We start from the raw sequence: 144,179 nt of genomic DNA on the forward strand, positions 1-144,179 counted from the left end.
AACCAAGTCTTTCCCAATCTTCCCCTAGAAATATTGTTAAAATGTGGCTGACCTGACTGAAATAGGACACCTGATTTTTACCAGCTGAGAAATTTTTAGGTTAAGAAGAAATCTGTACTTATAATAGCCTACACAATAGACTTCATTTATTCCTGTCAGGGCATACAGCACCCATTTTTAGATGCATTGAGCTGATTTGTCTATTTTTTAATTGCATCAGTAATATTTTATATGTGCTGAAGTGGTATTAAAATTTAAATTATTTCAGCAAGCTAATAATTTATTTTCTACCTGGCAGACAGACAGTCTCTCATGCATAAGAGTAGACAAGAAGAGTAAGAGATGGTGTATTAGACGTACTTTAAGACTAAAGCACCTTCTGCAGTCCTGGGGGGTGAAGAACAGACACTTTGATATAGTCATTGCGGTTTATTGATCCTATTAACATTATCTTGTGGTAAAATCAATGCTGGAGTTTCAGTCTTGCAGGAGACATGTAAATGAGAAAAAACATGCCAAGGCAAATGGTTTCCTGATGGAAAAAGAGATACAAAAAGAAATAATGGGAGGAAGGTGTGTGTTAAGCGAAGATAGAACTTAGAGACAGGAGACTGAGTGCAGGACCTTGCCAAAAGTCATCCTCAGTGTTTGATGCAGAACGCAGTCTCCTGAAAAATCTCTTCACTAACTGGGACGTGACCTTGAAAGGCAAGAAGTGCTGACACCTCCTGGTACTTGGATGAACCATGGACCCACGTGATCCCTCCTTGCCTCAGATCCTGCGCAAATGGGGTGTTACTTCAAGTCTTGCATGTGTTTATGCGGGATCTGTCCAGGTCAGGCACACACCAGCAGCCCATCCTGTCATCAGTAACTCAAAACTACGACTGCCGCATGTTTGTAGTGCTTTAACCAGATCACTAGTCTGTTACGTGGGGGTTTTCTGCTTCAGTTCCTTTACACGCTTACCTAGAGAACCAGGCTGTCACCCTAAACTCCTCTACAGCACCTGTAGCCCCACATTTGGTGTGGCCTTAGCCCAGATTTGATGGCAAGAGGAGAAGGGGGACTGCTCAACCAGCTGTCTCTATTTGCATGTACACCTTGCAACTGAAATGTGCTGCCTTCCTCTCTGTCCTGTGTCTCTGGTGAACGCTGCAGTCAGAGTATTGGAAAAACCCAAAGGTGTTGAACAGGAGACACAATAACATGAAAGGAAAATCTTAGGAAAACCTTGGTCTCCTTTTGAAGTGTTCTAAAGGATTTTTAGAATCATATTTTCAAATAACTGAAACCAGCTCTAAGGCGTTCACTCAAATCACAACATAAACCTGGAATTAAATAGTTCTTGCTCTTCCCCATTGCAATTACTGAATCTTTTCTTTTTTAACCTGAGCAGCTCTTTGAAATCAACATGAATTCGTGCAATTATTTGGCTAAAGGAAGCTGCATTTTTAAAGGGAACTACACAGGATGTGCTCAGGAAACGAAATCTGGCTCAATGCACAGGTTTCACTGGATGCCGAAATCTGCAGGTAGCTCTAATAGCATCTTTACCCTTGTGCATTGGTGCAGTAGGGCACCATCACTCACACATATCAGTGAAGGCTCAGGTCTGCAGGCGGCAATGCACCCAAGCTGACAGGGACAAAATAAATCTATGTTCTGTTATAGCTGGGTCTGAATGCAATGAAATATCAATGTCCTCTAGATTTATTTGGAGAGAATGGTAGTTTCTTACATTTAGAAGTTCAGGGGGGTTGTTCTTCTCACACCAAGAAGCCTACCTTTACAACAATGTGTTCTTAATGATCAATTAGTGAGTTTCCAAGCCACAACCCGTATTACAGAGTGACAAATTAGAAGTTTTGTGTGAGATCATTTTCCCACTGTAGTACGTTTAAATTAGTATGGCTTCATTTGCTGGGCAGCTTGATCAGAAAAGCTGTGCATGACTGAATGTATAGCTACAGTGTTGTTCTTAAAGTTAATTTGATCTGTAAAATATGAACTTACCTAGTTCTCTGCTGTACCAGTTCACCAGGTTATTAATAAAAGGTAAAATAAATTTTTTGGTAGAAATTTCAGTGATGACACAGAAGTTGCACATTAAATCCCGATCCCCCCAACCTTCTTGTCAATGCTTACCAAACCACCACCTAAAAAAGAACCAAGGAACATGAGAGCAGCTGTGCTGAGTATGATAAATGTCCTGTCCCTGACAGCAACCAGCTGCAAATGGTTAAAGACAAGAAGATGGGCAGGTCTAGGTGGCTGTTCTCTGATGCCTTGGGCCATCCCCTGTGTTCGGGGCTTCACCAAGCTGGTATCTGAACCATTAGGAGAAACCCCCCCTATCAGTGAGTGACTCTTCCCTGTTCCCCTTTTGTATTAAATTACATTTTTCACTTTTACAGTATCTTTTTGGCAGGAACTTTTGCAGAGATGTTGTTTGAGATTTTGTTTCCTTTGGTTTGTTTCATACCTGCTCCCTGGTACATTCGTTGGGTTCTCCAGAGCTCCTGTTTAGCTTCAGTTCACAGTTCGTTGTAGATCTATATCATGTCCTCCCTCAGTTATTTTTAATTTTAGGTACACACATAAAGCTATTGGCCACCGCGAGCCTAAAGTTCAGCATGTCGTAAAGTGCTTGCCTGAGTCAGGGCCAAGGCTTTTGTGCCAGTCAGCTTTCTGTTCACTGTAAGCCAGAGAAGTATTTGGACATGCAGGTGCAGTACAGGACCCTTTGTGCTCCCTTTTCCTCACAAAAATGAAGTGCTGCCCAGTGAGAGACACTTTGTGCTGAGCTTCTGGAGATGCTGCTGGCCTCCAGCGCCTGTGTTTACAACCTGGAGCTGCAACAAGTGGACCAAGACACCGGGTGCATCTGGGGTCCTGACCTTTCAGCCCTACGATGCTCCTGGCAGGGCTTTATGTATGGAATAAGCGGAGCAGCATGTTTGGCGCAGGGAGGTGCTTTCAGGCACCTGAACCCCCTTCACCGAGTGCGGGGAACAGAGATCACTGGAAAGGGGCATAGTGTCTTGCACTGCATCTGCTTGGGCTTGGTGAGTAGCTCCTCTGCTGTGCCTTGGGTCACAACACAGGGAAAGGCAAAGCAGAAAGGGTTTCTGCTCAGTCCTGTTGATTCTGGAGCAAATCTTGTCCACTCTGTCCTCTGACATTGTATTCAGGCAGGATGATGCCGTAGGCACGTCTCTGTGTTACAGCATCTTTCCAATAAAAAAAAAGACCCAAACCCCTGTAGTTCAAATAAACCCACAATGACTAAACAAATAGATCAAGACTCATTAATAACTACAGACTCCGTTGCCAGTTTAACATGAGGAGCAATTTAATTGGGACCTAGACTGCTTTGTGTAGCTTCGTTAACGTAATTGAGTAATGCATATTGATTTTTCATGGGGCTCAAATCTTTTTTCTTCATCTCATATAAGAAAGCCTGTTAAGGAATTATTAATCACAGTATAATTGCTTTAAGATCTATGCTCTAATTAAAACCATAAATTCTTTATTACATCTTTATTTTAATTAGACTTCCAGAAAGACAATAATTTTTACAAGAAAACTCGTACAATAAAATTACCCCGCTTAGCAATGCTTCAAAGAGCCTGTGCTTAGGACACACAGACTCCAATAGGACTTCCTAAATGAAGACATGCGTGATTCTAGTCATAATCAGAATTAAAGATGTCCTCTGAATGTAATTAAGTAACTTTACAATGAGATCGTCTCTATGCAACAAAACTGGGTTCATCCACAGGAGTAAGACTTTACTTCCTCTTCTTGTTTTTCTTTTGTCTTTTAAAAATCTAGGATTGCAGAAACATGTTCTGAAATTTTAAGAGTCTAATCAAAGGTTTAAAATACAATCCTACTGTAATGAAAATAAGCTTATTATCATAACCACGTCCTGGTATTTTTGTTTGGGTGTCTTTGTTCCTGCTGTAATACGTACTTTTTACCTGCCAGGAGGAATTAAAAATAAGCGTATTTCTTCATCTGTGTCGAAGAACCTGATATTTCTCTCATTTAACCTATTGGGAAACTAAGTCCTGGAGAACAGAGTCTAGCCTTTGGTTTGTGGGGATGGTTTTTAGTTTTTTGGACTGTGAATCCTATGGGTCTTTGTTACTAGAATTTGAAGATACTTTAAAAGCACAAAGTTTCGCTTCCTTCTTTTTTTAAGACTAAAATTATTTCTGTAATGTGAAATAACATTGTGGTTTGAAATGTTAGCTAATCCACAATTTGCTTGTTATTAAGTCCAAAACTTTATCAAAAAGATCAATGACTAGCTGACTCAGACTTAATCTTTTCTTGGTATCTAAGTGTAATTGAGAGTTCACCTTAGCCCAGTTCAGGATAAAATGTCTCAGAGCGCTCAAAATGTTCACAGAGAAAACCTTGTAGGTTCCCCACTTGAAGGTGGGGCATGTGCCAGAAATGCTTCTCAGGATTCTGCAGTCTGCTCTTGTGGTGGGTACTTTGTTTATGGCCGTAGTCTCATTGCAGCCAGGTAAGGAACCTGGGCTGAACAACACACTCTTTTATCCGTATTTATTTTGTGGGAGAAAAGTACCAGTTCATTCCTCAATGCAAGGCAGATTTTAAACTGTGACTATGGGCAAAGCACCAGCTGTAATGTGCAGTGATATCCTTGTAACAGAAATGAATACCTGTATCCTGTTTTCCTTGAAGAATTTGCAATGTGTCTCCTTTCAAATCCCAGAACACCACTTCAGAGTGATGTTTTACTATTTAGTCCGACAAGGTCTGATTGAAAAGCCAGCTCATATCCTAGCAGTTGGTAAATGGCAAAAAGATAGGTTTATTTGCCACTAACTTCTCCACTCATCACCGAAGGAAGCTGGTGCACAGCCAGTGTGTTGCCTGGACACATCACTTGTCAGATAACGTCTTGATGGTCACTTGATGCTCATTCAAAATAGATGAAATAAGGTGTTGCTGGAGGGTTTGTTAGAGTCACAATTAGATTTGGATCTCTGGCTCAGCTGTGATCCTTACCTGTGCTAAGCACTGACTCCTCATCTGAGTGATGCCACAGAGATATCCAGGGCTGCAGCCCCAAGCTGCTTTGAGGTGAGCTGGAATACAGCAAGAGGGACTTGCAAATATCCTGGTACTTTCTCTCTTCTTTTCTTTCTTTCTTTTTTTTTTTTTTTTTTTTAACACCCGACACTCTTTTCCAGCATCTTTTTATTGTTATTTTCTTCTGTGGCTGTTGCTTTAACCTCTGCTTATTTATGGAATAGACTGCTGATGGTTTCAACACCTCCAAGGCACGGCAGATGTTGACACAGTACGTGAGCTCAGGGTTTAGCTGCCCCATTCTCAAAGCATTACCTCCACCTGGGACCTGAAAACAAACCCACTGACCAGGTCCAGACCAGTTCATGGGGAGCCTTTCCATTGGTTTCAGTGGCTTTGAATCAGGACAATTCGACACAGTGGAGGAAACAAGTGAGCTAAGTGTAAATGGAAATGTTTCAAAAATGTAGACGTATTCCCTAGAACAGTCGGCATCGGCAATGCAGAGCAGTCGGTCAGAAGGATGATAGTACCAGCTTTCATCTGTGTGATAATGAAACTATGGGGGTGGGGGGATACAGGAAAACCTGTGCTTGAGATGCAGAGGGCTGCCTGCCACAGATAGATTAGCAAATAGATCAAACAGCACTGCCAGCCGTGCACTCCTCTGCCTCAAACGTTTCACTTATTTGGCAGTCTTTGTGAAGTTTGTAAGATATGTCTGCCCTGGCTCCCGCTTTAGAGAGTGGGAACATGATGGGGTTTTTCGGACTTGAGTTCTGAGGCTTTACTTTCCTGATCTGTCTTTGCTTTAGCCTGAAAACAACTCAGCAGGTCCTCTGAGGGAATTAAGCAAAGAGACCACAAGGCTGGGAGTACGTCTGGAATGCTTGAGTTGAGCAGCTGAAGTAGGGAGTGAAAGAACGTGCATCAGCAAGACCTGGAGTGAAGCTGTATGTCCTTCTGTGATGGAGGGTTAGCTGCATTTCTGGTTTTACTGTTGCAACGCAGGTAAGCTGAAGTAAAGCAGAATATGGCATGGTTCATAGCTTGACTGGTCCCCTCAAACACAATCTAGCTTCAGTTATACTAGTAGGGCTATTGCAACTTATGAACACGGGTTTACTGAGATTTTTCTCCCAAAAAATAGACAAAGAAGGCCCGGATTTACCTTAGAGATTGCTAACAAGCAAAGCCAGAAGGCTGTGTGTGTAAAATATTAAATTTCATTAATCTATGGGTATATTCAAAGTTATTTAATAAATAATAGTTAGTTTGTAGAGACCAAAGTAGTGAGCCATGTGAATTAATGTGATCAGTCTCTCTGAAGAGCATCCTCAAACATGGGAAACTTTTTAGACACCTCTATCAAGAAAGCAGGTGTCTATTCAATCTTCTTGCTACCCAAATAGAAATCAAAACAATAAATAGGCTTCCTGTTATGTAGAAAATCATATTATTTAGCCTGTCAATACATTTCAGCAATAAATCAAAAGGGGCTTTTGACATCTCTGACTTTTGAGCTCCCCTAAATGCTTAAGACCTACTATTCATTTTGTGGGAATCCCTGGGTGGATATCGCACTCAAAGATTCAATATCTATTTCTTTAAGAATCAAACAACTTACATTAAACAATTATTTACTCAGATAATTTGTATGTATTTAGTATCCCTAAGTCACTGATCTTATTACTGATTTAATCTATTTTCCCCCTTTGAGAAGCAAGTATCTTTTTCCACTATTACAAATGTCAGGAAGCAGTTATTCTCAATTTCTCATGCATGTGACAGGAGGAGAGAGAATCACATGACACTATTGAGCAGAAATATAAAAAGGAAAATGCATAATGAAATTGTGGAACTCGTGGCCGCAGGATGCTGCAGGACCAAGGGAATAAAAACCAGTGAGAAAATAATTGAAGAAAAGTCCATTGGAGGCCGTTAAATGAATCTATAGCTTTCAGATTTCTAGCAACTGGAGACACTGGGTAATTCAAGACCAAACAGTCATTGTAAGAAACAGGGCATCCATTACTGGAATTTTGCAGAGAGGCTATTGTGCTGGAAAAGGTCTCACTCTGATGTATGTTGCATGTAGGTAGGGGAAATAAATGAGAAACTTGTAAATGATTACTTGTATACAGCTGTTTACCCTCAGAAGATGCATTAACCAGCTTTGTGTGCCCAACAGTGGGCAGGATTGCAGCTCTTCCACCTGTGGGTGCTGCTGAGCAAGCCCTGATGTTACGGTTCAGGGGCGCTCGGCTGGGGCAGAAGGCAGCACCCGTTCAGCCCCGCTTCCACTCAGGGCGTCCCCACACACAGGTGCCTGCCAGTCGCTCCAGCTTCCAAACGGGCTCATTCTGGTGCCAGCTCGAAACACTTTCATAAGAAGTTCCTGTAAATGAGCGGTAAAGCAAGAAATGTCCACAGCAATTACTCTAATTTAAGCATGGCCAGCAGGACTGGGAGCAGCAAGCCTAGCCAAGTGTCTGTGTCCTGTTCAGCACGGATCGATGAAGAGCATGGTCTTTTTTCCCTCCCCTCCTATCTCTGCCGTGGGTGATGGGAGTAGAGCTGTTTAAGAAAATGGATGATATTGAGGACATTGTGTAATACTATCCATTTTAAAGTGTTCATGGCATGAAACTAACCCTAAATTCCTTGTTCCTAAGTAGTTCCTCTCCTCTGGACCCATGTGGTGACTCTAGTATCCCAAACCCACCCCTAGCTTTGAGGGATCTGCAGAGATACAGTCTTTCTACCGCTGCATCCATCTCTCTTTTGATCCTGTAGAGCTGATCCTCCAAACTGGGTAACTCCAGACACTCCCCCACCATGCATGTAGATTTTATGCTGATATAAACCACATCTTTCCATTCCCACAGGGTTACACCAGCTTCCAAACTCCTGACCTGGCGCATATGCCGAAACATCTCTTCTTCCCTCCTGTTTTCTTCAAGCAGGAGCTAACTTTCTTTGTCAGTATAGCTGAGTAAGCATATAGCCTATAGGGACATAAGCCATGTACTCACCCATATTTCTTGGGGACAGTGTGACAGGGCTGCTGAAAGAATAGACTGGAGACATTTTTCCTCTATTATTACAGTTCCTGTCTGCACTATGGATCTTTATGGCACAATCCCCGCTTGTTCTGCATTCAAAATATCTCCACGGATGTGGATGCAAATTCCGCACATTAGTACACTGACAGGTATTTAATATGAACAGAGAAAGCCAAGTGAAGATTGAAATCTTCAATCCTTTAGACATCCATACGAGCAGCGAAACTACTAACTGTTATAAATGCCTGTTGACAGTGCAGCTGAACTCCAGGTTCATAGCAGTAAAGAGACAGGAATTTTATTGCTTGTGATGGCACAACTTGGCTAATATGGATCAGAAGAAATTGGGGAGCCTGTGCTGCACCCAGCTGCAGTTGGCAGCTCTGGGTTAGGTCCTGCCTGCCAGCTCTGGGCTGGGGGTACGCACAGATCATGGTGCCAGTTACACACACGGGGTAAGTGGAGCTAATTTTACCTGCCCACTGCTAGTGGTGAGCTCTGATGATGGAAGACAATCGGTGTGGTAAGCAGCAATTAAGTCGTATGGGAAGATGCATTACTTACCTCCATTCTCTTGGGAGCCAAATTATGCCAGAGCGCTTTACACATGCCCTCCTCAACCGCGACATCTCTGCCTCCCTTCCCCAACCCCTGCCTGGCAGTGTGCTTTTAGCTTGACCTGCCATCTGACCAGAGGCAGAATCTGCCCCTTGTTCTCTGTTTGCCCCTCCTGTGAGAGCAGCGAGTCGTCATTTGATGGTGCCTTGAGGGTTGCAGCAGGTGCTGCTGCAGCGCCGCTGGGGGCCGAGCATCCAGGTACCTGCAGGGAAGGCTGTTTGCCAGTGGGACCAGTCTGTTCAGCCTGCTGCCTCCTGGGGACGGAAGAGCTATTTTAGCTGTGAATCCCCAGAAGTAAGCATCTTGCTTGTGGCCAAGCCCTCAGTTTTGTGGGACTTCAGACCCAGAACTAACCTCCAGCTCTACCACCGCTGAGGATGGACTGCTCAGCGGAGCCTGTGCCATAGCCGAATGAATAACACCCGGTAAAGGCAATGAGAGGGAAAGGCAGCTATAGTGCAGAAAGTATTTTGCCCATCAATTACCCCCCAATTCTTCATCCAGAAAGATTAAAGGCTGTTTGTTTGCAGCTATGTGTAATGTCATGCTCTGTTTGTCATTTTATTAGCTCTCCTGAGATCATAAGACATGCCTAAATGCTACAGTGCCACCTTTCAGAAAACAGCCTACTAAAACTAATTAATAGTGCACCCTAGTTAACGCATGCAAACTTGGCATTATTAGTCTAATTAAAAGGATTTTAACAGTCTGAGTTCCCTTCTCCCTCACCCCGCCCTCATAGATTCCAACATATGCAAGTCAAGTAAATTAAACCCATTAATCACCATTGGTGCAAATGATATAGGTGCCTGTAACATGGGCCCATCCCTGGAGAGAGACACTAACAGGCCTCATTATGTTTAATTTCACTCTTTAGCAAAGGATAATAAATACAAATTGTAACATCACAATAAAATATTTAATTATTCACAAGTTTGGTAAGAAAGATAATTAGCTTATTGGTATGTGTCTTCATTTGAGTGATAACGGATCCAATTTAGAAGCTTAACCATTTCTGGATGAAGGTTGAAAACGGGAGTTTTTCCAGGATTTTATTGCTTAAACATAAAGAGAATGAGCCCATTTCCACAATCTCCATTACCTCCTGTAGAGAAAGCTGTGCGGACATCCCAGCTCATAGGCCTAACTGTGTACCCCATGTACCTGGAGCTCTCCTGCCCATGAACAGGCTTGGGCTGGTCTCTTCAGTCTTGCAGAGATGTGAGAAGCTGAGGGCTGATGGTGTTTCCAGAGATATGATATTAGAGCAACCCCAAATAACAAGATATCAGTATTTTAAGCTTAATATTGGTGGATATTTAATTTGCTGCATAAAGACTCTGCTTTGTGTTTTGCCGCTGTTTTGAAACGCAGGGGTTTCCATTCGGCTACGTGAAAGATGAGTCACAGCTGGGGAAGACTTGCCAGAGCACCGCAGGCAGTTTAGGCCATGTCCCATTTGCAAAGCGGGGGGTGGACTGGATGGCGAGCACACTTGCCCACCCCACCTCCCTCCAGCCCGTCTGCATCCCTGGACACAAGCCCGGCCGCAGTAAAAATGTCCCGGGAGCTGCTGGTGGGTGCGCCTGTGGCTGCAGAGGCAGTGTTGCTGCAGCTCAGGGCTGCAGGAGTTAACCTGGTGCACTGCTTGGTGCAGGAGGCAACCCTGCCGGCAATTTAGCAGCTGCTGTTTGCTTTTACAGGATCCTAATTTTATTTATTTTATGTTCTCCTTATTGCACGTATTTAGGTGACAGATGTGCACGTTCCTTAATCTCTGTCTTATTACCCTATGAAATTGTAGCTGCGTTTTGACAGCTTTCAGGCGAAGATAAAAGAGGAAAGGAAAACTTCAAACATATGGAAATTTGCAGAGACCCTGGGCTGACTCCTGGTGGGGAGATTACTGAACACGTAGTTAGAGGAATTAGTTAAGACTGGTGGCCTTTGAGTTCATGATGTCTGAATGCAGATGTAAGGGAAAGTGTTGCTCAAGCAGCCATGATCCCAGCTTTCGATTATGTATCATACAGGAGCGAAGGGAGCTTAGGGGTGGATTAATGCTCTGAACAGATTAATTCAAGATTGTATTTCCAATGCACTTGCCATGTACCTCTGCACTGTAACCTTTGCTTAAGGAAGAAACAAAAACCCAGGAAAACCTGGGGTGTCCCAGCACCTGCATGATGCAAACAGCACAATTCAAATTTACTTTGTAAGGTAATTAACAGTGGGGAGATTGATCGGTTTGGCAGAATATAGTGTCATAGCACGAAGGGAATGGGAGCTTTATGCCAAAATTAAGAAGAATAAAGCACCGTATTTTTGCTTAGTTTGAATTACGTTGCTTTATTTGCCATACCCATTTTGCTTACCTTCTCATGACGTCCCCTTCACCATTTCCCATTTCTAAATAGATTTTCAAAGAATCCCTTAAAACATGAATTATATTGTCTTTCTGAAGAAGGCATTCAAATTAGTGTAAGAGAGTGTGAATATAAATTTACAGTCAACAATATAACTGTGGTATAAGTGTTATTTCTTCCTCCACTAATTCTTCTGAGCAAGATTTGCTGTCTCAGTGAGTTTTTTTTTTTTTTTTAAATAAATTAAATATAACATGAACTAGATAGTTGTTCACACGGAGCTCGAGCTGGAAAGGCTCATTAATCACTAGTTCAAACCCCAGAATATCCAGTCATCCTAATTAATGATTCAGTGCTGAACTTTACTCCAGCAGTGGCAGCAGAACCAAGCTATTACCCATCTCGGCTGAGAGGGACCGAGCGAGGCGGAGGAAATAAAACAGCCCTTTGGGCTGGTGAGGCAGGGCTGTGCTGGCGGTCACTGGTGCCTGACGCCAAATGCAGCTGCCCCTGACACCCAATAGTCACACCTGCAGGTTTCGGCTGGTGTAGGGTTCAAACTGCAACCCTGCGGGATGCCTATGGGGTCGAGTGCTACAGGATAACACTGCCCCTCTCCAGGGGGAACTGCCTCCAGTCACTGCTCCTCAAACAGCAGCGGGGTCCCTAATAGGTAGTAGGGTGGAGAAAGAGGTTTGAAATGATCCTGCAATCTAAGCTAAGGCACCCACAAGGATGAAAGGTCGTACCTGCCTCCAGTGCTCCAGCGACTACTTAGGTAAAACGGAGCGTACTTACAGTGGGTGAGGGTTTCTAGCTCCCTGGATTCCTGGGAAGATGCTGGCTAAGGTGCTCCTTCTGGCAGAGATGCAGGGCCCTAGGAAGGGGAGTACTTTGAAGCTGTGTCTATGCACAGTGCCTGAGGTCTCCTCTGAATCCTGTCTGGGGTTCTGATGCTTCACGCACGGGAACAGAATGGCTTTTGTGCAAGCCAGTGCATAATTAAAGGCTGTAAAATTGAAACTCATTCTTGTAACAGGAAAATCATAAATCATAATCCCATTATTCAAATGAATTTACCTGCTCTTTAGGGCTACATTAGTTCTGTATTTCGTTTATCTGTGTTTCTAAGGCAAATAATTCACACTATTCCAGTGGGGTTTTTGCTGTAATGTTTTAACATGTAAATGCTTTGCATTCCTCATAAATGCCAAGGAAAGGACATTGTCTTTTGGTTTTGTTGTAGGTGCTTTGTTTATTAGATATCGGCAGGAAACTCCGCTAGGAAAGTGTTTCACCGTGCCCTAGAGAACAAGAGACACACTCAGGTCCCATATTAAAACAGGAACAAATTACAAACTACTTTGCCTTGCTACATTTCTGCTGCCTGGAAGTTAGTTAATTAGGTGGTCTTGAAGAGTTGCTCTTCGCTGACTTCAGGGACAGTAGGGTTTTTTTTTCCTTTTTGTGTTGTTATGGGCAAATTATTGCAGGAGAAAGTTAGCTTGAACATAGTCTCTGTGCATGGAAAATCTGCAGAGAATGGGTTTTGCAGTTGCATCATTGTTTTGGACATAAAGTTTTGTCAGCTGTTGTTATAATTAACTTAACCATGAGAGCTCTTGGGGCTCTATCCACCTGATTCTTAATGCAGAATCAGGTCCTTTGCAGCAGCAAATAATTTTTATTCTTGTTGATTTTTAGCCTGACTAGTGGGAGCTGGGAAATTTTAGCATATGTAATTTGAATTATTTCATGAAACATTTAACAAGGGCTTATTTCATTCTTCACTAAGGCAAGTTGATATAAGAAGGATGGTGTTATGGTTAATGTAAATCATAATTATTACCAGGTGCATCACTGAACTGGGAAATTGTGCTAAAAATGTAAGTTTTGCTCCATTTCATATTGAAAAATTACTTTGCAGCCTGACAGCCATTAATCTCCGTTACAGGAATGTTATTCTTTATTTTGGTAAATTACAGCACTAAGACATAACAAGGCATAAATTATCAGGCCGCGGGAGTCCACTTCACTGAGCTAAACTGAGCTCAAACAACCCCTGATGGTGAGAAGAACCAAGCCACCTACACCCCATGCCCTCACCCCAGTGCTGTCCAGCCTGGGGAGCACTTCAGCTCCCTACAAAGCCAAGCCTTCAGCATCTCCATTCCCTGAAACCTGTCTTCTGGACATAGCTAAAATTGTTTGTCATACCAGCACCCCATCTTCGTAGTTCCCACAGAACTGTAGCCTGGAGAGATTTGTGGGCTGGGTGCTCTTCATCTGTTGGCATTGCTAAATCCTCTCTAAAACCAGGTTTTAGCATAAAGCAGGGCTCCAGGAAGAGTTCCCTTTTTATCCGACAGCTTCATTCTTAAGGCAGGGTGGGATACCTGTGTTTGGTGTCCAGCTCTGAAGGAGTAATGCAGAACTGTACTGTTTTATTCATCCCCACAGGATGAATTTGCTATTCCAAGGCAGAAGCTTGAAGTACTTCCTGACTTGTAATAAAGGTGCTTTTCCACAAGTGCTTGGCTTTGTGTTGGGCTTGGCAGATGTGGAAGTGCCATGGCAAGTAGGCCTTTAGTAGTCCTGTGTGTAGTAAGGTCTCTTCTTCTAACAGGGAGAGCACTTGTTCAAAGAAATATTCATTATAAAATACCTGAACTTCCTCAGAGCAAGGTGCTGCTCTTCTCGGTTTGTGCCATAACATCAGAGGTATAGAGTCCTAGTAGTTTTTGCTTGACAAGCAGAAGAAGCAACTAAACATGAATTTCCAACCACTGAATTATTCATGTGTAGGTTTTTGAGATGATTCTCCACTACGCTTTTCATGCGTGTCCAGTGAAGTAGTTTTGGTTGGTCCTACTCAATTTATTGTGAATCCAGCTTCCAGGCTACTGACTCCATGAATGGTATGAAATTCAGAATACTCTTTACTTTTGGTAGATACAGTTTTCTGCATATAAATGATACCTCTTCTCCTCTTCTCACTTTCGGCAGCTATTCCAAATCACTGTTATCATTGTAGCTTTTCAAAATAATGTTTTAAAAAAAAAATCATAGGATTATTCATCAGCACACGATCACCTGCCATGCAAAGCTTAAGTCAAAGAAGGTGAATCTCGGGAACTCTCTATGAAGTACTTGTATCTCCCATTTTATTGAAGCTCAGCTCCTTGCACTCAAGTCACTGCCCAGAAACCCTCAGGGCCCCTCCAAAGCTTTTTATTGATTGTGCAAGCAATACTTCTCAGAAGACTCTTTATTCATCTTTGACAACTTCCCAAGACAGGATGAACAGTTCTGATAATGCAACTGAGGGATAAACCAGAGAGGAGTCTGTCTGCCCTTAGTGACCATTTTTAATTTTCATTATGTCATCCTCAGGCGGCCAGGGAACGGGGCTGGAGCAGACGTGTCTGCGTCTTGGCATCTCTGGTCTCTTCACCTGCAAAAAGCAATACTGAACGCATTAGAAGCGCACAGCAAAGCTGAAGTGTAGCCTGCAAAAATGATGATAACAGCAAATGGAAAACCATTTAACACTAGATGTGTTGGTTAGCCTGACAGCACTGCGAGAACTGTGCCAAACCTGAGATGTATGCCTTGATAGCACAGAGTCAGCAGAAAAGACCCAAGCCAGCTGAATCACCATGCCTGTGTTCAGAGATATTGCAGCAACAGATGCAAGTTGTGTTGCACTTCAGGGTTTGCTAGAAGCGTCTGAGAGAAATACGGAGCTGCCCTTTACCCAAGCAAGGCAAGAAGTGAAATGAAATACATTTCCCTGAAGATGGGGACTCAGCCCAAATGGTGCTCACAGGCTTATTAGTAACTTACCTGAGCAAATTGGATCTGCATAGGAATGCAGTTATGTGCGGCTACCTTCACGTGATTACTAAAAAAATTATTGGCGTTTTTCATACCTTAACATCTGGCATATCATTATACACATGGTTTATTTCTCCTGGAAAAGTGTTGAAGTGAAAGGGGGTTTAGTGGGACTGTTACCATTTGATAGCATAGAATACTGCGCCACAAACATTTCTCTATGTGCCATTTTCTGGGCTCTTAAAAGAAATCTAGTGTCTCAGCCAGAAAGAACAGATGTGAGAAAATTGTAAAATGGTTGCCAAGCATTATGGATTAACTCTGCTGGTCAGATGCTCAACACCCCTTGTTGATTGTGTGCTAATGTAAGAGTAGAGTAAATCCATCATTATCCAGGCTCAGGATATCTAGGTAGACCATAGGAAGCCTCTTGATTAATACGCACGTCCTCACCTAGATGATGGCTAGCTCTGCAATTCATGGTTAAACTGAAGGCAGAAAGAATTGCTTTTTAATAACCTTGATAATAACCCTTCTGATAGCTCCATTTAGGCATCATTATTGAATAATAGCCTGTGCATGTCATCAAGTCACTCTGGCATTCGAATAGAAAATACACAAATATCCTGGTCATGTCACTGATCAAAACAAGAGACAAATCCTCTTCTGGGGCAAATTAACATAGTTCCCTTGATATTAACAGAATGGAGTAGAATTTCTAAACAGACACAGAACGAAAATGATGCTTAAAGTTTTGGTGCAGTATGTAAAGACTTTATATGTACAAGATTCTTAAAAAAGCCTTAACTGCCCCTAGGCTGTCATTCTGGCATTGTGCAGCATCTAAACTCACGCTCAGTGGATTTGTGATAGACTTGAAGCTGCAGGGTGATGCAGACGGATGGACACCACAGCCAGTGGGGACCTGAGCCACTGCAGAGCACAGAGGTGTGGGAAGATGATCCAGGGCTGTTACAGGGTGGCGAACAAAAATTGTCTCAAAGGTTTACAGCAGTTTATCACAGCTACTGTTGTGGCAAAGTAAAGCAAGTCTGGAGAGACTGCTGGTACACACACAAACAGACAAACAAAATGTGGAATATTCCTGCACCAGTCAGAACACGTTCGAGGAGGAGATGCGCTCGTTACTGGAATACGCTACCATCAGCTCAGCAGTGCCAGCTTCAGTAAAACCACAGTGAATCACAGCAACTGCATATTATCTGGCTCATGACATACTGCATCTGAGCTTGCTCCCAACACTGGAATATCTCTGCTGATACAAGTGGGAACAAGACTGTGTCCAGCATGAAGTAGCTGATACTCTGCACGGTTAGCATAACTTCAGCCATGCATGGCTTGTGAAATACCCATTTCATAGAGGCTTTTGTTTATTTTTTCCTCCATTAAACCAATTACTAGCTAATCATTTCGTATAAAATAACACAATATGACATTATTAGATCTGATCCGTGCAAACCCTTTTTGTATAACAGGGGGTTTAATTTCATTTGTAGGATTAACAAACAAATCTAACAGCAAAACTGGCATTAATGAAAGCAAAAGGGAAGACAAATAAATGTCAGCCATGTTCAAGGCAGTGTTAAATGGTGTAATTTTTATTTAAATTTTCAGCTCTGATGACATGAAGCTGGGAGGAATCTTCATGCCACATAGTCAGCAAAGAGAACTAAAAATATGTGATCACATTATTGATTGTTTCTGTGAAGTTATCACTCCACGGTCCCTGTCAAAGTCCTTTCCTTTTTCTTTTTGTGTTAACACTGCATTTATTACGGTATCAGCTCTCTGTGTGTGCACCCATTCCCCTAGATGGTCCCCACAGAAGCAGTTACTGGCTGGTCAGAGACATGAGACCTGGGTGGACAACACTAGTCAGTGAGGGGGAAAGAGAAGGAAGAAGCAAACACGACTCTACAGGTCTGTGGATGTAAGAGCATGCCCACTGCCTTCTCCAGGTTGTGCACCCTAAGGACTGCTGACAACTGAGGAGCTTGAGACAAGCCAGCTCAGAAGACAGAGCTGCAAGAGGTCCCACAGGGCTCTGCAAAACGGTGCAATGGGCCCTGTCGTTCACCATTGCACGCTGCTATGGCCTTGGGGCAGCTTACCCTTGTCCCTCCAGAATCACAAGCCATCATCTATTTTGCTGCTTTGAAATTAATATCGGCCATAGATCCCAAAGGGCTTTTCCAAGGAGGTCGGTATTGTCCTCCAGTTCCAAATGGGCAAGCTGAGGGAGGAGGAGGAGAGGTGATGTGTTGAGGTTGCTCAGCACCTGCAAACCAAGACCTTTCTCTTGGGTCTCATATGCCAATGGACCACTCTGTCTTGCAGCAAAAGCTGGGCAAACAAAGCCAAGGAGGTGGTGATGGAAAAGGGACAATATTCAAATCACTTTACCTCTTCCAGGCATATTTAACCAGGGCAATAGATATTTCTCCCAGCTTTGGAAATGTAAGACATATTTGCTCTAAGTTTTGTCCCCTGAGTTGTTCCTTACAGGCACGTTGTAAAGCTAAGATGGCAAAGCAATATTGCAGAAGAACAAGGCTTTTTGAAGGAGGATTTGAAAGAGCATTTACAGGGTAAACATTTGTTATTGTCCTCGTTCAGAGAGCTCTGGCGCTGTTAGGGATGTGCAATAACAATTGTTCTTGAGCTTCTACATCCTTCACAACTTGCTGTAGTCTGGTGCTTTGCAAATGTCAGTGAAAAACTCCCTAAATATTCAAATCCCAGCCTAGCTAAATCAGTGATACAAACCGAAAGGTGCCTATAAATCACAGAATGCTTTCATAACTCCATTCGTATGTGAACAATGTGTTAGAGCCCCTACGTTAAGCAATGGAGCTCTGACGAACAGCTCCGTGGACAATTCTGTATTTAGGTGTCAAGAAAATGTGATTTATCCAAAAGCTTGGCATACAGAAAAACTTATACTGGCTCCCAGGTGGCTTTTTTCCCCACCCCTACCACTTATGGCAGAAAGGAATATTTTGAGCTGACAAGCCAATTAGCTGTCAGTTAGCTGATTGACGTGCTCAGCGCTAACCACCATGCAGCAGATCAAAGTGTCACAGTCCTGCAGCCAGGAGTTCAGCTTTAGCACACGCCTTCCTGCCCTGCCTCTTGTTAAGTGGGTGTGAGGGTTCATCTAGAGTGGACACAAATTTTGGTGAAGAAGGGCCCCCTGGGCTTCGCACTTGCACTGACCCCTCAGCCTTGTGTTTGGGTGGATTTAGAAGGTTTTTGGTTCTCTTTAAGTTTTACTTTGCCAAACTGCTGAACCCACGGTAGCGACAGTAACTATGATTTCAGCATAAAGCCATCACTGCTTAATGGGTTGGGGTTTTCTGTTCTGTCTACATATTACCTCTAGCAATCCTTATTTACAATTACATTTATTCCCAACATTTTTGGGGCAAACTGACACAGTTAGTTTGCTGCAAAAAATTAGGCTTTTGGTTTTTTAAACACAGTGCTTTGAGTTTATTTACCTTCTTCTGTGGATATGTAACACACAGTCAGATCTCCTTCTTATGCAATGGTTATACATTACAGATTTCTTATTCCCCATCTCAATGGTTGTTTATTTGGTTACACTGCAGAAGGAGAAGGGATGCAAACCTGCTAATATTAGTATCATAGGACCTAAATATACTCCTTTCTTGCTCGCTCTCTCTCAGTGGAAGCTGTTTTCTAATTTCTAAGCTTCATGCCTTCAGAAAGCCATATGATACCCATTTGTCTGTAAGCTGGCATTGTTCAATAGCTGAAATAAGTTTTTTCTCCTTCTCTAGGACTTGTTCCCCTTATATAATGAGGTTTAAAATTTTCCTCTGGTATAAATCAGTATTTGCTGCAGTAATTTTTTTTTCCACATTTCCTTAAGTTTCTCTTAAAAGGTAAAGAAAAAAATTAGTCCTTCTCAACAGTGAACTGGTTTCTTCTCTCATTTATTAGCGTGATGGTTTTGAGGAGCTGATAGAGGACAGTTATCTTGAAGGTTGAGGGAGAGGGAGATTCGTGTTCCACAGCCGTATTCTCCTGTCATGTCCCTGGGTCTGTGCCTCAGCTCTCCCTTCCTTTCCATGACGTTTGACGAGGTTGTTTAGCAAAGCAGTTGTGTAGTGCCTACAGTAACTGTGTATCCTGACAGGGCACATGGGAGCTTGGGGGAAATGTCCTGAACGGCTCTTTCTGATGGATGCTTGGAAGCACTTCTTGGATATGACTGCAAGGCGGCAGAAACAACAGCCCGGCAGTTTAGCAGGGAACGGTTAATGAGGGTGTTGTGCACAAGAGGAGGAGTCTTTGACATAGTTCAAGTGGGATGTTATTTCCTGTTGAAGTGGAGTGTAATTTTTGTTTGAAGAGCAATGCAGGTTGGAGAAGAGCTGAAGTAAGCACGTGCTTGATTTCCTGGGCTGATCACGATCCACAACGCATTCATTGCCTTCTACAACTATTTGTGTACGAACCTGCCCACTTCTTATTTCCACCTTAATGCAGGCATGAAACTTCTGTTTGGGAAGGTGGAGGGACACCAAGCGTGCCAGCAGTGGTGTCAAAAAGGGAAACAAAGGAGGTAGGAAATGTACTGCACCTGGAGGGTGAAAGCAGGGACAAAAGCAGCTACTGTACATGCAGGATGCCTTCCTCCTTTTCCAGCTGTGACATGATGTAAAGAAAGCATAATGGATGCTCAGGATGAATAATTTAGGGGAAAACAAGGGGTATAAAATGTGTGAGCTGTGAATATGCAGCCCAGACAGTGACTCAAAGCTGTGTCTGTGCATCATTTTCAAGGCATTATTGGATTTTAAACTCCTATCTCCAGATGTTAATCCTCAATGGGAGCAAAGCTGGAGCCTGGCTTCCACAACTCAATTTGTAAAATAGCAGCCACATGTTCCCTTCATCCCCCCACTGTTTTTATCACATAAAATGAAAAATTGCAGTTCCCCTGCTTCCTATACAGTCTCCTATACAGTTGTCCCATTTAAAAGAGTTATCATTCAAAAACCCATTAAGCACTATTTTTGTCTCTTATTGCAGGAGTATGCAAAGGGTTACAGTTTTCAAAGGGTTGAGCTAGCCTCTGACTCTGTGCCAGTTCATTATGAGCTCAAATTATTGATCCACTTTGACTTCTAGAGTACTACTTACCTGGTAGGTACCAGTCCAACTCCTTAGTACACACTGAGGCTGTCGTGATAAACGCTAGCCATCCATGCATTCTGCACTGCTCTTCTGGGCAGCAGAATATAACTGTCCTACTTGTAGTTGTTACAACTGATTTTGCATATTGTCAGGCTTCACAAAGGGAAAATTCCTTTTTATTTCCATGATTCCATTTTTGAATTAGGATTTCCAAGTTTCAATTAGTCTGTGCAAAGAGAGGTGAGCACTGATGAATATACAGGCGTCTAGTTTAGCCCTACAAGGAGGAATACCTAAAGTTCAGCCCCTCGTTTATTTGTGCGTACCTGGGAGAAAATTGCTTCTCTGTCACAGTGGCAGCTGTTCAATTGGAGGGAAAGAGAATTAATAAAACGTGGAACGCAAGAAATTTGGAGAGGACGGACAAAGCCATGCAACATTCAAGGAGAAATGGTTCAGAATCGATACATGCTCTCCAGCTTTGGGACTGCAGGGAAGAGCAGTTGGAAGAAGCTGGTAAATAGTTAATGCATTTTCCCTCTGAGGGGCTGACAGTATCCATGACAGGATAACAGCAGCATGACGGGAGCTTTGCCATACGTGAGCACGGTGGCTCACCGCAGCGCGGCGTGCTGCTCGCTGTGTGCCAGACGGGACATCTGCTCTGGTTGGAGGGGAGGCAGAAACCTCTCGCTCCCATTCTTTGTGCTTGAGTTTCCTTTAAGTAAGGTCTGCCTTCCCCCCCAGTTCCTCCAAGGCCTGAGGAAACTTCAGGGAAAACAGAGTGAGACACATCTGGAGCCATGCAGCAGCTGGGAAATGTCTAATTCTGCAGGGGATGATGGTATCGTGTGGACGGCTGTGACCTTTTCAGTATTCCAGATTTTGATTGATTGGCCATTTCTCCTCTTTCCCAGGCAGTAAACAGGGGAGCAGTGAAACAGGCGGCCAAAATAAACACAGAGTTACGTAGACTGAGGCAAATTTATATTGCCTTTATGAGAGAGAAAATTTTGCTACCTTGTTCCACCAATAAAAATTATAAAGATAAAAGAAAGTGACATAAAATCAATCCATTTCCATGACAAAGCTCATTATGAGAAGAGAAAATATAGTCCATATTAACTTGTTCTCATTACTGTTCTAAGATTTATCATGTCAGGTGCGATGTGCAAGGCAGGAAAGGAAAACCTTCCTTCCCCTTACCTTAAAAAAATCAAGCAGACAAAATAAGCCAAATTATGCTCATCATGTCCAGTGAGTATGTGTTTTGCCAAGCTTCACAAGGGGCACGATTAAGTCAAAAAGTGTGACTTTGAGGAGCCCTTCCAGGCTGGATGCTCTGGGGCAGGACAGGGAGCCCTGCCCAGGCTGTGGCTGCCAAACCAGCTCTTCCCTCGGTGTTGGTGAAAACTGGCACTCTGGGAGGAAGATGCTGCTTGAGGCCTTGGCAAGATGAAGGAAACCACTCTGAGTCTATAACATCATACCTCTTCTAAAGGGTGTCAGGAAGCATATCATAGCTATTCGAATGCATGGAATTTTTTAATACTTATGAACAAGTAACATTAAAGCAGATAAAGTGTTTTCTTTTTTATGCTACTGCATTTATTCTGAAACGCTCCTTGAATGTAGCGGTTACCTGTCTAGAAACTTCCTGTAAATGTAGAAGTTGGGAATCTATAGAGGGCCATGGATATCTCAATGGTGCTAATTATTTGGCTTGCAAATGTACTAGAAAAGTTTTTACTGGAGGAGCTGCTTGGCAAAGCACAGAGCTTCGTAGCTCCACCTAAAACCCTGGGCCTGCTCCCATTAAGGTAGTTACAGTTGGGTCAGATCTTGATTAAAACAGCCGTGAAATGATGTCAAACAAGGTTCTTCACACTGCAAAAAACAGCCCAGACTCCCACATATGAGCAACAGAGTAGCCCAAGTGCCCCTTCGGCTGGCTCCAAATGTGCCATGGACCAAGAGCCTCTGGATTGCTTATCAGTGGTGGGTGAGTTAGGACTGGTCCTTCCAACATGTTTCCAGTAGCCTGTTAGGAAACAGCCATCTTCCTTCTGGAGAAGCAGGACTATGCGGACGAGCAGCTGAGCCGTAAAGGCTGATGCACACTGTGTCTCTGAGCTTCAGCTGAACTTGACCAGCATTGATGTGGCACAAGGCACCTGTGCAATAGATTGGAAATCTTGGGTGGATAAACACCCTTTTCCCAAAAGCCCGGCAAAGAAGTCCTCTGCTCCAGCCAACAGGCAGAGTAAGGTGCTCCAGATGTAACGTGGAGTGTCTTGTAACACCGCCTAGCTGGTGGGCAGCAGGATTTGGAGTAGGAGATAGCTGATGGAAATATAAGAGTAGACCTGAGTCGCTTAGAGTCAGGAAAGGGAGTTGCCACACTCAGGCCAAACAACCCAAGGTCAGTTATTTCGGCTGACTGCTGCGTTTTACCTGCGGTTCTTGTTCTCAGCTCAGCTTAAGCAGAGCAACAAGTCCTAGGAGAGAAGTCCAAACCTGTCTTTGCAGATGGACTCTTTGCTGCATTTGCAATGCGAGTCCACAGCCCTGGCTCTGAGGGGCCATTCAAGAGTCTGGGCTCATCCTCACATGCATTGCTCCTTGTGTAATGCTGAACAGATGCAGTTCATTTTGGAGCTGACATCTGGTGCTGTCAGAGTATATAACTGGTGCTGATTTGCAATGCAAGCTGAATACTCTGACCTTTTTGGTGCATTCATAAGAGATGACAGTCTGTATGCGCTATATAGATAAACTAGTCAGTGTGTGGTATGTGCATTTGTTTGCAAGGATGACAAGGAAAAAGTTAATACCCAAAATGAAGCCTGCCAAATTTGGCCCATGTAAAACCTCACTGGTCAGCTGAAGAAGGGAAGAGATGACAGATAAATGGAGGGTGTAATACCCTGATAAACACAGGCATTTCCTCAAATCAGGATTACAAACTCTGCTTTTTGGTTCAACCAGCCTCCTCCTTACCCATGCAAATAACGTTCCCAGCCCTCTCCCCTGACCTGCACAGGGCAGCACAGAAGTACTGTGGTGCTTTAATTGGATGGTTGCCTTCATTCTTCCAAAATCTGGGAGGACAACGTGAGGTATCACTGAGGCTGGGACAAAGAGAACTGTGCCAGGGATATCTGTACTTCACAGCACAAAACAAATCCTGACCTATCCATGAGACCTAACCTGGCACTGACTTGAATGGGAACTTTTGCACGGGGCAATGCAATACCCTGTAGAAAGAGTAGCTCCAGTCTGGACAGGCTAGGCTTGCTCCTCTATACCTGGCTCTGGGATTTATGCTGTTGTATGGCTGGAATTGCTTTAGGTCTTTGGCCTAAGCATTTTGTCTCTGCTTTGTGGTGTGGTCTTTGAATGTCTCAGTCTTTCATGTATTCACCCCCACATGTCAGATTGGGACCTCGGGAATGGAGAGGCTCTTTAGACAGAGGCTTTGCTTTGCTTGGCTGTTGGCATCCAACTCTCATGCACGCCAAAGCCTGCTGGCACAGGGAAATGTAAGGTCACCCTGCAGAGACCCTCAGTGGTCAGTTGAGAAGGACATTTTGTACACTTGTGAAGTGTGAAGCGAAGAAGGGATAGTCAAAGCAAGGGAGAGAGAGGCCAGAACCTCTCCTCTGCAAACTCTCACGAAGTCACACCCCGCTGGGAAGGAGACGTGCATCCCCAGCTGTGCTTTGAACTTGGCCTGTGTTTTGAATTGCATCAAGTGGTGAAAAGCTGAGTGATCACAGGGCTTGGCTGTAACACCAGAGTAGCTTCAATAGCGTCAGTGAGGATAAAAGTGAAATAGAAACGTTCACCTGCCAAGAAGTTTGGGTAGCAAATGACTTGTTTAAGGGAGGGTTGAACAGAGCTATGCAAAGCCACAAATTACACCATCCTTCCTCCACACAAAATCAGGGTCCCATACCTGTCTAAAGACCAACGCATGCCCAATGAAGGGCAAGACCTTGCACTGCCAAAAGACAGTTGCCTGTGTCCTTGAGCCTAGAGGAGACACGGCTGACCCCCAGCTTAGTAAATTATAGAATTTCCCTTGGCTCCTCCAAAGGTTTACCCCATCACAGAGATTAAGAATCTAGCTCAAAATCTTCCAGACACCTTTAGGATAGAGGACAACAATCTTGTAGTTTTTTCTGAAGGCGTCATGGGCACAGTCACACGGGGGTATCCTGGGTTCCCATATTCATGGTAGAGGCGGGACTGCAGCTCTCCATGGGGCCGGTCTCTCCCGTGAGCTCAGGAGGTGAAACATCTCCCTGGGCTCCATAAGTTACAGAAAAGGTTTCACGGCCTGTACCTCTCCCACTGTGTCCTCTGCAGATCTGGATTTCAGCAATGAGCTGCCTAACAGATTATTGTAATGGCCTCGAGATCTGTGTGTAAAAGTCAGAAGTAAAAAAGATTTCTCCTTACAAAACTTGCTCTGAAACACTGAATTTTAAATGAGTAGTTCCTTCAGCAGTGGGACTAGTAAAAGCTGATTTCTTACAGTTTTGTGCTCTGTAGTTCGATTTTCTGGTAGCCAGGAAGGGGCAGACTCCAGGCGAACATTTTCCTGGGTTTGGGGTGCTGATAACATCTTTCCCCTGTGGACTCTTCCATGGCTGAGAGAGGATGAGATCTGGTTGCAGCCTTTCCACCAGCGGGCATAGCAGCGTTTGTTTTCATGACAGCCAGAGGATCTCAGCTGCTGTTCCCTTTCAAATTCGGTGCAGGCAGCCCCATGGATTCAAAAATTACTCAGGGAGAACAGACATAGACACATAGTGGTACATGCAGTATGGTTGTGTGAACCTCACTTGCTTGGGAAAATAGGCTAAAAATAATAAAATGCAGAACCCTTGTTATTATCACAGCTGAACAGTCCTTTCTGACATATTCTATTAATTCATTTCTGTTTCACTCAAGTTTTGCATTACTGGCTCTCCTTTCCATGAATGACCTTTTCCATGCCAGGCTTTGTAATGCTATTGCCATTCTTCATTTAGAAATTTGCTAAAGTGTGTTTGCAGAAATCATAGAATTTTTTCCTGATGAATCGTCCCTTTTTGGGGGAAAGGAACAAAGAATTATGTTGCTGACCTTTCTTTATATTTAACAGGATCTTTTTGCAGGTTGAAAATCATACCATTGACTCTAAGTGGGAATAGTTCTTCCTTTTCTGCGTCAGTGTGTTTATTAGACCATTTCTTAAGTATGTCTGTAATGGCATTTATAGAAAAACATGTTTTGTGTGGAAACCTCACTTTCTCATTCTACATAAAACATAATTAAGAAACTGAAATAATATTATTAAAACATTTAAAGAGACAGGGATAGGTTAATAGAGTGAAGCACTTGGTGTCCTATACTTTGATGAGAAAGGACAAAAATCTATCATTTACTAAGCCATATTTCAGTTATTTTGCAGCATTTGGAGTATACTCAGGCTTCCTATCTCGTGCACAGCACCACAGTCTCCCCACAGAGCAGGGAGGGAGCAGGGCTCCGATGGCCAGCGGTGATGAATTAATTGAATGTCTTGCTGCTGTACTGCACTGTGCCCTGACGGGTGCCCACACCAGCGTTGCCCTACAAGAGAACAAGAGGTAAACAAGATTTAGCTTGACCTCCCCAGTGGTATGAAAGGTTTGTTTGATGGGTGCTTGTACACAAAATACTTCTGTGCAGTCTTAGTGCCTACTCCAGTGGTGTTACTTATTACTTAGGTCATGAGGACTTTATTGGTGTGAGATTTTATTTGCTGCATCAAAAAGCTGCTAAACATTCACGTTTACCACTAAACCAGTTATGCCAGCCACTCTGTCACTTATCCAAGACATGTTACGCTTGTAATGTAGTACCTCAGCCTTGGTAATATACAACATCACCTGGTGCGCTGAGCAATGATGCTCATTAGTGATTTGTGATCCCATGGTACATGCTAAAGGTAGATGAATGAAATCATACAATTCCAAAGAGCTCATCCAGCAGCTCCAGTTCAACCCAAGCACATCCCTTCTGTGTGCCTGTCAGGTGTCTAGGAGAGCAAAGCTAGGGGCTGGTGACTTCAGCCTTTCTCAGACATCATGTTATAGATCTAGCGAGGAGCTCCTGCCCAATGACAATTTGCTTCTTTAAAACCTGGCTCCTAGAAGTCTCCCCAGTTACATCTTGTGTCGTGACCATGCCAGCCATCTCAGGGATTCACCGCTCCAGATTTGGAAAGATCACTACCTGTCCCCATAAATCACCACTTTCCATTCTGTCTGGCTATATCCGTAATGGGTTTTCACTCTCCCAGCATCTGGCTCACATCTCACAGCACGGAACAGACATCTGAGCCAGAGGACCTGGGGCATTGGGTTCAGCTATTCAACCTAATATTCTGCTGTTAAATGTGTTTAGGAGAGAAATACCTTGTGCTGCACCCTTTCCCATGCCACAATTCCCAGCAATTGCCAGGGCTGACTTGCATAGCTGCTATTGCTGGTGCTACAAATAACTGAGGATGACTTCTCAGCCAAGGAGCAGGGAAGTAGCACCAAGAAGTCCTGTTAACTTCAGCAGCACGTAGGGGCACAGAAGGACCAGCTCAGCCTGGGCTGCCAAGTCTCCCAGCTTGATTTGAAACAAATTTCTTTTGTTCTCTCTCTTTGTTTCATGCGGTAAATAAAAATGAATCCCCCAAGGACCAGAGCATTTAGACTTAGCGTATTTTTGTTTGTTCAGAGCATATCAGTCTGTTGTTCTTCCTGGCTAATCAGATAGAGCGGAAGCTAAAACAATCTCAATTTGTTGTTCCATTTTATTCTATACATAATCACTGCTTCTCGTTTGCCTCTAAATAGCTGCATAAATACACATTAAACGCAGTGACATCTCTTTTGGGACTCACTCCAGTGTTTCCTGGTTATTTGCTCTCTTTGAAAGAGATTAGGTTCTCAGATATTGCCATGTTTCTTGTAAAATCCTCTGTACTGTGCACATGCAGGAATGGATATTATAATGCCAGGCCCATTCCTGTCCTTTGCAGACATAAGGGGTTTGATAACACTAAATGAATGCATAAGAACAACATGTGCCCACATACCATGTGTGAAAGCAGAAAAAAGCTCTCAGTCTGGGTAGCCATGAAGGTTATTTTGGACTGACACTTCTTGCACTGTTCATTCTTCTCTCAGCTTTCGCTCCTCCCACTCTGTCTCTGACTCTCAAGCTCCTGTCCCAGTTTGCAAGGATCACTTTGGGTTAGTACTTTGTGGTTCCTGCTGAAGGGCCGGCTCCTCTTTTGGTCTGGTTTCCATCACCCAGCAGACACGTGCTGTCAGTTTTGGCTTTTCAAAAGTCTAATGTGTGGGTATGAGCACTGCAGGCTTTCAAGATTGAGGTAGCTACAGGTGTCAGAATCTGAATTTCTGGCTGGCCGATAACTGTCATTCTAGCATGAAAAGACACATTTGATGCTGTACACACTAACCGTCAGCTCTAGAAAACCATGAGCCCTAAAATCTCTGCAGCACTCATGAATTAATTTTGGCTGTCTTCCTGTGCTTTCTGAATTTTTTTTCCCGTAGATTAGCAGGAGGAGGAAACTTCCCAGCATCTCAAAAGAGTGGCTTTCAGATTCACCCATTCAGTACCAACATTCACCCATTCACCTCAACAGTATTGTTTCCAGAGCAGCAGTGACCTCAGGTGGGCACGTTCCTCGGGGGCTGTCACACCTGGCCAGCTCAGAGCAGAAGGCTCAGCCCACATCTGTCCTCATCATTCCACACAGTCACATTGTTCATTTTAGCTGGAGAATCAGGAGAACAGCCTCATCAGTTTAAGCCAGCCCAAGGGTAGGTTTTTGCAGTGTGGCATAATGAGAACTGCTGTATGTTTTTCTAGAAGAAACTGTAGTTAAATAAATATTTATTGCTGATTAACTATTTCACTCTAATAATGACTCATGCATCCAAAACACATGCATATCGTGTGAGATGCAGATATGGACATAAATGTATGCACACACAGGCATGAACGTTAACTCTGCTGCCCTTCACTTAGGAAGACAATCCCAGCTATTTCAGTAAAGCACTGGGACAAATCCTGAGGGTGAACACAGTCCTGCCTGAGACAAACATAACTGAGGTCCTGTAACACAAATGAAGTCGAAGCCCAGTTCTGGCATTTCGCATCCTTTTGTATTCCATGTGCTTCCCACATCCATGCGACAATTTGTCACAGCTGGTTACGTTTGCACATCATGTTCAATGTATTTCCAAGGCACAAAATGAGAGATGATCAGAGAATTTCTGAAATATCTAAAACGGAAACTATGAGTTTAATTGCAGCTTTAAGCCTTAGTGTGGCACTAAGCGGGAGCTGGAAGAGCTCTGCTCCAGGGGAAGCATCTGCTAAGTTGCTCCTTGTGGAGGACCACTGCACACTGCTTTGCCACTTTGGTTATTGAGCAATGCGATGTCACTGTCCCCAGTACCCCCAGTGCGTAAGTGAAGTGGTGTGGGCACAGGGCAGGATGCCCACCAGCCCTGCCCAGAGCGTATAGGGTAGTGCTGGGCTTGTCATGCTGCCCGCTGCCTCCAATCTCAGACAGCAGGCAGTGGGTTGGGAGCGCCCTTGTAGAAAAGCAAAATATCTTTTTCTTTTGTCTGTTTTTATCCTCCCCCCTCCCCCCCCATCCCAGATTTGCATGTGTACGTGAAAGGAAAATGCCAGACACAGCACTGACACGGCCATCTGACAGCAGGTACGGGTTGTGGGGAGAAGACAGGGGGAAATAAAACTCTAAACGTCTATAACAAGAGTATAGTATTAAAAAATAGGTACAAGAAATCAAACAGCCTGCGGAAAGAGTTCTGCTTTCCTGCTGCAGAGACACGCACAAAATTTCCCTGCAAGAAAATGTATCCATCGCGCTGTCGGCTAATTAACGACACCCAAATTGAAAGGGATGGGGAAAAGCGCAGGGGAACCTGAAAATGCATTGGAAAGAGCATGCACATTTAAAAGAGAAAAAACAAAACCAAAACCAACCAACCAAACAAAAAACCACCCAAAAAAGGGATGCGAAAAGCCAAAGGTCGGGCGGGACTGAGCAAGGCAGAGGCAAGCGGAGGGTTTCAGCGCGGCGCCCAAGCGCAGGGCAAGGCTGATCTCTAGCGGCTGCGGGCAAAGCAGCTGCTCCCGGCTGCTCCCGATGCTCCCGCACCTCCGCCCCTTGGAGGGCAGCGGTATCTTTCGGGGGTGTCGTCCACCACCGCAGCCCAGAGCAGGGTGAAAATTGGCCCAGATTCTTTTTTTTTTTTTTTCACCTTTAAGTAACGCACCAGAATGTATTTTCTCTCGCTAGAAGGCGATTTCGGTGGCAGCACTACCATGTGTCTCTTGGAGCAGAGTTCTTTCTTGAGTATTGGGCTTCTTAGCCGGGATTGTTTGGATAAAAAAAAAAAAAAAAAGGAAAACGTTGATTTTAGATCTTTCTAGAGTTTTCTAAATTCTGGTTCAAAGCATTAGTTTATTTTTTATTCTCTGTCAAATACTTGGTTTCTTTTTATTTTGTGATGTCCAGTCTTATTCTTCCTATGACTGATGGAAGAAGAAATGGTAGAAAAAGGAGAGGCAAAAGCCAGACAGGAAGCATTTTCCGTTTGTTTGAAATAGTTTTCTTCCTAGTTCAAACCAAAAAAAGAAAAAAAAAAGAAAAAACAAAACAAAACAAAAAAAAACCAAACAACCGACTGCCTTTCATGCACTGTTATTAACAAGAAAAAAAAAAAAAAAAAAAAAAAAAAAAAAAGACGTGATTTCTTTGGAAGAAAAAAGGATGGTTCCTGTCCAATAGGAAAATGCAACTCCCCACTAAGCACAGTGCACGCTTATGCCATCAACCAGGCAGGAAAGCTGTTCTTGCTCAAACGTGCAACAGTTGATTCACATTTTCTGGTTCACATTTTCTGGTTTCTCAGTCAGAGTCTCTGAAAGGGCAACTGGGAAAATCAGCCACCTCCTAGCCACCCCTCATAGGAATCAGGAGGAAAGAAAGAATCTAAACCACATTTCAAAATAGACAAAAATTATGCGTACTATGAATGGCTGTGTAATATTGGACTTGTTAGGAGAGATTATTTCCCTCTGGGTTGTACTGTACCACCTAAAACCACTAATTTGTTCTCAAGCTGCAATACTAATAGCAACAACACTATTGCTTCTTTCAGTCACTGCGTATTTGCGTCCTACAGAATGCTGACAAGTCACTGAAACAGAAACCACACATTCAGAGCATCACTTACGTGATTAGAGATGCTCACACATCCTTAATCTAAGGGCTTTCTTTTATTAGCTGATAAAACACACAGCACTGCTCTATATTTCTGTATGTTCCATTAGCAATCATTGCTTAATAACATTTGCTGATGAACACTGCATAAGTCTAGAGAGAAAAGCCTACAAACCTCAGAAAATTATTTCATCCATCTCTGTCCTTTGAAACAGGCCATTTTTTTCCAGATAAAATATTACCTGTCCTTCATGAAAGAAGATATGATCAAGAATACTTCAAATGGATCTGGCACAGTTCATTCAAGGGTGCTTTGCCCATCATGTCCTTTCCATCCCGAGTGGTTTTCATCCTGCCCGTACAGCAGCTAGCACCCCGTGATCTGTTCCCCAGCTGCATGTCTCACGACAACAGCTAACAATATTCTTACCAAAACCACAACCACTTCAGGGAAAGACAGAAACACCTAATCAGCACATAAGCAGAAGGTAGTGAGAAGGAGCCAAGCTGAAGGATATAAGAATTTATAGAAAGGGAAGGTTTGGTTTTGTCTTTAAATGTCCAACACTGGTCTAATTCTCCTCCTGCCAGCCACACCACTAAGATTCTCTTTCTTAGGTAAGTACAATCCCTTCGATGTTCCACATATTTGAAAATCTCAGGAATTAGCCCATCTTAGGGCATCTCTCACTCAGCAGTGGAGCTCGGCAAGGGATAGCGGCTTGCTCTGTGCTCCTCACTGACCTCTGTGCTGCCTTAGTCAACATTCTCATTTTGGCTGAAGATACAGCTGTACTCCTCAGGTCGTGCCTTCAGGCCAGGGCATCTTTTTTTTTCCTGCCTCTTGCTGAAATCTTCCCTTTTTGGCAAAAGCAGGGCTGTCCCTTGCAGCAATGCCTTACTAGTGACAAGTGCTTATGGGAAGAAAGACACCTTGCTTCTCAAAAGAGGGGTGGCAAGTCCCATCCATCCCCAAGCCAGGGCAGATCTCAGCCTTTCCACATGATGCCTGTGTCCTGAAATTTCCTTAATGTCTATAGTGAAAGGATTTCCTACAGGGCTTTTTTGGTTTTAATGTCACTTTGGTGTTAAAGGGAGGAAGGTGCGCAGGTCTTGCACGATGTAGTAGTTCATGCCATGAGCTGGTCAGGGCTGGGCTGGGGCCTCTCAAGGAGAGGCATGGCAAATAGTCATGCTCATGCCAGCATAAACTGGGAGCACAAACCTGTGCAGAGGAAGTTCCCTAATTTGTCACCTTTCCTGCAGCTCCTTGGAGAGCAGTTAGGGTTTTGGTGGGGCAGATGCTTTCCCAGGCTTCTGCCATGGGGACACTGTGAAAAGCAGGTATTCAGGGCTCATGCCCAGCATTTCAAAGCAACCCTGAATGCTTTCTGCTGGCTTCAGAGCTGGTTTTTATATTTTGTGGCTGGCTGTCCCTCTCACGGCTCCGGCAGCCAGCACTGAAAGCGTTTGTTGCCCTGTGATGAGGAGCTGCGTGACAGCCAACGGGCAATAAAAGCCCTGCAGCAACCCGCTGCTGTCTGTACGGATCCTTAGGCTGATTCATGCTTCTCTCTCCGGCAGCACGGGCCTGACACATCCTGATCTTTCTGGCGTTAAGGAGAAGCCAGTCAACAGCTTTGCACTTGGAGGAATGAGCCTGTAGAAAATGCCTCTCGCTAAGCCTTGCCAAGGAATTCTTCTCGCTTGCAACAAGCCACTCCGGCTACAGAGGCCAAGTGTCCGTTCGGTGGGCTTTCCTCCACAGGCAGGCATAAGGGAATGAAAGAACTGCCCTACTTCCATGCTGTTTGGGGCTCTCTCACAGAAGAGGTGATGTTTCTTGTGCAGGGTTTCCTTCCCTTGCCGTGCAGGCAGGACAGGCTGTGCTCTGCCTTGAAGGGGGCACCAAAGGGAGTGGTGGCTCTTCCTCCTCTGACCCCCATCCGTGTAAGGCTACTGTACTCCCTCATTTAGAGGTCACAGTGATGAAAGACAAACTTAAAAGCCTTCTAACATATTTATATAGCTGCTACAAGAGCCTTGAACTATTCTTTATTATGGGCTTCTGATTTTCTAGGTTTTCCAGCTCGTATTAAAGTCGTAACGTCACGACCTGCATTTTAAAGAAGGGTCTCTGGGAAGTGGAGGTCACAGTCCGTAGGTCAGTGTATGAATTCCTGTTGACCTCATGGTCCCAAGTGGTTCCTTGCTGTTCTAGGAGTGCAGAGTCACTGGAGCCACCAGCCCAGCTGAGTGCAGGGCTCATGGATGTGCAGAAAAGCCAGAAAGCTGGTGAAATGACTATGGCTAATAGACAAGGACCCAGTGATATCTGAGCAACCTCAGTATGCTTTTAAACTACTATGATGCCCTAGAAACAGCCTGCACAGATAAACATAGGACTCTCTATGCACATGTTATCTGTTCTCTGTATGCAACGTGTGCACAGGTAAGTGTGTGTGCAGTGCACAGACACATCTTCACATCTGGATGCTCTGCACGTTGCCCGGAGTTGTCCTTCCGACTGGATGCCGGGGGCCTGGGCTCATGACTTTAAATGTCACTGGAGTAAGAGCCATGAGCTGGTGCAATTAGTGTCCCTGGTGCTACCTCTAGCTCTCCAGCAGCTTTGTTCCCTTCTGCAAAACCTCTTTGAACCTACACTCACCCTTCTGTTCACGTTATGCCAAACAGGAACACCTCCAGGAGCAAAGGCCTGCTGCTCTCCTCAGCACTCACAAACTGCTTGTGTTGAGGGGAAAGCCCTGCTCAGCTTGTGTGCTCACCATCTTTTCTCAGAGGTAAGGGCTCCTGCTAAGTCAGCCCTAAAATACTTCTCCAAACAGTGCTTAACTGCTTACATGCTTAAAAGTAAACCACATTTAGCTGTCTTTAATGCTTTTCCATCTCTATTTTTTTGCATTAAGATCCGTTTCATGAACTTTCCTAGGTAAGATGATTGCCATCAGAAGGAATAATGTAGTAAATTAATTATAGATGTATGTTAAATTACTTTCATTACCACCCTCAGTTCTAGGAGGGAGTCGTGTGAGCTGGATGACTGATGAAACAGTGTTTTTACATATTCCCCCAGTAATGGGTATTTTTACTTGGCTGCCAGTGTTGTTTCTCAGCTCAGAGAAGCTGGAATTACACATTTCAGAAAATGGAGATTCAGACTAAAATTAACGTTGCCAGACAACTGTGGCTAAGACAGACTTGCTGGGATACAAGTTGTTTATTCAGGGTCTTCTACTGGCAGCCCTCGGTGATGTACAGAGGTGAACTTAGGAAAGATTAATCCACTTAACATCAAGCACATCCAAATAGAAGGGAGAAGGAGTCCCTTGCATTCAGGGAGTTGTTTCTACGCATTGTCAAAGACACAATAGCCAAGACAAAAGTCAACATGAGTGGAAAGTTATTTTCAATATTCACCTTATAACAACCTTGGTGCAGGGTATTTTCTAGGGATTAATGACCAGGCCAGTCTAATGGCTCTCTGCTGAACTTCAGGCTATCAACTTTTCACAGCCTATCATTAATCCCTGGAAAATATCTAGGTTCATGATAGATATGAGTGAAAAATAATATACACTGTGAAGGTAAGTACATTGCTAGTGTTTCATCATGTACTGGCCCTAATTGCTAACTTCAGATGCACTTCAGAATACGAGTAAATTAGGTACAGCTTAGTTACACTGTAATTACAAAGCTGCTTCACTGCACGTCTATTTATATAGCGTATAATTACTATCTTCTCTGGCTGAAAGCTGAAATCATGATGTTATTGTCCCTCATGTTTCATACTAGAATGTACTACACAATACTGTATTTTGAAGGATATCTGTAACAGGTAAATCAAAGGATTATATTTATATGTATTTTATATATATATAATGCATATTATATTATGTAGTATTTATATATTAATTCAATATATTTCTAGCCACTGCACTCACCATCTTTTTTGTTTTTTTTTTAAAAAAAAAAAGAGTTTGGCAATAGTTTGCTAACAAAAAAGGAAAAGAGACAAAGATAAGCCCAAAGAGTCAGGCTGTTTTCCAAAATGTTGAGCTTAGTGAGAAGGACACCAGCCTTCTGGATATTTGGGATTTTCTAAGCCAACCCATTAACAGAGGTCTCCAAATGGAGACTTATCTTTAGAGAGGTGATGGTTCCTCCTTGTAGAGCTCTGTTTAATTATCATGATACAGATGACATGTTTGCACTCCATACAGGAGAAGCCCCACATGGCTGTAGCCCACCCTTTGAGCAGCAGGGAGGTTTTGCTTCTGGTCTTAATTAATCATCACAGTCATCTTTATTAACTTCTTGGATGAGATAGGAGGACTAATTCATCTTCCCCATATCAACACACTAGAACTGTTGTCCAACAGACTTTTTAACAGACTTTCTGGAGAACACAACATCTCACAAAGGAGCACATGTGCTCAAAAAATCTTTCCACACAAATACTCACAATCTCAGGGTTAAGTTGACTTTTGGGAGTAACACTAAGAGATCTCAGGAAAAAAAAAAAAAAAAATAGTCCAAAGAAATAAGAAATATGAATCATCATACATCATGTCCCAGGTCATGAGCTGTGAACAAACCTTATTACGTGGGTTGTCCTGCCTGGAAGAGTGGAAAGGAGAGCCCAGCCATGGAGAGCAAGTTATGCTGCCTCCTCAGTCCCCAGCTGTGGTCTGGGGTCAGGAGTCAGCACTGGAAGGAGCTCCCTTCTCGCTTCACATTGCGACTGGCACCTGGCTACAACCGACCCACCCTGGCACCATCAAAGGTGCTTTGAGAATCCCTCTTGCCACCAGATTTGAATGACTTACAGTCTTTTAAAATGTCAGTGCTGACCTCACCAGTGAATGCAGCCCCTGCATGCAAGGCTTTAGCTTCTGGATTTTCCCTTCGATCTGTTGGATGGTGGCTGGGATGTGGGTGTATGCGTGTGCAGCAAGGTAGGGAAGGCAGGGACCATCTCAGAAGTGTAAAGCGCAACAGAGCGATTTCTTTTCCCACGCTGCCTCTGCAGGAACAGTCCTGCTGTGGTTTCCATTAGACTTGTAGAAGTGCCAAAAACCCCCCCCGTAGTCTGCTGGGAGAATAATTAGACTTGGCAAGTTTGCTCAACAAGCACTTCTTATACATAGTATTAATGGGTGATAGGTAGAGTCTGTGGTTTTTTCACTTAATAATGCATGGATCCTCCTAGATATCCTAAGAATCTCTCTCTGGAGTTGTGTTTTGTGATCAGATGGCATAACTAACGGCCGGGGCTGATTACATACTGATTAAAAACTACTTAAGAATCTCATCTGTTCAGGAAGGGAATGCCAAGCCCTGCAGTACAAGGGAAGTGCTTGTCCCTATTTCATTTCAGTTGTACCAGTTCGTCTGTCGCTAGCAGCAGCCACTGAACAACTCTGCTTTGCACATCAAAGGGAATCCAGGACACATAAGGAATCCGGTGTGTCTGAGTTTAGTCAGAATTAGACCTTGAAGCTGACATCTTTGGTGAATGGACATTTTCCCCTCCTCAGAAGCCAATGGATTTGACCAGGAAAGCGTAGAAGCACATTCTTGTTTCGTGCCTGTCTGAAACAGCAGAGTTCCTCATGCGGCACATTTTTGTGGGACACCTTTGCACTGGGCAGACAGAAGCCTAAAACACTCCGGAGAGCCTACAGGAAGCCTGTTTCTCTGTGTTTCTCTTCCCATGGATTCAGTCTGGTGTGGAAAAAAAGATAAATTCATGGGCTGGGGAGTTGGTAGTGAAAAATGGACTAGTCAGAGGTGATCATGGTACCATGACAGGCAGTACCAGCTGAGATGTTCGCACAGTTAGGACTATCAGATAGCTAGTTTGAAGTAGATCCAGACTTTGTCCTGTGCGTAGACTTTGTCCCGTGCAGGACTTTGCCCTGTGTGTGCATTGAGGGACACCCCCATCCTGTCCAGCATAAGATACTTCTTAGCTGCTTTTGTAGCAACAGATGTATTTCCTTCTTATCACTCCTAAAATCCGCTGGGTGCATATGCCTTAATAGGAAAGACATAAAACAGAGCAGCATTAACCAAAAGGCTTTAAACTGTATGCTGGCCTGCTGGGACTGCCTCTAGCCTTTCCCACAGCATTGGCTGAGAAACACTAATTCAGCTAAATGCAAGCTTCTGGTGTGATTTTAGTAAGCCTTTGCAGAGAAGCAGTTTCAGCAGTGCTGGACATGCAGTGTCTGAAAAGAGGGGCCTTTGAAGTGTTCAGTGTACAAAACACAGCTGACCAGGACAGCCTTGGGCACTTATGGCCAAATATCTGTCACTGGGTTACCTGTGAATTCAGAGAAATCAAAATGTAAATGCATCTTTTGAACACTGGGAGGGACTGTGAAATTTGGAGGGTACAGACCTCCACGTCTGTGCTAGACTCTCCGTGTCCAGTCTCTGCTGCAAGAGGCACGTGTTGCTCCTCTGAAGCTTTCCCTGTCTGGCTTGCACTGTAACAAGGTTTCTTAGGCTGTCCAGCAAAATTGCATCTTGAATTTCTGACTAAAATATGATCTACAACACTTAAAAGACTTTGTAGTGTTTCAAAAATGTTGGAATAGGGGAAAATATGCCTTTTAAAAGTACAGAAACAGCATGCTGTGACAGCCAAGTCCATAAAGTTAGTGTGTCTGAGTAAGGCAGGTTAAAAAGAAAAGAAAGGGGAGTCATTAGAGGAAGCACTTTCAGTCCAAATTCATCAGTAATACTAAAGCTGAAGAGATGTAGAGCGTGTTTCAGAAAGTAGTAACGTACAAACAAACAAATAAATACTAAGAGAAGAAAGATTATTTTTAAATAGTGTCCAAATTTACACCTTTTTGGAGGGAAGGGACATTTCTCCCTTGCATAAATATCCTCTCTGACTGATTGATGGGCTAAGGGCTTGGATATCTCAAGCTATGTAGGACTGTGTTTGTCTAAGCCTCTAGACACCTGCACTGTCGAACACGTGGAGCTTCACCCTCTGCAGACACGCCGAAGTTGCAGGCACAAATGTCATAGCAGGGTAACACCTTGAGAGCTGCTTGGCTCAGCAGGACAGTGGGTTGTACGTTTTTTTAAAAGGGAATTACATGATGCTGTTATCTGTGATAGCAGGATCTTGACTGTCGTGACACAGAAGATCCCATTTACCTGTGTCTGTTTCTTTCTTTGGTGTCAGAATGTAAATGAGCCTCTCTGCAAACACAAACAACAGCACAGCAATACTTTAGTGAGTGCCAAAGCAGACGGCAAATCAAGTCTTCGTTTCTGAGCTGCACTGCCATTGTGGGAAGCTTTGCTGAGAGTTATGAGTGTCACTCATCAAAACACCCTCACGCAGTTCTGATAAGTCTAAATAGTTCTGGTTTATAGTCAATGTCACTGTCACCGCAGAGGGCACAAAAGTTGTCTTTTAAATTCATTCCTCAGTGCAACCTGAACGCACCTGTATGGTCTATTAGGCGTTTTCTGAACACAGCCAAATGAATTTGGAGTCAGCTGCCACAGGAACTGTCCTGAATAATCTCTTGTGCTGTCTAAAATGATCGCATATTTCGAACATGTAACTTGGCGCTTCATTTTTTTTCATTTTTTTACTTTCTTGATTGTTTTTAACACAGTTACTACCAAGTTACCTTTACTCATTTGTGGTTCCAGACTTCTCTGGTCTCCTGATGTGTTTTGCACTTTCTGGACATGCTTCATCCTTTTTATTAAAAGGAGGACAATTATATTTTGCTCTATTGGTGCACATATTGTCACTGAACATCCTTCCCCTTCACAGCCATGAGCTCCTCCATGTGTCGAATGTGGAGGACTGCCCAGAGCAGCATAGATACACACCAGTGATGGTTACAAGACTGAAAGCTGCAGCCTCCTGCACTCACTTAGCAAGACAGCCTAGTTTTATACTCTGTTCCCTAAGTGTTGGGTACTGGCATGCTCTTGGCTATTACCCCGCTGAAGGTTTTCATTAACAGTATAAAATAAAAAGCTCTAAAACTCTTCTTTGTGATGAGTTCAAATCTACAGTTGACCTTGCAGAGCTGTGTCCCCCAGCCTTGCCCGTCAGCCCTGCTCTCAGGCAGGCCGCGTTGCTCCTTTCCCAGGCCAAGACAATGCTACGTGTGGCAAAGCAGCACTTGGCACAATGTGTGATGGCAGAAAATGTCCCCTTCTAGTAGTGTGACACTCCACCACGTGGCATAGTCGCTGCTTTATCATTCTGCTAAAAAGGGAGGTAGGAAGGTGTACAAATTTACCACTTCAGAGTAAGTATTGAAATATTTGAATTCCTCCTCCATGCATGTAAATTTAGAAAGCTAAATATAGGGAGGGAAAAAGTGAAGGGTACTATAAATAAGAAATGAGTACATGGACGACATCTAAATGCAATCCCTGGTACTTGTCACACCTCCCCATCAAACACCACTCGTGCCTCACCAGCAGAACGAGGCTGCAGGGAGTGCTGTGTGGCTGCCTGGTCTGTTGGCTTCTTTTCTGGTTGTTGAGAATGATGGTTCAGCATCAAAATCAGGCTCTTACAGAAGTTCAGGCAACCCTGGCAACAATGGGCAATTGTTTCTAATAAGGTCACAAGCTAATAAAACATAAAAGACATCTCATGATTGCACTCCAATGAAAGTGTTAGCAATCATCCTTGCATGTCTGATACCCAAATATGCCCCATGTGCCTAGTACATAAGTTTATGGTACAACACTCACACCTCTTGACTTCCCTACACAGGTGCTTTCCAGACCTAAGCGTGCACGTAAATATGAATATTGTGTTCAATTTGCCACACAAATCACTAAATTAGATGCACAGTCAGCTTCTACTCCTTCACAAGAGCTTTTTCTAATGGATATTTCATATTGCAGTCATTTTTAATAACTGAAAATGATCTTAGGGAAGTTTGAGAGTTTTCCAAGCGTGGATTACAGCTTGAGCCTGCAAGCTGTTGAATTTGCGGGATTTGATTCGGCAAAGCATTTCTAGGGCTACTCACATGCTTAAAAGTACACTGTTATTTGTCATTGCTCTGCTGCCTTGATTAGAGAAATGTCATGATCAGAGATTAGAACCTACGGCGGGGGCAGGAGGCAGGGTAACAGGGAAAAGGCAGGCCACCCACCACTGAAAACCAGCCATAATCACCAAAATCGTATTAAAATAGTCTGGCTTCCTACATGACAGAAGTAGTGCCATAATCTTAAAGCCAGTATATGTTTCTATGACAAGAGGTTGAGTAGGTTAAATGAAGTAGCTGCTTAATGTTAGAAGACTTCTGAAGCCATAAAGAACTACTTACCCAATGCAGCATTTTTTGCCCTCAGGGACAGGTTAACAAAGGTGTCTCTTCCACGGGATTTTCACAGATAGCTGAACAGAAAGCTTTTTTATTTAAAATGTTATCTGTATTAACAAAGTTTTATGACCTAAAAATCTTGCTTTGGGTTTCTGCTAGACAAAGAGCCTTAGCATCATCTCCCGCAGTAAAGACAGCTGGGGATCTGGATCATTGTTCCCAGAATTAATTGATATGACCTGTTGGGAAGGTATGAAAACTATCTTGTCACATCCTTGCCAGGTCATTCTCAGCTGCTTTCAGACTCATGGGCACACACAGCTGGAGGTGTGAGTCAGGCTGGCCCAGATCACTGCAAATGTCAAAGAAACTGTGTGGCAAGCATCTCCCAGTGGTGGTCCTGGAACAAGAGGCTATGACTGAGAGTTGTATTAACCATGTACATGAAGTCAGGACTAGAAACCGTATGAGGATAAACTCCTTATGAATAGAAAGGCAAAATTACCCTAGAGATCACAACAGACAAATGTAAACTCACTTCACTTTTTTAAGAGAGTTTTATTAAGTATATGATATTTCCAGAAGGCATGTTGGAAAATGTTCAGGACCTTCTATCACTGCCTTTTTTACTGAAATACCATAGATATATTTGACAGAAATAGAGAGTATTAAAAACACAGCAACAAAACCCCAAGTATATTGTATAGATTTTGTTTTTCAGAGAAAATACAAGATGCTACGTAAGGATAAAATTTAAGTCCTACTGAAGTCAATGGCCAAAGACCATTATTCTTTAGCAGAACAAAAGTTTTCACAGAAAAGGTTTTGTACAAGAAGATATGAGTGATCTAAGTTTAAGAGTATAGTGTATTTATGAAAGTATTTTTACAAGCCATTCTTTGTAGTGTGTACACAAGTGATAATTAAATACAGTTCTTCAGTGACAAAGCCATGAAAAAATACTACCTGATCACATAAGGGTACCATTGAAACAAAGAAAAAGACCTAGCCTTTGGACTGGTGTTAGCTTTGGATTTGGGTGATCTGCCTGAAAGTCCTTGTTTTTACCTAGTTATTCAGAGCTCAGTCCACAAAAGGCTGATGATTCAACTATGTGATGCCATGATCAGCATCTGTGGCTCTTGGGCAACAGCTGCTTGTTATAAAATACATCAGCACTTGCTGTCAGAGTCCAGATCTTCCCAGCTCAAAATTATAACCCCTGGATGAGAGCCTTTTACGTGGCCTTAGCTCCGTCTCTGCATCACTGACCTGGGAAAACTTTACGTCATGCACCAAGATGGCATGAGGCCACCAGGTATTGACGTGTTAGCAACAGGGAGATGCCTAACCTGGCCCAAACAAGGGGGAGGCAGCTGTGTTTGAATTTCTTCCAAGATAGTTGCAACTTAACCAGGTTAAAAAAATATGGCACAAGGGCACAGCTCTAAGACAGTGTTTAAAATCATTAATCCTGAGTAGTACGAAGCATGAACGCTGCACTGCAGAGAGGGCTGTGCTTTAATGCAGACTATCCACGGTATTTCTTATTTTCTGTGCTCACCAGGGCTCTCGGGCACCTAACTCAGGGCAGCAGATCCCATTTCATCTCTGGTATGCCTAAGCTTTATTCACTGATGCAATGACGCCCATAGCTCCTCTGCACTTCAGTCCTTCACTGGTACAATTAATTAATAGTAACAAGACTTACTGCCTCTCCAGGGTGTTGTAAAGAAAAAGCGTGCTAAAAACAGTAATGCACTCATATATTGGATAATAAGGACTTTGTAACCTCCTAGGGAAAATTTCAAAGAATTTGCGTTGTTCAACTGTAGATCAAAGTTTAAGCCCTTCAAAACTAAATTTCTGCACCGCATAGACAAGGGACCTGGAGCAAGGTCTCCTGTAGCATGTGCTGGCCCCCTGCATAATGTCACCTTTCTCAAGGCTTCTTTCTAAATGCAGAGGTCCCTGAGAAAGTCCCTGGTCAAACCATGATGAGCCACCCCAAGTCAGTTCCTTCCTAGCATGGTCCAGCCACAAGGACAGGCTGCCTTGCTGCCACTTCACGCACAGGCATGTACTGCCCTTGTTCTGTTCAAGCAGCTCTCTGGCACTGTATTTCAGATGAGTGTAAGGTCTATTTTACATTTCCATGAGACAAAGGTACAAGTCACAGTGGAGCTGCCAGTGGAAGGCAGCACCAAATCCCTGGGGTAATTCTGACACTGCAGTCAAAGAGGGTCAAAGACCTTTGACCGCGTGATGAGAAGATGCGGCCACGACAGTACCCAATGCAAAGCCCATTCAGGCTGCTGGAAGGGCTCTGCATTGACTAGGATGGCTGTTGATCTTTTCATTGAGTAGAGCTGTAGTACAGGGAATAAAAGTGGGGTGTCTGTTACACCCTTACTCAGCCCCTCTGAGAAATGGGAAATAGCTAAAGAAAAATGTTGCCGGACCTTTTGTATGCAAAAGGATACTGCACTGTGTCCCAGCACTTTACAAGAAACTACCCTTGTTTCTGTTCTAGTCTTCTCCTACAGCAAAGAGAGGATGTACATGGCAGAGCATAGAGCAAAATTTAAAAACCTAGTGATTTCACAGCTGGTGTTCACTTAAGCAACCCAGAAGTAATTTCCCATTCAGCCCATGCGAACAGGTTTAAACTTCATTTGTGCCATTCACTTCCTTCTTTAGTCCTTCTTGTTCCTCTCTCAAAGGTTCCAGCTCAGGCCCATCCTGTGCAGTTTCTTTGTTCCTGTTATTTCTGCCTTCATTTTCTGTCCTTACAGATTTAAGATCCTCTTCTTTTGTCTGTCTTTCCTTCTCCTCCTTGGCCAGCATACGATAATTATAATAATTCATGATGAACAAGAAGGTTCCTGCCAGGACCATCACAGCTCCACATTTAATGAACATATATTTATAGTCCCCAAACGTATCAATAAGAGTTCCTGTAAAGCATATATTTAAAAAAAAAAAAAAGAAAAAAAAAAGAAGGAACTTAGAGATGAAGGCAAGAACATTGTATTTTCAGATCCTAAATATAAAGGGACAACTTGTGGCTTCAGGGTAAAATAAGACATTCTCTGGACTCCTGATTTCTTCCACAAATACTCTGATCCTCTGATACTTATCACATGTTCCACTATATGGCCTGTGGGTTGATGTGGGTAATACTATAATAGGGGTTTGACTGATATAGGTAATGCTTGATATAGGTAATACTTCCAACGATTTGTACAGTTAAGTGGACAGGAGCTGAGAACCTACATTGCAAAGTCCGGACTTTTCATGCACACCTGTTTTTTCCATGCAGAACTAAGTCCTGATCACAGAGTCTGCAGACAGTCCCTCCGCTGACTCCAGTGATCACCTACAAGGACGTCCATTTGAGTTGGCAGTTCTCAGGCTGCCAGCAAAAGCGGCAGCTTTTGGGAAAACCTTCGTGAGATGGCACCTGACCACTGGGTTTCATCTCAGACTCTTGACAAAGACCCTCCAATTTATTCCACCACGGGTCATTCACCAGCATTAGAGGGGACTCAGCTTTTGGTCACAGCTGCCCTTTCTGCATTTATACTCGTGATCTAGAGATGAAAGGGCATTGCGCGGAACTGGAAAACATTAGTTCCAGGGAAAGCAAAGATGATGCTGTCAATGTCAGATAATTTCAATGCCAAGACAAATGTGACAGGTTCTTCTCAAAGGTTAATGCCTCTGCTACAGAGTTACAGAGTAATTGAAGGGAGACGGCTTAATTGAAATGTCAGTGTTCTCCATTATGTCAAAATGTAATGCAAATCTTATTGGGATTATGATCCTGAGCATTAATTCCCATTTACTGGTGCAACACAGACCATTCTTAACATCCCAAATCCTAATTAAAGTAAGACCCACTCCTAACCTGGCCTTCGCAGTACAGACAGTCCTCCTTAAAACTGTCCCATCATCCATTAGCTCTCTGACTTTTTGGACTATGTTCTCCCCCTTAAAAAGAGGGACCTTTAATTACTTCCTGACTGACCCCTAATGTTGAAAAGCTGGTGATTAATTACCCCACTGCATTACACTAACAAGGGATTTTATGGCCGCCAAATAGATTTCTTGATCACAAAAATAATAATTATTAACTGGTTTTGGTCAATGGTTCTTCCTGAATCATTGCTAGATGTCTTCATAAACCATTTTCAATGCACTGTGTTTTTCATGCTACTGGTGAAATATCAACCAAATGCTAATCGCAATAATCTTTTCTTTTCTGCTAATCAGGGTGACCTAGAGGTCTCCTAAATAGGTTTCAATGAGAGTTTTAATGAGTAGAGTATTGGAAAATTCAACAGTAGGATAGTCTTGCCTCTTTTCCTTTGAGAATAAGATAAAGTCATAAAACACACTGGGAACAATTTACTTAGTTCATTAAAGCAGAACTCTGTAGTAGGCTATTAAAATGCCAAAGAACCGATAAATTTGCTGCTTATTAAAATGGTGGGGAAAACCCTACAAAACTAATATTACTGATGATTACATAGAACTGTTTTAGCCTCATTAGCAGTCCCTGGTCATTAACTTAATCTTCCACACAGAAAATTATATAATTCAGAAAACGGTCATTTTAAAATTGTATTTTCTTTTGTTTGTCATTAATTAAATAATGAATCTCTAAGACGGCGAGAGGATACAGTTGCTTCTGTCACACTGTATGAGCTGCATGGTAATATGAAGAATTAAATGGCTCCGCAAGATGCGTCATACAGCGTATTAGCCAGATCTCAGTTTTGAATCCAGGAAATGGGTTTAAACTGCCTTTTTCTGTGCATTCTTTAAATTTATTGTGATAGCGTCATATTGAAAGAATTCAGCTTTTATACACCCAAATACAGACAGCAGACACAACCTAATTAAACCTTTTAGCACACTTAATGGTGACCAGTATTCAGGCTGCACACAGGTGAAATGCAAATTGCAGGACAGGGCACAGAGATAGCATGGCATCTATACAGCAAGCAGATGTCACCTGTAAAGTCATTTAACTCATAGCCAACTCAGATTTGATAAGGACTGTACTTGAGCCAAATGTCAGATTCAAATATGGTGTCTTCCAGACATGGTGCGTTCCTTCTAGAAAAAGAACTTAGCATGTGCTATAGAGGGAAAGCAGCAGAGGCTGTTGAAATCACAGGAGATCACTGCTTCCACTTATCTTCAGATGACTGTAAGTCCTGCTGGAGGTTGAATATTGTCAGCATGGACCTTTAAGGGTCTCTGTCTTTTGATATTTCAAACCATGTCATCCACAATAAACCTTTTTTAATTTTTGGAACAGCCTTGAATCTATCAGATGCACTAAGATGACTGAAATCCACAAGAGGAATTACTCAGAGCCTTAGAAACAAATAACAAGGCTCAGGTTTGAGTCAACAAGAGGATTTCATAGAACTGTTCTGTTTTATTGTGCTTAAATTGTGGTGGACTCCAGCCTTTTGCAACAGGAGGAGTCTCCAGGAAGAGTCATCTGAAGTGCAAGGTTCTTGGTGTGGCAGGAAGTGCCACTCTGCATGTTCAGCTCAAGTGTTTGAAGGGATCAGGGACTAAAAGATCACTCTCCAAACTGTTGACTTCAACTAGAGGACTACATGGAGAGGAGTAAAGAGGAAATGCTATAGGAGATATCTAGGACCTGTCTTCCCTGTCTAATTAATAGTGGAGAAACGGTGGGTGGGAAGCAGAGAAAACACATTTAGAATCACTTCTTACAAACTGTGCTTGCAAGAGTCTAAATATAAGCAGCAACTCAGTGGAAGCAGAGGAAGAAAATACACCCACCTCCAATAGGTGGTCCCAGCAATATCGTGCAGCACTCCGCAATGGTGACCAGGCCAACAGCGCTCGTGAACCGGGCAGCTCCCACGAGGTCCATAAGGGTTTCAAAGAGCATAGCACAAACCATGCCGAAAGCCAAGCCAAAAAAGATGGAGTAGATGACAAGCCCTGTGTAGCCAGAAGCCAGCGGGCACAGAAGGTGGCAGGTGCCATTGAAAGCAATGGAGAAGCTGAAAAAATATTGAATCCGTGGCCTCACCCACTTGCTGTTCGCGATGATGCCAGTGGTAGGTCGGGCAATCATATCCACGATAGCAAGGATTGAAAGGAGGAAAGCAGCTGAATATTCATCAATGCCGATGTGCTTTGCATAGGGTGCCAGAAAAACAATGGGGGCAAAAAAACCCAGAAACATGAGCACGTTTCCAATCAAGTAAATTAAGAACCCTCTGTGCTTAAAGAGGGAAAAATCAAGGTACTTGTTGATTTTTTCACAACAGTCCTTTCCTCCTTCCTCTTCCGTTTTGTTGTCCGTGGGGATGTTTGTGGGACTACTCATTTCCATGGCATCTTCAGCGATCTTTTCTTTCAGAGCATCCTTCCCTTCCTCAGTCACCTGGGTTTTGACTGATGCTGTGGCTGCCCCAATGGGTCTGAAGAGAGCTCCTGCCACACAGCAGTGTAATAGAATTGCCCCAAGTATTAAAAAGCTGCCCCTCCAGCCAAAATTGTCAAAAAGGAACTGGTTGAGAGGCGCCAGGGTGCAAAGCATCACAGGGCTCCCTGCCATAGCCAGGCCATTCGCGATGGGTCTTCTCTTCAAAAAGTATTTCCCTATGATTATCACCGACGGCTGGAGGTTGAGAGCAAGGCCAAATCCTGGAAGAGAAAAATAGTTGATGTACACAAAGGAAGATTTGAGACCCATTTATCCTCAGCTCATTGTTTAAGGCAAATTCTTGGACAACTCATCCACTGGTGGCTCTTCAACATGATAGTTTGGATGCAAGCTTTGCTCAAGACATCCCTAAGCTTCTGGCTGCCGCAGACCCCAGAAAGGCACCTTCAGTCAAAGAACGCCCCTTCTTTTTGCACTGCAAGTCTCTTGGGTGGCAAACCTAGCACAAAGAGTTTGCTTCAGAAGAAACTGAACCTCTGCCCTCAGTGAATGCGAGCTGGTTTTGTCCAGACACAGCAGCCTTGTTGGAGGAGAGGATGGACCTATTAAAAAAAAAATGACAGCTCCCAGTTTGAGGAAGGTTGTTCTGGCTTGGACAGTGCTAACCACCAAAGTGTCACCCTTCTCACGTGCAGCTGGGACTAGCACTCCCTTCTGTGGGCGGTGGGCACCCAGCACTGCTGCTGGGCAGACAGACCCGCACAGAAAAGAACGTCAGCCTTCTCAGCCTCTGCTAATTTGGTGGTGTGAGCAATTTGATCTGATGCAAAAGATTAAGAGGTCTGCAAGTACACAGCAAAACAGCTACTGAGGATGCTAATTAAGCAGGACCCTGGAGTGTTTCTTTTAATTAAAATTTATTTTTATTACATTTAGATATATAAATGGTGTTGTAAATCTACATTGCTAATTCAGTGAGCCAGCTTCTCTTTCACAGGTAAAATCTGAAGGCAGAGATGCCAACTGCTGTGATGGTCTCAACTTTCCGTGGTTCTGTTTGAGAGCACTAGCATATAATAACCTCTTCTTTTCTAACATTTCTATGATGTGCAGTATTTCCTTAGAAAGTTAAATTTTCAGAACTCCATCAAAATGACACTCAAAAATCATGCCACATATTTTCCACCCTGTCATCCAGGAAAGAATGAGCCACATTAGAACAAAGCAGAAATGTAATCCTTGAAGTGATTATATCAGAGAACATGAATCCTGAAAATAGGGTCATGCGGATTTTTTCTTGTTCATTAGTCTATATAATTAGTTTGTTTAACTGCGCAGTACATGATTAGGCATATTGCTTTACAGAAGACAATTTAGAAAGGTCAAGGTCCTCAAAATTAATTGAGGAACACTATCATTAGTCGCTGATAGAGTAGAATCCAACTGATGCAGCAGAATTCAACTGATGTTGGATAGCTTCAGTTTGAACGGTTTTACAAAATTACGATTTTTGCCAAGTCTAAGATTATTTTTCTTTTTAAATTACTTGGCAGTTTACAACATTAAAAATAAATTGAAATGGCAACATATTAAAATTAACGTTGATATGAAACACATTCTCAGCATGAGCTTTTCTAGGTAATCCATATATTTGGTAGGGCATGTCTCCGGGAAGTACAGCCTGCTCATAACGCATAAGGGGCCAAATTCATCCTCATGAGAGGGCTGACCTGAGAACTATGGAGGCAAAAACCAGCCTTGGTTAGAGAACACCCTTGATGGTGCTCAGGTACAGGAATGCATCTTCTTTCACTTGAGAAGATGCAACACAGTGGATCAGAGTTTGCTTTATTTCCGTATATCCCAAGCTAGCAGGCAAGGGCAGAAATTGAACCATGGTTTCCACAGAATCATTTTTTGGTAGGAACTTACCACATGTTGTGCAGAGAACGAAAAATCAGACTGGGTGCCAGCTATCCACTCAAACAATAATCAACTCAAATTTTTTATTATATGAACATTAATTTGCCAGTCAGACAAATCTAATTTAATATTACCTCATGCTCTTCCCATTAATTAAATTTGGAGAGTCTCAAATTGACTGACTGGAATTTCAATTTACTTTAAGCTTTTGGCTGACTTCAGTTGGAAATATTTATATCCATTTTACTCCAGTTTTCAGAAATTACAGCAGCTTTTCCATGGCTGAAACTGTTGCTCAAATAACCACATTTTCTCCCCAGGGATATGACAGAGAGGCCTGTCAGTGGTGTTGCATGAACAGAACCAAGTCCATGCCAGAAAGGAGCATCCTTCCCTAGATTAAATACATCTCCCTCATATTAGAAGGAAATAAGTAGTGCTGCAGGAATGAGCTGTATAGCTATTGATCTTGTTCTTACTTTATTAGCAAGGGAAGATCCTACCAGGTATTTCAATGCTCAACATTTACGGCTGAGGCAAAGACTCTAGTCTCATTACTCAGCATGCTTCACCCTAGATCCCATTTTATTTCATGGCGGTCAGATTGAACTAAACTCTGACCAGTTGTTATTGCCTTGTACTTAGCTTTGAAATTTGCTCCTTCTCTTGAAGAAGAGGTTGCATGCCTAAACACCTATTTAATGTATCCAGGCTGGCACCTATCCAGGCCAACAGCTTGCAAACCCCATTTCTTTTTCTAAGTGCTATAGGGAAACAAGTGAGGAAGAGAACATGGGTGTTACAGCATATGCAAAGCGCCTCATGCAGCCCACAGCTTGGTGCCATCAAGGACAGAGCTGCTTCAGAGCTGCCTCTACCAGAGGAGCCCAGACCTTGCTCTGCATGCAAATGGAAAAAGACATAATCGAGAAAGCAATTGAGATTGCCGTGTCTAATCCCTCCACTGTAAACAGATACTTCTTGCTCTGCTCCTCTGAAGAGAATTCTATTAATATGCCAAAGGCACAGGACTGTAGCAGAGACCTCCTAGTACCAACTATCTCATTTTTACCTCCATCCCTGCGAATTACATGAACATGGTCTTTTACATCGGTCTGTTTCCCTGTCAGGCTAGTGGGAAGGAGGCTAGAAGTAGCGTGATGTTTACAGGTTGCTTTACAGTCATTGCAAATCGCCTTTACAAAAGTCTCTCTCCTTGTACAGTAGTGCTGCCTCAGCTGTGTGATGAGCAGGCAGCTTCATAATTGCCCTTGAATGCTTCCATGCTAGGCCTGACCGTTTAAAGCACTTCAAGCATAATTAGAGGCATCAAGCATGTTAGCAGGATTACAAGCATCTTCCCTTCTCTGTCAAATTAATATGCCTTCCCGAGCACACACATCGTGCCTGGAAATGATGGGTTGTTAGCTAAGACCTCATCCATAGAGCTGCCCTCATTCAGCAAGCAGGAGGAAAAGAAGTACACGACAAAAAACGTGCTTTGCCCTGAGGAAAGATGAGGAAGGATGGGGGCAGTTTGCCCCTGCACCCGGTTGCTGACACGAGGGTTACACATGTGCATGGAGCACAGCTCGTAATATCAGCTCTCTGGGGTGGGCAACGGATGAGATTTGCAAAGATATTCAGGGACCAAAAAAGAGCAGGGTCTTCGTAAATCCTAGGCCCATTGGGGTTGGGCACAAAATTCCCTCCTGGCATGTTTTTAGACAAGCACCTTTGAAAATAAGAGTTGGTGCCTTCCTACAAGCACTGTTTCTTGCCTGAGCCCTTCTGCTCACCAAAATGCATATATTTTGAGCAAAGGATTTATGGTTTCCATGTGCTAATCCAGCATTAGTCAACTTGCTAGAGGACATCTGTTTAGCAGGGAATGATGCAAGCTCATGCATCAATAAATACTGAATTTATCCATGGGAGACATTGATTATTTTTATTTCTCATCATTTTGTTTCTGGAATCCCTTTCAAGCAGTCTGCAAGAGTTATTCATTCAGTAATAACACAGTTTCTTCTAACTGCAGTGACTCTCCTTACAAAGAGTGAAGTTTAAGAGAGGAAATCCTACATGGGGATTTATTCACTATTGTACAGATTTAATAAAGCAATATTGGTGTAGGAGAAGAGGGTGACAAACTTTCTGTCCCAATTTACTTTGCTAGTGACTGGTTTTATTGATTATTAATGTTGAGCTTGCACTTTTCTTGTTCAGAAAGCAGCAACGTTTAATGCGGCTGCAGAGAGATAGGGAACGTTCATTAAAACATACACCTTGCAACCTCAAAAGCCAATTTGGACCTCATTGTGTCATGTTTTCAGGCAGATGTCCTAGCTGCACTGGAAGAAACACTGGCTGTACCTTAACCAAAATAATAAACAAAAAACCTTACAGTTAAGCATCTAGACTCCCACAGGTGGAGAACTCCAATCCATCTACCTTTAAAAGCAATAACGCAGCAACTGCAGGCTTTAAAGATGTTGGACTAAGCCTATGCCTTCTCCTGTTTGAGTTTCCAATACGGAAATTCGCATTTCAATACCGACAATTCGAACTGTAACTTTGATAAGGAAATACAGTTTTATTTTTTTCTCAATAAGGAGAATATTGCCTATTTTCAATCAACTCCAGTAGTTATTATTTTCAGATAAAGGACTTCTTAACCTCACAAGCAGGCAAAGGGCAAGTAAACTAAAGCAAATCCCTGAAATCTCATTTCATACGTCTCATAGAGGGAAGATAACGCACAGTAATATAGGAACACAGGTGCTTTCTTCATAGTCGCGCTTGTATCTCGAAGGGCTTGCCTTGCCCAGGGCAGAGCACAGTCAGCCTGTGTTTGCTTCAGTGGGAGCTGAGGGCACTGATGGCCGTCCTCACCGTCACCTCTGGCCAAGAGCACTCATCTGCAAAGAGCACATCCCCTGCTAAGATCCCGCACGCGATGTTCAGCCAGGAACACAGTGCTCAGCAGGGGATATGCCCTTTGCTACAGTTCATCTGCAGCAGTCGATAAGCAACGGTCTTTCTCCCACCAGCTTTTTATCTCACCAGCTTCCCATTGTGTTTGGCTGAGGTGCCCAAGAGTGGATGCCCCAAGCCATCAGACATGAACCTCAAGTGCAGGTAGAAAGCAGATGGTTTCTTCTTACCTGTAATGAAGCCCACGCAGATGTAGAGCTGCAGGATGCTGGTGCAGAAGGCAGCTGAGACCATCCCAATGCCACACAGCAGGCCTCCGAATATAACCACAGGTCGGCTGCCATAGCGGTTTACTAAAATACTGCTAATGGGACCTGGGGAAAGAGTGCAAAATGGTCCTTGAGGTAGGTATCTTCTGACAGAAGGCCATGTTTGACACCAAGCAGGTAAAGCTCTGCAACGTCAGGGCCCCCAAGGTGCTGCTGACAGCTTCTAGGATGACTTCAGGAAGAAAATGGAAAAAGAGAGAAAGACGCTCTGCACTGTGTAGAGATGGCAGCACGTCCCGTGCCACACAGCAGCTCTGTAGTTGGTGGCAGCTCCTGCCCCCAGGACTTTAAAGTGTCACCAGAGAAGGCAAATGGCAATAACAAATCAGGTGAACACGTGATCCCAACACAGGAGCTTCTTGATTTATTGTGATGCTAAACCACACACGCAAAGCTGCCGTTCATATTACAAGGCTGCTATCATGAACACTGTTGCATTTTTAATGCCTCTATTTAATGCAATTCCAATATTGCTGACCAGGACTGAAGCTTCAGCAGAACAGTTGTTAATTAAATCTTAATAGCAGCCTATGTAGGTAGAAACGGTTTGGGATGATGGATTAGCAGGCGCTCAAAACAACCAGTTTGGTCTTGCATTTATGTAAAGAGGTGGTTCAGGAAAGTGCAAAATTATGAAAGAGGAAAATGGCTTAACAAAGACTGTGCACACTGAAAGGAAGCACTGAATTCTGAGGGAGTGAAACATGCCAGCAGCTTCGGGTGGAGGAGGAAAGAAGGGAGGTCTTGTGTATAGTAGTCTCAACCACCTGGAGGACCAGTAAAATCAGAATCACAGAATAATATATGTCATAGGTCTCGGGACGAACCTCCTGCTCAAAGCAGAGTCAACTCTGAAGTTAGATCAGGCTGAGAAGTCAGAATGAGAGAAAGCAAACTGAGCAGGAAAGAGCAGTCCAGAAGTCAAGCTATGAGATGTTAGAAAAAGATTCTGTTTTACTCAAAAACCCTGAACCAAAATGCTACAAAAACGATGCTGGAAATGAGGGAGGATGACACAGGCAGCATTTAGTATTTTATCTTACCTGTCAATTTCTGGTGCTACTCAGCACACAGCAATGGTGTGTTGGAGCCCAGTGTGTCTGTTTGCCTTCATTCCTGCCGTTACAAACAGCCCACACCATTCACATACAGATTACTGGAAACAGGTATTTTAAGTTTACAAACTCTGAAGAGTTTGACCACGGGATCTACCTCACCACAGAGCCATTTGGTAGGCTATTTACCTTTGCTTAAGTAATTTCAGCCAGAAATAGTGCCAGAGCTCTTTCCAGACCCTGCAAACCACAGCACACTTGAGCACATAAGCCAGACCCAAAAACCCCTATATCCCCTCAGCATGGCTGACAGCATCCGAACAAGTTCTCAGCTGTTACAATGTGCAAGAACAAAAAACAGTAGGTATGACTGTTTTAATCCAGTAAACGAAGCCCATTGTTACATAGCATGTAAAATACTTTCCACTAGATGTTTAAGGTCAAAACACTCATAAATGAAATACACACACGCACAGTCTTAACAGCATCCCTGTTACAGCGTGATCTGTGAGCAGGTCTCATCAAATGCATCATTCAATTAAAATTGCTGTGAGTGTATAATTACGTGGAGAGTTTTTTCTAATCCTGTAACTGGATTCACATGCATGCATCCTTTTGCTGCACAGAACACTACAGAATTCAATAAGAAGTTCTGAGGAAAGAGATACATGTGTCAGATCAGCACAGCAGAAAAGGGACCCCTTTCTCAGTGAGGGTCCCTGGTCAGGGTTTGGACTTGCATCGTGCTTGAGCTGGTCTCAGTGTGTCCTGTAATTCAATAGATCAAGCCAGTGTTCCTCAGAAAGGCACCAACATATTCATCTGCAGCCTAAGGGCATGCAGCTCTTCCATTTTTCAATTTTCCACATGTCTGCATTTCTCCAGAATCAATATAATTACTTAACTAAGAAAACGTGATTTCAATTACCTTCTCCCCACTGGAAAAAGGCTTTCACATTGGCCCTAAAACTACAGGATGTTGTACCATGGAGGAGAGCATTTAAAGTCCACAAGATTCGCGCCAAGGCCCTTCTCTGCTCTGACTTGGGGGCGCTTCTGGGGGGAAAAGACCCTGCTATGACGAGTAAAAAAAAAATGTACACATATGTCCCACTCTTGTGGCATCCACCTTGGAAGGGAAATATGGATCCACATCCCTCTCACTCCAGTCCACAAGCTGCTCTATTGGTTTCACCCATCTGTAAGGATGGGTTTGGACCATGACAGCAGATGATGAACTGGAAAGTGGCTGAGGGTGGGACACATTCTGCTCTGCTTCCCAGCTATGGGGACAACCTGGAGTAGAGGCTGCAGCAGACGAAAGCACAAGTTCATATCCCAACCATTGGCTTTACAAATGAGATCACCCTTCCCATGCCCCTGGGGCACCCTCCATGAACATGCAGTGTCCTCAACCACATCCCAACTTCCCAGTGATCACTTATTAAGCCACAAGACCACAACTGCTCCCTGTTCTTGTCTTTTGCGATCTCTCAGCAACGTTTTACAGCAGATCTGCATGACCTTCAGCAAACAGCCTTCCTCTGCTGTAACCAACCAGCATTATCAGTTTTACCGAGGGATAATCAGTCCCACTTGTTTGACAGTCCAGGTGGGACAACTGTGGTCTCAAAGGCGTTATCTGCCTGGGCTGGGCTGAGCCCACAGGGGACTGTGACAAACTTCAGAAGCAACATAAACCTTTCTCCTTCACAGCCTGAAACCTCAAGTCCAGGCCCTATGAGCCTGCTTTGCTAGAGAGGCATGGCATACAGGATCACAGCGCACACTTGGAAGTGACATCATTTGATCTCCCTGACCAGCGTCACCCACAAAGGACTGAGGGACGGAGACCTCTAAGATACTAAGTGCAGCCAGTTAAGAGGAGAAAACAGGAGCAGAGCATCTGGACTAAACCTTTCCAGCCACTGGAGATTCCACAGCAAAGGCCATGATGAGCACTCAGCCTGCAGGGAAAGCATCAGCTAGACCTAAACTTTATGAGACACCAGAGACTCCAACCCAAGGCTTCAAACAGCTAGGAAACCAAACTTCCCTGAGCTGCTGCTCATAGGCTGAAGGTTTTGTGATAGTCCTGAGCAGACCTTTCAAATGCACTGAGGCAAATGCAAAATTACATCCCCAAATTACTTCCACTTAAGTCATTTGGACCTACAGAAACGTCCATAGGCTTTAATGGAGCAGCCTTTCAAAAGCTGTCCCCTCTCTCGGCAGAAACCAGCACACGCAATATGTCACATAGCTGTGCACACTGCAGCGCACAAACCCTGCCAATTTGGGCAGGCACACGAAGCACAGACACATACACCTTTACTCTGCCCAGATGTCTTCAGTGATCAGCATCACACCCAACAGACCTAAATGCACTGCCCTGCCCTGCCACATGCCACCTGTAGTGTATTTCTCATAGGGGGCCGTCAAACATCAGATAACTTTAACAGCAGTGTTGTGGGGAGCTTTGGAAAACGTCAAATAGCTCAAGTCAGGGCAGAGGAATTAAGAAAAGGGTACAACAAAGCCAGCACCGCAGTTGCAGGAAATAGGAAACACAATTACTGCTTTGCTTGCAGCTATTGTAAAAATTAAAAGTGTGACAGCCCCTGGAAACACAGTGGAATTGAAAAGCAGGACCTGTCATTTACCAGTTATTCAGCCAGCATGAAAAGAATAAAGATGCTGTATATTACCACACAGAAACCATTTACGGTAACAACGTGTGCAGCTTAGATCCCAAGGCACCTTTACTTGCTAATACCTGCCTGGTCAAATGTGCAGGAACCACAGGCTCCCTGTCCTGGCATCCAAACTAAATCATTCTTCCTTCCTGCGAGCCAATGGCAGCGGAAGCTAGCAGGAGTTGGGGTGATTTTTGCTTCTTAATTTACAGAGTCAGGTGAGGACAGGGCAAGAGAAACAGCTGGCAAAGTCCTCAGAAAGTTGCCATTTACCTGGCTTGACTTTACAGAAGCAACCATGCAAATGCTGTCTAAGTCTCTGAAAAGTCACAGCAAGCAGAAAAGCCGTCTCAGCTGCTAAGCTTGTCCCTGATGCGTGGCACCAGCACTGTCCCCACAACTCCACCACCATGGCGGCATCAGAACTTCTAACTTCTAATGGAAATGAGAAGTAAAATTTAATCACTCCCTTGCACCCCAATAGGTTACAAGGACAAGGCTGCCGACACGGAGGCGGCAGCTGACAGTGCTTTGCTGCAGGAAGGGATGGCATTTCCACCCACCCAGCCTTAGGAAACAAGGCAGCCCCTTCCACAACCCAGTAAGTGGCTTCCTCCCTCCCGATGACCTTCCAGCTTGGCCTTCATTTATCATCCATTGCAAGGGAATGACACGAGACAGCAGAGGGCACAGGGGGGATGCTGAGCCTCATCCTGCTGCTGGCTTCGCTCAGAGCCATGCCTGTGGCTCTGCACCTCTCCTGGCCTTCAGGGCACTGCTGGGGGACACGCTCTCCAGTGGAGCTACCGTCATCCCCTGGGTAAGAGCAAGGAAAGCCCGCTCAAAACCACCTCGCTTTACACCCCAAGCCCTTGCAAAGCAGGGTGCATACGAAAGGCGTTCTTCCTGCAGTAAAACCCTACAGTCTGGAGAGCAACAGTTTGCACCAAATATACCCAAAAGATGCAGCTGGGATCACGGCACTCCTGGAAGACTAATGTAATGTAAAGCACTATCCTCAGCCCATATAAATCATGCTGGTTTAGTGCCTGTCCTGTATAAAGCCTCCCTTTTCTCAGACCTGTGGCAGATTTCCATTCGTTGTTAGCTGGTACATGAAAAGCCATGTCAAAGAAGCTGATTTTGGTGGCAAGCAAAACACAGCAGCTCGCTGGTGGGAAATACAGCAAGCCCTATCTCATTTGTTAGCTTGTCCAATTACTTTTCACCTTGAGTTTTGTGTTTGCAGAAGTGAAAAGGACCCTGAAGAGAAGATTGTAAAACCATAAAAAAAATGCAAAATAACCTGGAGTCTCCTCTCTTTTCCTCCACAAAGCCAGGACATCTTGTCATTTATTCTATTTGAGACGCTGAACTATGATCCAGAGAGGATTGTAACGCAGAGTTGGCATTTAACAAGGAATATCAATCCAGACTGGCTTAAACTCTTGCAAGTACAACAGCACTCAAAAAGTAGACACCTGAATTGCCTTCCTGTTTTCCTCAACCAGCCTTATGATTTTTTTATGAGCTGCAAGACTTCCAGTGTTGGTGCAAAACGCCAATGTATTTTTAACAAGGACTATCTCTCCCATACCTCTGACCATATATATATAGATATCTGTCTCCCTTATTTGTAAACTTTGGTTTGTCTTTATTTTTAACTTAACCTAATACTAACAGAAATAGTTTTCCCCCTTTTCCATGGAACCTGGCTTGGATTAATTTCTGCCAAAGTTATTTCTCTACAGGGGTCTCAGGAAAGCAACTAAGAGCTGAGACCCTGAAAGCCTGACCCTGTAACCCAGAGGCCTCCATGCAAAGTGGGGTTTTTCCAGGTTTCAGAAGACTGACCTTCTGACAGTGTAAAGTGGCACAGAGCCATTGCACACATCATATGTCTGCTGGTAAGACTATTTGATGGCCATGCAGACGATAAAATAGCAACACCTTAAAACAGGACACTGCATGGACTCAGTGCTGGCAGATTTGGGACCACCAGTGCCCCATCGCTGGGGCTGCCACATGCAGCTCAGCTTTTCGCACTTTTCCACCCTGACAAGTGGCTCTAAAGAGCTGTTACTGCACAGGGACGTTGGTCAGCAGCAAAAGAACTGCCCAGACAGTTAGTATTTTCCAAACTACTGTGAAAACACAGATAATACTAAGGAACTCAGCACAACATGACTGGCGCTGACTATGTGGAATTACTGGGGACATAAGAAGGAGCAGAGCGTACTCAGCTGGGAGGAAAGGGGGGGAAAATCATTTATACTAATAAAACAAAGTCTATTATTACACTAGTAGTAAAACAACGAGAGGAGCAGGCCTGCAATTTCCTCAGTAATAATCTCATTCCCTCGGTGGAATAACAACATTGCCTTTGGCCTCGTAATTTATCCACCAGGGTACCAGCCCATTGTAACAGAGCAACCTCCTCATTACCCTGCAAATGAAAGCAAGTGCCCCCGTGTTATTAACACACTGCCAGAATCCACCAAACTCCCGAGGCAGAGGGGATCAGCATCAGCAATCAGCACCCAGTAACGATGCACAGCCTGAAAGGGAGGTGGCCTGAGGAAAAACAAGGCACAGTTCCAAAGCAGGGGGAATGGGATGGGGGGCTTTTGCCTTGCTAGAAGGGAAGTCCAAGGTCCAGCACCCGGATGGCTCATGCTCTGAAGTGTTTGTCACCAGGGCCTGGAGAACTGCTGCTCTCCAGCTGACCCACGTTAACTAAGCCCCGCATGTGCCTGCTCCAGATCACCAGAGAAGAATTGGTGGTAGGTGGTAATAATGCAGTGTATTGTTAGTCTCAGCTGCTTGGTTGAGATGGTTTCTTTTTCACCCACGATGGCTGAGAAGTCGACACTGTACTGGAGCTTCCTCAGGCAGCGCTGCTTGGAGACAGGACGGCCATGCACATCAGCGCTGGAGGACAAGCAGCAGCGAGCAAACACCCCAGGTGGCAGCCATGGTATCAAATACCCCTCTGCCAGACCCCAAAGGGCAGCTTCTAAAGACCTGTCCGTCCCTAAACTGCCCTGATGCCTTCTGTTAGCGTTACTTTGCACTGCAAATAATCGTCGTTAAATAAGGAGGCTGAAGTCCGGCACGTGCAACAGCAGCTCCAACAGTGAATCAGTCACCAGAAGCTGCCTCTCTTTCTTCCTCGCAGATGAGGAAAATGGTCTGTACATTGAAGGGGGCAATAGCTGCAGTTTTAGCACAACCCCTGTGAGATGCATAAGCCAAGCATGGGAGAGATGGCCTGGGCACACATTACTCGATCATCAAACTGGCCGGTCCAGGCTCTGTGGTGCTGGGTCTGCTAGACAGGATTGGCACCGTATCCAGCTGAGAAGGCAGTGGGTGTGATGATCTGGTGCAGAAACCAAGCTGTGGCAGCCCTCCCTCCCCTGCACCCACCAGGGACATCCTTGGGAAGCCAGGGACCTTGACCTCCCGTCAGAAATACATGCATTTGCCACAGCAGCATCCTGATGTTAAAAAGAGAAGAAAAACAAAGTGGATGAGGCCCAAGCTTAAGAAAGACAAAGCGTCCTCTTCCTTATCCAGCAATCTTATCTGATCAGCACTTCGGCATTTCAATTTTCAGATTACACAGCTGACGCGCCGCTCCTGCAGCGCACAGAGCAGCCACGGGCCAACAGCTCCAAAATTGGGGCTGGAGCCAAGGTCCTTCGTGTCACTTCGTATTTGGGCAATTAAATAACCGCTCCTGCAAGGGGATGGCGTCGCAGGTGCCAAGCACGCAGCTGCCTGCGCTCAGTGGTTTCCCCAGGCTGCTGGTTTGGATCTCACCCGCATAGCACATCACAGCCGCTGACCTTCAGAAGGTCACGACTTCACGTTTTTTTTAATTTCTTTCCCATGATTTTTTTAGCCAACCTTTTGCTTTGGCAGGACCACAGACTTTTATCCCTTCCGTCCTTTGAAGCCCAGCTGCAGAACATGAGCTCCTTACGCAGCCGAAACACCTATTCCCCGAGACCACCAGCCCTTCGTTAGCGGTCTTAACACACTGCACGACAAGCAAATTGGCCCCTACCTGGGCATGGTCTCCAAAAGGCTTTGTCCACCTCCTGGAAGCCCCACATAAACAAGAGACCAGTTACAGTGGAGAGCCATCCAGGGACTGAAAAGCTGCAATGCTGTGGGACGGGTTGGCATCAACGCTCTCACATTCCTTCCCACGGCAGCCCACAAAACACATGCTGTACTGACCGCAGGAATACGCTTTCACATGTTTGAACTTCACTTGTAGGAGTGGATTATAACTTACTCCTGGGCTTAACACCTTCCTGCAAAGCATTAACAACCCCCCAACCAAAATGCTTTGCGTTCTTCCTAGTTCTTATTAATCTCAGTTTTTATTAAGTCTATCGCATCTCTATTACTGCTGCCTGGTGACCTTGCTAGCTCCAATGAAGGGTGAAATGATAAAGCTTTGTGACCAAGTTCACGAACACAGAAATATTTCACCTGAACCTACAGTGCTATTATCGTTCTTAAGTAGAACAGGGCTATTTAAAAAAATAAAAAATATAAGCACATATGTGGTGACCTTGCAGGGCTTGAGTGCTCTCTGAGATTCAGGAGAAGTATATGAATCTGCAGCGCCATCCATTACAGAAATCAAATCATTCCTCACCTGGCTTTCTTAACAAAATCCATGTTTGTAATGGGGCTGCTACCCTGGGGATTGCCCCAGCGTGGGAAGACATCTTGTTTCAATGACATGGGGAGGCTGAATGACTCTTGGTGGGACTCCAAGAGGTGGTGATGATAAGCAAAAGGGGAAGTCCAGCAGCGTGCCGCTGAGCCGGGGGTTTGCAGGGAGCACCTGCCTGGGCTTGGGCCATGATGGCAGGATGCTCGGTATCCACTGTGGATAAACAGAGATATTCCTTTTGTTTCAGCCTACGTAAAATATCCAGGTGGACAAGCACATGCCTAGGGAAATCCTAGTGAAAGCCCTACTTGGGAATTTTTGTTGAACCAATGCTGTAAGCACAAAAGTAGAGAGCTGACACACGATACATTACCGCAAATATTGCCTGTCCTACCCTCCTCTCCCTCCCTCTCATAACCCTCGCTTAGCACTAAGGGTGGACGAGGAGGTGCTCATGTCGTTTTGGACACCCTTGGGTAACTGAGGCATCCCACGGAGTCAGACACAACACAGGACCCAGAGGACACAGGTGCTGGATTCCCTGGAAAGACGAGTGAGCAGCTGGCTGCACACCGCAGATCCGCACTGCATCCATCGGGGCTGAGCATCTCCGCGTGCAAACCGTGCCCACGTACCGACCCTTTCATTTCTCTGCTAAGCCCACATCATGGAAAACGATGGGAAGCCCATAGTGCAATCACCCAAGCATCAGGCATAAGGATAACCCCTTTGCTTTTTAGGAGCGAAGCCACTCGTGTGGGAACCCACAGTCTTGGGGCTCAGGGTTTCTTAAAGAACAAGAAAAAGCCCCAGCACATGCTGCAGCAGCTCATTTCTCAGCAGCAGGGGATGAAAACAGCAGCCACAGCATGTGAGCACGGTATCTGCAAAAGTACTTGTGCCTTGGAGAGATTATTTCTTAAACCAGACGACATCCCTGTAGGATGCTCCACACAGGCAAGCTGCTCTCATGCAAACAGCTGCCTTCCCCACGGTGAGGGGGATGCCCAGCCGTTTGGGACTTCACACACAGAACATCCACTGCAAAATGCTGGGCAATACACAACACACAATTTTGCCAGGCCCCCCTGTCACCGAGCTTTTAGCAGGTAAAATCTACACCCACCGGGGCAAGTCCTGCCCTCGCGCTTGTCGCCCATCAGGCAATGTCTGAGCTGAAACTGGCTTGCAGAGAGCTTGCACCTCCTGAGGCCTGGCCTGGACTCTGTTACCCACTTGCCGCTTGTCCATGAGAAAAACCCACACCTCCTTTCCCATGCCTCAGTTTCCCCTGTTAGTGCTGTGGCGCTTCAGAACTCTTTGCAAGCACTTGGGATGGGTGGAGAGCACTGGGTGAGACCTTCTGGAGGTGGAGAAGATTTTGATGAAGTTTGGACCAGACCAGAAGAGAACATTGGCAGTTTTGATTAAGTTAAAAACTGCAGAATCTAACTCATTATTAATATAGCTTTACACCACTGCATGTTGTAAGGTGCTTTCTAAACCTGTCACTGCAATTTATCATGCCAGCAGTGTAATAAAATACAGCTATAAAATTTTGGATTAAATGTTCAAGGTCAATGGTCGACTTTCAACTTCCCAATCTCTTCCTTGCTGCTTTAGCAGCTGCTCTATTAAGCAGTTACAAGCTCTAGGAGAAAGTTTCTTTGGAGAAGACTCAGTTGTGGAGCATCTCTAGAACTAAATCTTCAGATATTACAGCCAATTACAAAACAATAAATATCAAGCAACGGGTAACAAACACTGGCTGCCTTCAGGACAAGGCTTTTACTTCAGAAACGCTCTCATTTTTCTTGTGTTTGTCAAAGGTGGCTCTCTGCTCCTGTCTTTGCAAAATGGACAGAAGGTGATTCCCTAATTTTAATAGAAATTTGGATGTGTAAGAACAGCACCTTGGAGATTTTGGGGAGAGCATTATAGCAGTGTATAGCAAAAGAAAGAATAAGATTCTTCAAAATGAGGAAAATAAGAGGTCAGATGTCTCCTGCTCTAGCCCCAGCTATTCAGGTTTATCAGCTGAAATGGCTCTGTGTCAGGATCTGGTCTCTGAGTTTCACTCAGATGACTTGTGTTGTTTCATTACAATGATGAAAGGAACATTCTGGCCACACAGTCACTGTTGAAAAAAAAAAAAAAAAACCACCACCCAAACTGAAAATGCATATACTGTCCTAGGTATTAAATTATTCTCTCTATCCTGGCACACGTGCCAGAAAGCCAGCTCATTGTTCAAGCTCTAACAGTTGGCCATAATAAAAGACATTACTTCTTCCCACGACCCTTTCCCCTCTTATAGCCTTAGAGGAGACTGTAACAGCTACAAGAACATTGCTGCTATTAAATTAGTGGCTTCAGTTTTTCTTACTTTTAGAATGTTTGGCTGCTTCCCCCAATGCTGAATAGGGCAATTAAATCACAAGAAAATTAATATCACTTATCTTTCTTTCCTAAGAGCTCAACTGCCTCCTGCTTTCCCCAGATAATGGTTATCTCCAGTGACCCATCTGTGGCCTAGCTTGAAGTGCGTCACCCTTAAAAAATGGGTGCTCAGTTTGGTATTGTGAACACAACGTGGACCCGAGTCAGGAGGTGTGAAGGCCAAAGGCTTTTGGTTTTGCAATTATATTAATTAAGATTGTCTTCCTGAACAAAATTCACCTTTACATGAGGCAAGACTTTGGGAACCTTGGTCTTGTGTTGGCATAGCAAAGTCCAAGGAGGCAGCTTGCAAAGGGAAACCCTGCCAGGCATGCAGCAGCATGACGGGTGCGCTACGATGCTCCACGTTTTGGCAACGTTGGCATGTCCTCATCACCCCCAGAGCCTGATACCTGGGAGCTGAGGTGCAGCTGAAAACACCTTTAGGGAAGGATGATGGCATCTCCCCTGGTCCCTTACAGACAGATCATGGTTCCTTTTCTTTCCATCCATCAAAGACTCTGCTCCGTAACAATTTTCTTATTTGGGGTAAGGAATGAGCACTTTTCCCATGACAAAAAAAAAAAAGTAGAAACATTGCAGAACAGAAATCCTTCTTTATCAGATTGACAGGGTTTCACCTTGCAGATTTGGTCAGAGAAAAGCAATGTTCCCTTGTGCTCCTTACTCACAAACCTCCCAGTTTGCCCTCCTCAACTGGAAACATGGAATTGCTGAACATGAAGACTGGTGAGAACTAGAAGTACCCTATCATAAAGTCCAGGCTATCCGCTTTACTGCACACTAATCTGTTTTACTACTTGTATTATAGTGACAGAATTGTTTTCTGCAACCTAGTTCAGATTAAGAAACTGAGGGACAAGACACATTAAAACTTCTGCAATATATATTGCCAGAGCCTTGGCTGGTATAAAATAGCTTCCTAGGGGAACTGAGCAAAAAGTGAAGGGCAGAAACTATGTTTGCTGCTGATTTTTCAGTCTTGGTCTGAAAAACTGGCACTGCTCTGGTGCTACAAGACAAAGCCTCAGGTGGTCGCTGTAAATCTGCATCCATGCTGTCAAATCAACAGACCAGCTCCAGTGGAGATTTGGGTTAGTTCATGTGAGCACTTTCAGAAAATACGCCTCGTTTGCATTATTTATGAAATGCAAACACAGTAAGCAGCACAGCCTAAAAACAAGTCCCCGCACCAACGAGCGCGCCAAGGAAACAAGGGACTGTTTCCCGAGGATGTTTGCAAACAAAAGCTGTTGTCAGCAAGAGCGGCAGACCCTCCGCACCCTGCCAAGGTGCCGAGTGGCACGGCTGCCCCGAGCTCCCAGGGATGGAGGGACCCAAGCTGGACAGCCGGGTCAGTCCTCATGGGGGACATCCCTGTGCTCAGACGCCAGCCTTGCTGCCCTGAGTCCTGGCTGCAAGGGCCACTGCACAGCCCGGAGATGTGACCGAACACCAGGGAGGGGACAACAACGCTACCGCCTTTCCCTGAAGCCAGTTGAGCAACCGGTGGAGCCTGTGCACTCCTGAGGAAAGCTTTGGATCTACGTGTCCACCTTCCAAATCGCAGCCCTTTACTGCTGCTGGAGCAGGGGGAAGGGGTGGAGGCGAGGCAAATTTGGGGCTTTCCTTTCGTGGCTGTGATGCCCACGCCTGAGACCCACAAATGCACCACTTGGCCCCTCCAGCCCCCTGGGACACAGGGCCTGACACCTCATGTAGGAGATGCTCAGCGCACCCAGCGTGGTTCCTGCGTGGTTGTAGCCTGCCCACCCACCCCTGCACCTTGACGCAGGCTGTGACAGTTCTGCCTTGCCACTGGTTTGGGAAACGAAGGGAAGGACTAGACAAGCCACGGCAATAATTACCTGGTTTAGTAACTCTACTAGTTACTCAGGACTATGTTGAAAGCTTACTTTGGTGTTTTCAGAATTACTTTTTTTCAGAAAAGATTAGCAAAAATCCAGTGGTAAAGTACTTCCTAGTTTTTCAGCAAAGTAAATCAAGCTTTGCTGCATGGACATCCTAACAGCTCTAACAGGCACCGCAGCAGAGCAAGACGTTGGCAGCTCACAGGAACCAGCACCCTGTTCCTTTAGTGAGCACTTCCGAATCACTGAAGTCGTTCATCGGTCAAACTCGCTCTGGTATTAAATGCCCGGTCAATCAAATCAGATGTGTTAAACATGTTCTTGGGCACGCGCGTTTCTTTTGCTCCATGTTCTGCAGACTCCCACCGTGGCCCCATCTGCAGCCACTGAGCAACAGAGCATCTGATCCTGGATGGCGGCAGAGAGAGGGATGCTCAAAAAAGTATAAATCTAATTCAAGAGCAGAGCAGAGGAGGGGAGGACTATTAAAGGGACATAACTAAGGAACTGCAAGGCAAGTGGGAAGGTACAAAGGTACAATCACCTGCAATTAAGTCTAACCGTGCCTGGTTGTATCATCCCCCATATTACCACGTAACAGCATAAGGGAGGGTAAAGTTAAGGCTCCTTGCGAAAAGGGAGGAGACGCTGTTAGTTGGGGCAAAAGTCCACTACAACATCCCAGGTGCAGAGCTCACAGCACTGTCTTGAACACTTGGAGAGAAAGAGAAGAAAGTAGAAAGTCTGCAAACGGGAGAAGGCAGAGGTGACCAGAGCAGCATTTCACCTGCTCCAGCGCCAACTCGTTGGCCATGACCTGCACCCCGAGAGGCTCAAGCCCCCCATCTACACCCCTTAATTAATTAGTTAAACTGCAGAGCATGTTTCTTGCTTGGTCACGGTCAGGCACGAAGCATCTCTTCCATACCAGAGGGGGGGGACACACACATTTTTATCAGAAGACACAGCAGAGCTGGAAACAACCCACAGAGGCAGCCAGGGAGCCCCCAGCCTACAGGTAACTACTTTGGCGTGTTTATTGCAGCGTTACAGGACAGGCGATGCGATATCACTTCAGCAGATGGCAGCCTGCGGAAGGGACACAATGTTTGGGGCCACTCCATCAAGGTCTGTCCCCACCGCATGGCAAAACAGGGTTTCCCACTGCTTCGCTGTGGCTGGTGGTGGTTGAAATCGTAAGATCATCATCATGGTTAAGCTCCAGCTAACATCTACCCAAGACTGAGTGCAATGGAAGAAACAGCGTTTCCCCAGGAAGAAGGCTTGCACTGTATGGTGCCCTGAGCTACTGGGAAGACAGAGAGAAATGTGTTAGGGACCCAGCCATCAGGGAGAGCAGCGGTCCCTTCTCTCCATGGAGACATTTAGCTCACTCACCTATGTTAAAACCGCAATCGCAGCCTTCCCAAAAAGTGATGTCCAAATTTTAGTATCAGACCCTGAAATGTGCAGCAGCCTCCACTCATTTGCATACTTTTGGTACCAAATATTAGCCACCTCTCTTTGACTTCCAAACCATGCAGCTTCCTAGATGCTCATCGGTAGGCAACTGAACACACCAAAGGCATGGGCTCCCTGCTTTTCCTTCCTTTCCCACCTGACTGCTTCAGAGGCATTCCACATAATTTATCCCAACCTTTAAAACAGCATTTAAGTAGCATCTAAATGACAAGTGGTCCTTCCATCTGCCTCCCCACGGCAGGGTTTCCCTCCCCCACTGGAACCCACTTGCTCCTGTTCAGCTTATACAGAGCCCGGCTGTTTCCTTTTCACTGCAGACTGCTTATTTATATTGCTGGGGTTGAGGCAAAAGTGCTTTTTTCTGCATTTAATAACAAGCCTCAGTAGAAATCTATCCCAAAGCCACAGCACTCCCCAAGGCTCATGCTCAGCTTCCCATCAGGGAGGCCAAGGGGGTGGTCTGGGACAACAGCACTGGCTTAAGCGGAGGATTTCTCTTTCTAAATCACTGCTTGGGTTTTGCCCTCAAAGTGCTCCGTTTGTGGGTTTTCAAATAGGAACTGGGCCCTTGCAGAACTACTGTCCGTGGGATCAAGCCTTTGCAGTGGGTTGCAATAGAGCGGATTATGATAGGCTTTGATTCAAGCATCGCTTCCACTTTACAAACCTTTACAAAGCATCTTTACTTTCATTATCAACTGCGCTCTCCAAAAAGCACTACAGTGCATTATTAAGGAAACTAAAAATCCCTTCTTAAAAACAAAGAATATTTTCAGAGTTGCTTTACCAGCCAGAATAAATATTGATGAAGTTTCCTGCAATTACAGAGCATGGTTCCTGTCTACATCCCATTGCAGATCTAATCAAAAGCAGCCCAAGTTTCTCCTTCCTTGAGTCATGAATATGATATCAAAATAATAATAAAAGAGCAAAGTTATATGCACTGCTTTGCAACTGATAAGAATGATTGACTGTGGCGATTTCATTGCTGTAATTATAAGCTGCCACAATAAACAAGCAGCTACTTCATTTATTGCTCTGCTCCACGCTCACCTTTGGCTGAAACCCAGACCCAGTTATTTCACACCAGCCTGTTCTCAGGGCTTTTTCACTGGTGCTCACAGAAAGCTTTCATAGGCAATCTTCCGGTTTCAGGGTAGGGAACGCCACTGCTATGCTCAGCAACACACCAGGTCTGGGCCATGCTGGTGTTTCACAGCCTCCTGGGTGCAAAGTAACCGACTTGTGTGAAAGCAAGGCAGGAGGACGCCAGAAGGGTCCCTTCAAAACAGCTTGCCTGTCCCCTCATCACTCGGATACAAGGACCAGGGCCGGTGCTGCCTGCCTTTGGGGGAATGGAGGTGCTGTGTGACAGGGCCAAGGCCGCTTTGTCCCCGGTGTCAGAGAAATCCCCCAGCGCAGCCTGCAGCATGGCCAGGGAATGCAGCAATGGGACACACCATGCAGCTCAGACTGGTGCACAGAGGGTACTGCACCTCTTACAAAGGATAAAGTCTTCTGCATTAACACCGCATATTAGTCAAATGAGCCGTATTTTGAAAAGCAGCAAAGCCAGCTAGAAATAAAGGGGTTGTCAGCACCAAACTGGTGGCAGACCACATTTTCAAAGGCGTTTGGGGTCCCCCACAGGCCCAAAAGACACCCAGAGGGGTCAAAAGACGCCTGCACCCACTGAACCCAGTGACAAACGCAGAAGGCACCAGGCCTGTTTGAAAATCGCAGCCAACACGAGTTTACTTCCAAAAAACTGACCCTTACCCCCTTTAGGCTCAACATACGACTTGTTTCCCTAAACGACATTGGAAACCCAGTGGGAAAATAAACCTGCTGATAGCGCCCGTGCAGATGGACACCGCTGCCTTCCCTCTGCGCTGGCCCCGAGCGCAGATTTCTGGCTTATTTCTGCTTTTACAACCCACGGTGCCGCAGGGGCTGGTGCAGGTTTACTCACCTGCACCGTACGTCGTGGCCAACATGATTGAGGAGACCCACGCGATCTCGCCATAGGACGTGTCAAAGAAATCCTGGATTTCTTTGAAGAAGATGGCTATGCCTTTGGGGAAGGCGTACGCGAAGCCGATAGAAACGAAAGCGCCGAAGACCACCACCCAACCCCAGCCACCGTCCGGCGGGCCGGGGGCTCGCCCCGCGTTAGTGGGGGGCGGCATGGCCGGGCGGTGCGAGCGGGTGCCCAGCGCTCCTCGGGAAGCCCTGAAACACAAAAGTGCAAAGGCGCCGAGTCAGATGCTGCTCCCCTAGACACCCCCCCACAACACACCCCCCCACACACCCCCCAGCCCGCAGCGACAGCATCCCCCCCCACCCCAGCTCCAATCTGGTTACCTATTCCTAATGTCGCACCCCAGCCCTGCCGTTTTGGTGCCCCCATTTCTCGCAAATATCAGCTCGGGGGAACAGCGCCTCCTGCCACCCGCCCTGGGGGCTGCGGGGGGCGGGGGGGAGGGGGGGAGAGGGGGACGGGGCCAGAAATGCCCCGTGGAGGTGAGTAAAAGGAGAAGCGGCGGCTCCGACCCGGGGCACCACCGCCCCTGTGCAAGGCAGGCTGGGCTGCAGCCCCCCGACACGCGTGGGACACCCCCCCCCGACAGCACCCACCTGCGGGAGCGCCGACCCTGCGCGGCCACTGGGACGGGGTGGGACGGGACGGGGCGGGGGGAGCCACCCGCACCGCCCCGGCTCCCAGCCCGCCCCAGCAGAACGGGGGAGGACAGACCAAACCTCCTCTGAGCTTCACAGGCATGCCTTTCTGCTTTTTCCCCCCTTTCCCCTCTTTTTCCCCCCTTTTCCCTCTTTTTCCCCCAAGCCGAGGCGCTGCGGGAGGCAGCAGCAGCCCTCAGTCACCCCACGGGTGTTAATTAAAGCATCCTCAATTATTTAAATGGAAATTTATCCCCCCCCCCATGTTTCCACCAGCATCCCAGCTCTTCTCTCCTCCTTACAAAGTCGCAGGCTGCTCTCCTGTCCCCGTATCACTGCATCAATGCAACTTGGGCGGTTGTCCATCCCCTGTTTACGTTCACCAATTCGCTGTATATTCTAGTTTTTACGTTGAAGTCCATTTGGGGCAACATTAGCAGCGTTTGATCCTGCTAGAAAGTTGCAGTTTCGCTACCAGACATGCATCTTGCTCAGCCTTGCCCCTCCCTGGCTTAAGTACCAGCCCCACTGGTCTTGGAGGAATCCAGTTGTGTGCTCTCCTGGCCCAAATTTTGGGGAAATCCGTATGGAGGTGGCAGGTGAGTATCAGCACCCTGTCACCTCCCGTTCTGCCTCCAGCCTCCCAGGAGAGGGAGACCTTCCTCCCTCCGTGTGAAGACTGGGGTACGATTTGGGCAGATTTTATGAATCGTTTTGGCAAAAGTCATTTTGCTGCAAATCAGTCACACTACCTGCACTGCAAATATGGCTCTTTCTTCCCAGTTCCCCTAAGCAGAGCATCCATTCCCCCTCGGCTTCTCTGCATGTTAAGGCTCAGACCAGCTCCTCCCTAATCTTCTATAAGGCTGTATTCGGTCTGTTTTCAAAAACGGACAACCTAATACTCAAAAAAACCCAACTCACGCTCATTAGGTGTGTGGAAATCAACTGTTTCTAAAAATCTGCATTTAAACACTGCTGTGGTTCACATTTTTCTTTCCTCCTCTTCTTTTTAAGCCAATAGGCTTAACTTGAATGGGCTTCTCCCCCCTGCTTGGCCTGCGACAGGAGGTCCCTGCCTGCCCACACCCTCTGCATGGGGATGCCAGGAGCCCTTCCCAGGTAGTCCACAAAAGAGCAAATCCCTGCGCTCATGAGGGGTTTAGTCAGGCTTTGCCACTGCCCTGTCTCACACATTTGAACCTGTACAGAACTCTTCCCTCCCCAAGGAATGAGGAGACAAAGCTTGCTGCTCCGGACTGGTGTTTCTTCTCTAATTTTGAATTAACAGCATGATTTTAACAGCGGTACCACTTTCTGTTCAGGTACAAATATATCAGTCTCTGATGAAATGAGGAGGAGCTCCCCTCCTCCCTTTTTCTACCTTCCATATAATGCCCCTAAAACAGACTCTGTGTTACTGTTAATCCCATTTTTCTATATACACAATTAAGCAATAATGGAGAGGGGGAAGAATCAGTGCCTTGCTCAGTCATTTTCCCAGCACAGTTAATCTAGGGCTTTAAAGATGTCCTTACAACATGTCTGTAAGATGTTTTATTACTACTATTTCTTTCTTCCTATAAAACTGAGTAAACTTAAAATGACCAGAAGACCTTTACTCTGAGGCGCAGGGTCACAGCGTGATGACCTGGAGAGTTTTGGTTTGGTACAGCCCAGACCCACTTTATGGGCCGTAAGGATACCTGCCTTTACTGCATCGCCTGCACGATGGACAGTCCTGCCTGCCCGAAGGCGCAGGGTGCAGTGGCGGGCAGTCTGCCATCGCAGGAGGCAGTTAAAGTCTCTCTAGTATGAAAACTCTGGCTGCAGCTGAACAGGGGGATGGACGAGGGGACACAGCTGTTTTCCTCCATTTTCCTGCAGAGGGATGAGCGTTCGGATTAGTGGGATTTTTCTAATAAATGAAGTTTGTTTCAGCAGCTGGTTTCTGTGTTCTGCCAAAAAGAAAAAATGGCACCAAATCTAAATAAACACACCTGAGATTGAACATGGGGGCATCCTTAGCAGCAGTGCAGAAGGTGGGGATGGCAGATGGAAACCCCCGGGAGCAGAGGGATGAGGAAGCAGATACAACTCCAGCCATGACCTCGGCTGGAAGACGGGAGTTTCCTCCTGCAGAAATACTAAATTTGGTGTCATGTTAAAGAACGTTCTCTGCAGCAAACCCTGGCATGACACCTTCTGGACAGATGTTCACACAAAGTGGTGGCAAACTCAGAACTGGAACAGGAAACCAGTTGCAGCTGGAGATAATGGGGGCAAACAAATGATTTCTAAAGGTGTCTGAAAATGGTTAGTCTTTGCCCTCACGTTACTGCTCTGAAGAGATGCTCACAAGCAAAGTAGGACAGCCTGAGGGCAGAGGGTGGGACTGACAGTAGAAATCCTGGGCTCACTAGGACAAAAGGGACTTCCTAGCAGCTTGGGGAGACTGGGGCTTATCTCACAGTAGCTGCCTATGTGAGTGCTCCCCTCACATTTCAGGCTCCGCTTACTCATCCACAGACAGCAGATGCTTCCTGGAGGGCAGTTTTTTTAATTTGCTGGCAAGCAGCAACAAAATTGATTAAAATTGCAAAATACCTTTTCAAATGACTCATTTCTCTGTCGCAGTCCTCCATGTAAATAAGTGACTGCTATTGTATTCCCAGTGCTCCACTCCAGAGCTGCTGAAAGAAGAGGAGCAAAGCGGGAAAAGGGGCCAGGAGCAAGGCAGAATTTGAAACTCTTCCTCTCTCCCCAAAAGGGCCCATTTTCCAATCTTTGCAAAGCTTTCTGTGACAGTTCTCATAGATATTTTAATCTCATTGATTTTTAAATCAAATTAACTAATGTCCTTCACTTATTGAAGCTGAAGGTTTGATGAACAATATTTAAAATCATAGAATCATGGAATGGTTTGGATTGGAAGGGACCTTATAAAACATCTAGTTCCAACTCCCTGCCATGGGCAGGGACACCTTCCACTAGACCAGGTTGCTCAAATCCCCATCCAGCCTGGCCTTGAACACTGCCAGGGAGGAGGCACCCATAACCTCCCTGAGCAACCTGTTCCAGTGCCTCATCACCCTCACAGTGAAGAATATAAGGTCACCAAAAAAACTGCATGGTGTTGACAACTTGAGTGTTTTCTCTTTTCCTGAAAAAAAAAAACAAAAAAACAAAAAAACAAAAAAAAAAACAAACACACAAAAAAACCCCAACCCTGAGCTCATCTAAGAACAGAAAGCATTTCTATTTATTCTCAGTGGACCACTTTGGTATTTGGAAAGAATTCTGTTTGAAGCCTTTTACGCAAGGCATTTTATTGCAGCCAAAGGTAGGAACTACATTTCTCCCCAACAGTGTTTTTCCTTCATTGAGTCTTTGAAAGTCAATTAAAGGCTTTAGAAATCACTTCCACATTAAAAAAAAAAAATCCATACCTAGCTCTGCTGCATGAAAACAGCACTGGGTAAGCGAGCACCTAAAGAGGTAACTGCACTTCTTTAAAGTATCTGTGAGTCTCACTTCCATGGCATACCTGCATTTTTCAAAACTATTCTGTTGTCATTTTTCATTTGCTTATAAAAGGCATCAGCAGCAAAATCCAATCCATAACCATGGTTAAAATGGAGCTTCTGAATTCATGAATGATATTATAAGCAGCAATTGTCTGCAAAACTGAAGGGACCCCGTGGCCCTGGATGTGGTACCATTACTTTCCTCATCACAGTTCGTCTTAGGAGAGAGATCTCCCAGTCCTTTGATAATAAGCACACACATTTGTGTTCCTAATAATATTCTTAAATTTAGGTAAGGGATCAATCCATACTAATACAGATTATTACTTGGGAAAAGACTTGAATTCAGCAAAATTCTTGGGTCTGGACCCCAACCAGATGCAATCACAAAATGCAAGCCTGAAGACAGATCAATAGTTCCCTGCCCAGCGAGTGCAGAATTACCCTTATGCCCCCACACTCTCCTCACCCTGAGCGTGACCAGGCTGATACAACACATTCCTCTGTGTTTAGCCACAAGACCTCCAGCATTCAGGGATTTACCACTAATATTTTCATACCCAAGGTTTTAATTAAAGAGAACCTAACTCTGCCCAGAGGCTCCTGTAGCATTGAGCAGCAGGAGGGAGGCGGGCAGCACCCCACTGTTGCGGCACCCACACATGCTCCAAATAAGGCACACGTGGGTCAAGCATGGTCAATCTGCTTCCCTTGACATCCCTGTGGCTATTTTGGGGGTGACTTTTAATTCCCACGCAGCCTCTTTGCCACTGTGCAAGATGCTCCGCTGCAGGCAGAGCCACCAGCCCCACGCGCCCCTTGAGCCTGGTGGCGGGGTGACACTGCACGGAGCCAGGGGACGTCGGCGTTGGCACTGCTCGGAGCCACCCAGAACGCTGGCAGAGCCTCATGGCTCTGCTTTCCACCAAGTAATGTTTTACAAGGGGGTCAAGGAGAGAGCAAACCAGAAAGTTATGAAATGTCAAACTTGCTTTTTGATAAACCCTGGTATTAATAGCACGAAGGCCAGGCAGGCAGAGGGATTCATATGACATGAAATAACTCTCCCCAGAGCCAGCAAACTTCTTAGGTGGCTCCAGCCCTACATCTGTGCCATCAAACCAGCCAGGTGCATGAAGCATTGCTGCTGGATGTGCTGGAATCCTGGAGATAAAATAAACCAAGCAGCGATGTCACTTCTTCCGTTTTTTCCCTGTTGCAGGAGTTTAATCAGCAGCCCAAACCAAAACATTTGTGTTGGTAAAAACATGGCTACAATTAATCTAAACCTAATAACTGGAATGTTTTCAGTGGGGAATTAAAACAAATTATTCTTTTGCTATTGCATCTCTGTCTCATTTGCATTTTAATCCCAGTAGGATTTTCCTCTGTTCTATTTGGAAAATAACTGCACAGAAAGGGGAAAACAACATGGTTGAAGTACTCAAAGATGCATCAAGAATTTAGCTATTAACTTTTATGGCAGAACTCTGGCTACGCCAACCCCTGAACGATTGAAAATTAGGACAAACACTGTAGTTTCTTCCAAATACTGCTGAATGCAGAGCCTGCTGGCATTTCAGATTGTGCACATGAACACGGGCAAACAAACAGCTGGGGCATAAGGTTGTGTTGAAGGTCTAATTACACATTAGCCAGAGCAGAGCAGGCCACTCTTTCATTTGTACCGCAAGTAAAGGGGACTCTCTACTGGAGGACACTGTGTGCAGAGGGAAGCCTCTGCCTTCCCACCCTGTCATTCTCCACTCCCAGACTCAAGCCTTGTTTCCCTTGCTGTGAGGTTTTACCACAGGACGACGAGTTCATACCTTTTACTCAAGGTAAGCACGTAGTGAATAAAGGCACTTCAGTGTTGCCAAATTAAAATCAGTACTTTACCCCATGTTTTCCCAATTTGCCTTGCCCACTTTGCCTGCTTATTCTTATTTTGAAGCAAAAGCACACAACAAAATAAAGGACCTACATTTCTACCCTGTTAAGGAGGGGAAGTCCTGGTAAACACAAACTATGACATACAGGTACCACCCTGCCCATCCCCAGTGCTATCAGAGAGTAGCTGATCCCACAAGGGACAGCTGGTTACACCAGTGACAGAGACAGCGGCTACCTTCACCTCAGAGCATCCTCTGCGACTTTCAGACAACTTACTTAAGAGTCACTGCATAATCCCAGTTTTACCTAAAATAATTCCTTTCGTGTGGTCCTGTGCACCCTCTCACTTCAGAAGACGTGAGATGGTGGTAACACACTAGAAAGGCAGCAACCACGTAAATCTTTGGAGTTGTTTCCAAGGGCAGTGTTCGCCCTTATTCGACAATTATTGCCATATTAGACAAGATGCCTGCAGGTATCTTAGACCTGTTCGCTTATGATGCTACATTACTATAGTTTTCACCCTGAATGAATGTTAGCTGGTCTCCAGAAGGTCACAGAGTTTCTGGGTGGTGGATGTGGACTACAGCCCAAACATGTGGGCCTGGGCTCACCTCCACTGAGCCCACAGGTCTCCTGGTAGAAATATTCCTGTGAGAGTGTCCTTACTCATTTCATGAAAAGGAACCAGGTTAGCAAAGATTTGTAGCTTAGAATGAAACCAATGAATTGTGACTGCAGGGTCCAAACACCTCCTGCCCCTCCACAACCACTTTCTTCAAGGCATGGCCCTAAGCAGTTGTGGCACAGCTGAGTCTGAAAGACCACTGCTGCCCCCAGCCCATCGCCAAGGCTGTCCTGCCACAATTAAACTCTCCAGTAGTTCTGTCAGTGGGACAGAAAGAGGATCACCTGCCTCAGGGCTGCCTGAATAACATTTCAACGAGGTGGAGGGCTTTAGATCTCATTAAGCACTCCAGATGTTTGAGAGAGAAGACATGTTACAGGGCTACCATGAAGGGCAATTCCCTCTCCAGAACAGCAGAATCTGGAACTGCACAACATTGGCTGAGCCTGAACTGAGGGTCAGCAGCTTGGGGACAGGGGGATATCACACCAGTTTGCAAGTAGTCTCCGGGACAGCATTGTTTGCAGATCACAGTACTCTGAGCCATTATATAACGCAGGTATTTTCACCAAAAATTAACCCCACCTCACCCAAGGTTTAAGGTATTAGAGGTATAGACAATTAAAGCTGCTGGAAACTATCATAAAGAGGCAGCTGGGGCTTTGTCGGGGTTTTTTGCCCATCAAATAAAACTGCCTTGACAGGCCTCCATGAGGGCTTCTGCTCTCAACGTGCATTCCCCCATGAAACCTTCCTCTAGGACTGTAGCATTGCAGGAGCAGGTACTGCTGTTTCCTGCATATATGTTGGGCACCTTTGATTTGCTTCAAGGACAAGGATGCACCAAGCAGAAGCCAATCTCAGCTGACACCACGCAGCTTTTGTCACCAGTGAGGCTGCTGGACTGCAGGAGAGCGACTGGGAAGCAGGACTGCAGGGTCGAGTCTGCAGCCGCTCCGCACGTAACCAGCTCCGCTTCGTGGAGTGGAGGAAACCCAGCAAGCTCCTTCGTTACCTTTCAAATCCAGTTAAATGCTGGGATATGGAAACCAGAAGGAAAATCAAACAAGGGAAGAGATTAGTTCATGCCTCACGCAGCGTGGATAGCTGATCAGCCCTCTGTGCCCCTAACACAGGGTGATGCAATACGCAACATTACTGTAGGTAAACTCAGCCGGGCTCCTGCGCCTGCATTTTCTGTGTTGCTTTGCCCTTCTGGCTGACCGTTGTCAGCAGATCAAGCATGATGCTTTAGTATTAACTTTCAAGGTCTTACACAGATTGTTCTTTAGGAGCTTGTTGAACTTTTGACACTGTACATCCATGTTACCCCACAAGATCAAAAAGAGGAGACTTTTGGTCCAAACGTAGTATTTGCTCAAGCTTGCTGTAATCCCAGGTTTACAGACTGACCTTCCCAAGAGCCCCCTACGTGCCACAGAAATGACTCCTCATAAGACAGGCTTCAAAGATGCACCTGTTATCTAGGTCACATTTATAGGGCACTCCATCTCTTAACATTCCTGGAGACCTTTGTGAAACCAAGTGTTCACAGACACAGAATTAATTTCTAAGATTTCATTCAGTTCTCAGCCCCCTTTACCAAATGCCATGCATGGGGCTGAAATCTGCCAGGCTTCTAGTGCTGTAGGTAGCAGATCAAACTTCGCAGCTGAAAAACAAAATCCTGCCTCCAGTAAAGGTGATGGCGAGGTGCCTGCTGACTACAGTGCAGCCAAAGTTTCGCCCCAAAACAATATTCAATATTTGTTGAAGCTTTTTTTTTTTTTTTTAATTAAGAAACACATGCTGCCCTAAACAACTACTTTCTATACAGTTAGTTGTAGCATTTCTGAATATTATAAAACTAAAGTTGGGCTTTAAAGGTACAAAGTTGGGCTTTAAAGGTATAATTCTCCCTAAAGGATCCCCTGGATGCCCTCAACCACTCTGGGAAGGCTTTATGGTGCTCTCCTCCTCCCTCAAACACAGCATGCAGCTTCACTGGATGCTACACAATTGCTCTAGATTTATGCTGGTGTAGTTGAAAGGAAGATCAAACTGAGTATTCAATTACTTATGCACTCAAAGATATTTATTCCCTGAAATGAAACTCCTAAATCTGTTGTCATTCCCTCTTCTATTACTATTAGCATGCTGCTGCTTTCAGATCTATGGAGGTGTCAACATCATTTACTGGAAACAACAACTGAAAGATGAGAACATGACAGGGAAACGTTTAGAATTATTAATCATTCACAAGAACAGAAGAGACAATTGATCTTCCTTAATTCTAGAAGAGTCTATAATCGTTACACAGGGATTCTTCCTATGACTTTTTTTCAAGATCTATTTCTTTCATAGTTGGTTTTTGTTTTGTTTTAATCCAGATGCTGCAGTGATTTAAAAACTGAGTGAGGTGAAGAGCAACAGCTACCATACCACACCACGGGACAGACTGCCAGAGAGGAAGGGTGTTCTGGCAACAATGAACACAGGAGTGTGTGAAAATGCCAGGAAAGGTGAGCCAGGACCCCCCCGCCCCAGCCAGCACTGACTTCTTAGCCCAAAGTCTGTATAAAGGTATGCAAGGGTGAAAAGGAAGAGTCATCCTGCTTCTCAGTATCTTGTCTTTTCCTGCTTATGCCAACACTCTCCTGTTGTTACATGCGACACCTGGGAAAGTCAGGCACTTGCACATGCGGCTGTAGTTTGTGCAGTTTAATGATAGCTCTGCAGCAACAAGACTTCATAAAAGTCTGTATTTAAAGTTGGGAAGACCGATGATGAAAGCCACAAGTTTTGTACTGTAACAGCGTCTTCCCCCATCAAGATCACTGAGAGCAGTTCCCTTGCTGTACTCTCCTCTGTATCTTTGTCCGGGTGTCGAGTGCCCTAACACAGAGAATATGGAAAATTAAAAGCCAGAAGTCTCAACCAGATTGAAGTTCGGTGCTCGGTTTCAGACATCCAATTTTCAGAGAGCCCTGAACAGCCGCCCTGAGGAAAACAGCCCTCTAACAGCCCCTGCAACCTGAATCTCTTCTCAGTCTCTGACTCCATTAGCCCTGCTCAGCTCCTGACATGAAACCACCAGAGCCAAACAGCTGCCAGAGGATACACGTTCATTGTTTCAAGGGGAAACAGGTGCCCAGCAGATCTGATGATTTAATAACCCTGGAAGTAAACCTTTCCGTCCACCTGCAGCAGTGACTGTAGCCCAAAGAGCCCAACGAAGCTTCCTTGCTGCCCAGCTGATCAACTCCAGGCGAACCTGAAAAGGGTCTTTCTGCAAACAGGGAAGAAACTCATCCCTCACACCTCTCTGGTCACTTACATCCCGAACCCTGAGCATGCCAATCAACCCCAGTGGGTTGGCAACATCGGTACCTGCCCACTGGGAATGGGCTGAGACCAGCTGCTGGCTCGGTGGCAGCAGAAGCCTTCAGCCTCCCTTGACAAGGGCTGGGTTTGGATCAGTAAGTAAGAAGTTGCTTGTTCCTGTGCCAGATTTCCAAGGCACACAGTCATCTCGGGAATCGCACGCTCAACAACACTAGGAATGAGCTGTCAAAAGAGTAAAGACACAGGTTGTCCACAGAGTCACGGGCATTGCTCAGGGCACCAACAGAGCGATGTGTATCACTGTCCCGAGTGCCAGGTGAGCCTTATAGAAATTTTCTCCTTTCACCTTAATCCGTCGCGCGACAAAACAGCTCTTTTTTCATTGCCATGTAAAACCAGTTCCTAAAGGGCGTGAAATGAGTATGCACAACTTCTGTACACAGAGAGTAGCCCTGATGTCTGCAGCGTCTGACCCAGGAAGCCTCCAAACCACACCACCCTGAATGCAGGGGGGTATCAAGAGGGTCGCTCCATCTATGAGTTGTTTGTAATTCTTTAACAAAGACTGTGTCACCAACCTTGTTTGAGAAAGAATTCAGACTTAGGTAGATGCGAGTCGGTGTGGCTATTCTGGTGTTCTTAGCGTTAATCCTTTTACGTTTCACTCTTGCAAAACAAGCTAAGAACAGCCATGAGTCTGCTAAAAGCCCAGCAATAACCTCCAGCAGCCACACTTCACAGGCACCAGCAACCTAAAAGCAAGATGGTCCTCTACTAACCATTAACAGATTAACAGGAAGATACACACCAACTACTTAGATCAAAGTGGCAGACCGATACCTGACATCAGTACCTGAGGTAAACATCCTTCTGAGAATATCCACTTGGTGACTTCATTATGAGGACAAGCAATACCTTCCCGCAACCTTGGCACAACAGCAACTTTTGCAGCTGAGGTACAAGTACTCAGTGAATGTTTTAACTTGAAGTAACCTGTGGACACATGTATCCTTTTGGAAAGATTCCGCAGAGAGAAATCTAAAACATCATCTCTTTATAAATGACTTGCAGCAAGATTTTAGCAACAGAATTAGGGAATATTTAAAAACGTATTTACATACTATCTCAAGTTTTATATGCATGTATGCTGTGCCTGTTCATCAGCAAAACTTCAGGTTTTGAGTTTCCAGCATCTTCTCTAGAATCATGAGTTCAGGAAATCATTTTTTTTGTTTCAAAAGCAAAGCCAAGAGTATGAACAGAACAAAATATGCAATACTAAATAACTAATACTAAATAATACTCAAATCATTCTACCATGGCCAAGTTTCCACCCACACATAGCAAGAATGCTGATGAAATAACAAGAATTGACGATATCATATGTTGTCAATAAAACACACAGCAGTACTGGTTTTCTCTGTTTTGCCAATGCACATCATCAGAAAACAGAGCACCAAATTGGCAGGTAGAGCTTTCCAAGCACTTTCTCAAAGAAATATATTCTTCCCTCCACTTTTGGTGTAGAGATCAGAATTCCTCTTTTCCAAAGAAAGATACTGTCTTGCTTCACTTACCTCCTCCGTAGGTGGTAGCACACATGATGGATGTTATCCAGGCAATCTGGCTGTAGGAGATGCTGTAAACAGCCTGGAGCTCTTTAAAGTAGATTGTGAAAGCTTTAGGAAAGGTATATGCAAACCCAACTGAGATGGAGGCTCCGAACACCACTGCCCAACCCCATCCACCGTCAGGGGGTACATAGCCCAGGTCAGAAGGGACTGGAGGAGACATGGTCAATCCAGATTTTAGAGCAAAAACCACTTCCTGGTGTCCTGCAGAGCAAAGGATATGTGTTTTACAGTACATGCATACCATGTAATCAGGCATCATTTTAAATTATAGTGAAATAATTTAGAGGTACAGAGGGTCACCCAGTCTTGAAGCCTTGATCTTTTACTGGTAATTACAGCTCTGTTTTTCAATTCTAACACAACCAAAATCACCCTTCCCTCTCCAATAATTCCATCCAGCCCTTCCACCTGTATTTTAAATACACACCCTCAAAATACTCCCACGGCTTCCGTGCTCAGGGATGGACCTCATTCAGAACTGAAGATAATGCCTCCATTTTCTCTTCCACATCCAGCCGGTAGCTTGGTGTCTCACCTCGGGAGATGGCTTCTGTAGGTTGCCTCTGTCACCCTTGTTCAGGCCGTCCCTTCAGAGAGAAGCAGATGCCACAGTTGTAAGGTTTTTAGGGTAAACACTTCATTGTGTATTTTTCAGATGTGGGTGGAAAACCTCATGATTTCAGGCTATCCCTGCTTAAAAGAATAATTTCCATTACGTGACTGGCCCCACAGTGCGTCCAGCTCCCCTGTTCTGCGAGGCAACAAGGGTCTCTTGGCCGCTCGCTTCCCCCGAGCCAACAAGCAAACTGCAAGCAACTGCTTGCAAAGTGCCTGAAGTTTCTCCCTACTTAGGGGCAGCAATTCCTCTTGTGCCTGGCGCCTGCCAGGTTAGCAGATTATGCTCAGGAGCAACACAGATCAAAGGGGGCATTCACTCATTTGCATTCTTCCCATTTTCCCTGGCCATTAAAATAAAATAAGGGTAAACAGAAAAAAAGTAAACCCTACATGCTTCTTGGGAGTTAATCCACAAGTCTCCTCTCAAGGTCAAGACGTTAAACCAGAGGGGAGAGGAGTAGATCCCACAGCAAAGGGTGCCCAGGTAGGTGCACCTGCATCTTTGTAGATAAAAGGTGGTTTATTGCCTTTATGTATTCCAGACTCAGAAGCAAGTGAAGCTGATAGAAAAGGTCACCATCAGAGCCAAAGGGGAGGAGCAGGCCCAGATATCAGCTGGACACATTTTGCTGAATGTCAGAGGCAGTAGTCAGCTAATGGGGGAGAGAGGGACCTCTGTTTACCTTGCAAAAAGAAAAAAAAAAAAAACAACCAAACACTTTAGGAAAAGTATAGTGTAATTTGCATCTATTTGAGAGTCCCTTGCCTCTTCAGAGATGCAGTTTGGATTCAAACTGGAAGTAGGAGGAACAATAGCAGAAAAAAACCCTATTATTTTAAGCTAGTGATGTGCCTACAGATATACTCCTGAATTTGTGCTTTCTTTCATCTACTTTTACAGCTGTTAAGTGATAACACTAACACAGGGCCCTTAAGCTACAGGCTTCAAGCTCCCCCCACGTCTGGGCAACTGTCAGCATGCACAGTAGACAGAGACATGTTATCTCCTTTCCAATCTCAACAGCATGTGGGGCACCCCCAGATTGTGAATTGAACTTATCAGCATTAAGACAAGGAGCTGAAAGACAGTTCAAGAACACGGTGTAAATATAATGAGACCTAGTTTCTAAACTCTGAAACTGCCATAAGTGTTTATTCCCTGCTTCTCCCATGAAGACACTGTCCCAGGGCCTCCCACTTCTCGTTAATCACTTGCCCTCTAACTCAAATTTATCCGCTTCTGTTTTATAATGGTTTTGTGCTGATGGCTTTATACAGCTCAAAGGCTTTCTCCCCTTCCCCAGTGTTATCCCCTGATGGTTTTAGTGACAGCAATCACAACCCTTTTAGCCTTTACTTCACCTAGGTAAAGAAGCCGTATTTCCCCCTGCTCCTCTCCTTAAGAGGGACCATGGGAACAGAAAACCTACTTTCTTCTGGTTACCCGTGCCCACACTGCCATCATTTTGCTGGCAACTAAAGGTGGTGAAAGGGAAAAGAGCCCCAACCAAGGAGAATACCACATCGCTTTTGGATGAGGTTTCCAGATACACCAGGAAATATAGGGAAGAGTTCAGGAAGACCTCTGCAAAATAATCATCAGACCTCCACTGAGTGTTTTCAATTCCCCCCCCCCAAGATAATTGTTGCTTTTTTCCTACTGTAACATTTCTTCACAGTCTTCTTTTTTTTTTTTTTTTAAATCTGAGACTGTTGAGCCCCATTTACGTTTTATTTAAGGAAATTTAGGTAAGCCCATGCTCAGTATGGCAAAGGCACTGCTGCTGGTTCTGGAGGCCCTCAAAGGCCGAGAGGTTACACTGGAGAAGGATCACCACACGTCAGTCTCATTCTCACCCTCAGCATCCACTATCAGCCACTGTGGGCAAGAAAGACTTGTGGTCAGCTGCAGTCCAACAGCACGCAGAAATTGCATTGCACATGTGGCTGCAAGCTTTGCTCCACTGAGACCCCCCCCCAAGGATCCGTTACCATTTATAGCCCAGGATCCTCACTGGAAGATGAAAGTGTGGAAGAAGTCCTTTTGCCTAATCTCCCTTCAAACAAAGCCAGTTTATTCCACTGCTTGCCTGAGATTATCACGGGTGCATCTGCACAGTTAAGTCCAAGCAGGCATGACTACTGCTCGTGTTTTGAGGTGGCCACATGCCTGCGAGCCTGGGGCAGGAGCTGTGCGGCTCCGGGTAGCACGCCTGTAGGGTGTGTGTGGAAACGGGCAGGCAGAGAAACCTGTGTCAGTCAGCACCCTCACTTGAAAGCACTCTAAATAGGCCAAGAGCTGCTGCACTCTTCACCGAGTTGCTCCAAGGGTCACCTGGCAAGTGCACACCTAAGAGCTACTCAACTCTTAACATAAAGAAAAAACTCTACAGCCCTAGACCTCTGTCCAATGCAGATGAGCAAAACGCAGTGGTAACTGGAGGAAACACTAGTCCAAAGTGTTAATATTTAATAAATCCAGTCTTGAAGAACTCTAATTTCTACCTGGATAATATTCAGGGTGGCAACGTGTTGGGTTTTCTGGTATTTCATTGCTATATCAAGAGAAGACCAACTAAGGTCTTTTACAACAAAATAATAAGGAATATGTCCTGTTACACTAAGAAGGATGCTACGTTGTAATTTCAGCAGCAAAGAAGATTGTACCTGCAAAGTTTCTCCTGTTCTGATACTAAGTAATAAAATGGTCTGATAGAAATTCGTGAGATGTTATTTTTCCATTACAGGCACCCAGAATATATGGAACAAGTTATTCCGATGGAGAATCTGTTATCCCCCATCGTCTAAATTCTTGCATAGATAAAAACAATTCTTTTAGAATTATATTAACTACGCTTCACTGCTGTAAGGGGGGATTTTAAAAGTAAACCCAAGTTAAAGAGTAATTGTGGACACGTTGGAATGATTGTCCATTGACAAGATGTTTAAGAGCTTTTATTACTTATCAAATATGCATTACGTTGCACTTTTTCTTTCATTTATGGCTATTCTACCCAATTTAGTCCATTCAAATATTATGGAGAATACAGAGCTCCCAGAAATATTGATGTGTCCTAGTGGTTCTGAAATTAGGCAAAATAAAATCGATTTAGGGGTGAGCATAGTAAGGACACGTTTCCTTATTTTCAATCTACCAAAGTTTATGATACGCAAAAATTCTCGGGCCCTCAAATTCAAATCTTTTTTGGCAGTCTTTTAAAAAGATTGAGCCTGAACTTTAAATATATTTTCAGGGATTAACAAGAAATATTCTTTTTTTATTACCACCAATTCATTCTGCTTGTAAAACTGCAACTAATTGTACACCACCTTTAAAAGCCTCACATTATTAATATATACATTTAATTTCATTTTCTGTTTAATGGGAGATTTATTGAGAAGACATTAACATAAAATAGGAGCATGGCATCAGCTTCATTGTCCAGCTTTCCTATACCAAGGCAAATTCTTACGTAATACAGAAAACCAAAGAGAGGAACTCAAGTTAAATGAAAATGTAGCGTACACTAAAAAATAAAAATCACATCCTTCAACTCTTACTTCCCTGACTATAAAACACGGCTTCCAGAGGCTGACTTGGAGGAACCAAACTTCAGGGATCACTTTGAGAGAGCTGTATTGCCCGAGCCATGGACAGACAGCAGTGTGAAACATTTACACTCTCCCCTCCTTTCCCCTGTGGCACCCCCGTGGTTTGCGGGGACATCAGCACGAAGGAGGGCCCAGAGCCATTCTCTCACGGGCCATTACCTCTTCCATTACCACCCTCTCAGCCATGTCTTTGTCACCTTAAAGTTTCTCTGCACCACCCCCCATCTTCTACAGGTTTGTTCTTAATTTCCATGAGGCACCACAGCAGCTCCTTCTCCAACACCCACTTCAAGGAAATATTTTACCATTTCATTTTCCTCTTTAATAGCTGTTCTCTAAGCTGTTTGATGTCCTCTGGGAAGCCCCTGTTTTCTTACGTCAATGCCCATTTACCTCCAGGAACACGCTTGCTTTTTCCCCCCACAATATTGTTCAGGCCCTGCTGCACCACTGAAGTAAAGTTACGGACCTTTAATTTTCCAGGTTATATTTAAATGAACGGAGACATTACATTTCATTTGTTGTTCTCCAGTTGCATTGTGTGTGGAATTTCATTTGTCAGCTCTTCGAGATTATCCCATCTCACCCCATCCTTGACAGATTTTATCTTTGCTTTATGCAGAGAGCATTGAAACCCCCACCTCTTTGTTCACCTTTTCTTGTAGCAGAGAAAAATCATGAGAGTTGCCTTTGTATAGCCATGGTCTGGCTCAAATTCACTCGTAGGCTTTTTCATTTTACCCCAATTTCCTTTTCGTGAAGTTATACACGTCTGGACTTCTCATTTCTCCATCCACCATTCCCTATAGGTTTCCTGCTTTATTCTCATTACCTATTTTTTTTTTTTTTTTAGAAAAAGTGTTTTTCATTGGTCACACTGGGTCTTCTTCATCCACTATTCTTCCCTCCTCTTTAGGAAACTGGCTAAGGCTACTATCGACAACTTCAGAATAAATAAACTCCAGGCAACTTGCTTGATCAAGGCCCTTGCATCTCGATCCAGTTGATATTACCACCTTTCTTTCCTTAATTCATTGAACTGCTGTCTTTCAGAACAAGCATATACAATCACAGTCCTCCATTCTGTAAGCCAAACCAACTGAGGGCTATTCTTGAACTATACCATTATTTTGTACATCTGTTTTATTTTGTTGGGGATGTTTTTGTTGTTAAATGAGAGCACCATGACAAATCAAAACCAAGTCTAATGCAGCTACACCTGTTGATCCAGGGACTCCCTGGTGCCAAGTTTCCCTCAACCCAAGCAGGCCACCACGCACGAGAAACACAAACTCACAAACCTCCATTCGGTGGGACTGCTCTCTCTTCGGCAGAGGTGGGTACCACTCGGACTCCCTTCCCCGTGGCACTCTGGTTGCTGGCTCCCCTGGCAGCGACCTGCTCAGCTTTTAAAGCCATCTGCCGAACTCTTCCCCCACTCCAGATGCAGCTGAGATCAAAGGTTGGGATCAGAGGCTGTATCTTCAGATGCAAGACCTTTCTGTAACTTGCAACACCCTCTGCCACCTGACCGCTCGAGTTACATCCAAAGGCGACCGCATCCCACATTAACTAACCTTTCACGAACAGGGATGGCCCTCCGCCCACCAGGGACAAATTCAGGGCAAGCTCCCCGTTCCCAGTGCTGGCCTCTTTCAGATCTCTGCGGATGTTAATAAATTGTCAGACATCCCTTTTCCTTTCTCCCTCTCTTCCCTGTACATATTAACTTATTCTTTCTTCACGACACATTTCTGCAGGCTCTGCTCCCACTCTGAGGGAATTTGCATATGGAGAGTCCCTGTCTTTGTCCATCCTGCCGGAGCAATTTTAACCTTCTGGCAGAAATTCTCTTGCATGACCTCCGGGTCACCTAAAATCCTGCGTCAGGCTTGTTTTGATCACTTAAGAACAAAGGAAGGGATTCACAGGCCACAGCAACACTTACCAAGGGGTAAATTTCACCCTGTAGCAAGGGGAGGGGGTACAGAAACTTCCTGAATTTCTTGGCAGTAACCAAGCAGTTGACTTGGACTAAGGAGCGAGCAATGTCCACAACACAAGTCCGCACTCTGCGGAGGTTTATGTAACCCAATTTCAGTAGGAATGTTTCCACAAGACTTACATTGCAAATCCCCATTTGGGGGATTTAAAACATTCCCCTGCCGTGTTTATAATCCAGACACTGCAACACACTACTTAAGCACAGGAAAAAAAAAAAAAAAAACAGGAAAAAAGCCGACTGTAGACGGGGCAGGGTAATGTTCTCATCCGATCAGAGTCAAAAACTTAGCAGAAAGGTAAACAGAGACAAAGAGAAGAATGATTCATCTAAGCTAACTTGGCAGGTCAGCATCTACTGTAGCCCATGTTTCCTACCTTGTAGCCACATGCAGTCACCCATGCTATTTTGTATTGGCCCAACAAAAATATCTTCCTTTCAAGGACACAACGAATGCTTAAAACCATGCAGTAGCTCCCAGTTTACACCAAGAAGGAAGGCTGCTACCAGTGCTATCGCAGCCAGCTCAGATGTTCTTCTCACAAACACGGGACACACAACGCACACCTCCCATTTAGAAAGATTTTAACAGCCGATAGTAACAGCATGTGAAATAAGTCTCCAACGGTCAAAAGACAGCAAGATAACTTCTTGGGGGAAGTCCATCGAGGGCTGTTAAATACAAAGATGCCACCTCTGGCACTGCAGATTGCAAATAGCTGGAGACTGGGGAGTACGGACAGCTAGCTCCGTTCTTGTCTCCCCAGGTACCCACCGTTAATTCGCTGTCAGGGAGAGAATACAAATTGGACATACCTTGGTCTGATCGATCTTATGGTCCAGCTCTTTCTACCTCACTGGTCACAGCATCTACCGGCTATTCTTTCTAAAAATGTTTTACAACCAGAAATATAACAAGCATATCTGCTGGTTTTGTCTTCTAAAGGAATAAATCCTTAAATGCAGTTATAGGTGCTATGAGAATTCACTACAGATTGTTCAAGATGCGTGTGGTCCTCTGCTCTGTCCCACAGGAGGTCCTCAGAAGCTGCTTATCGAAGAGGCTGCATTCACACCAGACCTAGAGTTCGCAGGAGTCGTTTCTTTCAACACTACACCTTTGGGAACAATGTTATTGTAAAAACTTTGAGGCATTGCAAAAGGTGAAATTCCTTTACACTTTTAGAATAGAGAGATTTCTACACTGCTGGTCTTTTTCTCCCAAAAATGTCCTTTCTCCTTTGCTTGCGGACACTTGGTAGTGCCCTTGGCTCTGAGCCGTGTTAGACTGGTGCTTTACCAAATCAAAACATGAATTTGCCTTTGATAAATTATATTGTCCCTCTTTCCACCTTTGTGTTAATAGCAATTGCCTAAATTATAAAGGTTTTCTGCTGATAGTTACCAGGCTGTGACCATCTGTACGCCCTTCAGACACAACAGCAATTCAAACTATTGAGGCTGTTTTTCAAAATCACTCTGGAAAACCTTGGTCACCTCCATCAGTGGTTGAGATGGACAAAAGCAGCAGAAAATCTCCTTTACTGTTCCATTGGCCTATGAAAAATTGAAATCTGAGTAACAAATCAGATATCTCTTTCTTCTTAACACTTGCTCTCCATATACCAGTGTTGATGTAAAATGTGGTACATCTTTTGTTTAAGAAAACAAAATTCAAATTTGCAGAGTAAATACACTTTAAGCACTTCATCTATTGGCTGTGGGAGAAGGTTAATTTGATTTTCACCAAATATTCCTGCCCCTGAACTTCTCAGAATGTTTGAAGAAATCTGTTACTGAAGGAATATGAACAGAATCAAATCAGTAGGGTATAAAGTAATTCAAAATTTATCCACAAATATTTTTCTGCAGCTGATGTATCACATACCATCTTGACTTCAAATTAATCAATCTAATGACATTGAGATTTGAGTTTACAGATAATAAAAGACTACACATGTATCATTAAAAAGAAGATAATCAAAAGTTGGCACAAACCAAGCATACAGTTCATAACTCTTACATTTGGATCGGGCGTTGCCAGCTTTCTGTGACAGAAGAGCTGCAGAACAGAGGTCACGTGCAGGTCTAAGGAGACACGGGAGCACAGAGAGCATTCCTTTAAATGGATTTATTTGGTACTATTTTGGTTGATGTTTTACAGGTATGTTATCATTGCTAGCACTCAGTGACACTTAAAGACCTAAATAAGCACATTTTAACAGGTCAGACTGCACACCTTAAAGACGGTAAGTGAGGCTCTCTGGGCACACAGCCTCCTGTGCCGTTAACCTGTTGGGGCCGTGGGGCCAGGCTACGTCCTGGTCCGCAGTTGCAGAAAGCTGTAGGACCTAGGAGAAACCCACGACCCATTCTTATAGAATTGCATGCAGCAACAGTCCTTTCACGCTGGGAAGGCCTCACCATCACTTAGGTCCTACAAAGAGTAGGACATCATGCTTTACCTGTTTCCCTTTTGCTCCTCTTCAGGCAGATCTATGCCACCTTTGCTCAAAGCTTTTGACATGCAGGAAGCTGCCTAGTCCTCAAAACCAGTCAAACCCAGCCAAATGTTCTTCAAGTGGGGATTTTTAGCATTTTTTCCATGAGGAAAGACAGTATTTAGGGGTTTGGACATGTGCTCAATCACTCATTACCTGCTACTACGCACACCCCTCAACTTCTGAGGTGGCATCTGGTTTAAATAGCATTTTGTGGAGGGTCAAAGCTTTCAAAGACCTAAAGAGTCTGTACAGGTTTTGTGGCTAAAAAGGAAAGAAATTGCCACCTCCCATAAAGGAAAGCTGACAAACACAAGCTTCGATATGCTTCAGAAAATCCGCTGTGGAGAGATACACAAGAAATCAGTTTTGCTGCTCCTGAAATAACTTGTTAAACCATAGCTTGATCCCACAAACTTAGCTAAAGTTAATAAATACCTGCCTCTTACAGTGGATATTTGCATTATTATTTGTGTAAAGTACAGAAACACGTAAATCCGCAGGGAGGCAAATGGGACCTTCACTAGGTGTTAAAAAAGGGGGGAGCTTCAAGCTTTGTTGGTCTGACTCTTCCCCCTCCAAGAGGCAGAGAGGGGAGTACACGTGGCAAAGCAATAAGGAGAAAGCAACGGCTGGGTGGTTATTTCTTCACCTGTTGGCTGCACACGCGTGCCCAACTGTGAGACATTGCCCTGCACACAGCATACGTGAGCGCACTTCTTCAAAGCTTTGGGGCTAGGAAGAACCAGAGCATGGATTCATGAAAGCGGACTGCCATGGAACAAACCTGGTAGATTATTTCATTTAGGTAATGCTACTTTATTGGGGGGGGAGGGTCCATTCATCCAGCAAATGCTTTGAAAATAACATGCCTTGCACTTCCAAAAGGATGTCTGAACAAAAAAAAAACCCAAACCAAATAAACACGTGGCCAGAAAAGAATTCTGCATCCTCAAGGACAGAATCATCTATTTCTCTCTTCAAAAGATACATCAGAATTTACTTTAGTGTCCAAAGGAGGAAAATCCTCTCTGATGCTTAGAGGATATAATCATTTGCAAAACCGTGGCAAAACTTCTCCCTTGGTCAGCTGTTAGCCCTCCTTGTACTTGAATAGGTTAACCTGAACATGCAAAGTTATCTCATCCGTCGCTGTGCATTATTTCACATTATAATGCATGCCAAGCGTTAACAGGATTTCACAAGAGTTACTAGGAAATTTGGGGCACTGAGGGGCAATTAATTTACCTATTTTTTTCCCATAAGAGCAAAAGAGAAGTCAGAGAACCAAAGAACATGGTCAAACTACTCCTCTCCCAGTTTTACTTCTGGTCCCTCTCCGTGGCCATAACAAACCCTGAGTGCCTTCCAGATAGGACTTCGATGACTTCGCTGGAAGTTTGCAGACATCTCCATAAATATCTTTTATAAACCAGGTAACAGTTACTACTTAACCCAGATACACTGCCATGTTTTTGAAGGAGCCATGAGCACTGCAGTGAAGCACAAGAACCATTCAGATGCATCCGAAGAGTGAGGTGCTCATTGAGCTCAGTTGTTTCTTTTCCCCTCCAGTTAAAAAAAAAAACAAAACAACTTATAAGGAGATATTAATTCCACTTAGCTACTGAAGCTTTAGCTTTGTCCAAACTGTGGACCCCGAGTTAATTTGATTTGTCCCCAAGAAGCCGATGAATTTGGTTATCTTGTTCTCGCAGTCTCGTTTTGGCTTTGATGTAACTTTTTCCCTTGGGGGTCGCAGAGGGAGGTCTCTCTTTTTGTTCTTGTCAGCTTCAGCTCTTGCTTGCTTTAAGTCCCAACAGTTCATTATGTACCAGCATGTTGCAAAACCATCACATGGCACTAGAGGATCTTCCCTTACAAGTTCTTAAGAGTTTTGGACAGAGCAATGGTGCTCCAAACGAAGGAGACAGCAGACAGGGAGACTCAGGTTAGGATGCTTTTACCATCAAAGTATTTGGTAACTACAACTGCAAATTCCATACCAGGGACGGATGATTTGGACTCTCAGTCACTATTTCATGAGCAAACTCCAGAGACAGCATGAAAGTACAGCCAAATCTAGTTAGACCTGTCTGCCTAACAGCAGCCATTAGTATTTCATGGCCCCAGCTGAGTTCTCGGATGTGAAAGCAAGTAGAGAAATGTGTATAGTTTAGCGTGTGTTGTTGATTTATTCAGCCCACTGAAATAAGTCAAACAGCAAGCCTACCTTCTCCGTGCTGGCTTCTTCACTTTTTCTGCTAGGTCTTCAAGAGAACACGTCCATGGTTTTTAACAGAGCAGCTGCAGATCTGGACAGGCACGCAGGAAGGCAAGCAGTGCCTTTGCTCTTCTAATTTCTCTGGAGAAGTCTTCCCAACAACCGAAGGCTGCAAGCAGAAAAGATGCCAGTATTTTCCAGTACGTGTTGTCATAGGTTGGAGGAAAAGAGCTCAACTGTATGAGGAACAACAGTGTGATCACACAAAATAAACCCGTGATTATACACAGACGCAGGGACCCTCGGGCGCTGTAACTGGAGAGCTGCAGGCTGCTCTTCAGCCTGACCGGAGGGAGCGTACCATTCCGAACCGGTGACCAGGAGCGTGGATCTGCCGGCACAAACTCACCCAAGGTTAGGATCGTCACGCAGCAGCCTCCAGAGAGGTGGGTACCGTACTGCATAGCTCACGGGCAGCCTGCCACATCTGCCTGCCGCACGGACGGCCGAGGCACCCATCCCAGCCTGACTGACATGTGGCAGAGTTCATCTGAAGGCACACAACCCCCGCTAGCCCAGCCTCCTGAGTTGCTTCTCCTGGGACCCAGCTGCCAGGTGAAGAGTCTTCACATCACAGCCAGAGACGTTTACAGGCTGGGGTGAGGGGCTGGGAGGGTGGAAATCATGCCTACGAGCACCTGACAGTCAGAGCACCTTCCCCAACGAGGGACCTTCATGTTGTTTCCTGGGCTGCAACGACTTGGCATCAGCGCTGAAGTCCTTGGACAGTCTCTGAAAGGGAACAAACGTTCTCAAATAAAAGGTACCGCTCACAAGCGGACGTGCTACGCGCTGTCACTGCCTCAGAAGCCACGCATAATGCTGGAGGTTTGCTGAAACAGCTCGGGGGGGAGGCCTCTCGTTCTCAGCTCTGCAACCAACATCACTGTGCTCTCGCCATTCCCTTTCACCACCTGGGAAGTAACTTCCTTACTAAGTAAGGATGCTGGGGAATTCTGTATGAAGTGTTTCAGGCTTTTCCCAATACACAGTATTAACAGACTGGAAAGCCCTACTTAACATTCCTGCTGGGATGTCAGCTCCAGCCCAAAGCAGGGCGGAAGGGAAAGGGAAAGACGATGTCACCTGTGTGGACGCAAATGAGAAGTTAGACCTGAATAGCCACAAGGACTGAGACAAAAAAGCAGAACAGAGCAGCTTCCACCTCAAGCAACAGCGTAGCGCTGCCCTGAAAAACAAACAGTGACGTTACAAACAGCTGAGACGCACCAGTGCGGAAACAGAAGAATGGAACAAGCATCAAAGAGATCAATCATGGGGTTAATTTTCAGAAACTTACTAAAATGCACATAAAAGACTTATCACAAAACCAGTTGAGCTCCATTGTATTTCAACAATAGGTTTATTTTAAGAAACATAACATGACATTAAGTAAAAATGCAAAATTGTGCAATTATGGCAAAATGTTTAAAAATCCACACATTTGCCCTCAGAGGACTACAGTACTTCTTACTAACATACCTGAGCACTGAATGTTGGATGCCATTTCTAAACAGCCTTACGAACAGGGAGCTCTTTGATTTCTTGTAGAACATACACACACTGCATGTTTGGTGCACCAAAACTGCTTTTAGTCATTCTAAATTTTACTGATGGAATAAAGCGGAAATTACAAAATGTTTCCTTCTAAAGTAACTAATAATTTTGGAAAGGAGATTTACACTCACAGAAGTCCTTACAATGCTAGAAATTCATTTAATAGAGAGAAAGAAACGAATGCAGAAAAAATACCTAGTGGGGAAAATGTACAGATTACTGTTTAAATATTATCAGTACCTTTGGTGCATTATTTTTTTGTGCTGTGCAAGTTTACTTAAGCCTGACTCTAAAGCAAAACTTTACCAGGAATCTGACTTTCAGCAAAATGTAGAAGCATTTAAGAATTGGCAAAATGTCACAGCTACATTACTGTCTCAAACAACTCCTCATGCACAAGATTTAGTATATTCTACTCCCACAGCAAGTTCCAGGATTTAGCTTTTAAACACATTACAGACTTGGATCACACCCTCAGTTTGAATGGTTAAACAGAATGGAGATCTTCGTACTTTAGTGCAGATAAACAAAATTAACAAACCTACTGCAGAATTAACCACAGCATATTGTACTTCTATACATCACATGACCAGTCAATTGCTAACTCAATTCTATTTCATAGTTTCAAGTAATATATTGAAATTTGTTCTACTAAATAAATATAGAAGATTGTCAAAAAGCAGCAAGAAGTCTTGTAAATATTCAACCAAGCTTAAAAAAAAAAAAACAGAACAAAAAAACCAAGAAAAGTTACATAACACTTTGCAAAAAAAAATGGTTTTACACACAAATGCAACACTGTTAGGGAGGGTGCTTCAGAAAGCTTGCAGCTAGAGGCCTACAACAGCGCAAAGAGAGCTAGCCAAGGACTAAGGATAATTTTAAAAATGAAATCAGTTGTACTTTTAAAAAACCTCCTATTCTTGGCTATGGATATATATAAAAAACAGTATCCAGAAGAAAACTCAAAGAAACAACACACCTCAACACTGTTGGAAAAATGCAGTCTTAGCAAGAATCGTCAACTTCAGGAAAAAAAATTCAGGCGCTCGCATTCGAAAGAAGCGATTTGGTGAATCTCTGGAAGATGAGGTATGTAATGCAGAGAGGCTTTTTTTTTTTTTCCTTTTCATTTCACAGTTTTTTGTTTGTTTTTGCCTTTTAAACATTTTGTGCAAGAATTAAGAAATAGAACCAGGCGAGTCTTTTCGTGTATTAGAAAGATTCCATTTGGGAACAGTAAGACCACATAGTAAACAAACATTAATCCAAATCCTCAGCCATGCCAGGGGGATAAACAATGAGCTAAATATTTGGCTTACTGAAATATCAGCTGTTAAGCCAGATAATGGTAAGCACTTACAGCCAGCAATGGCCACTGCCATTTCAAGTTAACTGGTTTACTTCAGCCAATTTGAGAACATAGGGAAGAGTAAGAATACGTACTCACAGCGCTGCAGAATTAGAGCTGTAACAAATCAAAACTGGCAAGTTACAGCTGATACAAGTTTTGGGAGTCATCTTTTCCCTTTTAAATCCAGTTTTCACTACTGAAGTAGAAGCTGAACTCATCCACTTCTTAAAAATAAGGTACATGTTAAATACACAGAGAAAAGTGTTGCAATATACGGGATCCCTATTCTATATTCGCATCTAAGATTATTTTAGCCATGGACACTTCCTGCCAATTTTGCTTTAACACACTGGATAATGAAGACAGCTCAGTAGTGCAAATGTTCACATTATGGATCAGCATGAAACAGAAGGTATTTGAGGGCTTGACTGAGGGGAGAAAAAGAGAAGCAACTCGTAACGTTGAGCCACACTTTTCCAAATTACTTGAGCACGTGCCAACTCTGCACATAGCACTGTACTTTAGTGGAGACAAAATGAACACTCCACACACACACAAAAATAATAATATTATTAAGGCCATATCCTGTCACCATCCTGTGCAAGAATATCACTGCAGTAAAAATGTTATGTTAAAAAAGAGAATATGATGACAGGACAGGGCCTGAAGACAGACACACACTCCATGAAAAACAACAGGCTGTCTTAAACAGTAGCATAAGGCTAGCCCATTTCAGACAAACAAGTATTAAAAATGTACTAGCACCATCAACTTTTGGGTTAAAGCCCTTTATGGGATGAAAAAAAAAAATTTAAGCAGTGTTAAAAAAATGTTTTTACAGCACTACATCTACGTGGCAGAAAATAGGTGTTGGGATTCCCCCCCCACACACACATCATTAAGCTCAATTTTAACAAAAATCCACAGACAGTAAGTGGTACAGTAATCTGAACAGGCCTCCGTCCGAGGCAAAGGTACTCCATGTTCCAATTCTGACTCGAGTTTTTCTTCCAAACTGTAGTGCACAAACATCATCACAAATATCTTAGCAAACTTCAAAAACAGTACAAAAGAAAAAAAAAATCATTCTGAATCAGGATCTACCATTCCTCTATGTACTTTCAATCTAAAATAAAAAACCCCACAACCTAGTGATATTGCCTCAAATTTTACCCGTATTTAAAAAAAAAAAAAAAAAAGAAAAGTCACTTCAAAACATCTTGGACATCCTTAGCTATTAATGCTAGATTTTCTTTCACTGTAGTGCATAGTTATCCTGGCTCTTCCAGTTAATTTGCTCTTACCACAAAAACACCCCTCTAGTATGACATGATTCAGTGTTCACCAGAAAAAAAAAAAAATGCTGATAATTGCACTTTGTAACCTCCTTCTCATTTCCCAGGAAAACATCAGTAAATACAAAACTGAATCAGCGAGTCCCTCCCCAGACTGCAACCTTTAAAGAGCACCCATCCCATATACAAAAAACTGTCTGTTTCAGCTTACAATAAATACTGACAGAATTTCTTTGTTTTCTTTTAAGACATGTTTTCTCTAGCATCAGATTACCACTGAAATCACTAAGGCCTGTTACTGAAAAAAAAAAAAATTAAATAACTTTCTGAAGACACTGCGGATACAATTTAGCAACAACACATTCAAAATGCCGGCCTAAATCCCAGAGCCTATCTGGAGTCTCGTATACTTTTTGCCATTGGTCAGTGACCTCATCATACTGGTAGAGTGAATTCTTCCTGCTGGTTCTGAAAACATGTTCTTCAACAGTGACTTGAGTAGCTCGGACAAACAGATGGAGTTTATTTTTGAGGAGTACGAGTTTTATATATGGATTAATGGACTGATCACATGGGAAGTCTTTTTTTCGAGTCCACTTATTCTGTTCAATGTCATAGGCCTCTACGGTAAACATACGTTGATGGTTTCCACAGGTTCCAGCTATGTAGTAGATGGAGTCATTGTACACAGTTGCCAAGCCTTGGATTCTAGGCACAGTCATTGGGGTCAAAAATCCCCAGTAATCCTTCTGAGGATCATAGCAGAGAAAAAATTCCCCTGAAAAGAGAGAGGAAAAACAAAACATAACTTATGCCTCATTTCCAGAACAGCAATTTTGCAGCTACTACGCTTTCAGGTATGTTCTTCCACAGACAGAAACAGACTACCAAGTTTTAATAGCCTTGATCCCGTAACGAAAAACCTAGCACCATCGCCTGCTTTCTTCCAAGTGCGTTACAAAAATCTTAATAGCGCGAGAAAAAACTACTTTGAGCGTCTATTCCAGCTGAAGAAAAGGGAATTTGAAGCCTATCAGAAATACAATGTTTTACATATTTCCTAGCTATCCTTTAGTATTTCTAAACCATGCTTAATAATTTGGGACAAAACTTTTCAAGATTCCAGTCTTGAAGCGTCTGAAGTATTTGTTTTGTTCTTCAACATCTTCACAACGTGCCACCTACAGACTGTGGAGTCTCAGAACTCAATGCGTGACAGTTGTTAAATCTGAGCAAATAATTGTGTCCTGTACTACACACAGATTTTGAAGCTATTTGTATTAGGTGGCTGGGTTACACATTTGGGTTGATTTGCTTAAAAGGATGCCAGGTGAATACCTGCATGAAGCTACTGAGTCATCGTACTTTTGTGATTAGATTATAAAACACCTCTTCTGTTGACTGCAGAGAGCAGCATCTGCAGACTGTAGATGATGGAAGTTCAGATGACTGAAAGCTCATGCTTTGTAAACGATAAAGAGAAGATGGATGAAAACCATCTTCTCTTTTGTAAAGCCTGGGGGAAGAAAGGCCTGACATTTGCCAAATATTAGCATAATTCAAATCGTATACAATTTCAAATGGCTATTTTAAGAATTTTAACCAAGCTGCTGTGTAACCAAGCACGTCAAGTATAACAAAGAATACAGAAATAATACAGGAAAATGAGTGGAACATAGCTCAAGAGATCAAGTCTTACAGACAATACATTTTTTGATTATTCATTTTTGTTCCACAGCATCATCTCCTATGACTGACACTTGCATCCCGCTGGCATTTTAACATTCTCATTAATCCTTATTGACTAATTCAAACTTATGAGCTTTCTCTAGAAAAATTACTGAAAGTTAATTTTTTTAGACTACTTCAGTGCAACTCAATGGAGGTTTTATCTACCACACTCAAACAGAAAAGTTGCCTATTTCCCATAACACGAAACTTTATAACTTGCTGGTTAGCACAGTGAAGCGACTTGCTTATTCAGGCGAGCATTCAATTGTCACTTAAACTACTGAAGCATAGAATTAGTACAGCTAAAACGTGTAAACAAGATCCACTCTTATTCTATAGGTTATAGTAACATCCACTTTATAGCAGTTTCAAGAAACATTTAAAGGATGAACAAACACTCTACCAAGCTAAGTGTTCTCCAGCACTCCTTTTTAACCACCTGACCCAACAGGAGACAGACAGAGAGCTGTCTAGTGTAACAGAATTGTTTACAGCCACAACAAGAGGCAAACCTGATACAGAAATGATGAAAGAAAACTCTGCATAGCACACAGAAGCCCAGCCCACCACCGTCACCGAGTAGCAGGAACGCAAAGACAAGAAATGAGGTTGACGACTTCTGGGGATTAACAACGACCTTACACTCTTCTCTATCCTGTTTCTTCCCCGTGGTCCAGCTTTGTATGGAGTGACCCAAAGAGGGAGCTGGTATGGACCTAAGACCCCAGCTTCTGCAGGGGTTTACACAGAGGTGGCCCTTAGCAAAACACAACCAGGACACCCCCTCATCCTTTCTTTCCACTTGGGACTCTTGCTACTTACTCTTCTTCCCAAGTACTTACTACTTGGGACTCCACTTCTTACTCTTACTACCAGCCTCAGAGACCAGTCTCAGCACTTTTAAGCACAGACTGCTATACAGCTCATGCATACGCACAAATACATATTTTCTATAAATCCCATCAATAAAGGGAAGAATAAATTATTTGATCCATTCCCATAATGATCCTTTTTATTCATTTAAGAATCAATATCTAATACACCAGTAAGTCTGATCATTTACCGGAGGAAAGGATGTAAAGACAGAACTATAACTACAGATCAACAGACAGAACTAACTGGAAAGAGATAAATTGTCTTTCTTTGTTACCTGGCTGTCTTCAAAAATCAGAGTAGGGAAGGAAATGAAGGCCTATAGTGGTTGACTTCCACAAGTCACCAAGAAAACAGATACCAGGAATTTTCACAGGTTTAGCTAAATAAAATGCAAAGCGCGTTTCATAGGACAGTATCTTTTCTTCATCATCATTTTCTGCATTTCACCCAGGTAAAGAAGATTTACTACAGAATTTTCACAGTAAAATTTAATACTATACTGTTGACTCAGAACACCACCAAACCTGGCATTCGTACAATAACTCAATACTACAACTTCGTGACACATCCCCAGGGCACGGGAACTCAAGCAGCAACCTCACTCTTCCTCACCCACTGCTCTCCCTAGCCCTCCTCCCACCCTGTGGGCCCCGGGAACACTTTAAATATCCAGGAAACTCGGCTTTTCTAAGGCGCTTAGGAGAGCGCAGACAGTTGGATTGAACAACCCCCACTTCCCATAAAACACCACGTAGTTAGTCAAACCACCTTACCCTGTAAAACATAGATGTTATCCTTATATTCCACAGCACTATGAAACTCCATTGCTACCGGCATTGGACAGACAGCTGTCCAACAGTTCTCTCGGCTGTCATAACACTCCACAGACTTGAGTGAGTTTCGCCCATCTCCTTCATAAACACGACCACCTATTGCATACAGTTTACCACAGCAATGAACCAGTTTGCAGCCTATTCTGGCTCGCAACAAAGGAGCTTTCGGAATCCACCTATTGCCGGAGTGATCGTACATCCAAAAGTCACTCTCTGCTCTGTGGTCAATGGAGACCTCGCTGCTGCTTGGCCTGTAACCACCCGCAATATAAATATCGTTATCGGGAGATACAAGAATTCCAACCTCCCTCAAGTCATTTGGTGGCTTGCATAGTTTAAACACTCTCCCTGTGACCGAATCTAAACAAGGCACTGTTTGCTTCTTTCCTGAGTGTTTGTGGGCAGCATCAAAGCATATGATCATTTCAGAAGCGGTCATTCCAAGCCGTTGTGTATAGCCATTGGCACTATGTTGTCCCTTCTGTACACAGCTTTTGGCCATAGCCTGTGCAAACATGGGAGGGATTTTTTCTAAAAATGTCTCTTCCAACAGAGGCATACGGATGCATTTGGCAAATATTTCTGGAAGGTGCACTTCTCTCTTATTTTGTTCATGCTCAAACCACCTTACAATGCTGTCATAAACATGTTCTTCTTTGTCTACATTTAAGTCATCGCTGTCGAGTATACTTATCAGTTGGTCTTTTCTCAACTGAAGAAATTCTTGCTCTTTGGTGACACTCAGAAACTTCTTACGAATGTAGTCTTGTGATCTGTCTTTGAGTTCCTGATGACCATAGTGATCAGCAAAGATAAACACCCCGATGGAGTTCTGCGGGTCCAAGTGACTGATCATGTATTTAGCACATTGGTCTTGGATGGAAGGGATCTGGAAGATACTAGCTGCAGTGAACAAAGCTTGAACGTTGGCCTCTGTCAGCATTACTCTGGAGGTATATGCATAGTTCAATACCAAATGCATTGACTCTGCTTCGACGCCAACTATACGAACTTCTTTCTGGGTGCTCTCTGTAAGGCCGCTAGTGAACATAGATCTACAAAAGAAAAATATTCAGCAGTTTATTTGCAATTACCTTCTAACTTCAGGTAGAAGAAATTAAATTATATTGTACAGCTAATCCCAATGCATTTGCCCTTTTATCAACACAAATACATTTATCACCGATAAACTGTTTGGGTACCTAAATTTAAGACCAGTTCTAGACTGATCAAAACAAAAGTGGAAAGCTGGAATTTCTTGCTTAATTATCTCACTATCCCCATATTAAAATTTACAAGTTTACAAGTAAAGCTCTTACATATCCAGGTCTTCGCACTCAAATTTGAATATGTTATTTCATATGCACAGTCTAGCACGCTAGAATATAGAACTTTAAAAGGAAACAAGTAGTTTAAATATGCTGCTACCGTATCCAAGATACCCTCAATAATGGAGGCATTTTTGTTTGGTTTGTTGGGTGGTGGTTTTTTTTAAATCACATGACATTTCCTGCAATGAAACTCTCCTTTGATAAACAGACACTGATAATTCATTGATGTTAAGAGAACAATAATCTTCTCTTATTAGGTGCACTACATTATCAACAGTTACATGGAATATCAGTATAGGTGTGGTTTTATCGATTTTCACTTAATGAAAATAAATTATAATTCTGCTTTTGATCACCACTAGAACAATGGTCTATTGTACCTGAAATAAGGACTGATTGCAGCAAGAACATTCCTATGACAGGAGAATGTTTTCCCATGATCCACTTCCACTACAATATCTGTCAGTTGTCCTTCATCATACATGGTTTTAAGCTGTTGAAGAATACTACAAGCATGGAAGGGGTCCATTCCACTGCTGACCGAGTTTGAAGAAGGAATTCCGTTCAGCGTTTGTGAAAACTTACTTGGTTCTACAAAGCAAAATTGAAACTCTTTAACAGAAAGCAAACAAACAAAAAATCCAACCCCCCAAAAACCCCACACACACCAAAAAAAACCCATGCACGAACAAGAATTAGCACAAATTAATATTCGATACTTCTTTACTGTCACCATCCTGCAACAGCAAGTCTAACATTTTCAAAGGTGAGTAAAGATATAAAGATAGCTCAATTATGGCTTTTTTTTCCTTTTCCCAATGTACACATAGGTTACCACTAACCTATAAAATCATATCCATTTATATTAAGAAAAAAATAATCATACAAATAGTTCATATTTATCACTGTCACTGGGGAGGGAGGAAATTAAGTCAAGAATCACAATACTTACTGGCTTATAAAATTGCAAAAACAAAGAATGCAGAAGGCTAAAATAAGCCCCCAATTTACATCACCATTACGCAAGCCTATATGTACGTACTTAACTTTACACCGAAACAGGAACTGGCTACTAACTTGCACAAGTGATGGTTCATAGCACAGACTCATGAAGAAACAGCAGTACAGTATGTATGTTGGGCAACAAACTTACATGGACATACATTTGTATACACAATTACATGTTTTTCTTCACAAATAACATACAGTTACCATTTAAAATCACTTGGGTATGCAGGAGCTCGCATACCATTGTGAAAACACAGGACATGTTGCATACGCTCCTAAGTAACATGTGAAATGCCTAACGAAGTAAATCCCAAAGTGAAAATTGAGCAACATCTCAAGCACAAAAATCTGTTTCATAATGGCAACAAATTTTTTTACGCAACAACAACAAAGGAGAGCTCAAAAGAAAAACATTAGGTGGCAAGAGCTGCAAATCAGGTAAAGCTGCTGACTGCAACAGAGAATGCTTCCAACAAATTTTGGGCAACACAAAGGGGCAAAGAGGATAGCAAACAATGCTAATGATGAATAGGAGATTTAAATCCTAACTCGTGGTGATATACAGCAGTTACAATTTCTCTTACTCAGAATTCAGACACAGCTTTGAGCACAGTCACAATTAAATCAGTAGGGATCTGCTGTGGGGCACACATTTCCCATGGCAGGCTTGGGGCCAAATATTAAAGGTCTTTTCCAACTAAAATGATTCTATGATTGTCAGTGTCTCTACAAAGTACTGTTCGGAAAAGTCTTCAAAATACTTTTTTTTTTTTTTTTTTCCAAACACAATAGTAAATACTTAAAGGTAAAATCTGCAACAGGGGAGATTATTTTATTGCAGTAACTGAGCTCCAACATTCAAAACTAACCAATCATTAGGGAAGGGGAAAATTTGTACTTGTTTAGAAACAATGTTAATCACTAGCAAGCAAATTCCAAGTAAATAATACTTTGCTAGATGGGTTCCAAGGCTTCCTACCCAGCAAAGCTCTGATGTACAAGAAAACTTTGATGTAGCTACCATTGCAGAAAAGTTTCATTTACGTTCTAAAACTGAAAAAGATGCAAAATAGCTCTTCTCTGACGCCCCCAGTCACTTGGGCAATAAGCACATGCGATCAAGGCAGCTTCCAGTGCTGGAATAGTTACTTATCCCTGTATTCCAGTTTTTGTATTTAATCCTTGACACAATCCACGTTACAGCTTTCACCCCATAAAACCTTCCCAGTCACATTCATCACCTTCATTTTCTCCCTCCTGCCCCAAGCATCTTTTTCTCTGTTAATAGTCCTCTCACTTGCATCTCAAAATTTTAACTCTGTTCCTCCCAGACACCACCCCAAAACACTCTCCGCATTAATTTCTGAGACACTCCTCCCTTCTCCACTCCCCACATACCCACTTTCCTAGAAGCCTTTCCTCATCAGAAGCCCACTCCTCCCTCTCGGCTCGGCTCCCCTCCCCTCACACAGACAACAGTGTGGGGATGTCCCCCACGGGAACCCCCCCTTCCCCCCTCCCAAAGCACAGTACCACTGCACACCCCCTCTCACGCAGGACTGGTCTCTCCCCCACATACAGGCCCTCACGCCAGCGTCCTCTCACCTCCCACCCCAGACCCCATCCCCCACAGACACTCTCCTCCCCATCACCTTCCCCAGCCGGAAGCGACACCCCACACTGCAGGCCCCTCACCCAAGCACCCCTGCCCCGCCGGGCCTCCTAGGGCGCACCCACCCCTCACAGTCACCCCTCAGCCCAGGGACCCCAAGCACCCCTCCCCTACACGGTGCCCCCCACAGACAACCCGCATGGAGCGCCCTTCCTGACACCCCTCAGCAGACAGGCCCTGACACCCCTTCCCGCCCCCCCCTCCCCCCCCGAACCACCCCTCAACACACAGGCCCCAACACCCCCCAGCAGCGGCCCCTCCCGGGGCGCCCCACCTCACAGGCCGCTGCCCCCTCTTCAGCCCGTTCCCCCCCGCCCCGGTGAGCCCGGCCGCACAGACCTCCTAACGCTGCCATTCTCGGGGCCCCGCTCCGGCAGCGGGAGAGGGGAGGGGGGCGGCCCGAAAGGAAATGTCACCGGCGCCGCTTCCCCTGCGCCGCTTCCTCTCCGCGGCCCGCTTACTCCCGCGGAAGCCAACCCCGCTCCTCGCACCGACCAACTTGGGGCGCGGGGATTGGCCAGCGCCCCCGCTGCCTGCCGGGAAATGTAGTGCGGGCCTCCGGAGGCGCTCCGCCCTCTGCGCGCGGGGCATGCTGGGAGCTGTAGTTTTTCCTCGTCGGGCTGCTTGGGAGTTGTAGTTTGCGGGAGGGGCGGGCTCTGCCCGTCGCGTGGCAACGAGGAGGCGGGAGCCTCAGGGCGGAGCGGCCATTTTGGGGCCCTCAGGCAGGGGCGTGCGGGCAGCTCTCAGCACCCTGCCCTAGGGTGGTGGTCTCTCCAGGAACACCCGGCAGAAACGGCCTCTTCACATGAATAATTCCCCCCCCGCCCCAATTCCTAAATTCCTGCTTTATCAGGCCTTGCGCTGCCTCTCTCCTGTCCTCGCTGGCCTGCACTTCCTGGGCAAACCCTCCCGCGAGGAGCGGAGGTGTCGCCCAGAAGCTGTCTGCCCACCAGGCCCGGGAGAGCAGACGCCATGGCCGCTGCTGGAAAACCGGCGGAAAAGGGGAAAAGAAGATGCCTGCTGCTATCCTAACGCTGCAAGGACGTGGTCAGGGGCAAGGCGGTGCCTGAATGCAAGACCCCGAGCTGGGAAAGGCTGAATTGACCTTTAATGAAAAACGTATAATCAGCTACTTAGCCTGAAAGCTTGTCACACCAGGAGTCTTTTTTTATTTTTCCAGTGTTCATACTCCCCAGAGCACTGTGGCCAGCCAGATCTGCCGTACCAGTCCTACATAGAGAGCAGCTGAACGACTCCAGCAGACAAGCAACCATTTTGTTGCCAATGACCTTTAATATCACAAAGCACGTTTCTCTCTCCATCTCAGAGATGAAGTGACTGATAGTCACCGGCTATTCCAGTTTTCTGCAGCAACTAGCCACTGGTTTCATTCTCGGTAACTGAGTCATCATCAGAAGTTTGCTGTGGAAGAGCTGTTTTGGTTTCTCTTCTTCGTGAAGCGCAATTAAAGAAGAATTAACAAATAATGGAAGCATTCAGAAGTCCAGTATGTTTTTCTGATTTCAATCAAAATAGATTTAATCCAACTTTGCAGCTTTTATCTGGGAAGTTTTGTGAAGAAAAAAAATGCAAACAGAACCAATTTAAATAATAATTTTAAAATACATTTCGCTTTAACTCCCAGAAATAGTAGCACAGGTGCCTAACCAATGCTCTAAAGCAGATGAATCGAAAGGCAAGAATAATACTACTGTCCTCTGACTGCTGGTTTTGCTTTCACTTGCAAGGCACAGCTTTTCCCTAGTTTAGCAATTATCAGTGGTGTCCAGGCTGCTGTCGATAGTAATGCTACACAACACAGGAATGATAGAGACTCTGATGAAGGAGATGTAAAAGAAAATAGAACTTCACGTCTGCAAATCGATTCTGCAGTTTTCCAATTTCCCCATTCAGCAATAGCATGGCCTGTGAAATTGTCCCTAGAAATATAAAGCGATGGGAAGGAGAATACCTCCACTCTTACCTTTTAGCAAATGACATTGCGTGATACAGTTCATTTCCTTTGGTGTGGACGCTTTGGCTGGGCTGGATGAGTGTTCAGAATGCAGACGCAAAATGGAGAATGTTTTTTAATACAGATACCGCCTTGAACCACTGCATTGGAGCACAAGGTTTTCTTGGAATAGCTTAGCTTTGTGAGGTTTTTGGTAAAGCAAATAAATTGCCGTACAAACAGGTTTAAATAGTCCTTAAAAGGCATTGATCTCAGCACTTTCTCTTAGTCTGAAGTCTTTCCCAAGTGTAACATGCCATCACCCACTGCCCTGTCCGGACACCTTCACTAGCGCTCCCGAGCCCTCACAAGGTTTAGCACAGGGCAGCACTCCCGAGGGAGCGGCTGGCTCTTTCACCCAGCTCTGCAGGCTGTTTGCTGGATCTCAGGGGCAAAATGAGAAGCATGTTGCCTGTGCAAGTTGCTCTGAAATCTGTGGCAGTCACCCACCATGTTGAAGCTCGGTGTTACAAGTGGCATCTGCATTACACACAAATATTAGACCCAGTTCTTTCAGAAATTACAAGATGCTTAGTGAGTTCCAGCTCCCTTTCCTTCCACCGCATCCTTTTCTTTCTCTCTTCTGCTGTTGGTTTGCCTGGGAAGTGATACAGGCCCAGTATTTAAGCATAGAAGTAGGACTCAGAAAATTGGGTTCTTGGCTTGGTGCTGACACTAATTTACTGCATGCTGTTTATCAAATCATTTGTTTTCATGGATTTTGTCTTCCCAGGAGACAATGGGGAGCTGTGAAGCCCTTAGAGATATATTGATGTAAATTCCTTTATCAATGTTATAATAATTTTTGGTAGGGTGGTTTTGGTGGGTTTTGGTGTTGTTTTTTTTTTTTTAATTCTTCTGGCCAGCAATGCACTGAAACTGATGATATCATTTTAAGATTTTGCAAGAATCCAAAATGTCCTGGTTATTGAGGGACTGGGATGCTTTCACTTACGCTTTATTTTCACACCTAATGTATCATTCCTGCAGATGAAAACATACAGCTGAAAACATTTGGTGGAGAATGGTGGAAATTCTTTTTTCCTGTTTGATAATCCAAAAGTTCGAAAATAAAAATGAAATACTATCAACTGAGAAGGAACACAGAGTCCATGTCTGTCTTTTATAAGTGATTAGAAACATTGCCCCCCTTATGAACTCAGAACTGGCACTGCTTGTTCTGGGATTCTTGCCTTCAGAATAAAGAATGTCTTTGTCTTGAGCCCAAGCGAGAAAAGAGGGGAAGCAGAAAGTTTCGGGAGAAAGTGAACAAAATACACATTTTTTCAGATATTTGAGAATTTAGAAGATAGGAGGAAAAAAAAAGTTTGAACAAGGGATTAAGTTGCTGAAAAATGTTTCCCTTCATTACACCTACAGAACAAGTTAAGGAGAAAACTGTGGTTCTCCTGCCTTCAATATGGGGCCCAAGAGAACATCGTATCTTCGGCAAATTGTTGGTTTGGGTCATCTGGCAGGGAACGGCCCGAACCATCCCCAGTGCTCCTGCTACACAAGAGGTGACGTGCAGAGCACTTTTGGGGCATCCAGCTTTTGCTGCACAGCGTTAGGTGAGACTTTTCATGTTTTCTCCTGCCAGCGAAATGAAGATAATGAATGCAACTGGGCCAAAACTTAAAGAAAAATATGAGTAGGGGTTTGTTCAAGCAGCTTTAAAAGGGAACAATTTTTAACCCACATTAATACTTCCGTTTTCATTTTGTGTATCATGTGCAGTTTAAAATTGTAGGAAGAGGTCGCTGCAGCCTCTTTTCCCTTTTTTTCTTGGCCTTTCTCTCTGTGGTGTTTTTTCACTGAAAAGTGGAGGGCGTCGTGAAAGGAAGGGCCAACGCATCCGCACACACCATACAGTCCAAAGGAAAGTAAGGTTTGCAGAAACCTGATAAGATTTTTTAGTTTTTCACAGCAATGTATGATGGCTTTTTTCATTAATCTCTTGAGTTTAAAAAAAAACACCCTAAAGCGTTGATTTCCAAAGAAGTTGTTTAACTATAAAATTTAAACACAATACTAGTAAAAAAATATTAATATTTCTATCTCCCAAATACAGCTCAGTTACTACTATTTACAATTCTTATTTGTATGTGTTAATTCATCCTGAGAACCTGTGAGAAGTAATACAGCTGATACAACTGCACTCTGAAAACCCCTCGTATCTTTATTGGAAAAATCTTGATATTCACTGTGGAACAGTCTAACCCTGGAAAACAATCTTTTACCAGTTTGTCTTTAATGCATAAAACACCACTCATTTTCTGCAAGCCTGTCACCAAGGGGCGCATTAATTTAGTTGCACGATAATTTAATACATTGATCCATTGATTGAAGCAGAGAGGGTTTCGTTTAGCGGTTCCAGGAAATCATGCATTTCTTGCAGAATCTTTAAAATGACAGTTTTAGCTGCAGTTTAAGTAGGGGGAATTGCAGATCATTAGGGAAAGTTGCCCTTCGAAGCCGATCAATCCTGCCATACTGAGCACAGTGGGCATTACATCAGAAGAGAGGGAAGGCTGGCAGGGGGCAATTAATGGGGTAGATACTGGAGTGCCTTTTCTGATTACCCCGTACCGTACAGTGGATTTGGCCTTGCTGAGACAGGCTGGTAGAAACAAGAACCCTGATGAGATATGGCTCTGCTAATGTCAAGAAGTGCCACTTCCTAGCAGCAGGAACAACTTTATTGAAACCATCTGTTGTTTTGGAAGACACATGTGCGCACACACACACACACACACACACACACACACATACTTCCTCCTCCCAAAGTGTTTAACCTTCTCTTAAGGCTGACTGAACTCGCACAGCTAATCCCTCCTTAATCTCAGAATGACAGGCTCTACTGTTTTCAGCAAGTCCCAGCCGCTACTGAAAATCTGGGTGACTGGCGTTGTTTGGGTGATGTGACAGTGATGCGTTCCGGAGCAGTCACTTTAGAACAAAATACCCATTCATCCACCGTCAGCATCAAGTCCTGCAAGAGCAGTCTGCGATTACTAGGAGCCTGACAGAGAAGGCTTGGGTACCAGCATAGAGATGAGAAATCTGTGTGACGCCGGATCTGCTCTACACAGGGGACACAAAGAGGAGATTCGGTGAGTTTCGTCCCAGTGAAACCATTTTTCAGCAGGTTTAACCCAACAGCGATCTCAAAGGAAACAGCCTTGTTTGGGTTACAGCAGACTCAGAGCATGAGCCTTGTTCCAGTTTGTCAGGTCTCTAATCGCATTTTTATGATGATCCCTCCTTAACACACCGGGACCCTTAAGCTTCTCATGGCTGCGTTACAGAGGTGTGCATCAGCGCCCCGGCTGCCAACAGAAAATGTGGCACTACCAGAGCATTCACTGCGACTGAATTAACTCCAGCCTCTTTGCAGGTAAAGTATTTCTGTCGCTGTTTCACGCACACCTGCGCCGGTTTAATTTCTTATTCCCAAAAGCCATGTTTGAAAGCACCACTTTAATAACCGGCTTCCCAGCTATCTGGAGCAAACACTGCGTATCAGACCTGGGGTCTCTGCAATCCCTCTTGCCAGCAAACATGATCCATGTCCTCCAGGCTTCTTGGCCACTCTGTAAAACAAAGAGGAAATACGCCCCATCCAGAGGAGGCAGAGGTGCGTTTCTGACCTTGTCTCCAGAACCAGCTTTCAGCGAGTGGTTTAATCTCTGCTCCAAACCCTTCTGGCTACCTCCTCTCTACTTCCAGAGGGCCCAGGTCAAACAGACCCTTGCAATGGTGGAAGAACCACCAATGACTTCTTGCTGCCCCTTCTCTCCTCCATCCAATTTTGCTGCTACCCATGCGTGTGTGTTATTAAAACTCTGCAGCTTGCGTGGAAAAACCCTTACAGACCTCCAGAGAAATAGGTCACTGATGGCCTGGCCAGCTCCAACAATAAAGAGCTGGGACTTTCGTGGACGAACGTAGATGTAAACGGCTCCAGCTGCTAGTCAGAATGGAATTCAACCGTGGGAAAGGTACAGGCACTCCCCAGAGAGCACAGATGGCTACAGAAAGGGGAGAACAAAAATAAACCACCTCTTCTGCCTGGAACAAGCTGAGAAGGTTAAAAGCAAACTAGTTTTCCTTCTTAATTGGGGGAGCTGGCATAGCTGCAGCCACATTTGTTTCTTCTTAAGAAGAGTACAGTAAACTTGAATCACTCGACACCATCCTATATCCCTGGGCCATTCTGAAGTCATCACCCAGAGCTGCTGTGTTTTTCAGTTCTTTCTCTCTTCCATAACTTTTGTGTGTGTGTTTTAAAGAGCTTGAATATGGAAAAGACAATCCCCGGAGCTGCAACAGGAGGTCAAGTATCTCTCCACTTCATACTTTCAGCCTGAAGAACACTGGAAGCTGAATATGCTGGAGTTATTTTCGTAACTCAGAAGGCCTGTTGCTTCAAAACCAGAAAATTTTCTCAGACATCTGACTTTTAATGGCTATTTTTGAGTCAATGCTGTCTGACAACAAGATGGGGCAGTGTGGAGTTACAGACTTGTTCACCGAATGCAGAAGTGTCGCATCCATAAACAATCTTAACGTCCCTGCAAGGGTAATGGATGGTGTGAATGTTGTTACAAGTGTCCCTGTGTTTGCTTTTGTGTATCAAGGAAAGCCCGATGTGTCAGCTTTCAAAAGGAAGTAAGTTTAATACATGGCATTAGGTGTTTTAATTAATGGGCTGTGATACAGATGTCTCATTACCTGCCCTTATTTACTTGACCTGCCCAAATTCAATTGCATAATTTATGTTTTATGTATTCAATTCGGAATATTTGACTGGTTATGAAAGCTTTGGTTTACGTATTTCTGGGTACTGGCAATTTTTATTTCTGTTTGGGGCTTTAGATCCATTTCTCATTGTGGTCAATATCTTTATTATTGAATGGAAAGACACTGAGCTGAGGTCCAGGGAGACTACCTAGTCTGTTATTGACTGTAAAAGTGTATTTAATGGTTATGTATTCAAAAGAATAAAGGTTATTTCCTCTAAAACCTACGTGCAACAATAAATCTGATAACTGGGAGTCAGACAACAGGCAGATTCCTAGAAATTATTTGCAAATACTGTGTTAGAATATACAAAAAGGAAGACGACTCATCCTGGAATCTAAAGAAGCAAGATGGACAACAGGGTTTTCCCCTATTCGACCCCCACCCTCCCCCAAATGACGTCATACAGGTTTTGCTCGCTAATTCTTTTGCCAAGTAAGACTGTGTCTAACTGCAGTCGCCCAGCTTTAGTCTGGCCCTAGGAGATACTAACCACAGTAAAGCTGCAATGATGCCGGCTGCGATACAGAGCAGCTGCCCAATTTAGCCTCCAAAACCTTCAATGATTAAGCTGCTCTTGGGTCCCTGGGCTAGTCAAATTGTGGCTAGCCAGACTGTCCCCACACATCCTGCCATCGCACTTCTGAAGCGGAGGAGCCCTTCCAAACTGGGTTCTTTTTAGTGTCTTCATTTCTCCTCTAAAAGTCTGCCTTGATGATATATGGGAAATAATTGCCAGTTTAAAAGGCCATTTTGAGAACTGCCTTTTTGAAAACCCTGACACGTGGTACAGCTTTAAAGCCTGGAACTGTTTTCCTTATACAGGAGGCCTTGAACTCTCTCTGGGCAGACCACTTTCATATCCTCTTGGATGGAACACTTTCATATCCTCTAAGCTCACGTATTTCATGGTAATAAGCTGTGGGATTTAACTGTTCTGAGACAACATGCCTGCTCTTTAGCCTAGTAGAATAAAGAAGAGCTTTCCAAGCAAAAGAAGATAAAATGGCTCATATGATCCTTGGAGCTAGCAGGGCATTCACTTTTTTGCTATTGGGTGGGAAGGGTTTCCAAGAATTCAAATCTGGACATTTAAGGATTACACTGAATATCACTTTCTTGACTACTGAACTTTCCTAGGCTTGTTTGCCAAATAGGTGATAAACTGACATATAAATAAAAGTAGAGGTTCATATAGGTACCTGTATTATCCTGCCATGACATCCATTCAAGTTTAAACTTAAATTATTTTGATCTGTAACACAAATTTAGGAACAACTATTCAATCCCACCTTGGAGTCAAAACCCAGGATTCTTCTTTGTCAGGCTCAGGATGGGACTATACTGCGCTGAGAGGCATAAACTGCCAGCTGCTGGGCCCCCCAGCCCCTTGTTCTGCATTTAGCACTCATTTGAGCCTCACACAACCATTTATGTTTCAACCGTGTGAGTTTTTACACTTGGCCCTCCTTAGGAGGAAAGTAAGAGGCAAATGAGAGGTCGACAATTTGGAATTAGCTACAGCTTGAAGAGATTGTGACCAGTTTCGACTACTGGGGCAGCACAAAAGACACTTGCGAAATCCATCAGTTGAGTAAAGAAGGGAATGGCAAGGTCTGCCAAGAGACTGCACGGCCGGTGAGCCAAGACGACAATCCGCCACATGGGGAAATGGGAAGCTCTACTTTTGAGGCCATGTCTCAAAGGACTACACACACAGATTTTTTTAGGTAGCACTTCTTGAGCTGAGAATCTGACCTAGCACTGAAGTCTAAACCCCTTAATTGGGACTCTGTTGACTTTTGTTTTGTGGATAAGTGGTATTACATTAAGTACTCCTTTGTACGGCATATGCTCACCATTGAGCAGAAGCTCCATACAGGAGCTTTTCCCTGCCTCATCCCAGGACAGGCATTCAGCACATCCACAGCAAAGAGACCTAAGGGCCTGATTCACTATTTTTTTTTTCCCCACCCTTTGCCTGCCCTCACTGTAAACCAAATGGCTGTGCCCTGAGTCACAGGCCGGGCAAGTGTAGGACATACAGTTCCCATAGGAAATCTGAGACAGCCCCACTGGAGATCAGGAAAGCACTCACCCTGGAGAGTCCGTCACTACTACATCTGCACTTCTCTTAAAGTCTGAATGTGCCTCCAAAACTAAACTTGCTGCTCAGGCAGAAAGCAAGCCTGCAGGTGGCACTGCAGATATGGCTGGGCCACCTAGGGCCCTACATGCCCATCAGCTCCTTGCGTAATCTGCAGGCCATCTGTAGCAACTCCTCAGCAGGCTCACCAGTCCCTCCCAAGACCTGGCTTGGGAAGTGTTCCTCCACCCGCTGGGAAATGGCCCATCACTCCTGCTGCCCCAAACAAACTGGAAAGCAAAGCTTGTTAGCAACACAAGGAGCGTGGGAGTTGAAGGGCAGGGAAAATCAGTTGGGACATTGATTCATAGTATTGTAATCACAGAAGGGTTTCGGTTGGAAGGGACCTTAAAGATCATCTAGTTCCAACCCCCCTGCTGTGGCAGGGACACCTTCCACTAGACCAGGTTGCTCCAAGCCCCATCCAGCCTGGCCTTGAACACTGCCAGGGAGGGGGCATCCATAACCTCTCTGGGCAACCTGTTCCAGTGCCTCACCATCTCACAGTGAAGAACTTCTTCCTTACATCTCATCTACGTCTGTCCTCTCTCAGTCTAAAGCCTGGTCCTATCACTACATGCCCTTGTAAAAAGTCCCTCTCTGGCTTTCTTATAGGCCCCCTTTAAGTACTGGAAGGCCACTACAAGGTGTCTCCAGAGCCTTCTCTTCTCCAGGCTGAACAATCCCAACTCTCTCAGCCTGTCTTCATAGAAGTGCTCCAGCCCCCAATCATCTTTGTGGCCTCCTCTGGACTCGCTCCAAAAGGTCCATGTCCTTCTTATGTTGGGGTCCCCAGAGCAGAATGCAGTACTCCAGGTGGGGTCTCATGAGAGTGGAGACTTGCCTCCCTTGACCTGCTGGTCTTGCTTCTCTTGATACAGCCCAGGGTATGATTGACCTTCTGGGCTGCAAGCACACGTCTCTGGGTCACCTTGAGCTTCTCATAAACCAACACCCCCAAGTCCTTCTCCTCAGGGCTGCTCTCAACACACTCAGCACAGCCTCTATTTGTGCTTGGGATTGCCCTGGACAAAGAAACGTTACACCCCCTATCACCCACACGCCTCTGGAAAGATTGAGAGATATAATGGACTGTTAAAGACTATGTTGAGAGTGTTGGGCAATGGGGCATAGAAGCACTGGGATACAAATTCAGCAGAAGCCACTTGGCTGGTTAAAACCAAAGGATCTGCTAGTCGTCCTGATCTTGCCCAAACAAAACCCCTACGTCCTGTGGGAGGAGATAAGATCCCCATAGTGCATATAGGGCTGGGGAAGGGTTGGTCTTCCCATGGGAAAAGGCAAACCCGTTCATGGGATTGTCTTTTCTCAAGGATCTGGGTGTACTTGGTGGCTAATGCAGAAGGATGGGGAGACATGGTGTGTGCCTCAAGGAGATTTAACCCTGGGGAAAAATCATCTGTGATGCAAGTTGTAGGAAGTGAGGTAGCAGGAATGACCCGAACTGACAGTGAGTGAGTTTCACAAGGAACTGGGCAAGTGCAACAATGACGTGAACTAAGCCAGTGTTGGTGCCCAACAATCGAACATATTAATTCTCCTGTCCTGACCACTCATCTTGAAAGACAGGGCTCAAATCGGAGTACTCGTCTCCATGCACTCACCTGCAGTTATCGTGTGGTTGTACTATGTAACACCAGATTATGGTACGGTAGAATTGCCGGTTGTGAAACTAATCTGGTATTCTCAGCATTGCCGTCACCTCCATACTTCGGGAGTCATCCATTGGAAACTGTTAATAGTCACACCTTTTACCTTTTCTCCTCAGAGAGCCAACCTAGGGAGGAGGCATCTCCATATCATGAACTTCATCAACTTAGCAGAGTATAAATGCTAAAAGGGAAAGTAATTTTAATGCCACTTACTTCTTGCAGAGACCGTTCTCATTTCTAGCATGCACGGTGCAGACAAGATCTCAGGGTAGTCACTCTTATTCACCATTCTTTTTACATTTCACATGAGCAAAATTAACATTTTCCTCTATTTGCCAAAGAAAATAGCAAGTGCGCTTTGGGGACCTAGTAAGACAATTAAGTACCATTTTTAGCAGCTAGCATACCCGCTCATTTCAGCTAAAAGATTCAGATCTTTATAAATAAGGATTTTATAAATTCAACTCCAATATAAAGATTCATCTTTTTATCGCTAAAAAAATTTAAACTGAGTTCCGTCATAGTCAATATAAATGTCCCTTTGAGGCAAAGGGAATGCTGGGAGAAAATCTACTATGAGCCAGTTGCTTCTCCACAGAGTAGCAGAGATGAAATTTGGGGCAGAACTTAATTATTTCTTTGACAAAAATATCAACATCGGGAAAGCAAAATCATGTATTTGTTGGTGTTGGCTCCTGTCTGCTAACGGCAGTAGTTTTCTCTAGCTTCCTGAATTTGTATGCAGACTATTGATCCTGGCATTACAGCTTTCCTGTTGAAAGTAATGAACCAAAACATATACACGTTAAACATAATAAGCATAATTGAGACATATATGTATTACACTATGTATCGTACATACTTTTCCTCAAATATATGGGCCTGGCATTCAGCTAAACAGAGATAGACCTGGAATTAGATACAACACACATGCCTAAGTGTAGGGCATCTGTTTCTTTTAATATATTAAAAACCTTACCTTTCCGACAGAGGCCAGGCTTAGCTCCCTGTCTCATTGTTCTTCTCTATCTAAAGCTGAAATGGGGGATTAGTTCCACTCTCTGAATTCAATGCATAGCTAAGCGTACCTGATGTGACTTGAGGACAGCTACTCAGCAGGGACGTTTGAAACCTAATAGTGGAACAGAGAAACTCCCCAGTGACTACAGTGCACCAGCATGTGAAAGCTGGAGCTGTCATTTCAGCCGCATGTCAGTGTGGGAGCTGTGGACTGGCTCTTGGCAACCGTGCACGATAGAATGAGCTGCAGTTCCAGGAGAAGAGGCTTGAACAGTAGGAATAAGGGAAGAAAAAGAAACTAAGTGCCAGCATTTTGGAAAATTAACTTGATTGGAAAGTTTGCATCGCAAAGTTTGGGATTTAACGCAGCAGTCTCTTTCAAAATCCATTCGATTTTCGAAGAGCATCCTGGTTTTGTTTCTTAAGTGTTATGGCGCAGAGAGGAAAAAAAAAGAAGTAGCAATAGCAAAAAAGGAGATAAGCCACCTCTGATGTGCCTCTGAATGCCCCCCCACAGTGCTCCACACTCAAACAGCTGTGGCCACGTACTGACTTCTGTCACCCCATCCCCTGCCAGACCTCACCTGCTGTGTCAGAGGAAGACTCAGAGTGAAAGAAAGAGCATGGAAAATAAAATGAACACAGAACAGTGGAGAGCAGAGATGCCTTGCAGAGACAGGGAATTTGTTTCCTCCAGCAGTGATCTCACTCCAACCTCTCCCTCACCAAATATGTCCATAGAGCTCTCTGCAGGCATCAACATTGCTGTGAAATCTGTCAGCACGACAACCCAAACATACTCCCCTTCAGTGATACGCTCTTGCCAACATGACTTGGCTGCCGTTGCGTGCCAGTGATTTTCGTTTACTCAGGCACAAAGGGCTGGTGTGAATCCGCGGACAGGCAAAGGAGCTGCGTCACCGATTCGGTGACCTCTTGGGCAGAAGGAGCTCCCAGCCAAGGTGCCAGGCTGGTTTCTGTGAGCTGCCTCCTATTGTCATCCCATCAGGTAGTGGTGTTGCAAACCCCTTGTCTTACCTCCGTTGTCCTCTTTCCCCGAGGTATGCAGGATGGGTGCTTAATGGGATCGCTAATTCAACTTCTCTCTTCTGATTTAAACAAGCAAACAAAAAAAAACCAAAACACACACACAAAAACCCCAACACTACTTTGCATGAACCCAAGATGGAAGCAAAGAGAATACACCCCCCGGCCCTGCATTTGCCAAGGCTGGCATTCCCTTCTCTCTTTGCTTTGAGCCAGACCTTTGGCTTTTACCTCCATCCTGTTGATTTTAAGGCTAAGTATTTCTCATCACTTCAGAGCCCTAACAGAGCTTTGCTGTTTTACTCCACTGGAGCATCTTTACTCGAAGGCAAAGCTCAGGAGAACTCCAACATGCAATGAATGCAGTCTGATTTCCAACCAAAAATATTCATTTCAAGGCCAGGATCTTTCAAACTCCCTGTGCTGCCACACGTTACCTGCCAAACCTTCCCACGCTTGCGGACTGGAACAATACCAGAAGAGTTGATTAGACTTAGTCAGTAAATAACATGGGATGAAAACAAATTAGCTAGTAAAAGGACCCTTGAGAAATTAGGAAAAAAGGTCTATAGCCTTTCAACTTATTCATGATTTACTAGAAAGTTGTATAATGTAGCAGGCCTAAGAGCTAGCTAAAATGCTACGGCCAGATATCCCAATTTGAACAGCTAAGTCGCTTACTGAAAGCCTGAGGAAGTGTTTAAAGTAAGCTAAAGAGAAAACCAACACACTCCCTTCCCCCCACGCCAAGCGTTTGATTAAAAAAGCAACAAAAATGCTAATCTTCTGTGGTTAAGCAGAAAGGCTTAAAAAGTGGCTGACAAACAACATGAATTATTCAGGGACAAGGTTACTGCTATTCTACACACATCGCTCCAGAATGTGAGCGCAAAGCCACATGAGCACAATAATTTCTAGGAGTGTTACAGCGATAAAATAGTTTCAAATAACCTCCATTAATTGCATCAACATAATATAGCCTTTCTGGATCTTTAAGGATCCATAACAGACTCTCTAAAAACAGAGGGCCTGATCCCAATCTAAATTGAACAGGTTTTATATATTATGCAACTCCAGTGGGACAAATATTGCTTTATGTTGAATAGGTATGGTCAGAAGCAGCCCCGTTCTTCAGTCTGATATTGGGCAAACATCCAGGAGGGTTGAAGATCAGTAATCAGATGAACCATTTAGAGTTTTCATGCTCATAGTCATCACTATCTTCCCTAAATGCAGAAGAAACCTTGTCTCCTTGCAGGCTGAAGTCACATGTATACGTGCATAGACACGTTTCTTTAGCAAGAATAGGGAAGGAGGAACAACGAGGCCTTTTTAGAGCTGACCAGAGCAATTCCCCAGATCTCAGACCACAGAAAGGAACCCATGCATTAAACTCCCTACACGTGTTTGGGAGGAGAGAAGGCATTAGCAGCCTCCACAAGCCTGCTCTTGACCCAGCTTCCAACCTAGGTAGATCAGGGTCTAGCTGAAAAGCAGTGAGATGCCTTTGGCTCCACTGTATTACTTTGCCACTCACCTGCAGATCCCCTGCTACTGTTCTGGCTTGCTGGGCACTTTGCTACCCTGCAGAGCTCATTGGGGAAACAAGCTGTGGTCTGATTGGGGGGATCAGAATAAAGGACTCATTAACAAGCTTTTCTAAAGTGGCTGCACATGACCCACCATCTCTGAAGCACAAGGTAGAGAGCAGGGCAGCAGGTCCCTGAAAGTATCTCTGACCCAACATCTACAGGGCCAGGAGCTGCACAGAGCCGTATCAGCCTGGCTCTGTGCTACTGAAAGTCAGCACCTTCAGAAACAACCACAGAGATTTTAAGATATACTAGTAGCTCTGCAGGGGACTGGCTTTTACCCCAACGCACATAAGACAATCCTAGGACTTACCTTAACTTCACAATTCCCAGAGTACTACAACACTTGTATGGGGAGCCAGAAAGCTCCTTTATTGCCACTGACACCTACACAGCTGTGCTTATAACCTCAAGGGAGACAACCTGGTGCTGTGCTCACAAGGCAAATCAGCTGATGCTGTAACACATCAGGGTGATGAAGAAGCCAATGTGGTAGCAAACATCAATGCTGTTAACTGCACAACTGTAGGCAATGATTTTTCTGTCAGTGGGTTTTGGGAGGGGATGGAAAGTAGGAAAACAGTCACAGAGAAGCTCAGCTGCGAAAAACCAAAGGTAAAGCTTCCAATTAAACACATAGCAGTCAAGTTAAAATTATAGGTGACAATTACTGTAACTTGATTAGGCACAATAGCAAATTCGCTTCCCTAAATCACATTCACAACTCTCCTAGGAGGTCTGAAAGATGTAGTATATGAGGTTCATTTAATTTCTAATGTAGTAATTATCACTACTGAATAAAAAAAAAAATAGCGGTGACAGACCCAGGAAATAAATTTAGCACTTGAGGTTTTAATAAAATTTTTATGTGCAACCCCGTTGGTTAGAAATTGTTTAATCAATCTTATCTGGTTCACAGACTTTCTGCTGAGCTTTTGCTTCATGTTATTACAAGGCAATATGCTGCAGCACCTTCTTAGCATCCCAAGTCGCAAAGCCTAACAAGCTAGCGCAAGCTCCTCTTTCTGTTGTGAACACCCAGAATTTTGTTCATGTGCTGCCGGTTGTTTTCAGGTCATACAGCCAGTTGTAAGTGCTGGTAACTCAAAGCAGGGCCCAGCCCACCCTGCCTGCCTGCCATAATGGGGGCTCTGCTCTAGAGGGTAACTTATTTCTATGGCAAGGGTATCTAGTGAGCTTAATCAGGTTTTGAAGATATTAGTGTGGCACTGCCAGTCCTTTCTGAAGCGGCTTTGTTCCAGGCTTTAGCATAACGCTTCCAGAGGTATCCATCCCAGCCTCTCCTGGCCCCTCCAGGCTCATCCCAGCTGCAATGGGCCCACCCAGAGGCCAGTCTGGTGGTTTGCACAGGGGCAGTGGAAGCAGATGGAGAAATTAAGTCCAGGATCCACAACTACTGGCATTTCTGAGAGTTTCATGACTCCAGAAGTTTTGCTGAAAATTTGAATTTTCCCAAGCTCCTAGGCACAGGTAGAGAGAAAACGGAACCCAGATCTCCTGTCCTGCTACTTGCAGGGTCACTACCCTGCATCAATTAAGCTGAAATGGTTTATTTCTGTTTGCAAACCAGGTCAGTGTGAGTAGCGGAGAGGTTAAAATGCAGTTATTAGTATCTAAAAGAAAAATAGACAGTGTATAAGCAGGAATCCTGGCCTATTTCTTTATTTCTCTTATTTAACCTCAAAAGTCCATCTCCACTGTTGAACAAAATGACTCTCACTGCCTGTCTGCTTAAAATACTCGCTGTTATAAAGCGTGCCAGTGTGAGTTCCTTAGTGCCATTTTAACTGGGCACTGGTACCATTTGGAAATCCACAGAATGAGCGTGGCCAGGCAGCCTGTTGAGCGCCAACAGGACTGTCGGCAGCACTCACTTGGCTTTCTCATTTTTGTCCATCAGAAACAGGAACACCCAGCCTGTAGACGGGATTTAGCTCTGCTCTTTCTTTTTGCTGGCACTCTGCTCAAACACACGGAACAATCAATCATCAAGTCGGGTTTTTCCTTTTTCTGTTTGTAGTTAATACACTAATAATTCGTGGAGTGACCCAGTGGCTAACAGGTAAATTAATAGCCCCCAGATCAATAAAAAAATCAGTAAATATTTGGGTGTCATCATAAACAAAACTCATTCCGGAGATGAAAGCACTACAACGTGATAATTTGAAGTGAGAGAATAAACTGCTGCCCAGAGAATTAATGTAACTCTCTTCAATTGATTTATTTCAGGAAAAAGTGCGGAGTAAGCCATATTTTGCCCTGCTACATGTTGGTGTGGTGCATAACATGTCCTGAAAGTCTTCTGAGATGCAGCCAGCTAAATCAAGCCATCTTCGCCTGACCTGTGAGGATCTCTCCTCCACTTTGCTGCTTTGTAGTTCCACCTCCTGAGGGACATAGGCCCTGCACGCCACCTCCCACCCGGCCTGCAGTGGCTGAGGCAATTTCTGCCTGGGGAGCACTGCACAGGGCCCCGCATTCCACACCTGCAAATGAGCTTTGCTGGGTGGATGCATCTCCAAAAACTCATTTCTTGACACAGCCTGTGGCCTCCCGGTCCAGCTTTTGGTCTCCACCACAGTTTTAATGCTAACCCTGCTGAGGACTTTGGAGGCAGGAGGGGCAGAGGCAGGATTTGTGCTGTGGCACAGTTGGCAGGAGACTCTGTGATGATGCAGCCAGTGCCACCAGACATCTTCCAAAGCCTCTTGAAACTGAGGGTCGAAGATGTGGGATGCCACAAGTCCTGAGTGATCAGCTGGGAGCCCCTCGGAAAACAGATGATCAACCACTTTAACCCGGCACCCAAAAATCCCTGTGACCTTCAAAAATCCTAATCTTTAACCCAGCACCCAAAAATCCCTGTGACCTTCAAAAATCCTAATCTTTGCTTTCACCTGTCATTGCAACACCAAAGCTGTCAAAGCCATGACAAAATGATTAATTAAAGCACAACTGAAGATACGAATTTTCTTTCTTGACTTTTTAAGTTGTAGTCTGTGTGTCATTTTGACACACTAAACAACTACAGCATATAGATACTCGGCGCAATTATATTTTGACAGCCCATATGGATGCTGATTGAGGCCCGGCGGAGGAGAGCACAGAGGAAAGCTGTCCTCGAAATATCCGGGATGCATCTTCACTCAGAGCTGGCAGCGCTGCTGGGATCCGAAGGCCACTGCTGCCATCTGGTGTCACTGTCACCTGGTGGAGGAGAGCTGGGACGTTGCAGGCTGAAGAAGTTGTGTTAACTCAAGCTGGATAAATGAGAGGTGACTTGGTCCAGACATTGAGGAAGGACAAAGTCTTCCCTGGCAAAGGACGGCTCTGCATATCCAGGCCTCCTCGCGTCCATCTCTGTCTAAAAGGAAGCAGTTTGTGTGCTTGAAGATAACAGAAGGAGACATAAGAAAGGAGAAGAGAAATTGGTTTAAAGGCTTTTTGCTGAGAGGAGACACAGTCTAGCAGCGTGAGTTACTGAACAGCAGCTGTGGTCATCCTGCTCCAGCAGAGCCACGGGGAAGCGCTCATGGAAGGGGGAGGCTTGCCAAGCTACGGAGCATAGGGGAAAGTTCAGGTCTCTGGGAGCTCAGACTGGAGCCATGTGGGGAGGAGGAGGAGGCAGCATCTCGGTCATGATTAGGTCTTCCAAGCATTGGTCTTAAGTGGTTTTATATATGAAGGCAACATTCCCTTAAGGCTAAAATGCATCCTCACTGAGGAAGGGGAACCATTCAGAAGAGAGGACAGTTCTTCCACAACCGTTTGTTGTTCTTCAGCATTTTCCTGTTCTATCTTTTGCCTAGCCACACAGGTTTGCCAGCCCCCAGATGTCCTACAAGCCCTAGCCCTGTAACTGACTGCATTCATACAAACATCCCTTGCACTTTTACAGCCCTAGGGGCTGGCCCTGCTCCCTCCCTCATCCCAGCACACTGGCCACCGTGGCAGAATGTGCTCTTTACGATGGCAAGTTCAAGTTTCAAACCCACTTTCCTCCCTTTCCCAGTGTGATGCTGACTCCAGGCTGCCGGAGCAGCATTTGTCATATGGGGCTGCAGAAACCTGGATTCGAGACAGCATTTGGGGCTGAGCAGAGTGCTTGGCTCCTAGGGACAGCGGGCACAGAGGGCCACCGCGGCTGTGAGAGCCTGGCCACAGCACTGGAAGCCACCACACTGCCCCAGCTCCCTGCAGGCACACACACAACTGTCCGCAGCGCTGGGTCATTTTGGAGCCAGCCAGAGGACATTAGTGGCATTAATTAGGTGACCATCTCCAGACAGCTCATGCAATTTCTCCTGACTGTGATGTATCGCTGTGCCCATTTTCATCAACTTCACTCCCAGGAAAACAAAACAAATAGTAGCGATCTTGGAAAAGGCTCCTTTGCATTTTCCATCAGTGTGAGAGCTTGCAGGGCTGTGTCCTGGAGCCGCATGTGCATTTCTCCATTGGAGTCACCCCTTGTGCACCAACACGGACCTGGGGGAAGGGTCAGGCTCCAGGAAGCACCAGGGACTCTCCTTCATGGCCCTGGGCCAGCTGGCTGATAGGTTCACTAAGCCTTGGGTGCTCCTTAGAGCTAAACCCTGACAAGAGCCAGGCTAGCAGGGGTGATGTGTTTCTGATTTATAAGTGTTTCTGGTACATGAAGGAGTGATTTATTTCAAAGAGATCAGTGACAAAGGAGATGTTTGTGTCTCTCGTCACCATGAAGGTCAATCTCTCTTAGCGTGGGCTAGTTGTTGAACAGACACAGTTCCTGGATGCTGCAAACCCAGGTGACATCCTGAGAGATGGGGCCTGTGGCCTCCTGTTCCCTCAGGAGACAATTATACTCAGTAAGGAATCAAGCCAACAAGCCCAGGTATCAATTTTTTAAGTGACGGCAACAGAAGGACTCTCATCATGGTCCCTTTTGCTATCGACAGTTTGGAAAGTCACAGCATCTCGCTGAACTGCATAGCACTAAAAGCAGCTGAATTGATTCACCAGCAGTTACAGATCCAGGGCACAGATTTGCAGTGGGAGAGATGCTTCAGGATCTCTCCTGAGGGGCAGTGATAAAGCTAAGTTTAAGGCTGTTTCCTAAATGTTACTCTCCTGGATGCCCACTTCTCCTGCCAGCTCCCAGGCCTCACAGACTGCTCAGTAGTGATGCACGCCTGCGTTACAGCCTTTGTGTAGCCCAGCAGTTGGTCCGGGCAGCTTCACAGATGAAAGTCCCAGGGCAGTTGTTGGGGCTGTTGTCAACCTCAACCCCTGCAGGAGAGATCTGCTTTAAGGCCACTTTTCCCAGAGGCACAGCGATATCCAGTTATGCCACCCTACTCATTAGATATGGTTATGGCTCCAGTTCTTTTTTTTTTAAGTAGTAATCATGGTGCATGTTAGCAAAAACCCCAAAGGGGCTGGGTTCCAAAAGTCATCAACAGGCAGGGACCCCCAAAGTGGCTCGAGGTTTGGACAGCTGTACAGTAATTGTAATCTGGGTTTTGGTCCTCAAACCTCACCTGTCCCCAGGGTTTTGTCAGCCCCGTAGCCACACAGTAGACAGTTTTTCACTAGTAGCCACACATCTGTGCACTTGCATAGGCATAAATGAAGGGATACAGTAGCAGTGGTTTAATCCTACAGGGACTCGACTTTACACACTGGGCTTGACTTTACACACTGTGAAGAGCTCCAAAAAAATTTCAGGAGGATGATAAATGGGGATTAGGATGTTGGCCAGGGCTGTGGGAAAAGCTGTGTTCAGTTGCCTGCTTTGGCAAAAACCTCCTTTGGTGTTTTGATCAAATCATGTAGGTCCAGCACTTCGAACCCTCATGGGAATCACTCTTTTACAGCCCCAGAGGCTTAACCCAAGGGCCGCAGCTGTGAAATGAAATTGCCCTGCCTCCCAAAGGTGCCCTGATGTTAAATCTCACAATGGGACTCAGGTGCAAAGCTAATGGGGCAAGAGGGACCGTAAGTTAAGAGACAGATGGGCTTGGAGGGGATTGGAAAGGCAAACAGCCTGGACAACCTGGTGTAGACTAGTTAAACCATGAAACTGCTTCCAGAAAAGAAAATGTCTCCTGGGAGAGTCAGTGTGGATAGAAACGGTGATTTACATTCATTCCTTAGCTACTTTCTACATCCTCCCAGATCTTAGTGAGGCCAGGTCTCTGCAGCATGCCCCTGCTCAGGGACCCGAGACCCCAGTGCCAGGGCAGGATGGGACTGGTAGCACTTATCTCGCCACTGAACCCACTGTGCTTGCTGAGTGGGCTCCAGTGCTGCAGCCGTGGGGGTCACCATGCTCTCTTGGATCCAGCAGAGCCAAGGAACCCGGAGAAGTGAACACAAAATTTTCCAAAACCTTCCACTTGCTGCAATTCCTGTCCTTCAGGCACTGCCCCATAAAAAAAGATCCACAAGTTAAGCATGAAATAAAACCAGCAGTAAGGGAATAATAATTATTTGATCAGCTCCCAGGGTATCAAATAGCAGTAAATTGAGCTTCAGTATAAAAAGCAGACAATTTTCGGTGTCATACCGCTACATTTTGAAAGCTAATTTAAATATTCCATTAAAAAATGAAAACATATTCAAATTAAAACACCCGTAAGATATGAAAGGGGGGGAAAAAGCCTCGTTGGAGAGAGGACATGAAATGCATCAGTAATTTCCCATCAGGCTACAGTTCCCTTAACTGACCATGACAGTCAAAGATGAAATAGAAATTTCTATATCAAACAGGAACACAAAGGAGAGCTGACCTTTGATCAAATGTCTGTTTGTACTTTTGACAAGGAAATTTGCATTAAAAGAATTTATGCTGGACACTTACAGGAGAAGTTAACTCCCAGCATGTAAAGGAAGAGAGAGGTCAAACCATCCTTAAACAGCCTGTCAGATGAAAGCCATGCTCTCCTCGCTGCGGAGCTAGGTGAAGTTTTGAGCTGTTCAGACTCTCTTTCTAAAATCCCAATGCTGTGCTTTTTGTGATGCTATTTTGCAAAGTGATATTTATGCCAGGGTGGGAAAAAACCTATTTCAGGCAAACAAAGGCTTTCTCACACAAAGAAAACCCACTTTTAGCATAGCAGCAGAAGGCATATAAAAAAATCAAAGGGCACCAATTAATTATCATATTTAAGCTATAGGCTTAGCTGATCCTCCTTGTTTTCCAGCAGGAAAAATAAATAAAAAAAAAAAAAAAAGGAAGCAAGCTGAGAAGGGAGGTCTGGGTCTTCGGACCCAGAGCACTGGTTTGCAAAGGAGCTGCAGAGGGGCAAGTGCTGCCCTGGGGCTGCTGGAGAGCTGCCCAAGAGGCACCACTTCATCATCAGCCTCTTCCTGAAAGCAAATGTAAGCTCGCAGTGATGGTACTCTGCCTGTAAGGTGGCAGGTGGTGTAACATTCAGCTGAGAAATAGCAGTTGAATGAGGTATTTTGAGGTTGTTACTTAAATAAGAGGAATTTGTGGAAATCCTTAAGAGCAGGGAGATTTTGGTTTTATCTTGCCAGGAAAATTACTGCTGCTTATTTGAACTCTTGCTACAACTGCACAATAACAGTCATTTTCATACAGGTTTTTACAAAAGGTTCCACACTGTGCAGCTAAGAGATTTACCAGATTCCTTTGTTAGACAGCCCCCCCAATACATGTGATAACCTCTTGGATCTTCTTCTTTCTCCCTTACACTTATTTCTTTCATGTTTCCAAGGTTGCCCAGTTTCCTCACAGGCATGGTTTTGCAGCCCTTAGTTTCACTCCTAATTTTTCCCCAGTAAGGACTGCAGGATTGGGATGGATTTGGGGATGCTTCCCGGGGTCCTATACTCTGGTTTATTACTGCAATAATAACCACTTGCGTGCCATGGCCTACTCACAATCACAGACACGTTTAGTTTGTTAATTAAAGATGTCACTGAAGATCTCCTGCATTTCCACAAAGGGCTGCCTTGCCTCTTTTTTTGCCTTTTAACTAGACGTCATATCGCTGCTTGCCCAGCAGGAATGCTTCCCCGGGCAGGTGTTCAGGGACACCTGGTTTCCAGACAGCTGATGCCTGGTGCAGCCCAGCCGAGCATCCTGGGTCTGGCCAGGAGAGGTCAGTGAACACACGCACAGAGCCCACAATCTCCAAATCTGGCAATAAAATTATTGTATTTAATGAAAATAAGCATTTGGTAGTTTCGAGCTCCAGAAACGGGAGGCATCGTCCCCTGGTACCAGGGGCCGGTACCAGAGTCAGTGCAAGATGCCCTTTGGGGGATGCACCAAGGCATCAGCACAGCCTTACCCAGGGGGAGCTGGCAACGGATCAGAGTCTAGCAAGCCCTCCAGATGTGCTCCCTGGACCAGCAGCTGCTTCAGCCTTTCCCATCCACTCAACCAGTTATTCTCCAAGATAAAAATTTTTCCTGGAAACATGCAGGAACCAGGCTATAAAATTTAAATGAGCAGTCCTGCTAGGGCTGCCAGAAGTGGAGGTGCAAATCTCACCCAGGGTCTTCAGGTGGCAAGTGCCCTTGGAAAGGAAAGCACTAAACACTGTGGGAACGCTTTGGTTGCAGGTGGGACATCTCAAACTGACACGTTTTCCGTTGGACAGTCTTTCTTCTTCCCTCTCTACCTCCCAGTTAATTGACTTGCAAGAGCCCCAACATCCAATGCGTGGTAGGGGTAACAGTGGCCCCCATGCTGCAAGAGGGACGTGGTGACACCACAAGATTGCCCTTCAGAGAGAGATGGGAATAGGAAGAGAACCTGGGCTGGAGTTTCATAGCGACAGCTAAGTGGCCAAGATTTCTCTGCTGCATCTGTTCCATGGAGTCACCAGCGTCATTCCTGGTTCAATTAATTTTACAAATTTTGAGGACCCTCCATGAGCCCAAAACATCTGTTTCCTGAACATATTATGGTGCGCTGCTTGTTTCAAATATTTACACTCCCGGTGTTTCCTCTCACTGTGATCTGAGCTTTCATTACAGCTTTCTTCAGTTGTTTAGTATGGGTCTAGTTCTAAATCCTTCAGAATTCTAGGAGTCTTTTAATAAACTTCAGTTTGAATCAAGTATCTAGTTCAGTCACCAGTGCAACACTGTCAACACAAGCCCTTCCTTCCAGTGTGGGTCCCTTTATAGGACAGGGTTACAAGTATGGTGTTTATCCTTTAACATATTTAGGTAATGGATAGTAGCTACATGCTGATAACAGAAACACATGCACATCCTGGGGACTGTCAGAATATTAAATTATTGTTTAGGAAGTGGAGTGAAATGCTTCTGCTGGAAGCAGGTGCACAGCTCAAGTGCTATCATGGCATTTAAGTTAGGAAAGGAAATCTTCTGGTAAAAAGCTTACAGACAAATAATTTCCAGCACCCAGAAGGAGTGAGGTTGGAACTTGTGACTTAATTAAAGCTGAATTAAATCTTAGGGGGGAAAATCTGGGCTGCAATCCCCAAGAGCAGCACAAGTAGACTTGCCTTCAACATCCTCTTTCTGCTGCCTTCTTAGCGCTCAAAAAGAAAGACTTCAGCCAAGCAACTGCAGCTGCTTTTCCTGCTGCTTGGAAACTAGTAGGATCTCATTTCAAGCTAATATTACCTGAGTTCACTTGAGCTATACCATTTCATGCTAGTGATAAATCTTGTTCTCAAACTCCAGCTATCGGATCTGCCATATAAGAAAGAAACTCACACCCTAGTCCACCTGCTTCTTCACCTCAGGACAGGGGTTTTCATCCTGTGACCTCTGTACAGTGACCCAAGGGATGGTGTAAAGGGTACCTGGAAAAGAAGCCCGTATTCAGCTAAGCAAGAGCCTTCCAGAAACCCCAGGACTGAATTGGTGATCACTGGAAATCACCATTTATGAGTGTGGAAGAGTCTCCACCTGCTCGCTGAGGCCTGATCATGCACAGGGGTGCGGGAAGCCACACCCTAAGCATCCTAAACTGCTGCAGCTGATTTCCCACCACAAGCAAAGAGAGAAACTTAGGGGTGAGAAGTTATCACAGCGCTTGGAAGGCAAAGTCCAAATTTAGTGGCTGAAACTTGTCCATAGTAAACACACTGCCACCCTGGTTCCTGATGGTGAGCTAAAAGAAGCCAAAGATGGCTTATGAATTATTACTCGTTGGCCTCTATGACCAAAGATCTTGCTGTTGCAGGAAAGCAAAACCATCTGGAGCAGAAGGCTGGGAAGGGTGAGGCTACACAAGGCTAGGGCAGCTTTCTGAAACAAACCATACAAAGCCACAGGAAAAGAAAAATTTGTTGTGCTAAAAAAGTACCCAAACAAATGAATCTCCACCAAAAAAAACCCCAAAGCTAGAAAAAGCAGCACTGCATTGGAGAAGCAACCGACCAAGCTGTATTTAGGACATGGAGTAAAGTGTTTCATCTTAGTAGATAGGTGAGGTTGGAAGCAGTGCTTTGGGGTCATGGAGCAATGCCACAAGCAAAAGCGGGTGGTGGCCATTGTGGCCAGCAGTCACCCTCGTTGGAGGTTCCCGCACAGGCTATATTACATTGCTGTAAATTAGAGAGCAGCATGCCAAGTCATAAAAATCCAGATGTTCAAATAATACACATACACATAGCCTCAGCCACCAACATTTTACAAACCAAGGAGCACAGCAAAAGCAAAGCACTTCTGTCAAGAGCAGCTGATCTGAAATCAAAGAGCAAATTGCTCAGACAATTTTTACTGGAGTTGAAAAGCAAAGTCACTCAAACACCAGATTACAGCAGAGGGAGAACAACCATCATTGCTGCAAAGGCAGTGGAAGGAGCTGATGGGGAAGCCAAGAAAAAGGTGAATACCTTTTCCCCAGAGTGAGAAATATCCAGAGGAGGATTTATAACTTTGGACTTGTCAAAAGTCTCTTAATCTGACAATGAGTCTCGCTTATTTGGGGACTGGAGAGAACGAAATCTGCTGTTCTTGTGCTGGTGAATGGGAAGGAAACATGAAGGATGGTGTCAGCGCACCTTTGCCTCTCATACCACTTCCATCAGAGGAGTGAAAAGAGCAAGCAGGAGAACTTGAGCACTCAGAGGTTAACTTGAAGTCCAGCTGGGACACCCAGGTTGGAGAAGACAGTGGCTCCCACCACGCAGAGGCTGGGGCTGTACAGGCAGGAGCTGTGCCTGTGTCTCCAGGAGCTGGGCTGGCCCCACAGTTGCCTCCTGCGAGTGCTTCCTAATTCACCTGCTCTAATCCGCTCCAAACGAGCCACAGCAGATGAACTTGCAGGCCTGTGCTGCCTCCCTTGCTCTCCTGGGAGAGCAGCAGGGACCCCAGGGGGGAGCAGGACAGCCAGACACCCCCACACACCTCCCCTTTTAGCATTCCTCTGCAGCTCTGGGTGGCAGGAGGAACCTTCAGCTTCCTCCAGTTAACCAAACCCCCGGAGTCACCCCAAAGCCCCTCATGCACACCACAAACGGGTACCGTGGGCTGAGTGCAGACGGCCCCGTCTCCATTAGCAGCAGCGCTGCAGCTGGTGGCAGCAAGCTCAGAGCAGTTTATTTTTGGGGTGAGCTGACCTGACTCAATATCCAAATATTTTACTCTAGGGAGGTGCTGTCTGCTCTTCTCCCTTGCCCTATAGACTCTCTGTGGTTTGGTTTGCAATCCGAAGCCATAGGAGCTCTGAGTGAGGACAGAGGGATGTGCCCATCTTATTTCAAGTGGAGCCTTCTGCCCCCGTAGAGGCATATCACGAATCCCTCCAGCAGTGAGAAGCAGCAAATTAAGTTCACAGGAGGTGGGAGGAAGCAGGTGACCTTCTGGCCCGGCCATCCCTCCCTCCTCCGCCACCATGATGGGGACAGCGAAGCCAAGGCAGTGTCAGAGCTGCTTTCATGTCCTGCCAGCACAGTCCCCACGGCCCCAGCTCCCTCCGGGAAAGGGGTGGTGGGTCAAGGGGCCTTCCCACTCTGGCACCATTCCTGGAGGCAGGACTAGGGCTCAGCACCCCTTGGCAGGGCTGTATACCTACTGCTGTGACTTGTCCCTACTCCATCCCCTCTTGTGACCACTGAAAGCATTTTATTTTCCTCCCCTGGATGATCCTTGGCTGCATCAGCTCTTTTCCTTGCACAATTAGGAAGGCGGCCAGAGACTATCATCACGTAGAAGAAGTTCCAAATAACCTCAAAAATAAAAGCTCTCCAGCACATGCACCCGTAAGCACTGGTTGGGAAGAGCTTCATTATTCCAGAGGACATTCAAGGACATACTTGAGCCCCGCTGAAGCCTGTGCTGTTCAGCAGAGAGGCCACAGTCCTGGAGCAGAAGGTGGAGAAATGCCACCTGGTCCATGGATGGCATTTCCAGCCTGGTGTTTTGGTTCCATTTCACCATTATCTCATTGCTACCAAATTAAGGTGAGATCAAACAACCCTCAGTCTCTGCTGGTGCGCACCACAAATGTCCCATTCAGAGCATGGCCAGGGCAGCCACAGGTATCGTACAGGTCAGCTGGAAAGGAGGGAAAGCACCGAAGAACCAAACCAGATGCATTTTGTAAGGAAAGCCAGCATGTCTTTGTGCTTTGCGAGAAGCAGGTTCACCTGGAGGAGCGCAGAAAGCTGAACCCCTGCCAGAGAAATAATCTGTTAAACTTCCTAATGAATATTTCTGCAACACAATGTCTCTTTGTGGATTTAAATTAATCTAAAACACGTTCATTAATTCATAGCTAGGAATTGAATTATATTTTGTTGCTGACCTCCATGTTGTTTGTCTGTAACTAGATTTCCCCTAAAAAGCAGCAGCGCTATTTAATCATAATGCCAACCTTTGGATCTACTTCAGCAGCAATTACCCTGCGCTTTGACTTTGATATAATTTATATTTCAGAACACATCATAAATAACTCTTTCTTCTCCTTTCAGTATGGCTGTGTGAATGTGTACGAACCCATGGAAATAGGAATCGCTGCCTCTTTATCCCATTCAGGCTGCGTGAGTGAATGCTGCTGCCCCGGCCACATGTCCCCGACCACCCCAGTCTGCCCTGTGGGGCACTTTCATGTTCTTGTGGTGTGAGATGAGCACTGTGTGTGCTCGTCATCGAGCTCCTTCAGCAATACCACCAGGCAGAGTGGTCCTGGAGGTGCTGTAAGATAGATCATAACCAGCCTATAGACCACAGCCGCGAACCCCCCAATCCAGATCATGTCACGTCACTTTTCTGGGATGCCCAAGTATATTTTAAAGAGGAAGAAACTTGAAGGAATATTTACTATCCTCACTACTTGTGTAATAACCATCCTTACCCCTTAGACTTACTAGGGCACAGCCAGTCGTCCCATGTTCAGTTAATGGTGGCAAATCTTCTCATCCCTTTCCTGTTCCTTTCAATAAAGCACTTTTTTTTTTTTTAAATGGTGACTGTTTTAGCCCCTTGCTTAGATGCAGAAGAAAGATGAGTTTAGTGCAGGTTTCAGTTAGGAAGAGCCCAAGGATAAAGTCTGAAAGCCAGCAGTATCAGATTCCCAAACAACCTAATAAATTTAACCCCAAATCATCAAAAATCCCATGGGATTTCTGCTGGTTTGGATCCCAGAAAGTCCCATTAAGTAGTTCTGCTATTTAGATGTATAGGAAGTAGTACTCTGGATTCTGGACAGGATTTGTAATGCTCCTATCTTCTTTGAAACTGAGGAAACAAAATCAGTTCTGGGTTCCAGTTTTGGCCAGTCTGGATTTTCAACCAGATGCGAGCATGTCAGCAAATATCTGCTTACATGGGAATGAGCTCAGCTCCTTGACAAATAACAGGTATTTCCAGTGCCACCAGGCAATCACAACCCAAGTCCTGCAAACAGCATAAATGCTTCATCTCTCAGCTGCTGGCAGCCGTGCTGAGGAACAGGACTGGTAGCTACAGAGATGCAATTAGCAGGAGAGGTAACCAGTGCTAGAGCAAACGTCCCCGTGCGTGGTGGAAACAGCCTCTGAATGCACAGGAGGGTTTGCAGGTCTGTGTTCACTGTGGAGAATATTGGTAGAGGTGCAGCATGAGCTCGATCACGCTGTGCTCTTCCAGCTGCTGAAACTAGGAGTCCCTTGCTCTCAGTGAAGTGCAAATGAAGGATTTTAAATGTATCTGTCAAGACTGGTGGGAAGTGGGGAAAAGGCTGCGGAAATCTTAAATGTGCAATGAGCAGAGTTAAGTCTTCACAGAAGCAGTGTTTTTTTCTGCTGTTATTTAGTTTGTTACGGATGCATTTGACCAAAGAGGGTGACAGATTGCAGAAAGTGTGGCAGATTGCAGAAAGTATTATGCATTGATTTTTTTATTATTATTATTTTATCATAATGTCGAAATGAGACTAAAAAGTGCTTCTGCAGGAGTCCGACGTAGCCTTGCAATTAAATTCAAGTTGCTTTCATGAAGAATGACAGCCCAGCAGTGGGGAAAAAAGCTGCAAAAACAATGCTCAAGACTGTCAAAGCAATCAAATAACACCCATTACCTTCTGCTCAGGAACAAAACTTCAGGCCTCTCCCAAAACCTCCTTAAATAATCAGCTTTGCAACACCATGCAGTTGGAGGGTAGCAGGAGGATGGCTGATCTGGGCACAAGCCGGGTTCAGGTTGTGCCCATCAGGTGCTTTGCTGAAGTTTTTGCATGCTCACGTAGGGTCCTTGGAGTGCCCAAAATGGCAGAATTTGGGTATCTGCACTCAAATGTGAAAATATTCTCAGTTGTTGTCCATGTGCCCCATCCCTGGATGCTCGCATGCATGAAATGTCCCTGAGGTGCTCTGCGTTGTGCTGGGACAGATGGAGAACTTCCATGACCTCGCACACCGGCGTGGCTCAGTGACACCACCAGCATGGCTGGAGCACCCTCCCTCTCCTCCAGCACAGACCCCTCAAACCCTGCCAAGAAACTGCCTTCAGAAGTGCCTTGTGCTTCCTATTTCCAGCAGCGGATTTGCACCACAAGCTCATCCTGTCGACATCCACATGTAAATGTGTTCATTTTTTAATTTTCACTGCACTGAATTGTTCACAGATTCCCTCTCGGTGGATTGGACCACCAGACAGCTCCAGGCTCCATTGGTGAGGGGTTGTGGAGGTGCATAACAGTCAGTATTTGGCAACCACAGTTGTATCATCTTAGGAAGGCTTAACCTCAACAGGCAGGCAATAAAGCAAAGGCACAGCTTTCACGAATCTATTACAAAACTGATGGCTTCACCAAACCCCAAGGTGTCATTTCACAGAAATGTTTGTCACTTCCCAGTAAAATCCAGTGGTTGGGTACAAACCCCACCTTTTGGCTACAGTGGTCAGTGGGTCCTAGGTGAGGCAGTCCCAGCCCAAACTGGGGCCTGAAACCCTAAACATCCAAGCCCTAAGTCTGGGTCTTTGAAAGGATGGAAAATTCCCACGAGCCCTTCACATTGCTCAGCCTGCACAAGGGAGGACCTGAAATCTGGGGCCTTGGTAACATTGAGATGACCCTTGTCTTTACGGTTCAGCAATTTTTCATGGCAGCTGCTGTGCGTCATCTGTTTTGTACATTGGCCAGGTGGGCCCAAAAATAAACTCCCTGTTACTAGCTGTGATTATAACCAGCTTGCATTGCAGAAGGGCTCCTGTGAGCACCCTCTGAACTCTCCCTTCACTGGGAGAACCCAACCAGTAACTTCTGCATCAAGCTTAACATTGTGCAGTTGGGCTGGTGGATCAGGAACCAACCCTGATGGCTCCAAGTGGGAGAGAAGTTACTGATGTTCATCACTTCAAATTAAAATTACAATTCAAGCCAAGCTCTTGCTTGGGACGTGTTTCCATCGCCCCATTGGGACATCAGTCCCGCCAGACATGTCTTTGCTGGCCACCTCAGGCAAGTCTCCTGGTGGCTGATACCACTATATCACGCTGTGTGTAGGCTGGCGCAGTCCTCAAGAACTTTTCACTCTGTCTCTCGATAAAAGCCTTTAACAACCTGCATTTTTTCCATCTGATTATTCTTCATTGGGACCCTTATAAGTGAAGTACCATCCAGAGACAGTGGCCATGGCCCATAAATTTAATTACTAACCTTTAATTCATAGGTGGCAGAAAGAGTTCTTCAAGCATCTGAGTTAATCAGGCTCTGCTGACAGTGGCAATCAATTGTTCAGCGGTCTACTTTTTGCTTAATTACTGTTGGACTACATTGCATTTTCAAAATGTCAAGCATCCTCTTTTAGAAATGCAATAAATCATTTCTACACAGTGTGCAAGGCTAGGGTAGGAGACTATTATTCTCTCATACCTGACCTTGGCTACAAGGAACAGAAATTGATCATTTACTCTAGCACTGAAATATCATTTAAGGAAAAATGAGTCTTAACTAAGAAATTCAGCACACTAAAAGCAAAGAGAGTTACTTTCTGGCTGTGCAGCGAAGACGCTGGCATGGGGATGTGGCTCTCTCAAAACTCTTCTGTTAATGAGGCCCCACCTACACTGGGGATCAATATCAGGGTATCAATTGCAGCAGGAATCCACAAAGCACTTGTGCCCAGATTTTCACTGTGTCCTAGGGAGAGTTGCCCTGATTCTTATTCTTCCAGTATCAGGCCAGGATATGTATGTGTCAACCAAAGAGTCATCTGGTCCTCTTGGTTTCAAAAAGGATGTCTCAGCGGAGGCAATTTAGTCAGCTGGAACTTGGAGAAGACAAAACCTTTGATTATTGAGATCACATTAATTCACAAGGATTAAGGCGTTGCTCAGAATATGACTTTTCCAAGAAGAACATCTCCGGGGCCCACCAGCCCCAACTCTGACATCTCACTGCTGGCACCAAAGTTGGCTGTGTGAACCTGTGTGGGTATGGGTGGAGAGACCATTTGCTGGAGCTGTGGCCTTCATGGTGCCTGTAGCTCAGATGGGCAGGGAAAAGGCAGTTTCTCCACGGCAGAGCTCTGCTGCTAGCACCTCGTCTGGCCCCGATTCTGCCCTAAGGGACTGCTGCCAAGGGTAGGTCCACTCCCATTTGTCTCCATCTGTAGGAAGTAGTGGGCAATTTTTTAATTGTATGTATTTACAGCAACTAATGCGAAACAAACCTGCTCTCTGCTGAGTCCCCAGAGACTAATGGGGTAGAAGTAATAAATTACATCTTCCTTGCTGAGAAATGGGAGGCATTTTCAGCAACAAGATTGTGCTCAAATATGTTGAGAGCGATACATGGATTGTGGCTAGTGTCAGCCAAGATGATATGAAGATAAAAGACATCCTCTGAGGATGCTGCCAGAAATAAGAAGGAAGAGGCTGTGTGGTGAATCATATGTATCAAATTTCCTCTCATTGTGTTTTAATAGAAAAGCTTTTCGCCTGCTCCCGAGGGTACCAATGAAAATTTCCTTCAAACCAGAGGTAGGATGGGGTTTTTTGGCCTTTTTTTTCATTAAACATACATGCATTTTTCCCTTCTGGAAAGCAGAGCTGATTCAAGCTGGAAGCCAACAGCAAACAAAATGCCATCAAGAAATGAAAATGAAGCAATAAAATGTTTAGCACTTGCAAGGCAATAAAAAACATTTCTTAGAGGAAAAAAAGAGAAGGAAGACAGATACAAAAGAAGCCCCTAATCTAAATTAACATTGCTGTTTTCGTAATTCAAAACAGATTCAACGTTTCTCCGCATTTATGCCAATGGCGTTTGTTTCATGAAGAGTTCGACTGCGTGCGTCGGGCATCACCTGTTGGTTGAAATGTGCTGGTTTAGTGGCAGCAGAGAGTGACGGGTTGTATGGGAGCTTCCCAACATGAATGTGCCACAAACTTGCAGGGATCCTGGCCACCACACTGGGGACATCCCTGCGGCGCCACCACTGATCATCTGCACATCCCAGTTCTTCCCGTGACTCTAGGCCGGAATCCCAGTGTTGAATGGGCTTTCCTCTGTGTCTCCTCTCTGCACAGTGGCCCCAGTTTCTCCTCACTGCTGGCCACCATGGCCACTGCCAATTCAGCTCCTCCAGAGAGAAGAGCAGCCACAGCCACCCCATGCCTAGGGTGCTGGCACAGCGGCCCAGGGCTTCATGTCCATCTCTCCGTGCCACCAATCCAGCTCAGACCAGGGCTTTGCTCTCGCAGTTTTTCTAATATTTCTAGCGATGTCCAAAGGCAGCAGCACTAGAGGGCACTGCCTGCACGCTGTGAGAGAAGGCAGACACATCTCCAGCGGGTCTGTCGGGACGCCCAATTTCGGCTGTTTGCTGGCACGTTCCCTTCTCACCTGTGCCCTTTCTGTAGGGAAAGAAATGGAGCCAGCCAGGACCATTAATTTTGTTGGCTGCAAATGAGGTTGGCAGTACAAGATGATGTAAAAGATCACTCCTAAAAAACAGTTTTGGGAAAACCAAAGCGAGGCGTTATATCAGGCAATCAGTGAACCAACGGCACGTGTTTTTAGGCCAAAAGACGAAATCATGCTGGGGGGTGTCCAGCAGCGCAAGGGAGGCAGAGCCCAGCCAGAGGCCTCCCCTGGGGTGCCTGCAGGAGCTGTGCCCTGCTGCACTGGGGGGACTTCACTGCTAGGTTTCTGCTCCAAACCCCTCCTGTGGACAGAGGTTCCTTTCTAGATCCAGCCTCACCAGTGAAAATGCCTCCTCCACCCTCGCTTATCCTCCTGCTGCAGCAGAAAAGCCCACGGACTTGTGTCCGGAGAAAGCATCTGAGCTAATTCAGATAAACCCAAACTGCAGGAGCTAAAGGCTTCCAGCAGAGTAGATCCCCTACAGGGCTGGCCAGGGTTACAGGGAGCTCGTGTCAGCCTGGGCTACAGGTGACAGGGGAACTGATCCCCTTCCCTTGCCAAAAGCATCTCGCACAGCCCAGGAGGAGCCAGGCTCCCACTGCCTGGCTTGGCCAGCAGGCATCACGAGTTAGAAGTCCTCAGCAGCACAGCTGGCGCTTCAGTCTCTCTTTCTCCGTGCCGAGCCCGGCTGCAGCAGCCTCACCTTGCACCAGGTACCATGGATCCTCCCCACACCAAAAAGCCATCGGGCCTGGACGATTTGCTCTGTTAGATAGAGTCCAGAAAGAGCCAAACTCCTCCGAGCTTTCCTCTGGGGCCCTGTGCCGCTGAATTGACACTCCCGTGACTGATTTCTTCCAGCCTGAAGTATTTCCCTTGATGATCTGCCCTAATGGAAAAACAGCTTTTCTACCTTTCAAACGCAAGCAAGATAAAAAATGCCTTCCTGGTTCAAAAAACACGTGGAATTGCTGCCAAATAATATGCATGTTAATAACATATCCTTTGTATGAGAAGACAGTGCAGAAATTTCAAGTGATTTCCCCAGAATACAAACAATACCCAGAGTATGGCAAGGAGATTAAAATAATCTTTAGGGCGCCTTTCAATTTTTATGCCTTTTGTAAAATAAATAAATAAGTACAAATTAGCAGTGTATTACAATCTTCCAAAAGCTCATATTTTCGCCCCCTAGGATTCCTGCTCCACAGTTAATAAAAAACAGTTGCATAGATAACAGTTCCCTGAGGCTGAGGTGTTATTTCTAAAATAAATTGCTTATTTGAAAAAATTGCAGGGAAATCATTGTGTTTTGGAAGTTTGAAGCCTTTTCTAATTAATCGGGGAGTGCAAAGGAAAGGCAGAGATCCCTCTTTGTGACCAGATTTCTCAAAGTGCTCGCACACCGCGGGGGCTGCTGCCAGGACGTGAAACCGAGCCTGCAACCCGGAGGCTGACTTGTTTCGGAGGAGAAGGACTTGGTGGTGGTGTTAAGCTACTTTTTCCACCAACCAGCTAATCAACCAGCTAGTCATTTTGCTGGAACCTGGATCAGGGATGCAGCACAGCAGCCACCTCCAAAAGAAGGGTTCTTCTGTAGAGAGGTGGCTGAATCTGCGTTTTCTGGGGTGGTGCAAGGGCTCTGCTGCAGCGGGGCGTGTTTCCTTTCCCCTTGCAGGGAAGCGATGCTGCCTTGACACCCCATGAGCATTTCCACGGGTGGGAGCTGCAGGGCGAGAAGGGCTTCAGAAGCCTGCACACGCTTCACGCTGATCTTTTCTTTCTTTTGGTCAAAAAAAAAAAGAAACGCTGGCATTCCCGAGACGGGGAGGTGGCGTCCTCGCTCAGCGAAGTCACCTACTGTGCTTTGTGAGAGTCCTTGCGACATCCCGGCGCTCCCCTATAAAGCTTCCCCGTGGGGTTTGCAGCTCTGTGCCCAGCTCAGCCCCTGTATGAGGTCCCCGGGGCTATGGCACTTCTATAGGGCACCACACCACACAGCCAGATGAAAACCGGGCCGTTCCCCTATAGGGAAGGGAGTCCTGCAGCCCCTCTGAGACGGGGCTGTTCCTTAAGGCGCTGAGCCACAATGCAAAGGCTCAAGACGTCCTTTTGGCTTCGATTCCCTGAAAAAGAGAACATTCTGAGTTAATTAAAAATAAAAGCAATAGTCTGTGGTGGAACTGCCATGAGATACTCCCTGCGATGCTCTTGCTTCAGGAGGAAGCAACGGGCAGATTTGAGGATCAGAAAAGTCCACGCAGGAAGACAGTGTCTGCCTTTGGCTTGGAAACAGCCAGATTCCCACAAGTGACCGAATCTGCAGCTCCTTGTCTGCTGGGCTGAGGCTGCCTCAGGGAGGTGCTCACTGGGCCACATGGCTGTCAAGGAGCAAACCCAACCATGAAGCGCAAGATATGGAGGCTGCACATGGAGGCTGCACCTAGAGACTGCGTGCCTTCCCACACAGCTCCTGTAGGTACAGGTCTGCCTTGGCAGGACCCACCTCTCCGGCCCCTCCACCACCTCCTGCTGCCTGTGAACTGAGCCCTCTGGAAAATCAAATCAAAGTGGAGTTTTTGTAAAATGGAGCAATTTCAGGATACTGAGATGTGGAGATGACTGTGAACTCTGCTGCATGTATTTTTCAAAACACAAAATCAGATTTGCCATTTTTAAAACTGATCTAATGAAAAAATAAATAAATTTGGGGCCTCGCTTTGCAAATGTGTATTTATAGAGACCACCCTCTCACCCTTCATCTTTGCCAGACTAAACAAGCCGGTTTAGCTGCTTCTCTGACAGACTCCCCGTTGCCTCACCATCATGCAGTCTTCCCATGCGTCCATTTCAGCTACAAGCCTTTGAATGTGGGCGACCAAAATCATATGTCCTGCTCTAGATGGTGCCTCACCCACCACTTCGACAAGCTCGATACATACATGCCTGCTTCTCCTGGGAACGCTTGACCTGCGCCATTCTCAGAGTGTATTTTGTGCATCATAGACTCTCTGCAAGAGCTTTTTCTCTAAAGCCCTTCCAACACATTTGCAATTGAATAGGACATTAAGGGCTTTAGTTTCCATCTTTGCCATCCACTTGGTGTCCTTCTGGTGCCCAGTCTCCTTTCATGCTAGTGACAGCTATGGAGCACAGGTCATCACAGGCATGGGTGCAACAGTAGGGTGCACTTGGGTGTGTGTTCATCTCTCAGCTCCTGAAATTCCTACCCAGCTCACGGACACAGGCAGAGAGAGACCATGTTGGTCTGCCATGAATGTATATCATGGGAGAGGTGCAGATGGACAATGTCCTCAGGCTTGTCTTTGTCAGATGGAAATCACACTGGTTTGCCAATCCATGTCCTATCCCAGACTCCAGGTCTTGTCATCCCTTGCCTGCCTGGCTGGACCCAGCCACGGACAGAACCGAGTACTTAAGCCACCAGCCTTTACCCGTCCTGATTACACTGGCGGTACTGGGATTTCTCAAAATGTTTTAAAGTGCACGTGAGAGACACAGAGAGAAGACAATGTATGTGCAGCAGTAAGAAAGCCCATGGCCTCCTTTGTTTAATGGCCCTTGCAGTGGGCAGCACAGTATATTTTTACTCATTAAATCAAAGTGGCTGCTCCTTGCCCTTCAAGTCCCCGGAGAGCAACTATTCTCGATAACAGCCAGTCCCCACAGACTCATTAAGCTTTCTTGAAGCTGTTTGCAGAGGCAGGGTGCTAATCTATGAAGATAAGAAGTCAAACCTTTCACTGTGAGGACATTTTTTACTACTTGTCTCGTGCTCTCCCTTGTAATTTCATCAAAGGCCAAAACTAAAAACCTATCTAATCTGTCAGAAGGGCCAATCTAATCTATCATTATTAAACACTTTTGTGGAGAAAAATGGATTGCAACATTACAGAGCTTGTGATTTAGCACATGAAAGAGATGGAAAAATGTCTCTGAAATGACAAACAATACAAAATCTGCTTTCCCAACAGAACAGATTAGCTGGTGGCACAAATAAATAAGTAAATACAGTTAAAATTGCTTAGATTTATAGCAAGAGGTGTAGAAAATGTCTGGGACTTGCCAGTGATAGCCTTTTATGGCAAAAGTAGATTTTAGTGGACATAGATCGAAATGAACCTTCACCTACTCTGCAGGCTTTCAGAGATGAGTGCCATGACAGCGAACCTTGCAAGGTCGGTCACAGGGCCTTGAAAAGACATTGCCAGGTGCTGGGTGCAGAGGGGATTGGTGTTTGATGTAGGAGGTGTGATGGTGAGAAGATTAGTACTCATATAGTCAGTGGAGAAAAACAGGCTTTTCCAGAAGATAATCAAAGGCAGGGACAAAATCGAGCTCAAATGTCATTGTGGAGCAACTCTCAACCCTTCTCTCTCCAAGCAAAGACCTGCGAGAGGTGGGTCTTCTCGCTGTAGACACAGAAGAAGAATTTTTGCTCCATCATTTCCACCTGAATGGGGAAAGCAATGGCCTGGCTGCAGGAGTTTCAGACGCTCTGTGGGTGGGGATTTCAAAGCGTGAGCACTCCTTGCGCCCACGATTGAAATGCTCAGTGGGGTGCAGAGCTGCTCACGGCCAGCGGAAGGGCTCTGGGACTCTGGGTGCCATGCTGAACCCAGGGCTTTCTCCTGGAAAAAGGAATCTGATTTCAACACATGGAAACTTACCATCATCCCAGACAGATTAATTAGGCTTGGCAGATTTCTCAGTAATTGGAAACGAGATCAGCTGCCGTGAAAATGTGGGAACAAAGAGGTACTGGGTAATTTGTACAGGGGATATATTTGTGTTGCGTGCTTGGCAGCCTGAGTGCAGGTTGGGAGGGCTCTAGGAAAGTCAGAGTCCAAAGCTCGGTCTTTGCACGATCAAGGCTGAAGACGGCACTAGGATGTAGCAGCAGACCCAACCCTTTCTTGCCCTTGGCTCCGGCAGGGTGCCAGGGTCAGGACCAGAGTGGGAAGTTTAGGTGGCCAGCCATCCTTTGCAGTGCTCCACCAGGTACTCACGGGGAGATTAACTCAAGCTCTATTGCATGTTGGCTAGCAGGCCACCAAACTGCAGCAAGAGTCATGGCATCATCTCTCTGCAGAGCAAACGCCCTCACAGACAGGGAAGGCATGCAGAGCCTGGCTGTGCCTGGAAAGGACTGAGAACACAGACATCCCACCTGCAAAGCAGAACACATACCACGACCCCTCCACTGACATTTAGGCTAGAAAGCTGCTCTTTAGCTGTGCTGAATGCTTCCAGATTTCCAGTATTTCAAGGGAGATTTGGCAGGGCTTGCTTGTGCTTGATTTTATTTCAGATGCCATAACATTTGGGCCTTTTTATGCAGCTTTTGGCTGGTGTTGAAGCAATTTCTGTCTGTTTCTTCTTTCTCTTCTCCCTCCCCTTTGCCATCCATGGTGGGAGGCTGACAAAAGTCAGTGACTCAGCCCTAGAACAGAATGGAAAACTCCAACAGGGCTTTGAATTGAAATGCAGGAAAAGAAGGAGAGACCCAAGAGGAGGCTGGAGAAAGGGAAGGAAAGGGACTGTAATGAGAAAAAACACTAAGGGAGCAAATAAGTGCTTTATATTGAATAAGCGAGCAAATAAGTGCTTTATATTGAATAAGCGAGCAAGAATAAGGTCTTACAGGGAAGTCACTTATTCTCCACAGGCTGAGGAGAGGTAGGTTTACACACAAGCAAACCCCAAACTATTTGAACAAACAAGGAATTTCAGTAGCTGCAGAACTCTAGCCTGATTAAGCACAAATTTTTGTCCCCTGTCCCCTATACTGTCACCAGTCTCAGCACTTCCTCTCTCTGTGGTTCTTACCAAGCAAGAAAGAGACTGTCTTAGAGATAAAAAGCTGAGCAGAGGGACAAGTGGGCAAGAAAAGGAGTGCCACAAAACTTCATGGTGTGCGGGAGACATCCTATTAAAATCCCGCAGTGGGCTTTAATGCCAGCCCAAGCTGCAAGCACGATTCTCCAGGAAAGCTGTGCATGCCGGCGCATCCCAGCCTTTCCCCAGTCTGTCTATCCTCTTCATCAGCAGTGGGGGAAAAGACCAAGCCCTTGCCTAGCAAGTTGGAAAGGTGTTTTCCAGCACCCAGGTTTGGCCTAAGGACAACAAAGGACCTCTGTCCCCATGCACAGGGCAGTGTGTCTGGTCTCCCTGCAGCCACTTGGGTATACAGCCTCCCCTCCAAAGCTGGATCCAGCCCTATAGCAGTAACAGGGAACTGCTCCAAAGCCAAAGGTTCACATTCTATTAGATCTGTACCTATCACACAGGCACTCCCCAGGTTTTTTGGTCTCTGTGAACACGCCAGCATGCTACCCAACAGACTTGTAAGCATGCAGTGTGGTGGATGCAAACATACCCGTGTTTTCCCAGGCTATCTAAGCACTGAATTACTCAGCTGTTTGCTGTTCTGGGTCCTTGACACATCTGTGCAACATATCGTGGAAGTATTTCAAAGGAAAAATCTGCCATTTTGGGGCTGTCATTCTCCCTCAAAGCCTCATTGTGCCGAGGAAGGGCGACAACCAACACATTGTACTGGCAAGCATTTCTCATCGCACTGGGTCCCTGAGTAAGCTGGGTCCACTCTAAAGAGCCGTTGTCTTTTGCCTGCCACCACACTGGCTTAACATATCTCACACGTCCATGGCAGCCTACTCGCTTCCCATTCACAAATTCCTCCGCTGAATAACACCAAAGAGTTAAGACTCTGTCAAAAGGTTGTGTTATGGGAAGGGAAGCTGGAGAAAAAATGGCCTTCGATGCAATGTGAGCATAGACAATACTGTTTTGTAACTGCGCCGTTTGATGTGCAATGACAGGAATTAATCATTTTACTTAACAGAATTACTCTTTGTTATGTAAACTTTGTAAAGTCAGTCTCATGTGACCTCTTTCAATTAGGAACAAATTGTTTAAAACTGTCGTCTTTCTGAAGGCTCAGTATTCGTAAGAGCGACCTCAGGGATGGGTTGTCATTTCACCCTGGAGTACTCACAGCTGTGCAGTTTGACACCAAATGGAGACCAAAATGTGCAGAATTACTCCTTTTTTTTTTTTTTTTTTTCAACGGAGCAAGCGATCCCTCTGCACTTATTCTAATCCGGAGCAAACATTTGTTTCCCATTTCATTTTCTTCAGTTCTGAGAGAGCTGGATTTGTTTTTATAGGTTTCTCATCACCTCAGTCTGCGAGCACCTCAGTGGTGAGAACAGACATGCCTCCCGAGAGCCCCTTAGAGAAAAGGAAGCATTTTCCATCTACCAAGAGAGAAGCCAGACCAGAAAAGATGAAGGGCCCCATCTTCAGTGAATGAAAATCATTGCCTTGGCAAAAAAACAGTAGAGATAATGTCACACAGAAAGGCTGTAGCAGAGCCAACAAGAGCCTCCAGAGGTCCACGGTTTCACCCCAACTTCTCAGCCTTCTCTCCTGGTTCCCATAACCTCAAGAGCTGCTGGAGCTCCATTTGCTGCCAAACTGTTTCATACAAACCATTTGACCTGCGAAGGGCTGGAAGCATCCTCTGTTACGTACAGAGGTGGTCAGAGCTTGCCGTATTGGTGGTATCAAGGCACAGAGTGAGACTCTTGCCAGGCCGGTGTGAGCACCACGTATTTGCTTCTGAAGCTGCTTGCAGAAACGAGGCAGCAGCACCCTTAGATTGTGCATGGCCTGACGGTGCTGGGGATAACTGAGCTGCACCAACCGTCTCAATCCTCTTTTGAGATCCCATTTCACCTCTGCTGCCCATGGAGGAGGCTGCCCAGTCTGCCTCTCCGAGAGGAAAAATCATTACACCTCATAATCTCTCTCAACTGCATCAACAGGCCCAATTTTTGTCCTCTTAGTGCCGTGTTAAGCTAATAGCCAGCCCTGATTGCTCTCGCTGATAAAAGCATTTGCTGTCGGTGTTTCCCATGCATAATGCAACGTGTACGCTCAGGTCCATGCGCTCTCAAAGGGTGGCTGTGTGGCTTTTATTTAAGAGATACGCCGCTTTGCTTTGAAAGGCATCGGGCGAACTTTGATCTCCTTTCCCTGGCTGCCCTGCCCAGCAACATTGGCCTCATTAAGAAAAATGTACCTACTTTGTCCAAACGAGAAAGCTAACGATCTTGCATCCAGGGGCTTTCAAGTCGAGCTGAGCTATTATGTAAATCCCCCACCTCGAAATCACATGTGGTCACAGATTGCAGAAGGACTGTCGCCCGCCCGGCGGTGCCTGCCAGCTGAGCTTGTCCCCCGTACGGTGCTGCTTGCCCGTACAGACTTCTTGAACCTGCATGTCACCGACATGACTCCAGTGTGGCCACAGGACTCACTTATTACTCACCACAGTATAAATTGAGGAAGCTATGGGGTCTGCAACAGGCAGACTAACAGATAAAGCCACAGCCCTGTGAAACAACAGCCCAGGGTTGCCCGAGGAACCAAACCACTGCAGTAGGTTTTTCTCAACACCTTCCCATGGGTGTAGCTGAACATAACCCCCAGCCCCTATAGTGCCAGGTGAAAGGTGCAGAAAGGTGGAGCCTAAGGAGATGAAGTGGGTGCATGAAGGTGACCGGGGAGCCTGCAGCACGTCTGACATCCCCCGGGACGCCAGCCTGGGCTTTGCAGGATGGCGTCATGGGATGGAAACCATGTGGGCCCCGTGCTCAGCAATAAACCACGCTGGAAACCAAGCCCCGCGAGCAGGAGTTTATTGGATAAGGCACGATGCAATTATCTGCAGGAGCTAATAATAGTGTCTTCTTCTAACAAGCTCATTAGCTTCTGGAGCAGTGAAATCATCTCTGGCATATTCCTCTTGATAGCTGTGGCTGTATCTAGTGTTTCTATCAAGGCATTTCTAATAGCTAATATTCACTGTGGTATTTCAATATGGGATTTACTCCCACTCTCTGCAAAATAGTCCTGGTTCAGCCCCAGGAAATAAAAACAATGGCAGCTATCGGCACTGTTAAGTAGTCGAGAATTTTTCTCGTCTGGTTGTGCCAGTCTTTTACATCATTTCATCAGTTCTTTGTAAAAAGAAGCCCTTCCTCATTCCCTAGGACAGAGGCTGTATGTGCTGGGGCAGCCTTTCCATCCCAGAGGAGCAGCCGTTCACCCCGGGCTCAGCGCAGTGCCCCAGCATCGTGTGATGGGAAACTGCCCTGACTGCACTGTTGGTGGAGACAGGCTTTTAGCTTGATGTGACCATGAATATATCCCTGCAAGCAACATCCAGTGCTTTTGATCCCCTTGAGACAAGGAAATCAGCCTCATGGCAGGGAACCAAACAGTGATCTCGTGAAAGAATGAGGCTTCAACCCACGAGACCAAACTACCTCACAGTTGAAACGTCAGACAAGAGGATGCCTACTCTGCAAAACCACTCCTCAGCCTTTAATATCTTTTCTCAGTCCTCTTCTGGTCTCTTTATCTGATACT

At 45.0% G+C, this 144,179-nt stretch overlaps 2 protein-coding genes across 2 annotated transcripts; both read right to left on the reverse strand.

Moving 5' to 3' along the window:
- Window positions 1-42,487: 42,487 nt before the first annotated feature.
- Window positions 42,488-67,906, reverse strand: LOC104346669 (monocarboxylate transporter 2). Its single transcript, XM_086470034.1, has 4 exons — window positions 67,690-67,906; window positions 51,359-51,502; window positions 45,653-46,528; window positions 42,488-42,780 (listed from the first exon to the last, which is right to left on the reverse strand). The coding sequence occupies exons 1-4, from the start codon at window positions 67,904-67,906 to the stop codon at window positions 42,488-42,490; spliced, it is 1,530 nt and encodes a 509-aa protein (XP_086326160.1).
- A 26,476-nt stretch (window positions 67,907-94,382) lies between these two features.
- Window positions 94,383-102,452, reverse strand: KBTBD8 (kelch repeat and BTB domain containing 8). Its single transcript, XM_086469840.1, has 4 exons — window positions 102,437-102,452; window positions 99,798-100,008; window positions 98,027-99,141; window positions 94,383-95,424 (listed from the first exon to the last, which is right to left on the reverse strand). Exons 1-4 carry the CDS (start codon window positions 102,450-102,452, stop codon window positions 94,961-94,963), a joined length of 1,806 nt encoding a protein of 601 aa, XP_086325966.1. The 3' UTR covers window positions 94,383-94,960.
- Between the last annotated feature and the right edge of the window lie 41,727 nt (window positions 102,453-144,179).

Source organism: Leptosomus discolor, chromosome 9 (assembly GCF_034619465.1).
Source record: "Leptosomus discolor isolate bLepDis1 chromosome 9, bLepDis1.hap2, whole genome shotgun sequence".
NCBI classification, from domain to species: Eukaryota; Metazoa; Chordata; class Aves; order Leptosomiformes; family Leptosomidae; genus Leptosomus; species Leptosomus discolor.

What these genes read in the sequence shown, in the direction of transcription:
- KBTBD8 (XM_086469840.1), bottom strand. An exon ending in GCAATCAGTCCTTATTTCAG is followed by an intron (nt 99,142 to 99,797) that starts GTACAATAGACC and finishes TTTCTTTTGTAG; the next exon opens with ATCTATGTTCACTAGCGGCC. An exon ending in TAACATCTATGTTTTACAGG is followed by an intron (nt 95,425 to 98,026) that starts GTAAGGTGGTTT and finishes CTCTCTTTTCAG; the next exon opens with GGGAATTTTTTCTCTGCTAT.
- LOC104346669 (XM_086470034.1), bottom strand. Translation starts at nt 67,906, where the DNA reads ATGCCGCCCCCCACTAACGCGGGGCGAGCCCCCGGCCCGCCGGACGGT. An exon ending in CTGCGTGGGCTTCATTACAG is followed by an intron (nt 46,529 to 51,358) that starts GTAAGAAGAAAC and finishes TTTCTCTTCCAG; the next exon opens with GATTTGGCCTTGCTCTCAAC. An exon ending in GCTGGGACCACCTATTGGAG is followed by an intron (nt 42,781 to 45,652) that starts GTGGGTGTATTT and finishes TATGCTTTACAG; the next exon opens with GAACTCTTATTGATACGTTT.